The sequence below is a fragment of the Erpetoichthys calabaricus genome, chromosome 5, assembly GCF_900747795.2.
Source record: "Erpetoichthys calabaricus chromosome 5, fErpCal1.3, whole genome shotgun sequence".
Taxonomy (NCBI): Eukaryota; Metazoa; Chordata; class Cladistia; order Polypteriformes; family Polypteridae; genus Erpetoichthys; species Erpetoichthys calabaricus.
Genome location: NC_041398.2, coordinates 42,183,747 through 42,327,925, shown reverse-complemented (window position 1 = coordinate 42,327,925; position 144,179 = coordinate 42,183,747). Strand labels below are relative to the sequence as shown.

The 144,179-nt window shown below is 39.5% G+C and overlaps 1 protein-coding gene across 1 annotated transcript; it reads right to left on the bottom strand.

Moving 5' to 3' along the window:
* Positions 1 to 52,734: 52,734 nt before the first annotated feature.
* Positions 52,735 to 136,930, bottom strand: LOC114652728 (5-hydroxytryptamine receptor 7-like). The gene is made up of 2 exons (XM_028803048.2): positions 136,088 to 136,930; positions 52,735 to 53,934 (listed from the first exon to the last, which is right to left on the bottom strand). Exons 1-2 carry the CDS (start codon positions 136,582 to 136,584, stop codon positions 53,157 to 53,159), a joined length of 1,275 nt encoding a protein of 424 aa, XP_028658881.2. The 5' UTR covers positions 136,585 to 136,930; the 3' UTR covers positions 52,735 to 53,156.
* Between the last annotated feature and the right edge of the window lie 7,249 nt (positions 136,931 to 144,179).

The window sequence follows — 144,179 nt, the reverse complement described above, 5'->3', positions numbered from 1 at the left end:
CATACCAAAGCCCAGGGATGCTGCCATCTAGTGGGCGAGGACAGCACACAGCCTTGATCTGTCCTTTGTATTGGCCTCCGAGGGAGTTAAGGGAATGTGACCAATCCCGGTAGGGATGCCAGCCCATACGTGTTGTCTGTTACAGTATATAGTCACACATAAGCGTTTAAGGATCACCTTCTTGTCTCATCCTTGGTAAGCAATATCATCCCAGAGTGAGAGTGGGTGCTGTCACTATCGTGTCTTTTTGTTCTTACAGCATGCAGAAGATGCCCAATGAGGGGAAGTGAATCCGCCGATTCTGGTCAGGGACTGAATTTTCAAGGCAGTTCTGGAAGGTGGTGTCTCATTGGCAGAGCTGGAACTGTACTCCCAACCTGAGAACTACAAAAAGCGATTATCATGCTCTAGTTTGCTTAATGTGCACTATTGCATGTTATTTTTGTTGAAGTTTGTTCTGTTAGTTAAATGGGGTGACCTGGCTGGTGTCCCAGCATTTAATTTGGATCCTGTTTCATATCTTGCAAAACCACAATTTACAGTATATTTATATGCGTGTATGGGTGTTTGTGTGTATGTATGTGTCTCAGCTTTAACATCCAGGCAGAAGACTCACTACTTTAGATAGATAGATAGATAGATAGATAGATAGATAGATAGATAGATAGATAGATAGATAGATCCATCCATCCATTTTCCAACCCCCTGAATCCGAACACAGGGTCACGGGGGTCTGCTGGAGCCAATCCCAGCCAACACAGGGCACAAGGCAGGAACCAAACCTGGGCAGGGTGCCAACCCACCGCAGGACACACACAAACACACCCACACACCAAGCACACACTAGGGCCAATTTAGAATCGTCAATCCACCTAACATGCATGTCTTTGGATTGTGGGAGGAAACCGGAGTGCCCGGAGGAAACCCACGCAGACACGGGGAGAACATGCAAACTCCACGCAGGGAGGACCTGGGAAGTGAACCCAGGTCCCCAGATCTCCCAACTGCGAGGCAGCAGCGCTACCCACTGCGCCACCGTGCCGCCCTAGATAGATAGATAGATACTTTATTAATCCCCAAGGGGAAATTCACATACTCCAGCAGCAGCATACTGATAAAAAAACAATATTAAAGAGTGATAAAAATGCAGGTATAACAGACAGTAACTTTGTGTAATGTTAACGTTTACTCCCCTTGGTAGAACTGAACAGTCGCATAGTTGGGGGGTTTGGGTGGGGACGATCTCACCAGTCTGTCAGTGGAGCATACAATAAGTAGAGTTGCTTATTAGCTTTGTTTATTAGTTATTTGTGCAGAAATATTATTGAAATAATTATTAATTCTTACTGAGCCTCATCTATTCTGTTTCTTTTCTTGGTGCCACTGTTCTCTTCTCAAGCTGATTTTCTGCCCATGAAGAGACACCTGAGAAAATGGGAGCCTTTGAACCAATGCAAGGAAAAAAAATCTGTGGTCATATGAGATGGCCCAGCACAGACTGCACGATAGAAGGACCTGGGGCCTCATGTATAAATGGTGCATATGCCCATTTCCACACTATTGCGATGTATAAAAACTAAACTTGGCGTAAAGTGACACACATTTTCACGCTAGCTGAAACCATTGCATATGCAAGTTTTCGGTTTGGTTTTGCAAACTGGCGCCACCCAGCGTTAAAGAAGTGCTACTGTTCATGTGTGGTTTCCCTTTATTTTTTAGATTCATATCCCTGATGCAGCTTTATAAAATATACTGAAATTAACGGCATATTGTTCATTAGTTTAAGGCATCTGACAGTTATCAACCTGTAACAATATAATGGTGCACGGAATGGGCAAACCATTATAAATACCATAGCTACTTTAACGTTGTTTCTCTCAGTGCACCACTCATAGTATTTAACCCACTGTATCTGAGTGTGGAATCAAAGCTGTACAGCAGCTGATCGAAAAGCTCTATGGTAGATTGTGTCAAGAGCGGAGATAATTATCGAGATACAGTTTCTAGCACACGCTGCCTCAGCCATGTGCACAATCTATGTGAACTATTTCCTGCACGAACCTGGCGGTTCAGAAACAGTTTCATCCCAAGAGCTTTAAATGCACTCAATTAGTCCATTAAGTGCTCCTGGTAGAACTGTTTGTACTTTTAAGTACAATTACCTCAATGTAAACTTGCATTACAGTTGTAATATTGCACAGCTTGAGCCACTTATGCTTTCATATTATATATTTTTCATTGTTGTTTATCGGATGATTTTTATTATTATTATTATTATTTTTATTATTATTATTGTTGTTGTTATTTTACCATTTTACAGGAAAATAAGTTTATGGAGTATTTGCATATTGAATCTCATTGTACCATAAATAGCAATAAAGGAACTCAATTCAAAGAAGAACACATAGAATATGACAATCTACTTTAGTTACGATGGGATTTGAGAAACTAGTAAATGATTTTAAGATAAAGTTTATGACATTCTACTTTAATGACAAAATAAAGTACATGATTAAAGTGGAAATTTCGACCTTTTGTTTACACTGTGTCCCAGTTTTTTTTTCTTTTCTTGTTCAGACAGTGGGCTCTGACTCACGTTTTCACGGCAACTTTGATATCTGAGCACATTTTTTTTTATTTCTGGCACTGTGCGACTTTCTGAACTTGAACTTTCGAGTTTCTTTGCCATTCTGTCACTCGATCAACTTACTTTTATTGTTTATACCCCTGCTTAAACCAATAAATAGTATGTTTTTCCTTGCCTCCACTTGGTATTCGCTGAAATTCTTCTTTTTTTCCCTGTGCTTTTGCCATTGTCTTTACACAGAACACTGAACTTAAAAGGCTATTTATATTGATTTGCATATTCAAAGAGTCATAATTCTGGGAGGAGTCGGGGTGGAGTGGCAGGCACATGCACGAACGTTACTTTTCACACTGACTGGGATTTATGTAGCGGAAGAACATGGAAGTTGGCATAAGCACAAATTTATGCATCTGAATTTTTTTTATGCGCAATGAGTTTTTTGCGTATTCCATGTTTTAGTGTGAATTCTACACACAGCATGATACATGAGGCCCCAGGAAGGGTATGTTGGCCATGGACTCCAGCACTTTTGCCTGTGGATTTCTTAGAGGATTATTCTCTCTATTGACATTGCTGGCAAGAGTTTTTGTTTCCCTCTCATCCATTGTCAACTGGCCATAGTTCGACGGTGAATTCATGAGCAGAGAATGCCTGGACTCCATTTATATTATGCAGTTTCAAACTACTTTGTTGTCTGTTTAAACAATTCTGTGCCTTTACGTGTACTCATGACGTAATTAGTGATTTGTAAAGTTTGTATTTGTGCAACATCCTCTCTCTGACACACTAACACTGAGGACTTTCAGCCAACAATTTATTTATTAGAAGTGTGTTAAGAAACGCTGTGTGGCTTCTTCATAACTACAGCCCGAAGAATGTCTTTCTAATGCCCCACTGGGACTGCTCTCTTTATCTTTAGCCAAGTCAGAAGACTTCTTTTATTTTAGTAGTTCTGGTATGTATTTGTTATAAAATCTAATTATTTTAATTATTGCCTTTCCAAAAAGTGACTATTAAAGTGCTATTCCATCTACCTGTGAAATTTCACAGCTTACTATACAACCCATCCTTCCATCCATCCATTTTCCAACCCGCTGAATCCGAACACAGGGTCACGGGGGTCTGCTGGAGCCAATCCCAGCCAACACAGGGCACAAGGCATGGAACCAATCCCGGGCAGGGTGCCAACCCACCGCAGGACACACACAAACACACCCACACACCAAGCACACACTAGGGCCAATTTAGAATCACCAATCCACCTAACCTGCATGTCTTTGGACTGTGGGAGGAAACCGGAGCGCCCGGAGGAAACCCACGCAGACACGGGGAGAACATGCAAACTCCACGCAGGGTGGACCCGGGAAGCGAACCCGGGTCTCCTAACTGCGAGGCAGCAGCGCTACCACTGCACCACCGTGCCGGCCTACTGTACAACCTCTATACCAAATAAAGTGAATCAAATTTGTGTAGTTCCATTAACTGATACCTTCACCTGACCATTTACCAAACAAATAAGAATACATTTGAAAAGAAATAGCAAGTACAAGAACTTCCATTTCAATTTTATATTCAAGGGTAAAGTGTTCTGTATGTAAAGAGTAAGAAAGACTCAGGATTGGTACAGTTTTATATGGAAAATGAACTAATAATAAGAGAAAGATGAGGAGATAGCTTACATGATATACTAATAGATGAAAATACATTTTTTAGCAATGCCTAAGTCTAACTGTTGAGGGCAAAGAGTAGGTTAAGCATGATAAATTATCAGAACGTTTAATCCTCAAGAGACGAGGAGACTCAGAGCCCAAACACTAAGCACTTGACCACCACTGCTAAGCTTCCGTTTGTGCCACTGGAAGTCTCCAAGCCAAAGTTGTTGATTAGCAACAGGTCATGAATGGTAATCATAAAAAGAAAAGTTTATAGGAAAAGAAAAAAAAAGATCCTTTCCCACTTGTACTTCATATTCCATGTAACACAGCATTGTTGAATATTAAGGCTTTGAATTTGAAAAGGTTGTGGTTCAAATCCTACTACTGACACTACTGATCACGAGCAAGTCACTTCACTGGAAAAACAAGAGAGATGTAACCAATTGTATCATAAATATTGATTCTGGTCGCCTTGTAAAAGGGTGTCAGCCACATAAGTAAAAGATCATCCATTATGTAACAAGACAGACACAGAATAGTAAGATGTGACAGCAAAATTAAAAACTACTTTACATGACATAACTAAATTAAAAGGACAAGCATTGGTCAAGCAGTAAAATCCCAAAAATAGAGGAAGAAAGAAAACCCTAATTTTGATCAAGAACTTATTATGGCCAGCATCCCACAAAGTAATTAAGCAAGACAGCAACAATGGGGCCAGCTAAACAGGTTGTGTATGACAAATGGCTGCCACCATGAGAGCAAACCAACAGCTACCAATTATTAGAAACTGGGCAGCCACAGCCAAGACAAGTCAGCAGCCATCAAGGATAAAGACTGGCCAACTACAAAAAAATCCAGGACTTTCAGGTGGCCGATTACAGGGACTTGGCAAGGTCATGGCTGCTGAAGACTTTCTGCTTCATCTGCTTCAGCTGCTCAAGCAAATAGAAAAGGAAAAGTTGGAAAAGGCTGCTTATGCAGATGAACAAGTTAAATTGGCTTGAGGTACAAATTATTGAGCTGGAGAGCCAAAAAAACAACACAACACAGCCGCTGGACCATCTATCAGTTGGACGTCCTCCTCCACCATCTGACAATATATGCACTTCCAGTCAGATTAGAGAGATGCAGTTCAGATTGATGATGCCTTCTGAGAACTAACAAAGTGAAGGGGATAGCGAATATTTTCATCAGCATTTGTTAAAAGCCAAGAGGGTGTCTGTTTCTGAATAACATTACAGAATTAAATATATTTTCAACAGTTCTGATTCTGAAAGAGCTGATGTGGTGTTGTTATTTTATCGGTTTTACAAAGAAGCATCTAATTCACTTAACCTTAACTTTTACATTCTCATGAAGTACTAGGGTGTTGTACTGTGTTAGCGATTATGGATGTAGTGAGAAGTCAAGTAAAATGACACCTTTTATTGGCTAACTAAAAAGATTCCAATATGCAAGAAATAGACACAGAAATATATGAAATGTAGTATATTATTGATTAAATAGAAATGTCACTCTTTAAAAGATAGATAGATAGATAGATAGATAGATAGATAGATAGATAGATAGATAGATAGATAGATAGATAGATAGATAGATAGATAAAATTTTGTTATTTGGATAGAGAAAATTTGGTTTTTAACTATCAAAATGAACTTAATGGACTGAATAATCTTCTCTGGTTTGTCAAACTTCATTATTTTTTGTTTAAAATAAGCGACTTCTGTAAAAAAATGTTTTTCTTCTCATAAAGGAGAAAAACAAAGACAACACCATAAGAAGAACTTTTCCCAAAGTAAAAGCAAGTGTGGTAAAAAGAGTAAAGCATTTGTATCGTTCCTTGTCATCTTGTGTTTTATTCTTGTAAAGCACCTTATGAAGGACACAATATACCATAAACTAAAATGTGATGGCCTGCTTATTTTATTTAATTGACCAAATATAACCAGAAACTTAACCTGTTCTTGATATAATGAAGTTTATCAGAGGTTCATGGTTTCCCAGAAACAAATTTGGACACATGTATTGTCCAAATGAAGACATGACAGTTGTTTAGGACACATTTGCAAGTTACAGCTGATTAAAAAAGCAGGCTACTAGTGCATCATAGGCCATGTTTCAAACAATCCCTAAAGGCTTCTTTTCCTTGATCTAAGCTTCAAAAGACTTTTCCAGACACTATTCTTAACCACATTCAATAAACACAGACACGTTATGTAAGACACCTTTATTTAAAAGAATCCTCCAGACTCAAAGAAGCATATGTGAGTTCTATACTTGATTAAGAGAGATATTTTCATCAATTTAACATATAGTTTTGTTTCATTTTAAGATTCTGTTATTATATGACCATATCTTCACAATAATGCCTTGTGCTATTCCTTCACTGTATGCCATGCAGCAAATCAGTAAAAAAAAAACTCTTTATTTCAGTTTTCTTCATTAAACATCTTTGCAATGTACAGTATTTGTACTTCTGCCCTTCTATATATTGGCTCAGCTATTGTAACCCTTCCATTACACTACTCTTACAGGACTCAGCGCGATAATATTGTTCAAATTTGTGAAAATTAGACATGTGACAGTAGCGGTGGAAATCTATTTCAATGAATAAACCATTTATAGGAACCTGAAGGGAAGCGGGAGCAGTATCACAATAGTTATCCCTTCTGTTTCTCCAATCCGCCATTCCAAGTTGAAATTCTATAAAAGTCGCTCTCTGTGTGTAATCTGCAGAGTCTACTAGTGTCCGCATTGCTTCTTTTTCAGATACACCAGTTTTCCTTCTAACTCCCTAAAGATGTGCTTGTTAGGTTAGTTCATGTTTTCCCACTTCGATGTGGGGTTGTTGTGCTTGATCAGCCTTCTCCCAACCTTCTCTGAGGCTCCTTGGCATGCAGAAAGGCCCTCCAACTCTTTCGTCTGGCTGATGTTGAACTAGCTGCAGGTGGTGTTCCCTACATTACATGATAAAGTCCTGCAAAATCTTCCTGTACTCTGACTTATCCCCTGTATTAATGCAGCCAATGATGGAGGAGTCATCTGAGAATTTCTATACGTGGCAAGCGCTGGTAAAGTGCTATAATGTAATATGACATCTAAAAGAATTATGACAACATATCTAGGAAAAGCTATGTAATATTAACAGAATTACTTTTTAACATTAATTAAATAAGGAAAGTGAGCAATACCATTAGTTCATTTTGGAGTGTACGGGGTTTGAGCAAGCACTTGATGATGCATTGAGCTTAATCATACTGGTATTTGTGATGGATAAACTAAAGAAGTTAACAAATATCATAACTTATCTGGAATAATGAAAAAGAAAATATGCTACTGAGTTGCTTTTTTGTTTTAAATCTTTAGGGAAGACCAGAAGAAAAAAAATGGCAGTTAGTGGTAAAACTGGTGAGGTGACTTCAGCACCAAATTAAAGAAAAGTTTTGATGTGTCCAGTAGAACACATGTAGAGTCGTAGCAAATTAAAATTTAAGCAAGCAGCAGAGATATTGCAAGTCTTTTTGTTTTAGGGGTTAGCAAAAGAGCTGTCAAAGTCATTAGCAGGGTTGCTACACTGAACATTGTTCTTTTTCTTTCAACATAAATTGAAGTTCATTAACCATACAATAAAGCACTCTTCAATACCAGTAATGTGTAATTCGTTTGTTTTATTTTTATTGCTTGAGTGCCAGGTCACTTACAAAGGTCTTCCCTTTGCTTAACTGAAGTTCAGACTTGTCACAGTGTGCGTTACCATCCTTTTATATTAATGTCACGATGATCATCCTCACATGTGTCTTTCGCATTGCCCAGCAATGCTCTGTGCAAACATTCATACAATAGCAATAGTCCAAGATTTTAACTGAGGAAAAATCTGCTGATCTGTGTTAGACGCAGACACAAAATGGTGATGTATTGATATCTGCAGGAAACAAAAAAAAAACTCAAAATAACCAAAGAATTAAACAAAATTAAGGTAATAACAGTGTTAGGCCTTGCAGAAGGAAAGGCTACCAGAGTTAAAGAGGATGAGCAGGAGGGGAAATGTAAACGAGGCAACAAATCGAAACCTAAAGTAAGTCTTGTTTTTTAACTAAACAAAAAATCATAGTATGGAATTGAAGAGTATAACTTATGAATGGGGAGAGCTACAGAGAAATAAGTAACAGATGAATGATTTTTTTTTCTTAGAATATCTTAGATAATGACACATCTGACACATCGGTTTCTATAGTGTTGCTTTGGTGACATCAAACCTATAACTTGTGGGACCGCACTTTATAGCAACCATTCTCGCATCATAACAATGGTAACTCAAAATGGTGATGAAAACAATGAAAAATAATTTCTAATAGCTTTAAACAATTACTACAATGAAAAAAAAGAGATGCAGTGTCTCAAATAACCCACTTTATCAACTAATTATTAGTAAAAAGGCTTTGAGTGTCCAAACAATGTGAAACATACATAATCATAACAATCAGGAGAAAATGAAAATGTCAAGAATTAATTTTTAACATGGAAATGACTACTTAAAGCAGACCGCTCTAAAGGCTTGCTTTACTTAGTTGTCCTACCTGGTCAGATGTGAGAGCCTTCAAAAATAAGCAACTTCTAATGAGCACTGACTCAACACTGTGGTGGAAAAGAAGCAGCAAATCAAAGAAGAATGTAAAAATAACAGTCTGGCTTAACATAATAAACCAAAAATGCTGATCTTACCCGTGTCTAAAGAGCTGTTTTATAGGGGAAGTGGCTACAACCTCCACTGAACCTTACTTTTCCCACCATGTCACATGTCCAAATCTTGATATCACAAAATTGTGAACCAGGAAAACATCAGAGAACTTCTTAATCTGGCAGCAGCCTGCAGTGTAATGGAATCACAGATTCAGTGGGGTGAATGCAGGGTAAGAAGAAGACGATCAGTCTAAAAGGCAGGGAAGAATGGTAAATATGTCTCAGGAAATGCAATAAACAAAAAGAGAAATTGTTTTAGAGGGTTCCAAATTCACTCCAGAAAGCAAGCAGCTGAAGAAAAAGTTTCTTTGTTACCATGTTTTCTGCTATCATACATACTGAGCCATATTTAACCAGAAATTGTACCTAATGTTTGTTTAGTGATCTTTACAGGTAGCACTATGCTGCTCTACTGGGCACTGAATAGTGTCATACATCACTGCCAGGGTATTGACAAAAAATACATTTCAATGTACTGTTTGATATGATAATAAAATGGAATTGACTTGAAACAGTAGAGAGTATGTGTGAATTTCACTGAAGTTAAGAATTCTAAAGTGATTGACCAGACAAATTCACCAAATAAGGACCCAGCAAAAAATGCACAATGGCCTTGTTTATATAGGACAGTGTGAGATTACTTGTTGGGGCCAATCATATGACATTCTGGCTATGATCTGCACAGATGATTTCAGGAGATTGTTTGTTCTGAAGTTTGAAAAGTGCCTTTAAATTGGAAGAATTCTGGAAAAGGGGGAAATACTAGTAATCCTAAGTGAGGGGGGCTCACCACTGGTTACTTCACAACTGTAATATACACACACACTTCTCTATATAATAACATTATTTTGACAACTTTTTTCTGATTTGAATTAAATTTGAAAAGTTATATTTTGTTTACTGTCTTGATTTGCACTATTTACATACTATTTGTGCCAAAATGACATAAATAAAATGTGATTATTTATTTCATAATTTCAATGCAAAAGTATTGCAATATATATAAATGAATTAATAAATATGTGGCAAAATGAAATAAAATGGCAATTATGAAACAATCACGTACTGTATATAAATGAGTCAATAAAATATGAAAAAATGCATAAATAAAAGGAATCTAATTACAGGGGTCCTCAGGTTAGAACATCTCGACATACAATGTTTCGAGTTTACAATGCTCACTCCCATGAAAACTTTAAAAAATTGAGACATGAGTGTTTTGGCTCATGGCGTTAGCGTTGTACTTACAGTCTACGTGGGCAAACTAGTTTGGTTGTACGCGGCGGAAGAATACACAGTAACACGTCATACGAGTGAGGGAGTTGGCAAACTAGTTTCAGTTTTCCTGAATTATACTAAGTAAATACCCTGAAATTCTTTTGAAAGTTAACTCTGGAATTTCTTTGGTAAGAAGCTTTTGACAATCTGTGGAGCAGAGAAGCCCATTTGTTGGTGTAAGTACTCTGAAGATCCTTTCAGTGGACATCTGCCTGATTGCTTCACAGAAGTGCTCTGAAGATCTCTGGCATGTGTTTCCGTCAATACTTGATGTTATTATGAAGAAGCAAGGCTAGGATGTGTCTGATGGGCATTTGCATACAAATAGACATGGCATATGAATCATCCTGGCCTTGCTACTTCATAATCGTTTTAGAATATTTTAATAGACAGACATATTTATGACAATGTAAAGAAAGAATAGTAACATGCAAAGATTTATATATAATTTCTTTTTTGTGCAAACAGTGACTAGAACCTACTCTATTCAGAATTATTAAACCTAATTATTCCACTGTCTTTTTTATTTTAATTCTGCAACATTTAGTATCTCAGCATGTAATTGCATCTATTTCTGGTCTTGATCACACCTACATTTGGATTTTATTATTTTGCATTTTTTTTCTGAACCTGTTTAGTCTGTAATTTAAGAAATATATAGCTGTGCTGATATTTTTGCGAAGTTTGCGTATATGTCAGGTGTGTTTCAATTTTCCCATACAATTTAGAGGATCAATATGGAAGAAAATTAATTTGAGAAGCAGAGACTTTTTTAATAGCATTTGGAATGAGAGTAGAAAAGTACAGACATTTTAAACATGGAATAATAGGCAATTATAGATAACAAAAAGGCAAAATGTCACAATCAAAAATGAAACTGACCCAGAAACTAGCTTTATCCTGCAGGGGAGCAGCTGCTCTGTTTATTTTATTTTTTTTTATTTTTTTATTTTTTTATATTTTTTAATTTTATTGATTTTATTGAAATCATACAACATTCCATACAAATAGATCAATTTTACAAGAAAAGGATGGAAAACAAATCAACAGCCACCCCTGAGAAAGAGAGCATGGGCAGTAGAATAAAACTTAAACCTAGTAAAAATAAGTAAATGGATAAATTAATAAGTGAAAATAGATAAATGGAGAAGAAAAAGAAAAAAAGACAATAGGGAAAGAATCTGCTTCCTCAGTGCTTTACAAGCTTATTCTAAAATGTTATTGATTAGATCCCGCCAGGTTTTGAAAAATTTCTGCACAGATCCTCTAAGTGAGAATTTTATTTTTCCAATTTCAAATAATATAAAACATCAGTTACCCCCTGACTTCAAAGGGGAGAGTTAGGATTCTTCCATTTGAGCAAGATAAGTCTATGTGACAATAGTGTAGTAAAGGCAATTACAGTTTTTTTTGTCCTTCTCCACTTTAAGCCCATCTGGAAGTACACCAAGCACAGCTGTTAATGGATTAGGAGGAATTGTGACACCAAGGCTGCCTGAAAGGCATGTAAAAATTTTGGTTCAAAATGATGTTAATTTGGTGCAGGCCCAAAACATGTGACCCAGTGAGGCTGGAACTTGATTGCAGCGTTCGCAGGTTGTGATCTTGCCCTGGAAACAATTTGGACAATTTTAAGAGAGACCGATGTGCTCGATATATAATTTTTAGTTGAATACTTGTATGCTTTGCGCATATGGAGCTTGAGTGAATTCTTTGCATTGCTACCTTCCACTCCTTTTCTGATATGTTGAGGGAGAGATCCTTTTCCCATTGTCCTCTTGGATCTTTGAAAGGGAGGGACTGTAAAATGGTTTTATATATGGCAGAGATGCTGTCTAAGTCCTTGAAACTGATAAATATATTTTCCAGCACAGAGGGAGATGGGAGGTTAGGATAATTGGGCAGGTTTTTTATATACTTTTTTATATACTGTAGGCGATGCAGAAAATCTTTCTTAAAGTGCAGTTTGCCAGGCAATTTGTAAAGTCTGTTTGGCTCTGAAATACTGCATTTCTTTTGAGTTTTCATAGTGTTTCCTGGACACCTGCATGTGCAGACCATAAAAGAGGCGTTTCATGCCATTGCAGGTAGGCAACACACAGGCAAAAACACCCACAGTTCCATAAAGAATCTCACAATCAGCCTAACATTCTCATTACCCAGGATTTCCAACTGTGATTGGGCCACATGTTCCCATGTTCTCCTTGTGCTCACGTTTGATCTGGAATTATGACATATTAAATAATAATCAATCTGACAGATAGGAAACGAAACGCTGCGTTCAGTAAATACATTGCACATTACTTAGCGTTTAATTTGTCGGCCACTTTTTGCCAGCCATCTTTTCTGGTTTGGGCTGCTTTTGCAGTGTTACCCCTTGTGCATATTAAATCTTGAAATTCTTCATATCCTTCGGATATCTCGGATTCATCTCGGATGATTAGATCCAGCTAGACTAATCTACTACACGGCTGCGTTTGAAAAACCAACTTATCCCGGATGAGTTTCACCGGCATTAACTCATCCAAGATGAGGCATCTGACCTCGGATGATTTAAGCGGCGTACAGAAAATACCACCCTGATGTGGTGTTGTTATTGTATTTGTTTATTTATTTATTTTTGGGTTTTACAAAGAAGCATCTAATTCACTTGTTAACTTGTACATTCTCATGATAAATAGATAAAGACACTAAAAAAGTTACTAGATACCTTGCTAGATAGAGAAGAAGAAATAAACATAGAAATATATGAAATATATCACATGGATTAAACAGAAAAGACACTCTATAATAGATAGATAGATAGATAGATAGATAGATAGATAGATAGATAGATAGATAGATAGATAGATAGATAGATAGATAGATAGATAGATAGATAGATAGATAGATAGAACTTTATTTGTCCCCAGATGTGCAGACGTGGCCAAAAATATTGCTGCAGATACTTTAAGAGCCTAAAATTATGACACAAGTCTTAATTATAATAGAAATCCAACTGGTGCACCCTGCTGCATTAACTAACCTAACTTGGGATAGTCTTGTCAGAAACTGCCAACTCCTTTAAACAGGAAACATTGAAATTAGGTCAATGGAATCAGTAAAATGAAAAAGACATGGCTTCTGAACTTATGAGATTTCTTTTCTAAGCTTTGCAGCGTGGAGTAAGTGTTCAAGGAATGGACTGTAACTCATAAGCCCAGCCCCTGATGCCGTCTCTCTGTGTAACATTTCTGAGTCACTTCGTGTTTTTATAAAAATATATATACAGTATATACAAAACACTTTTACTATAGCTCAGTACTTGTGAGGTACATTGGGACTGACTGATTGATTGATTATGAAATAGCATTACATGAAATAAATGACTCTGTTTGTAATTTATATGTTTTGTATACACCAGAGTGAAAAATTACATAACATGACATTCTCCAGGCCACGTAATCCAATTCAGGATTGTGGCAGTTGGCATGAGTGTCTGTGTGTGTGTGTGACTGGCGCTCCTTCAAGGACTGTCCCCTGTCTTGCATCCAGTGCTGTCAGGATGGGTCCAGCTGGATGTCTCCAAAATGGTCTCCAGAATTTTATGTTTAGCTCTGTTTGATTTCTTGCACAGCATAACCTACAAAAGACTATCCATCCATCCATCCATTTTCCAACCCGCTGAATCCGAAAACAGGGTCACGGGGGTCTGCTGGAGCCAATCCCAGCCAACACAGGGCACAAGGCAGGGAACCAATCCTGGGCAGGGTGCCAATCCACCGCAGGACACACACAAACACACCCACACACCAAGCACACACTACGGCCAATTTAGAATCACCAATCCACCTAACCTGCATGTCTTTGGACTGTGGGAGGAAACCGGAGTGCCCGGAGGAAACCCACGCAGACACGGGGAGAACATGCAAACTCCACGCAGGGAGGACCCGGGAAGCGAACCCGGGTCTCCTAACTGCGAGGCAGCAGCGCTACCACTGCGCCACCGTGCTGCCCTACAAAAGACTAATAAGCCATAAAAATTTCAACAATTTGAGAATATAATCAATAGCTTCCAAGATGATATCCTGTAATTCTAGTTATGAAAAGAAGCTGGTTTATGACTGTAGATTTGCTACCCTTCAGCTGTGGCCTCTGTGAAAGTTGAAGGGAACATTCAAATACAAGTGTCCCTGGAGTGAACCTCAAAGTGCTTCATAAATGACAAAAGACAAATTACAGTTGAAAGAAACAAATCTATAATCATGATAGTGGTACAAGTTGGTGGCTTATCTGGAAATACACTCCCTGAATGTACATCTGTACACCTGCTTATCCATTCAATTATCTAATCAGCCAATCATGTGGCAGCATTAGAATGCTTAACTTCATGCAGATACAGGTCAGGAACCTCAGTTAAAGTTAACATCAAACAACAGAATGAGGAAAAAATACTATTTTGACCGTGGCGTGATTGTTGGTGGCAGATGGACTGGTTTGACTATTTCTGTAACTGCTGATCTTCTGGCATTTCCACACACAACAGCCTCTAGTGTTCACTCAGAATGGTGTGAAAAAATATAAAACATCCACTGAGCATCATTTCTGTGGATGGAACCACCTTGAGGTCAGAGTACAATGGCAAGACTGATTGAAGCTGACAGAAAGACTATGGTAACTCACATAACCACTCTGTACAGCTGTGGGGAGCAGAAAAGCATCTCAGAATGTACAGCATATTGAACATGAAGGCAGATGTTCCAGTCCTGTCCGCCAAAAACTGAAAGCTAAGGGCTGCAGTGGGCACAGGCTCACCAAAACTTGGTCTGATGAATCTCATTGTTCAAGGTCAAAGTTGCAGGTACCCAACCTACTTTCACTGCAGAAAGAAAATGGTCTCTTCCATCGCAAGACAGACTCACCAGTTTAACATCACCAGACATTTCAGGTATTAAATTGAAGGCAATTTTGAAAATAAATGACCAGTAATTACTGTTAATTAACATAATGCAAAAAGCTTTTAAGAAAGAAGGCCCCACATGGCTGTTTTCAATAAACCTGTCAATCGCTGTGTATCTTTCTTACACAGCTAAATTTTCTAGTATGAGCAGACAGAATCTCTTGCAGAAAAAGGTAAATTAGAAATACACTGGAAATGAGCATTTCAAGCTTTTAGATCAGCCCCCCTTTAATATAACCAAAAACAAATTACATAAAACAACGTGAAAAGGTTATAAGTTGAAATGAATTTTCCACTCACCCACTTCATTTATATTGTTTTTACTTTTGATATTTGACTTTCATGTTATAATTTGCATATCTATGTTTGGCAAGGAATGTTTGAGATCTTTGAACTTTCTCCAGCAGTAGGAAAAAATATTGCCTGTAGTGATGGGTGATTTTTGTTTTTTTTAAGTCTGTTTGTATGGAGGAGGTTGGTAGCATGTCTGTATGTTGAACCTTTTAAAAATAAAATAGGAATTTCCATTAGTTGGAGGAAAAGCAATCAGTCACATTATGGTGTCTGCACCAGGTGAGATCTTTGGATGATATTTGGGATTTTTTTTCCTTAATCAGCATTGACTGACAGAAATTCATCTACTTACTGACAGTATAAGCAGCCTTACTTAGTATTCAGCTTGCTTATCTTCACCAGTGATGAAGCTATAAGGGGGGTCTTGGAAGGGCCAGCAGCCTCCCCAGCATTTACAGTATCTGATTCATGCTTGATCTTCAAGAAATCGAGCCACGCAAAACCTCAAGGAGCCCCCCCCCCCCCCGGACCTTAGTTCAGTTCTTAATAAATTGTGCCACACAAAACTTCATGGGGAACTTTTTATTGCTTACCCACCCAGTTGTTTCCAGGCCCACCCACGATGTAATTTCTGGCTTCTTCCCATTCCAGTCAGTGTACAGCAAGCAGCTCAGCTATGCTCTTCCTGCTTAAGCTCTTTACATGGCTGGGTTTTCTTGGTTGAATTTTGGCTTTTAAATGTATTGTCATGATGAGCCACAATGTGGTCACCTCTCTGAAGAGACTTGTAAACACCACTAATGTTTCCAAAACATCTGTCAAGTATGTTGATCCATCTATTATTAATATTACTGTACTGACGGCAGTGTAGCAACATTGATTATCAGATTACACAAAATGAAATTGCCCTTCACAAATGTGGATGACTTTTGCATGGTCCAGCTGCAACTGTCAAATCTGCACTCTATGCCAAGAACTTGATTATGGTAAATTCATGCAGTGGATCATATGGACATTCAAAAGTAAGAGAGCAGAAGCATTTGATGACAGTGATATTTTTATATAATCTTTTACATATGTTTAGACAGACCTGCCACCCATCTGATTAAGAAAAACTGAGCTTCTGTTCAGCCTTTTGCAGAAAAATCCATCGATTTTAATATTTCTGTCTGAGTCGGTACTCTTAAGTTAAGTATCTGTCAAACTGTATAGAGACCCTTACCTATAAGATCATTAAAAGATCATAAAACATTTAATTTTGGATGTAATACAGTATATTTGGTGATATGTTCAGAATTTTGGTTTATGAGCACTTATTACAAGTTTGTATGAATATAATATTGGTTTCATACAGATGAGCAGCATTGGTCTTATTAGTTTGCATAGGACTAATTGATTTGTCAATGTCAATGTCAATTTATTTATATATCACATTTAAAGCAACATAGGAATGCTGTGGCCAAAGTGCTTTACAATAAAAGGAGAAAAACATACAATTAACATAAATAACATAAATAGAAATAAAATAAATGAACATAAATAAAATAAATAATAAATAGAAGTAAGATTACATAATCACAATGAGGAAACCATCAGTATTACTGAAGGTCACAGAATGCAAGTGAATAGAAATGAGTCTTTAATCTTGTTTTGAACAGTTCAATTGTAGACAACTCCTTTACGTGATGAGGTAAAGAGTTCCACAGGCGAGGAGCAGCAGCTGCAAAAGCCCTGTCCCCCTTAGTTTTACACTTGGTACGAGGGACAACAAGAGACAACTGACCAGAAGATCTAAGCACCATAGATGGCCGGTGTAAAACACGCAGATCAGATAAATAGGCAGGAGCAAGCCCATGTAAAGATTTAAAAACTAATAAGATTTTAAAATCAATTTGAAAACTGACAACCAGCCAGTGTAAATAAGCTAATATTGGAGAAACAGAATCAGACTTTCTTGCCCCAACCAGAAAGCGAGCGGCAACATTCTGGACCAACTGTAACCTGCGTATCAGGGATTTGTTAATCCCAGAATACAGCGAGTTGCAGTAATCAAGGTGAGAAAAGATAAAAGCATGAGTAGCTTTCTCAAGATCCCTAGAAGATAAAAAAAGGCTTGATCTTACCTAAAAGACGAAGCTGGAAAAAGCAACTCTTGACTACAGAATTAATCTGTTTCTCAAAAGAGAGGTTCCTGTCAAAAATAACACCAAGATTGCGGACTTGAGGTTTGCAAAAGACAGAGAAAGAGCTGAGAAGACCAAGACCAGTTTGGTCTTTAGCTGATGGACCCACTATAAGCACCTCCGTTTTATTTTGATTCAGATAAAGAAAATTATTAGCCATCCAGGATCTTAGTTCAAAAAGACAGTTGTGCAGTTGATTCATTGCAGAGTTGCAGACGGGAATATAAACCTATGTATCATCAGCATAGCAGTGAAAAGAAATGTTAAATTTCCTAAAAATAGCTCCAATAAGGTGAAGGTATATAGAGAATAAAAAAGGACCCAAAATGGATCCCTGAGGAACACCACATTTAAGAGGAGCAGTAGACGAAAAAGAGGAATTTAAAGTCACTGAAAAGTGTCTACCAATTAGGTATGACCTGAACCAGTTAAGAGCAGCCCCTTTAAGCCCAACAAGATGTTCAAGCCACAACAGCAATATCTCATGGTCTATAGTGTCAAACGCAGCGGACAGGTCAAGGAGGAGAAGGACTGCAGCGCCACGTGAGTCAGTAATAATAGAGATGTCATTGAATACTTTCAGGAGGGCCATCTCAACACCATGATAATGCCTAAAGCCAGATTGGTAGATCTCAAATAAATTATTGGAGTTAAGGTGATCAACCAATTGATTATAAATAATTCTTTCTAATATTTTATCCAGAAATGCCAATTGGGAAATCGGGCAAAAATTGGCTAAAACTCCAGGATCTAATTCTGTCTTTTTTAGACAGGGACGCACCGCAGCATGTTTAAAAAATGAGGGCACAACCCCCTCACTAATAGAATCATTGATAATGGCTAGTAAAGGTGGACCCAAAACATCAAAGTCTTCCACTAAGAGGTGGTACAATATCAAGAGGACTGAGAGTAGGTTTAAGGGTGTCAATAGTACTTTTTAACTGTGAAAGTGAGACAAGATCAAAAGATTCCAAGACAATGCCATGATTAACAGTAGGATGTTGTGATAAAAGGTGCTATATTGCGCCCGACCCGGCACAGATTCACATTGAGGCACGTGTAAAAACACAAAAAGACTTAATTTTCTTCACCTGTGGGGCACGTCTTCCCCGTGAACCCCACTTGCACAACACAGTCCAAATAAGCAGAGCACAGTCCTTTCCTCCTAGAGCCACCACTCCTCCTGTCTAGCTTCATCCTCCACCTCTCAATTCTGGCTTCTGAGTGGTGGTTGTTGGTCCCTTTTATAGCCCACCTGGAAGTGCTCCAGGTGCTTGATCACCTGTTTCTGATTACGCTTCCAGGTGGGGCGGCAGAGTCATCCACGGTGGCTCAGGGAACCATGCCGCACCCCATGGTGGCCACCCCAGATCCCAACAGGGCTGTGGAGAACTCCATCTCCCATGGAGCTCTGCGGGAAACTGAGGCACCATCATCAGCCAGGGAGGCTGCCACCAAGTGTCCCTGGGGAGGTACTGAGAAGCCAATGGTTGCTCACCTGGAACATATGTAGAAGGGGCGCCCCAAAGTTCATAGCCAGTTGGAACAATACCACAGCGGATCGTATCAATTTTACTGTCAAAGAATGAAAGAAACTGCTCACATGAAAGAACAGTACAATTGAATCCCGTGCACACATTACAGGTTTTGCCCAATATTTGAAGTTAATCCATCTTTGAAAATCCCCATCTTATTGCCATTAATTTAAATGGAAAGCAATTTTCCGCATTTTCCTGGTGCCAAAAGGGGCTTCCATTTTTGTTCAAATAATAGCGAAATACATAAAATTTGACTCTGTTAGTTTAATAATAATATTAGCCAACAAAGCAAACCCTAATAAGACATTGTCAGTCAGTCATTATCCAACTCGCTATATCCTAACTACAGGGTCACGGGGGTCTGCTGGAGCCAATCCAAGCCAGCACAGGGCGCAAGGCAGGAACAAACCCTGGGCAGGGCAACAGCCTACCGCAGGGCATACACACACACACCAAGCACACACCAAGTACACACTAGGGACAATTTAGGATCGCCAATGAACCTAACCTGCATCTCTTTGGACTGTGGGAGTAAACCGGAGCACCCAGAGGAAACCCACACAGACACGGGGAGAACATGCAAACTCCACGCAGGGTGGACCCGGGAAGCGAACCCAGGTCTCCTTACTGCGAGGCAGCAGCGCCACTGTGCCGCCCCTAATAAGACATTGTCTTTCATTAAATAGTCTTCCAGGCTGGATTACTGTAATGCACTCCTCATTGGGATTCCTGGCAAGAGTATCCAGAGACTCCAGTATATTCAGAACAGCGCTGCCAGGATCCTGATGAGGGTGCGAAAGTATGATCACATCACCCCAATCCTGAAAACCCTTCACTGGCTCCCTGTTTCATTCAGAATAGAGTACAAGGTCTCCCTTCTTACCCATCAGTGCATTTATGGACATGCCCCTCTTTATCTACAGGAACTCCTTACCCCCCATAACTCCTTACGTTCCCTCCGCTCTGTACTCACTAACACTCTTCAAGTCCCCAGAACTAAGCTCAGCAGCATGGGTGACAGGGCGTTTTCATCGGTGGCGCCGAGGCTGTGGAATGCCCTCCCTGATTACCTGAGAGCCCCACAGTCGACTGAGGCCTTTAAGCGAAACCTAAAAACTCATCTTTTTAGAAAGTCATTTTGTTAAAGTATTTTATAGACTCTTCTGTTCTTTTTTATTTTATTATTCTATTTTTACTCTGTAGCACTTTGGGATTGCTAAAATATAAAGTGCAATATAAATAAAATTTATTATTATTATTATTATTATTACTGGTCCATATAAATGCTGCCATTTTTGTAAACCACAGGTATGTTTGCAGCCCTTGGAACCGGGCATGCTACTATTAATGCAGACTGGAGAGACTGACATACAGTTGAAACACGGAAGTGAAACAAGTAGTATTGAAGTATTTGGCAGCTATCTTATATATAAACGTCTATGTGTGGAAGTGTGTGTGTCTGTCTGTCTGGCCCGAAAGTGAGAGGTGGAGTCAGGGTAAGGGCTCCACCTCCGAGGATACGCAAGCAAGGCCAGCAAGTCGGTAAAATGAAACATCTGTAGAGAGAGTCACTTGCTTATCCACTATTACAAAAGCGTGGTGAGCACATCAGCAAAACGAAACCTCCAAAGAAAGTCACTCGCTTAGCTGCTAATACAGAAGCGAGACGAGCACATCTGGCAAAATGGTATCCCTTTTATTTTTCCTCCTGCCGCTAATACACAAGCGAGGCGTGCCTCCGAAGAAACTTTCAATTACTGTACCTGACATCTCAACATTGCATTTTTTTTCTGACAATTTCAGTAGTTCCCAGGACCCCGTGCTGTAAAAAGCTAGTTGTATAATAATAGTGATAATTTTTTTTTGCTTTTTCATTTTTGAGCTTTCTAGACACCCCAAAGGTAGAATATCTCACAAAATAATTTTTGCCATTAAAACAGAAAATCCAGGGCCAAAAGGGTTAAGTTTCACATTCAAAGCAATTTCTTTTCTATCTTTAACAGGTTTTTCCAACTACTCCATTTCATGATTTTTTAAGAGCCACAATAATGCAAGAAAACCAATGAGGAATACAGACGAAACGTTGGGTGAACACATGTGTACCCTTCACTGCAGCCCACAGATTCATCTTCATCCTATCTAGCAAGGTCAGTACCTGAATGAAGCAACTGCCATGACGATGACTGAGGTTGTGATTGTGTGTCTCCAACATCTTGCCCCAAACATTCAGCAGTTATCCCTTCCGCAGGCTGCAGCAAAGAGCACTTGGAAAGACTATGTCAACAGTCGAGTGTTAGTGCTAGTCACACACATTTGAAAATCTATCCTTTGTAATGCAACATTCAGCTTCTTTTGCTGAAAAGGGGTACTAAAAGTGTTTCTTCACGTATGTGAATTTTCCTAAAGCAGTTGTTCATAATTTGAGGGAAGATGGGTTTACATTTATGTGTGTTTGGTTTGCTTTTCTATCTTTAATAGGTTACATTTCATGTTTGGTTTACAGCTACAATAATATGAGATGACATGTGAGAAGCATACACAACAAGCTGAGCGAGCCACATGTACCCTTCATTGCAGCCTGTGGTTTCCTCTCCACCCCGTTTATTGGGCCGCCACATGAACACAGCATCAGCCATGAGGATGACTGAGGCGATGAGTGTGCTTCACCAACATCTTGCCCTGCCCCAAACATTCAGCAGTGCTCTGTTTATGGTCTACAGTTGCACTGTACTTGGAAAGACTTTGAAGATGAGTGAGTATTAGCACTAGTTGTTCATGTTTGAAAATTGTTTCAGGTTCGGTCTTTGTAACTGAAAATTCAGATCCTTTTAGGTTCCTAAAATTAATAGGTGTATTAAAAGACTTTCTTTGTTTGCTCAAATTACTGTAAAGTGGTTGATCTTAATTTCAGGGAAGCCTGTACATTGGTTTGTTTATGTTACACTAGTTTGTGAATATATACTGTTTGTATGAACATGTGTGAAAGTAGAGCATGTCATCTAATGGTTTTATGAGTGCAACATAATGTTTTTTACCTACATACCCATCCATAAGAATCACTGAGGTTGTCTTTCTGTGTCACCAATATCTAGCCCTGCTCCAAACATCTCGCTGTTATCCATTTGCATGGGCTGTAGTAAGGTGTGCTTGGAAAGACTGCCAAGAAGATTGAGCATTCCAGCTGATCGCACACATTTGGAAAATGTTTTACTTACAGATCAGAAGGCAAAGAGGTCACATGACTTGTGGCAGCACATCTCGTCTGTCTAAGATTGCATTGTGTAATAGGATTTACTATAAGCACAAACTTTGTGAATAGAATTAGTTGGGAGCAAATTGCTCATCAGTTTATATTCTATAACCCATAATGACAAAGTGAAAACATATTTTTAGAATTATTAGAAATTAAAAACTGAAATCTGTCGTTCATAAAAGTAAGCTTTATAGAAGCCCCTTTGGCAGCAATTATAGCTGCAGATGTTTGTATTAAGTCTCTATAAGCCATAAGCTTCCTGGATTTGGGCAGTTTATTCCATTCCTTCAGGCACATCCTGACGAGCTCTGTTACACTGTAGAAGGATTTTTCTGTAAACTGCCACCTTCAGTTCTCTCCTCAGATGTTCAATGGGGTTTAAGTCTGAGCCTTGCCTGGTCCACACAGGAACAGTCACAGACTTGTCCTGAAGCCACTCCAGCATTTTCTTGGCTGTAGGTTTCGGGTCATTGCCATACTGAGAGGTAACCATGTCCCCAGTATGACGGTGTGTGCACTTTGGAGCAGGATTTCTTCAAGGACCTCTGCATTTGGCTGCATTCATCCTTTTATCAATTCTGATCAGTCTCTGTGTCAGCTAAGAAATGTCCCCATAGTATGATGATGCTACCACTATGCTTCACCATAGGTATGGTATGAGGCAGGTGATGAGCAGTGACTGACATTAATTAATTTTGCACCATATGACCAGAGAGTCTTTATCCTCATGCTCTCAGAGTACTTTAAATGCCATTTGGTAAACTCCATTCAATCCCTCTGTCATAAATGCCTGATTGATGCTTCTCACATGTTCTCCCATCTCAGCAGAGGACTTTTGAAGGTTTGTTACAGTGACCATTGGGTTCTTGGACACTTCTCCGACCAAGACCTTCTTACCCGGTTACTCAGTCTGGCTGGGTGGCCAATTGCAGAAAGAGTCCTGGTTCCACACTTCTTCCATTTTACAATTCTTGAGGCCATTGTGTACATGGGAACAACCAAAGCTGTAGAAAGGATCTTTGTCTCACCACAATTTAATCACTAAGGTCTACAGGGAGTTCCTTGGACTTCATAGCTTGTTTTTTCTTTTCTATTTTTCTGCCAATGCCTCCACCAACAACAACAACATTTATTTATATAGCACATTTTCATACAAATAATGCAGCTCAAAGTGCTTTACATGATGAAGAAAGAGAAAAAAGACAAAAAAAATAAAATTAGAATAAGGGAACACTAATTAACATAGAAAAAAAGTAAGGTCCGATGGCCAGGGAGGACAGAAAAAACAAAAAGAACTCCAGACGGCTGGAGAAAAAAATAAAATCTGCAGGGGTTCCAGGCCACGAGACCGCCCAGCCCCCTCTAGTCTTTCAACCTAACATAAATTACCTCAATTAGTCCTTAAAGTATTCAGGGTTCTCATGGGAGTCATGTGGACTTCTGGCCTTTAATCCATCAATGATCAAGACACTGTGCAACCTCCTGAGATGCTTGAACAAAGGTGGGTGCCCCATATGTCTGACTGCATCGAAAATCTTCTGTGATGAAGCCTGGAAACAATGAGGAATGATTTAACCATATTTATGTTAATTAGAACAAAAAGTAGGGGTTTGGTGGTCTTTTGGCTTTGTAACCCTTGCAGATTTTTTTTGTTATTTTGTTATTTTTGTTTTTTTTTGTCCTTCCAACCATTTGACCTTATCATTGTTCTACCCTTTAGAGACTTACAATAGGATATTATATATTTTTCTGTGTTTTTTGTTCTGTTTCTTCTGTGGTGGTGTTTTATGCCTGATCAAAGTCCTGTGCTCCACATGAGACCCACTGTGTTGAATCCTCTAAGATCAATCCTAAAAAAACGAAATGTTAGGTAGAATACCCATTGAGGGTTGGATGGTCTTTTGGCCTTTGGACCACAGCAGATTTTGTTTTTTTTCTTTTTTCTCCAGTTTAACTGGAATTTTTTTTATTCTTTCTGTCTTCCCACCCATCTGTCCTTATTATCAAACTTAACTTTAGAGACATGCTATATGCTATTGTATATAAACTCTCTACTCTTCTACTAATTATATATCTATGTTTTATAAGATCATATAAGTTCCGTTTTTGTTACTTCTTCTTTAATATTACTGGCTTACCTTATTTGTTTCTCATTTCTTGTAGCTGTCTCTTTGACATCTTCTAAAGCACTTTGAGCTTCTTTCTTTTATGAAAATATACTATAGAAATAAATGTTGCTACTGCTGACATACCATGTGAACTGTGGAACCTTCGATACACAGGTGTGTGCCTTTCTAAAAATTGTCCATTGTCACACACATGTGCATTGAGAGGCAGCTAAAGGGCTCGAAGGAAGTTAATTCCACACCAGACTAGGGGTTGACGGCATGCACTGATCCTTTCTCTTTTTCCACTGCAGACCGATTATGGGAAATTCTGCTTGGCCTCCATGACATCACCTTAAGTCAGGAGCCCCATGATGTCACATCCAGTCCAGAAGACGTCCCTTTTGGTCACAAGCCCGATGACATAATTTCCTGTTCCGGTCATAATTACCTCACTTCCTCTGCCTCAGTTTAAAAACCCACCATCTCAACCTCACCAGTTAGTTCTGTTTTGGACTCGAACCTATACACATCTGTACTACAAATTCATCCATTTGCAGCCAGGAAAGAATTATACGAGTGGCTTCCCCAACACTTTTTTGTGGCTCTTGTGTTCATCTTTGACACCAGTCAATTCAGCGTCTCACAGATGGACTCCAATCAAGTTCTAGAAACATCTCAGGGATTAGTAAATGCAAACGGGATGAACCTCACCACAGGCTGGAGTGCCTACAACAAAGGATTTGGATACTTATAGGAATGAGAGTTTTCAGTTTTTGATTTTTAATAACCTTTCTATAAACCCGTTTTTACTTTTTCAATATGGGTTATTGAATGTGGGTTGATGGGGAAAAATGGCAAATTTATCCATTTAAAGTTAAATTTACAACACAATAAATTGTGCAGAAAGTGAAGGGTTCTGAGGATTTTCTGAATCCTTTTCTGTGTATCTATTTAAGTGCACATTGTAATGTAGAGTTTTTGTGCTTTGCTGTTTTTTATGTGTGCTTAACAAAATTTGCAGAGCAGATTTATAGAGCAAACTGACCTTGCAAACAAAATAAAATGACTTGAATTGACAACATAACTCTGTATCACTCATAAGGAAGAAAGCCTGAAAATATGGCGAGTGTGCACTCTGTGTCCTTTTTTATCTTGCTTCCTGCTATTCAGTGTCATTTCTGACTTTTGAAATGCCAATGGCTGCCACACATAGCCTAGCAGAACTTTTAGTCCTAAATCACATCACACTGCCCGAGGAAATGTCAAGTTCCCTGTGTAATAGGATGTAATTGGAAAGACCCTTAAGAAAATGCAGACAGTCAAGATTGAAGGGAGATCAGCCCCAGGGAGCAGGGTGGCAAGAGCAGGAACTGGTTTACATAACACTTAATGACCAATCACTTGCTGCCATCTCGCATTAGCCTTTTACCAGTGAAACAGCAAGACAGCACTGCAGTGAAAAAGCAGGAAGCTTCCACTACAGAATAGGATGGGATTGGATTCTCTCTGCTCTGTCTTCCACCCTGAGATAAACAATGTTGCTTCTTTCAGTATATTGGCTCTGTTGACAGTTTCCCCTAGAGCAGTGACCAGCAGTTCGTCCCAATCCTTGTGCTCTGTCACTCTGTATAGTCAAACCAGTCATCTCTCCAGCTGTGGTTTCCATTTCATTCAAATCAAACAAACAAGTAAAAGGTTAGCTGCCAGCTTCAGAGAACATGTCAGTGCCATCAAGGCCAAGGGAACCCTGCAGTTCTCTTTCCTCCACCAGGTGCATCTACGCTGGTTTGTGTCATTTCATGTAAGAAAGCAGAAGGCCACCAGAAGCTAAACTGACTCCTCATAATGAATTATCACACACCACTTACACAACTGCCATCTAATTTATCTCAGATTTATAGCCTGTCAACTTTCACACTTATTTCTAACAAATCATACTGGAATGATTTTACCCTTTCACTCCAGTTATTTTTTTGTACAACAGACTGACCTAACACACCATAGCCAAGTCCAAAATCTTGTAAAAAAAAAAATCAAAATAAAAAACAAAGCTGTGCAGAAATGAAACAATTTGGAGTCATTAGCAAACGGTATGTTTGATATACATTATTTAACAGTTATACACATTCCTAATAACTTTAAAAGGCAAAATCCATTTTTAAACCCATAAAGCCAATGTCACATTTGTCATGGGGTATGTCAAATTTGCTGATCGCAGGATTATGTAAATTTGAACGACTGAAAGCCACCACTCTTATCACATGTACCCTCCGCTTGATGGCCTTCCAACAGAGTCATGCTTGCCCCTTTTTCTGACAGCCATAATAGCGTGCTGCATGGTGAAACCGGCGCTATAGCAGCAATAGTGGAATTTTATTTTTATCTTTCTTTGATTCGAACATGGTACGTTAAACAGCAGACATCAGACAGACAAGCTTCTCTTCTATTTGCGAGTTTCAAAACATCTGCATTCTTTATTCCTCATCGCTGCTGTTTTGTCTCTCCTTTTTGTTTTATTAACATGTACCCTTTGTCTAAGAATGCCTCAAATCTCAGAGACTTACCACTGTTTATAAGGTATTGTTTGCAACTAGTGCAGAATGCAGCTGCTAGAATCCTAACTAGGAAAAGAAAATCCGAGCACATTTCTCCAGTCACTACACTGGTTACCTGTGTCATTCAGAATTGTTCTTTAAAATTCTGCTTATGGTTTATAAAGCCTTAAATAATCTTATATATCGGAATGTGTGACACCCTATATTCCAAATCGTAACCTTAGATCCTCAAATGAGTGTCTGCTTTGAATTCCAAGAGCAAAACTTAAAAGAAGTGGTGAGGTGGCCTTCTGCTGTTATGCACCTAAAATCTGGAATAGCCTGCCAATGGGAATTCGCCAGGCTAATACTGTGGAGCACTTTAAAAAACTGCTGAAAACACATTATTTTAACATGGCCTTCTCATAACTTCACTTTAATTTAATCCTGATACTCTTTATATTCAATTCATTATAATAACTATTCATGGTGGCTCTAAAATCCGTACTAACCCCTACTCTCTCTTCTGTTTCATTTTCCGGTTTCTTTGTGGTGGTGGCCTGCGCCACCACCATTTACTCAAAGCATCATGATGTTCCAACATTGATGGATTAAAAGACAGAAGTCTGCATGACCATCATCATCAAGTCCTTCTGTGAGAATCGTAACTGTTTCATTTATGTGAGGTAGAATGCCCAGAGGGGACTGGGCGGTCTCATGGTCTGGAACCCCTGCAGATTTTAATTTTTTTTCTCCAGCTGTCTGAAGTTTTTATTTTTTTTTTCTGTCCTCCCTGCCCATCGGACCTTACTCTTATTCTATGTTAATGAATGTTGTCTTATTTTAATTCTTACTTTGTCTTTTATTTTTCTTTTCTTCATTATGTAAAGCACTTTGAACTACATTTTTTGTATGAAAATGTGCTATATAAATAAATGTTGTTGTTGTTATTGTACCATATAACTTCTCCCTACCTTCCCTTCTACATTTATAACCTCAGGCAGTTAGGTGTAGTAAAAGACAAGCATGATTTAAGTTACAATTTAAATAATGTATTATTGATAATATTCATAAATAATAACAATAACCACAGTACATTTGAATATTGGCAACCATACAACCTGATAAATGGTGATGTGTACAGGTGCTGGTCATAAAATTAGAATATCATGACAAAGTTGATTTATTTCAGTAATTCCATTCAAAAAGTGAAACTTGCATATTAGATTCATTCATTACACACAGACTGATGTATTTCAAATGTTTATTTCTTTTAATGTTGATGATTATAACTGACAACTAATGAAAGTCCCAAATTCAGTATCACGGAAAATTAGAATATTGTGAAAAGGTTCAATATTGAAGACACCTGGTGCCACACTCTAATCAGCTAATTAACTCAAAACACCTGCAAAAGCCTTTAAATGGTCTCTCAGTCTAGTTCTGTAGGCTACACAATCATGGGGAAGACTGCTGACTTGACAGTTGTCCAAAAGATGACCATTGACACCTTGCACAAGGAGGGCAAGACACAAAAGGTCATTGCTAAAGAGGCTGGCTGTTCACAGAGCTCTGTGTCCAAGCACATTAATAGAGAGGCGAAGGGAAGGACAAGATGTGGTAGAAAAAAGTGTACAAGCAATAGGGATAACCGCACCCTGGAGAGGATTGTGAAACAAAACCCATTCAAAAATGTGGGGGGAGATTCACAAAGAGTGGACTGCAGCTGGAGTCAGTGCTTCAAGAACCACCATGCACAGACGTATGCAAGACATGGGGTTCAGCTGTCGCATTCCTTGTGTCAAGCCACTCTTGAACAAGAGACAGCGTCAGAAGCGTCTTGCCTGGGCTAAAGACAAAAAGGACTGGACTGCTGCTGAGTGGTCCAAAGTTATGTTTTCTGATGAAAGTAAATTTTGCATTTCCTTTGGAAATCAAGATCCCAGAGTCTGGAGGAAGAGAGGAGAGGCACAGAATCCACGTTGCGTGAGGTCCAGTGTAAAGTTTCCACAGTCAGTGAAGGTTTGGGGTGCCATGTCATCTGCTGGTGTTGGTCCATTGTGTTTTCTGAGGTCCAAGGTCAATGCAGCCATCTACCAGGAAGTTCTAGAGCACTTCATGCTTCCTGCTGCTGACGAACTTTATGGAAATGCAGATTTCCTTTTCCAACAGAACCTGGCACCTGCACACAGTGCCAAAGCTACCAGTATCTGGTTTACGGACCATGGTATCCCTGTTCTTGATTGGCCAGCAAACTCGCCTGACCTTAACCCCATAGAAAATCTATGGGGGTATTGTGAAGAGGAAGATGCAATACGCCAGACCCAACAATTCAGAAGAGCTGAAGGCCACTATCAGAGCAACATGGGCTCTCATAACACCTGAGCAGTGCCACAGACTGATCGACTCCATGCCACGCCGCATTGCTGCAGTAATCCAGGCCAAAGGAGCCCCAACTAAATATTGAGTGCTGTACATGCTCATACTTTTCATGTTCATACCTTTCAGTTGGCCAACATTTCTAAAAATCCTTTTTTTTTCATTGGTCTTAATTGATATTCTAATTTTCCGAGATACTGAATTTGGGACTTTCATTAGTTGTCAGTTATAATCATCAACATTAAAAGAAATAAACATTTGAAATACATCAGGCTGTGTGTAATGAATGAATCGAATATACAAGTTTCATTTTTTGAATGGAATTACTGAAATAAATCAACTTTGTCATGATATTCTAATTTTATGACCAGCACCTGTAGTTTCAGGCGGCACACAGACTTGTTAGTTACTTAAAATGTATCTAGTCAAGGCATAATTTTTGGTCAGCTTTCTTCAGAACAAGCCGCATGCCTGTCTCAATATGGCTGCTGAGCTGTGCTCTTCATTGTGTTGTCCTTTTCAGTTCATGGTGTGTGAGATGCTCCTTTATCAGTTGTTAAGAGAGAGTGAGAGAGGGGTGAAACTAGCAAATTTAAAGATTCTCTGTCCATCTCTTACAGCCAATAGTCATGGTACATAAAGGCTTCTGATACAAGCCAATTCCAAACAGCCATACTTCAGACCAATGGGGCATGGAAAACCTTCACACCTGCCCCCAAAACCATTTGTTAAGGTGATGCTTGCCAGTTGTGCAGTCTGGCTTTCCTGTGGGTGTTGATTGAGAGAGTCCAGCAGAGAATCACTTGCCAAACTTGTTTGAGGCACTTCGTCCAACCCTATCGTAAACTTCACTATCCTGACTTAGTCCTAGGGGGTAAACAGAAATGCTTCTCACTAATGTAACACTAATATTACATTGCTTTGCATAAGTTACAAATAAAAGCATAAAAAATATTTATCAACTTGTATGCAAAATTTCACACCACAACACCTGCATTCTAGGCAGTGTACTTCGGGATGAGTGTTTAATGGTTGTCACAGAGCCCATCTCTACGATTGAGACGTACATGTTTGATTTTGTGAGGGTGAGTCATGAACTAATTGGAGGATAAGACAAAACCTTTTATTCTGCTGGAATCCAGGCACTTCCAGGAAGGTGGAGGTGAATCCAATTTTCTAACTTAAGCTTGACTCTCCCTCTTATAAATGAGAACTTTGAATGAAAATGGCTGAAAAAGTGGCATAATGTGACTTGGCCTTAAGTGGACAATATTCATTTTTTTGTATTTAAAGATTGCAATTTGTAATTAATCCAGAGCAGAGTCACAAGGCCAAAGCTTATTTCAGGATCATTGGGCATAAGTGAGAAACAAACAATGGACACAAGGTAAGCTCATTAACTAAGTTACAGCTATGGTTCGTGAATACTGAACAACAAGCATCTTCCAGCATTTTTGCTTTCTGTCTCTTTTTTTTGAATTGTACCAAACTCTTGTAAAGCTTTCTTGAAAGTTATGCTGCAGGTCAACATTTGGGTCTTCTTTGAACCACGTGTAAGTTTCCATTTTATGGACTGTGTATTCAGCTGCAATGTCCTGTAAAATTCACTATCCAGAACTTGGATATCTCCAATCAGCAAAGGCACTAGCTTGGCTACAGTGCTTCAAAGTGCCTCTTTAGTGATGCAACATAAATGTTAAAAGAAAACTAACTTGTTTCTCTCTGAAAGGAACAAAGTACTGCTTCTCTTCAGTATGAATGGTAGATGACACCAAGGATTTTTCACAAGCTGCAGTGAGCCATAACTCATTTAGTTTTGCTCTGTTGCAGATGATTCTGGTATTTGGCGTGTATTTAGTGAAGAAGACAACTCAGGAACCAAGAGACATTTGTTTCTCAAACTGTACTGTGTGTTTTATAGAATACCCAGAAAACCATTCTTGCTTTTGTATCAACTTCTCTCTATTCTATTGACTGTGTCCTCCGTACATCAGCAAGAATGAAAAGTGTAAGAGTTGAATTTGAACCCTGGTCCCATGAGCATGTGTCTGAATCTCATATCCTTCTGAGCATATGCTTAAACACTGATTCTGTTATTTTATTATTCACTATGATAAATGAAGTTTTTGTTATTCTTTATATAATACTTGAGAGAAAAGGTTATATTTTAAGGTATAATCATTGTTCTATTGTAAAAGTGCTAAGTTTCTTGTTGATGTACCCAGCTGGATTATAAATTAGACCATTGTTTGGCACACCATGAGAATAACAGGATGAATGGGCAGAAATCTCACGCTCATTTACATATCTCTTAAAAATAAAAATAATAATAATGCATTTAAAAAGTCACATACACCCTAAGCTAACAGGACTTTAAACCTAGTGGACGGTGTTAAATTGTAGTCACTCAAGGTATCAACGTTTGTCATGTCCAGTTAGCAACTGGGTGTAACTAATCATGTTAAATGTTTTCTGATTATGTAATGAATTCCTTTTTTGAGCAGTGATTGAATCAATGAATTGTATCAATATAGCTCAGAGGACACTCTTTTCTTTGAAACACTTGTTATATAAATATGTTGTTGCTGCTTGCAAGAGTTGGATAAAGAATAATGATTGACGCTTTCTCCTGCCTCTGTTTTATTGATTAAACCAGGGCATTGCCGTTTTGGGGGCAACAATAGTCAGGTATAATGAATGGTTTTTGTCCAGCATCCCAGCTTTGGTTTCCTGCTCAGTAAAGCAGTTGATGAACATCTCATAAATTTACACACAGCAAAACTCACGCTTTTATAGAGTGGCAAGTAAATCTACTGTCAACATCTTTATGTAAAAAACAGAAATAACTGAGAATACTCAGATGAGCACAGCAGCTGGGCTGTGAATGGAGGCTCTTTGTCCCACAGTGGGCATTGAATTTGTAAGGCTGCCCTGAGTGAACGGAGAAAGACTCGCACATTTGTAAAAAAAAAAAAAAAAAATCTGTTTTGCATTTTTTGCATAAATACATAAGACTAGAAAAGGCCATTAGCTAAAAAGCTACAAGGAAAGAAATTTTATTCCGCCTAAATTACTTTCAAGATGGTATTTCACATGTAAGTGAAGTCAATGCGACCAGGAATTTTTAAATCAAACAACTCTGAATATAAAATAGCTCAGATAATTTAACATTTATGATGAAGTATTTTTATGCAAATTTTCAAGTATTTTAACTGATTATAATTCTTCTCATTTTCCTACCTCACCCTTTTCTGTCAATGAGGGCAGTAAGGCAATAGGCAACTCTGGATGGGATGTTGGTCAAAAGCTTAATCACACTAAACCAGTCCACAGTCACCAACTACTTCAACATGCACACCTTGCAGATCTTCTTCTTCTTTTTAAAGCTTTTAACCCTCTCATGTGAGGTCACTATATTTGACCAGTTTCCTCCATTCTCATCTGTTGACACCCCTTTCAGCCAATTCTCAATTATACGGGAGGCTGCATAAATCTCTTTATTGTGTCAAGGCTTGATTATTTTCACAGTAGACATAACTTTACTTCAGTATGAAACTGAAATATGTCAGAGTGAAACTTTGCTGTAACTGCCATTTTGTAAAGAAACACCTTCCATTTTTCCTGGTCCAAAACATTTCAAGATGAAGTGTCATGTTGGATTGACATTTACATTATATGCAGAATATAAAGGTTGGTGACCAGTCCTCCCTCAAGGTGTGAGTGCAGCCTTTATGTCTGTGTGTCTGGTAACATGAAATGAGGAGAGAGTGCACAAAGCAGCACTGGCAAATAAAAAGGTCTCTTCTTTTATTACCATGGTGCATATCTTCACCTCTTTGTTCTGGACCTCATTCCAATTAAAAATCAAACAAATTGAAGATGTAACCTTTTAAACATTTCTACTATATCTCCAGCTGTTATTAATACATTGAACACACCACTCCTCCAGACTCCCCCCAGTTACTCATCAGTATCATTTTAAATTACTGGCTCTTTCTTCCCTGTCAGCATTCCTTATTACCTCCATTTGTGAATGAGATCTCAAGAAAACAAAATGGTCTACACTGTAAAAATGGCCTGAACGTACAAAATACCATAAAAGAAAGTACAAGTAAATGTGAAGATTTTTGAAAATTTTTGTATCAAAACCAGCAATACATTTTCAAAACAAGAGCTCCTTTCCTCACTCTGACACAGGTTTTCTACTAGATCAGAGCCCTTGTTCTTGCTTTTAATAAAAAATGCACCATTTTAATGTTTTAAGCATTATTTTTTGCCTTCATTTCTAGTCCATATATTAAATTCATTGAGCATTAATGCACCCTGAAAGCATTCAGTATATACAGTCCATTTTAAGATTAAAATAATGCAGTGCCTGACATTTAAAATTGCATCCAGCACAGTCTTTTCCTGAGAACTTGGCTGGAAAATGTTAATTACAATTCCCATTTACTTTAAAAGCATGGACCATTATCTGAGAAAAAAAAATCACAGAACTTCTCATTTCTTTAGAATTAGCTCTAACTGTAGATCACTGTATGTTTGTAATAAGAAGAATCAAATGCACCAGATGATTTATTGTTATCTTAAAGTAAAGATTTGACATCCGTCTGAAAGCAGCAGTAAGTGAGTTTAAAAATCCTGATGTCAAAATCAAATACTTCTGCCTCAATGGTGATCAATCAACAGTAAACACCTGCAGAATACAACAGAGAACCAATGAACTGCCCATAGCATACACAAAATATTACCAAATGATCAATATACATGCACACACTCCTAACAGCAAAGTATTAATCCCTCTTACTAAATGCTTCAGTTAAAATATTCGTAAGAACACACTGTCAGTTTCCAGTTGCTGACCATTTCCAAATTATTTTGCTATTTTCAAGGACACTAATAAAGAAACCATAACGCATTAATATAAAAAACAAAACATTTAAACACAAAAGTCATCTTACTTCTTTATTATTATCTTTATATTTACTAGGGGGCTTTGCCCTCTGCTCACTTTGCTAGCTAATCCCCTGGCCTGCACTATGCGCCAGCCACTTTGCATCTCTGCCACTCGCATAAGTGGATTTCACATATGATGCGACCTTTACTATCAGTTTTTTGAGACTTTTGATTTTCAGTACTTTCATAATCTCTACCCTGCTCTGCATGTGTATCGTGCCAACATTTTTGAACCTCTTTACGACGTTCTAGATTATCTTCTATTCTTTGTCTTTTATTTCCGATCCTGCTTGGAGCTGAGAATATAGGAACTGACAATAGCATTCACACGAATGAGAAGTGAGTGGACCATGGGCTCACCAGCCACTTCGTGTCTCTGCCACTCACGTATGTGGATTTCACTTTCACCAAACAACAAATTTTTAATTCTCGTGGTTACGCCTCTTTATTGGGAAGAAACACTACTTTTCCCTGATGGCAACACAAATTAAACGATCTACAAGTCTCTGACTTAAAGTTTAAAGCTGAACAATAATTACATACTTCTGACATATCACCTATGTCCATATATTCGATCTCTTTTTGCTGTTCTGTTATTTCACTGAGTAATAATTTCCATTTGTTAGCGCTAATGCGATCTTTACTATCAGTTTTTTGAGACTTTCAAATTTTAGTACTTTAATAATCTCTAACCTGCTCTGCATGTGTATCGCGCCAACGTTTTTGAACTACTTTGTCTTCTACTCTTTGTCTTTTATTTCTGACCACTCTTGGAGCTGAGAGCACAGGAACTGTGTCTGACAATAGCATTCACACGAATGAGAAGTGATTGGACCGTGGGCATGGTTGTAAATGTTTGAGAGGAGGGTGGGACTTGTCAAAATCTCTTGTCAAAAAGTCTCATCTCGCAGGATCTAAAATTATCTCTAGCAGAAGTTGAAATTATTTCCGAGAAAGTCTCATCCCAGGATTTCCTTTTTTAATAGAGAGATATAATCTGTTTCTTTTCTTAACCTATCAATTAATTAGATTACAGGTGTGCAACTGCATTTGGCAAGCCAAACCCCCAACCTGAACACAAACCTGAATGAAGTGCAGGATGTACCAACCAACACCACTACAATCACTCCTACCGGGAAAGTTCAGAGTTACTTATCAATTTAGAGGAAGCACTCACATGCACAATAAATTAAAATAATAAATGAAGAACTATATCCTTATATCACTATATCCATGAGATGCAGCAGGCTTCACCAGTGGGTAGCAGAGTTCTATATCAGTTAGGAAACTTGTGTCCACTCATCATTTATGAACAAAACTATGATTTTAGGCCTTTTTTTCAGGTTTGCATGTGGTCCAAAACTTTAAAAATGCACTAATATATAGTCGCACATAAGGGTTGTCTTTTGTGTTGTCGTGTCCTCTTATTGTTTGTTTGCCCAAAGTTGGAGGTAAGATCTGCACCCTTAATGGAAGAGTTACTTGTGGACTGGCCAATTGCAGGGTCAGAAAGCTGTTTAAAAGAAATGAGTAATTCTGAGCAAAGAAAGGAATTTTCAAACTCAGAGGACCTCAACAATTGTATGGAGGGAGAAACTTTGTCAGCTGGAGGAAATATGACCCATCAGGACAGGCGTCTGTTCTGCACTATCCACTGGTGGATTGTTTGCTGGTTGCAGTGAGACAACCTTGGAAGGGTTATCTTGGAGGAGTGGGATGCTTGCAGACTATCAAAGAATCGGTAGTAAGGAACTATTTTTTTTTTTGTTTGTTTTATTTGGAAGTTCTTCTCAGTCTTCCATACTGCATTCAAGTGTGGTTTGTCTGATTATGGATTGAACTTGCGTATCGTCTAGATTTGTTTTCTTTTTTTTGGGGCTGGTAACTGTTGTTTGTGTTTACTTTGTCATGCACGCCTTGTGTTTGTGGGTTGTGATCTTGTATTTTGTCTCTCAATATAATTAAATTTAAAAGTATATTATAAATGTTTGTTATTACTGGGGAACAGAAACTAGGGTAGCGGTTAGTAAAGCCCCTTTATTTATGCAGAACCCCCAAAAGGGTAATGCCACAATGATTTCACTACTATAGGATCACCCTCATCCTCATAGTGAGATTGAGGATATGGTTCCAGTAAAAGTCCGTTGATGATGTTCATTATTATAGTGTGTATTGCTTGTTTTTTTCTGGCTTTTCTCTCTGTCTTTGGGACATCTGTCACTTGGATTACCACTATACATGTTGGACTCGTATAGCCTTTCATTTTTTTGATTATCTTATAGTCATTATGTCTTTTCAAACTAGAGTGTTTATTGTTTCCCTCTCCCTTGAAGCACATTTCTGTGTATTTTTTTCAGTATTTTTGCACTTTTAATGCCAGTGCCCCATTTTGGGCAGACCTAGATGTCTGACTCTTGAGTTCGGGATCTGGATGCCTGGGGTGAAGCCTATTTCTGAGACTTTCGAGTAAAGTCTTGGTTGGGATTTTGTTTGTTTTCAGTCCTGTTCACCCTTTTCACTGTTTTGTGTTGCATTCATTTCAACATACATCTTATCTCTTTTTTGGGGGGGCTTTGAGCACCAGAATAACCAAAATGTACAATTTGAAGAAGAGCACAGTAATGAATTAGTTTAGTCTATTTTAAACGGCCTTATTCTGTCTTGTAAGCAAACCTTTATTTTGAGTAAAAACATTGTCCATTTTAACAATCGCTTTCCTTTTATTACTCCTTGAAACTACCTGTGGCAGCTTAATTGCCATGGCAACAACAGATTTCAAAAACATTTTTTTTGAAAGTTTTTGAATAAAAATCAGGAGTCCAACACTAGTGGGCTACAAAAATGGATGGATGGATGGATTTGATGCTTCAATTAGCCATGCCTCAGCACTGGCAAAAACACTGCAATAAAACAAAACATAAATCCAGATATACAATTTATGAAAAATAAAATAGACTAGCAAAGATGTAATGAACCAAATAACCCTTCCTAACAAGTTATTCCGCCACTCACATTTTCCACAGTCCTTCTGAGAAATACAAGCAGAATCAAGTTTGCAAGAAGATGTATTACGCTTCTTGACAAGAGAGATTGTTCATAAATAACGACTCGTGCAGCAATCATCTATGATTATCTCATGCAATGGTGATGTTGAAAGCATCTTCAGCCTTTGATTCAATTTGACTTTTATTGTATGGCTTACATGATGGGCACAAACTGAAAGCAATTTGTGAAATGAGTAATATTACAAAAGCCACAAAAACCCTTCTCCGTAGCAGTTAACCTGAGTCAGTCATTATTCTATGTGACAACTGTACTCTGCAATTAATGCAACAATATTATCAGCCATGGAAATTTTTTCTGACATTAATTGTCTCAATCAATTATTATTCCATACAAAGCTTTCATGGTGAGTATATTCTCATAGTGCTTAACAAAGCGGTCAGTCCTCTTTATCTCTGGCTGACTCCTCTTTGTATGGCTTTGCACTAATGAAGATATTCAGTTAAATGGGGCTATCCTGTATCATGTTACTTTACATGTTCTGCGTCAACTGCACTGTTATCAGAGCGACGCCACACATGTAAATAAGAATACATTGTAATTGTTTACCATTAGTAATGAAACATTCACATCATTGCTGTTGTCCGTCATTCATTTCTTATTGATCTGATGGTTTCAAACAACAATTAATGGACAGATATTTCTGGTAATCCGCTTCAAGCTACTTTGTTTCCTGTTTCTTTAAATATGTCTGTGTCCTCATTATGTAAATAGTAATTTGTAAAGTCTGAATCTTTCTCTACCTGTGAACTTGTCACTGTGCTCTGCAGTAGCACTCAGATTATTGTAGCATGCAGCTGGGGCCCTTGCCCGGACAGGATGCCTCCATGCTGGAAGGACTGGGGGAGCAAACGTGGCCAGAGCGTTACCTCCCCCTGGACGCTACATGGCAGTCCCCTGGGTTGCAGCTGTGCCTCGGACTCCTGCAAGGCTTCATGGGAGTTGGAGTTTGGTGCAGCCCTGTTGGGATCCACAGGCACCGCCAGGGGGTGCTTCAGCAGGAGCTGCTGAGCCCTTTTGGGCAGTTCTTCTGCCTCACCCAGGAGAGCTGCCAGAAATCTAAGTCATGAAGCACCTGGAGCACTCCTAGGTGCAGTACAAAAGGAGCCAGCAGCCACTACTCAAAGAGCCAGTCGGTAGGAGTGCCAATGTGCCTGCCTCCTTAATAGCATAAAAGGAGCCAGAGAAGGAAACAGGGGAGAATGACAAATAGAACAATGAGGGGAGAGAAACAGAGAGATCAGAGGTTTAAAGGAAGGTGAAAGTAAAAGAGAAGCAGTCCCAGAAGCAAGAATGACCCAGTGCACTAAATCTGCTACTGTCTAAGGAACTGAAGCCCGAGGAACAGTGGCTTATGGGAGTGAGGAGCAAGGCTCAGCACAGCACCTCACAGGACTAGATTTTAAGATTTGATGGTGCCCACTGGGAGATGTCTCTTAATGCTGAAGACCTAGAGGAGTGAGCTGAGGAGTCATCATTTTTTAGATGGAAGTACTATGGCTCTGGGTTGTTTTTAAAGGACAGATTATGCCTATAGGATTTAACCTAATTTTTATGGATCTGTTTATAGTTATATTTTTAATCTGCAACTATTTCCTGTTTTTCTTGGTCTATTTATTTATTTATAGTGTATAGAAGAATCTGCACCACACTATTTTGATCTTTTAGTGAACAGGGAACAACAACAAAGTTGTTATTAAAAGTAAATTGGATGAATGTGTTTTCAAAAGACTGGAACGAAATATTTTTCTATACCACCAAAGTTTTGTTTTGAAAACTAAAACGCAGAGGGCTTCTTTAAGTGTAGTTGAAATAAGAATTATCAAAAATTGTGAGAATGTCCACCAGAATTAAAACAATAAGAACCAAACTGAGGAGTAAAAGGTATGAGTAGAAAACCAGGATATCAAGTAATGACAGCTCAAGAGGTGCATCCTTCGAGATTTAAATCCGTAATCTTGGACAAAGGGTGGAAATGTTGTCGTGAGTTGCACAGTTGAGCCTTCATGTAGTGCCTCCTGGGAGACAAGTGTTAGCAATGGTGTGGAGCAACACATTAAAAAAATGCTGAGATTCAAAAATGGCAATGTGCTACACTGTACATCAGATAACAAAAATATTAACATCTTCCCATAATTAAAGACATAACTGGAATCACATATGGTGGATTCAAAAAGTATTCAGACCTCTTCACTTTTTATACATTTTGTTACATTATAGCCTAGTGCTAAATTTTTTTTAATTCATTTTTTCCCTCATCATGCTATACTTAATACTGCAGAATGACAAAGTGAAAGTAGGCTTTAAAATTTTATTGCAAATTTATTACAAATAAAAAATGGAAATATCACGTTGACTCAAGTATTCAGAACCTTTACTCTAGACTGAAGCACCTTTGGCCGTGATTACAGCCCAGGTTTTTCTTGTGTGTGACATGACAAGCTTAACACACCAAGATTTGGGGATTTTCTGCCATTCTCCTAAGCAGATCCTCTCAATCTTTGTCAGATTGGATGGAAACAGAAAGTGGACAGCTATTTTCAGGTCTCTCCAGAGATGTTCAGTTGGGTTCAAGTCCAGGTGCTGGATAGGGTAACTCAAGTACATTCACAGAGTATACCTTCAGCCCAGTCTGAGGTCCAGAGTAGTTGCAGGGTTTCATTTAACCCATCTCTGTAATTTCCTTCTTTCAGCTTTCCCTCAACCCTGACGAAACTACTAGTTCTTTCACAGCATCATGCTGTCAAGACCATACTTCATCATTGGAATGGTACTACAAAGGTGAAGAATGGTGCCTGTTTTCCGCCAGACATAATGCTAATCTTGTGTCTCACAATGTGAGAATTCTTTAGGTGCCTTTTTGCAAATTCTATGCAGACTTTCATGTGTCTTTTACAGAGGAGAAACTTTTATATGGCCTTTCTGTCACAAAGCTCAAGATCGGTGGAATGTTGCAGTGATGGTTTGACTTCTGAAAGTCTCTCCCACGTTCATGCAGGTTCTCTGGAGCTAAGCCAGGGTGACTATTGTGTTCTTGGTCTCCTCTCTTACCATTGCCCTTCTCCCATGACTGCTCAGTTTGGCTGGAAGGGCATCTCTAGGAAGAGTCATGCTTCTTTTAAACTTCTCCCATTTAAGAATTAAGAAGGCAACTGTGTTCTTGGGAACCTTCAGTGTTGCAGGATTTTTTGTATCCCTCAACAGATCTGTGCCTCAACACAATTGTGTCTCTAAGATCTTTAAACAGGCAATTTCTTCAATTACATGGCTTGGTGTTTGCTTTTTACACATTGTCAGTTGTAGGTCCTTCTATAGACAGGTGTGTCTTTCCTAATTTTGTCTAATTAACTGAATTGCACCAAGCAAGGTACGGAAACATCTCAATGATGATCAATTGAATGGGACGAATCTGTGCCATATTCTAAGTATTATAGCAAAGGGTCTGAATACTTGCATCACTGTCATACTTCAGTGTTTCATTTTTAATAAATTTGCCAAAACTGTTTTCAGTTTGTCATTCTGGGGTGTTGACTGTTTCTTGATGTGGTGAAAAAATTAATGTAAATAATTTTTAGCACAAGTGTACAACATAACAAAATGTGAAAAACGTGTCGGGTCTGAATTCTTTCTGAAGGAACAGTGCATAATCACATTACATGAAAAATAACCTTTACAAATATGCACAATAAAGGAAAACTTAAATAAAATAACCAAGTGTTTGAGGTTTACCCATTCATAACATGAACTAGAATATTGGTTTGTAGCTTTCCTTCATATGCATTAAAAATTCAGCTTAAAATGTTTGAGGAGAAATTTATTTTTCTTCTTCCTCTTCATCTTTTCCCACTTCTTTTGTGGGGTTGATGTGCTTAAACAACTTTCTCCAAACAGCTTGGTCCTGCACCTCCTCACCGGTGAGACCCTTTTCCTTCAAATCTTTTTACTCTATCCATCTACCTCCACTTTGGCCTCCCTTGCTTTCCCTTCCCCTTCCATTCCTATCACTCTTTTGCCGACATATTCATTGTCTCTCCTTATCACATGTCCATACCACTTCAACCTACTTTCCTGTACTTTCTTAGATATCTCTCCCATGTTTGATTGTCTCATTTTTTATTCTGTCCTTTTTTGTAACTTCACACATCCACCTCAACATTTTCATTTCTGCCACATCTAACTTCTCCTGCTACTCCCTTTACTGCCCATGTCTCAGCTCCATACATTATTACTGATCTTACCAACTGTCTTAAAACCCTTACCTTTAATCATTGCCTTAATTCACTGATACCACCTTTCAATTACTCCATCCACACAGCACTCTATGGGTTTTCTCTGCAGCTAGATTTCCATCTCGGGCTACCACTGATCCTAGATATGTAAATGTATTCACCCTTTTCAGTAGCTCTCCCTGCAGGCTAACTTCTGAATCCTAATCATCATTAAACCTCATATATTCTTTCTTCTTCCTATTTATCTTTGGCCCTCTAACTTCCAAAGCCCTTCTCCATTCTTCCATCCTCCTCTCCACTTCTTCTTTTCTGGTGCTATACAACATAATGTCATCAGCAAAAAGCGTGCACCTGGGGATTGGTCTTTTATCCCATGACTCAACACATCCATATTCAGATCAAGGAGGTCAGGACTTAAAGAAGATCCCTGGTGCAGACCTACTCTAACTGGGATCTAGTCTGTTACCCCAACACTTCTTTTCACCCAAGTCCTCTCTCCCTAATTCATATCCTGGACAATCCTCACGTATTTCTCAGGTACCCTTTTCTCTGTTATACACCTCCAGAGCTCTTAATGTGACACTCTATCATTAGCCTTCTCCAAATCAATGAACACCAAATGCAATCCTTTCTGTTTTTGATGCTTCTCTATGAGCTGTCTTATCAATTTGCACTAATTTAAATTCTTCATAGTAAATTTATAGTTAGCATGCAAGGACAATTTGATTATGTTATTTTGTACCTATGAAAAAACTTTGCCTAATTTTTATTTATGCAATTTGGTCACATCATAACAAAATGAAAGTTTATTTTATATTTAACCCATAGAATCAGGATACCCTACAAGATCATATTGATCCCCAAAAATTCTTATTTCTACATCTCACCACATCCTTTTTAGAAGAGATTACTACTGCAAGCACAAATAACTCCGTCAAAGAGGTCAGGAATAGCATTAATTCCAAGCAAAGTTCTTGGAGTCATTGTTACATCGTAGCTCAATTCATTCTGATCCTGACCAGAGCTCACCTTACCTTTCATTCCATCAGTTGGGTTAGGATTCTTGTTTGAGAAGTAGCACTGCCAGGGCCGGATTTTCCTATAGGCTAACTAGGCTTCAGCCTAGGGCCTCAAGATCAAGAGAGGCCTACATTCAAATTGTTAGCAAAATTTTATTATCTCTCATGTAATTTACAAACTTAAAAATGGAAGGTGAAAGGGCCTCATAAGTGGAATAGCCTAGGGCCTCTTTTCATATAAAACCGGCCCTGAGCACTGCCACCATGATGATTTGTCTGAATTTAATTTTTTGTAATATATGGTGGTACAGTGGTAGCGCTGCTGCCTTGCAGTAAGGAGACTATGGTTAACATTCCAGGTGCACTTTGCATGGAGTTTGCATGTTCTCCCTATATCTACTGTACATGGGTTTCCTCCCACAAACCAAAACAACACAGATTAGGCAGATTGGTGACTCTAAACTGGCTGTAGTTGGTGTACATAAGTGTATTCACCCTGTGACTGACTGGGGTCTGGTTCAAAATTGTTCCTGCCTTACTCGATGTACTTACTAGGATTGGCTCCAGCCACCCGTGACCCTACTCATGACGAAGTATGCTTATTACACCTCTAGATGAACAACGTATTAAAACTATAAAAACAGACTATAGATTGAATAAAAATACGCACAGAGCGGCTCCAATAAAAATAACTTAATTTCTATCTCAAATACCCATAACGCTCCTACAATTCAATTCTGCTCTTCTGAAACATTAAATATGGCTTTATTAAATGTTAGAGCATTAACCAACAAGACATTTTCCATCAACGATCTTATTAGTGATAAGAAAATCGATTTTATTTCACTAAGTGAAATGTGTCTTAGCTCTGATGGTGTGGCTGTTTTAATCGAATCTGTGCCTCTGAATTACAGCCTTGCTCATGCAGATCGGCAAGGTAAGATATTATTCATTTGATTTGCTTTGCTGTTGATGTTTCTTTAATGTACATAATATAAAAATATAATCATTGCCTAGTGGTTTACTCCTTAACTATCAAATATGAGTATACGAGAAAGTCTATGGGAGACCACTCCCGACTTTCTTAATTAGTGACCAGATTTTGTTTCTGATTAACTTCTTTTGACTTCATTTTAATTGAATTGCTATTTAAGACTCAAACTCCTTAATTGTTTTTTTTTCCTTAACTGGCAGTCAAACAATAATAAGATAGAAAATGAGCCAAACACATGACCAGCTAACCTGCATCCATCATACAACATCTGAAAATGAAGAAGGGTAAAGGTCTCAGTAGTGTTGATCTCTTCAGGTCCACAAAACATTTTGACGGTGCTCTTAGAAAAAAGAAAATCAACAGTTTTGGAAATATCTGCTGTGGTAGAATGAGAGAAGCAACAACTCATGCAAATAAATAATGAGTTAACTAATAACAAGAATTGGATACTAATAAAGAAACCTGTTGGAGTGAAAGTGGCTGGAGTTTTAGGGCCCAACTTAGCTAGTCATCTATTAGCTTCCTTACTTCACATCATATTTCTGTATGGGTGCCATTTAAGGAAAGAATGAAGAAATTCAGAGGACTGAGTCTTAAAAAACAAGTCAGTTAAAATGATGGGAAAAGAAACTAACTAGCAGCAAAAAAATTGGTCACTAATTAAGAAAGGGGTTAGAATGAAAACCTGCAGCCACAGCACCGGAGCTGGAGACCACTGATGTAAGTCAATCAGTATTTATTGCTGTTTCCTTTACATACATATTTAAAAATTATTAGACTGACAAAATGTTCTCATGTGAAATTACATGAAATTAAAATTATTTTAAATGTACTGTAACAAAATTGACTCCAAACAGTCACAAAGGTTTGGGGCAGCCACCCGTATAATATGATCCTGGCTGCAAAAGGTTTAGAACAGGGGTAGGCAACGTCGGTCCTGGAGAGCCACAGTATGTGCAGGTTTTTGTTCCAACCCAGTTCCTTAACGAGAACTCAATTATTGCTGATGAAGCACATATTGCTTTAGTGACATTTTGATGCGTCATTTTAGTGGTCTCGCTTGTTAAGGTTCTCCAACCTTAATTGCTTATTTCAATCTTAAACTGCTGCATTCAATGTTTTAATTGCTCCTTATTAGCAATAAAATGTAAAAGACAAAGCAGCCAGCAGTTCTCCAGCTAGCTTTTTTCCAATTACATCTGTGTGTGTTCATCATGCACTGTTTGATTTAATAAAACACTTAATAGAAAAATGTGACAGACTGAAAATGATCTGTTTTAGGCTTCAAATCATTTGGATGATATCCTTGGAAAGGAAAAAAATCTACGATATAAGAGCCTTACATTGCACAGACTAACAAGCCATTAAATTAAATAAGGTCTGAGATTGGCAATGATTAGTTTCTAATTAAGCAATTGGGTTAGAATGAAAACCTGTAGCCACTGTGGCTCACCAGGACCGACATTGCCGACCCCTGGTTTAGAAAAAGGTTGAGTTGTTTACAAGAGTCCAAAATAGAACTGATCAAGTGGAGGTAAGATGGTGGTTTTAAAGGTTGGGAAAGGAAATGAGGTCATCCAAACCGGAACCAGAAGTGATGTCTTTGGGGACTGGAAGTGATGTCATCTGTGGCACCGGAACCCAATGGGATTTCAAAAGAATGGTCTGCAAGAGACTGAGAGAGACAGTCAGCACACTCTGCTACCCCCTGGTCTGGCATATAATTACCTTTACTTAAGCACTTTAGCTGCCTCCTAATTGCATGTGTGTGACAAGGTTTCCTGTTCCAACAGTTTCCGACTCAGGTACATGATGGGGTGTTCAGTACCATCGATGTTTTGGCTCAGCACTGTACCCAGTCCTGTGTCCGAAGCGTCGGTATGGAGAATGAAAGGAAGAGAAAAATTAGGAGCTTTCAACACTGGTGCTGATGTAAGGGCCTGTTTTAAGTCACTAAATGCAGCCTCCCTCGTATCATCCCATACCACATTATTAGGAGCCCTCTTCCTTGTTAAATTAGTCAAGGGTGCCACTCTCTCCAAAAACCGGGTCACAAACCGGCGGTAATACCCGGCTAGTCCGAAAAAGGCTTGGACCCGCCTCTTGGTTCACAGACGGGGCCAGTGTACTATAGCTTCTATCTTTGAACACTGTGGTTTAACAGAACCCTGACCCACCAGGTAGCCCAAATATTTAGCTTCCTTCAATCCAAAGAAACATTTCTTCGGATTAATCCGAAGCCCAGCTTTTCCTAGTGTCCGAAGCACTGCAGTGACCTGCTGTACATGTTCCTTCCATGTGCTGGAGTACATGACAACGTCATCCAGGTAGGCAGCACTATACGCATTATGGGGGCGGAGCATTCTATCCAACATACGCTGAAAAGTTGCAGGTGCCCCGAATGGAAGGATGCGATACTGCCAGTGTCCACCAGGGGTACTGAACGCAGTCTTGGCCTTTGCGGAGTCTGTTAAAGGAATCTGCCAATACCCCTTCATCATGTCAAATGTGGTCAAGAATTGTGCTTGTCCGAGCCTCTCGAGGAAGTCGTCAACTTGAGGCATTGGATAAGCATCGAATTGGGAAACTTGATTAAGCTGAAGGAAGTCATTGCAAAACCTTTAACTTCTGTCAGGCTTATTAACCAATACAATGGGACTGGACCAGGGACTATAACTTTCCTCTATCGCACCTAGGTCCAGCATGCGTTTGATTTCAAGTTCCACTTCAACTTTCTTTGCTTTGGGTACTCAATAGGGACGTTCTTGAACAACAACCCCAGGTTTGGTCACAATATCATGCATAATCAGAGAAGTCCGTCCAGGTTTCTCACTCACAACCTCGGAGACAGAGAGGATAGCTGTTTCCAGCTCCTATCTCTGTCTGGAATTTAGTTCTGGTCCGAAATTAGGATAGTAGATTGAGTAAAGAATAAGCGGGGCTGAGCGCAGAAGGGATCTGGATCCCATTCCTTCCACGGCTTCAGCAAATTCACATTATAAATCCACTCCCTTGGTCGACGATTGGGCTGTTTCACCAAATAATCAACGAGTCCTTTTCTCTCCTTAATTCCGTAAGTTCCTTGCCAGTGTGAAAGTAATTTGGAACGAGAGGTTGGAACCAAGACCATGACCCGATCTCCCGGTTGGAATTCTCGGAGGGTGGTGCTACGGTCATAATAGCGGGCCTGCGTTGCTTGCACTTACTCCATGTGACTTTTTAAGATCGGTCAAATTTTTCCAAATCTATCGCGTAATTGTGCGATATATTATAATATATTGGTAGAGGGAAGAGCCTCTCCTTCCCATCCTTCTTTTAACATATCCAATATTCCCCTGGGTTATCGTCCATATAATAATTCAAATGGTGAGAATCCAGTAGAGGCTTGTGAGACTTCCCGATATGCAAAGAGGATGAGGGGGAGGAGCTGATCCCAGTTTCTCCCATCCCCACTGACCACCTTGCGAAGCATTTGTTTGAGAGTCTGATTAAACCTCTCTATGAAACCATCGATTTTAGGACCACAGTCCATAAGTGCTTTATTTTAAGTAATTTGGCAGTTTCCATGAATGTCTCCGAGGTGAAAGGCATCCCTTGATCCATAAGGACTTCTTTAGGGATGGCGACACGCGTGAAGAACCCCACTAATTCCCTTCCGATTACCTTACATGTGGCTGGAGCGCAACGGAACAGCCTCAGGATATCGAGTAGCATAATCCACAAGGACTAATATGTACTTATGTCCCCAGGCTGAGGGCTCCAGGGATCTTACGATATCGGCCCCAATACGTTCAAAAGGGACTTCAATCAAGGGAAGGGGAACGAGAGGAGTGCGGTCCCTCCTAGGAATTTGCCATAATTTACACTTTTTTTGACAAGAGACACAAAAACGGTGAACCTCCTTATTAATTCCCAGCCAGTAAAATTGGAGCTGAATTCACTGTAGTGTTTTTTTGGTGCCCAAATGGCCTCCCAGAAGATGAGCATGTGCCAATTCACAGACATGCCGCCTGTAGGTTCATGGGATTAGCAACAGTTTTCTCACCCCTCCCCCCATGTTCTGCAATTCGATATAATAGATCATTTTCAATCACAAAGTGAGGACCCTGTGGCATGGGTTGATGAGTGCGTTGGCCATTGACAAGGACAACTGCATTTTTCACAAATTTTAGGGAGTCAGCATTCCACTGCTCCCATTTGAAAGAAGCCGGCGTTTCTCTAAACTGAAAATGTATTTCGGAGAGAGGGTCCGGTCTGACCTTAAGGGGCGGAGCATCATCCCAGTTCGTCGATGCGTGAGTTGATGATGTATCAGCCTGCAATGGCCCAGGAATCTCCCCGCCCCTTTCTTGGGTTTCCATATCTCCCTCTGCTGGCTGATTACACTGCTTGGAGACAGCTTGAGTCGGGTCATCCCCATCTATAACTAGGCCTAAGCTTCGTTCAGGAGTAGTCAAAAGCATACCGCATTTATTTTCAGACCAGTCCCGCCGCAGAATCACCGGGAAAGGTGGCGAAGGGAGGACCGTGACAGGGATTTTTCTCAGCAATCTTCCCTGACAGATGAAACACAGGGCGGTTTTGTATTTTCGGACTTCTCCTTGTATACATTTAATACTGGTCTTTCCCTTTATCCACTGTCACGGTAATACATATCGGCAATCAACAATGGAGATGTTGCTGCCTGAATCAAAGAGTGTCTCCACTTTAAATCCATTAATGACTACAATACTCGTATTGGTTAGCGTCAGGGGGTTGGTAAGTGTACATAAACTGTCCCTCCCCCTCCACCTGCATTCCACCTCATCCCCAGGCTTCGGAGCACATGAAAGGGACTGGTTTAGTGGGACATAATCCCCACGGAATCCACTAGGGAACCGTTCTGCTCTCCCAGATACTGAGGCTGACTTTATTCTTTCGAGGAGCCCAATGAGCTCGCTCATGCTACGGAAGTCTCCCCAGACCGGCTGGGCTAAGTTAGTGGGGAGGTTCTTTAATAGTAAAAAGCAGGCCACCTGCTGAACTATTTGAAATGTGCTAAGCTCAAATGGCCTTAGCCATTGTGCCACCTGCTCTCACAGAGCCTCCACCTGTTCTCGGAGTGTCTTTTGGGGGTTATACTCCCAAGTCATTAATTTTCTCACCTGCTGGTCTGGGGAAAGCCCATTTTTCTCTGATGTCTTATACTCAATGAGCAGCTCAGCTCTCTCCTCCAAGAGAACATAATGAGCCCCCTTCTTTTCATCCCCAGGAACCAGCCCACATCTGTTAGTCTCCTCCATATTCCACCTGTGGTTATACTTTAGCCCGGGTTTATATATAAGGAGTGAAGCCTGTTCTGAGTTACACCCAACCGCCAGATTAGCTCCCCACCCAGAAACTCAGACCCGGTACTTTCCCACCTGGGTATGTTTCATTTCCTGTCCCGTTTTCTACAGGGTATACATCATCCTGCCGACTACGCCACTGTAACAAAATTGACTCCAGACAGTCACAAAGGTTTGGGGCAGCCATCCGTATAATATGATCCTGGCTGCAAAAGGTTTAGAAACAGTCCAAAACAGAACTGATCAAGTGGAGGTAAAATGGTGGTTTTAAAGGTTGGGAGAGGAAATGAGGCCATCCAAGCCGGAATCGGAAGTGATGTCTTCGGGACCAGAAGTGACGTCATCAGTGGTGCTGGAACCAGAAGTGACATCATCTGTGGTGCCATAACCCGATGGGATTTCCCAAGAATGATCTGCAAGACACTGAGAGAGACCCCCTGGTCTGGCATATTATTACCGGTACTTAAGCTCTTTAGCTGCCTTCTAATCGCACGTGTGACACTACTTAAATATGACATGCTGGAAACATTCTAATTTTATTTTTTTTGTGTTAATAAATGTGTGTAAAAATAACTATTCACAACTAAAACAACTTGTTTATAAGTTTACTTTTGAAAATGTGCAATGAATTTAAAACTGACACAAATAAAATTTGAATATTTTAATAGGGCGGCACGGTGGTGCAGTGGTAACACTGCTGCCTCACAGTAAGGAGACCTGGGTTTGCTTCTCTGGTCCTCCCTGTGTGGAGTTTGTATGTTCTCCTGTGTCTGCATGGGTTTCCTCCGGGTGCTCTGGTTTCCTCCCACAGTCCAAAGACATGCAGGTTGGGTGCATTGGCGATCCTAAATTGTCCCTAGTGTGTGCTTGGTGTGTGTGTGTGCCCTGCAGTGGGCTGGCGTCCTGCCCGGGGTTTGTTTCCTGCCTTGCGCCCTGTGCTGGCTGGGATTGGCTCCTGCAGACCCCTGTAGTTAGGATATAGCGGGTTGGAAAATGACTGACTGATGAAAAAGGATTAATTTCTAAGAAAAAAAAGAATTAACCCACTGATAAAATCAAAGTGAACAAAGCTATTTCAGAAGTCAAAGTAAAGGCCTAAAGTGAGAGAAGGGTTGAGTCTTACAGAACAAATGCAATATTTTAACAGATCCAAAATATGAAAAAGGCAAAAGAGGAGGAATTTTTGCAACAATCAGAAACAATCTAATGCAAATCCTGTACTGTATTTAAACCCAAATGGTTTTTGAACTCGAAGTGTAATTAAAGAGCATGAGGATGTTAGCTTTACAACGAAGAAACTAATGCGAAGTGCTGAGGAAGGCGGGCATCTTTTTTTACTTATTATTTGGTGACTTACCACATTTGAGATACATTTCATGTTTTTTTCCAGTTGGAGCACAGACAGGTGAAGTGACTTGCTCATGGCAACACAGTGTCAGTTACTGGATTTGAACCCACAACTTCAGAGTTTGAAGTCCATAGCCTTAACCATTACACCACATTGCCTACTCTTAATTGGGCCACTCAACATTGGCACTAGAGACTCTTGGTTCATAATGAGAAGCTCTTAGCTTGCCCCTGCAAATGCAGAGCATAATTGGAAAGCAAGGAACTAATGAAAAATTCTAAACACAAATAAAGCTGTACACAAGACTGCAGGAAGCAAATGGGGAGAAAATACAAAGAAAACATTAATCAGGTTGCAGTGCTGCAATCCTAATATATGTGCTTTCTAAAAATTCCCTTTTGACAAAGTTGATAACTTTTTTTGTTTTGCCATTATAGCACTCACTAGGAACTTGTTAAAGTCGGGCAGCCGCTCCCGCTACCAGTGCACAGTCAGCTAGGTGAGGCAAGTCCTTGCAGACTCATTGTAGGGCTACTTGGTTTTAGCCCTTGTTCCTGGGCAATTTTTTTTACAGCTTGTCATGTTTTTAAACCATTCTTTAGTTACACTTCTTTAAAAAATTGAATTGTTTGGTGGACCACATAATTGAAAGATTAGTAGGAGAGGAAGTCACCCGTTGAATGGCTACACTCAGGTCCCAATCTGGGATCCTGAGTTGGTTCTGTCATGTGGTGGGTGCGGCAATGCGCTTTATCAGAGCGTGCTCCTAACCTGTCTCTCTCTCCGTGCATTAATCTGTTATTCTGTTGCTGCCTTCACTACTTTGAATTTGAAGTTAAGTAGTTCAAATGAAATCCTTTCCTTCCAAGTCATCTTAACAAGCAGCCTTTTTGATATCAGTGCACAGGAGGTAACCTGTTAGCACTAATTTAAAATACTGTATGTTCAGGCGCTCGGTGTATTTGCCACTGATGCTTGGACAATTATTAGGTTGTCATTCCTTATTCATATCTCAATGCCTCATGATGAATTTGATTTGAAATATTTTTATTTCTTTTTAAATCTGCAATCCCCTCTTCTTTTTTTTTTTTTGTATTGGAGGGGAGTCTTGTAAGTCTTGGAGCCTTACAAACATTCTCAACTTGCTGCTATTTTGGAACTATTAGAGCATGTGAAGATGGCAAATTTATCAAAATAAAAAATTTCCCAATATCTCTTGAGAAGAACTTTCAATGTCATTCTTATTCACAATGAAAACATATTTGTATTAAATTTCGAAGATGCATTAAATCTCTTTCATAAGGTAAACATTAAGTAATTAATTTTATTACCTTTATATAACTCAGACGATTTGACCACAAGAACAAGAGAAAAAGGAACCAGTGCTGATAATAGAGTTTGTCATGCCAATACTGACAGACTGACACTACTGGGGATGGCACACCCTGTGTGAATACTGTGAAGGGGAAAGAGGGAGGTGCACCAACATAAAGAAAAGTAAGTGGTGGCCCTGGCAGACACATGTCATATCTTTATGGGAGCTACTGGGGCAAATGAGCCAGCAACTGTCAAATTCTCTTCAATGTCACCTTATACAGAGAGTGATAACACAAAAGACTGGCAGCTATTCAGAGCATCTCCACCCTGACCGGAAGCATCATCCTGACTCTCCTGGTTGTTATGGGATTGCTTGTGTGACCCAGCACATTAAGGGTAACTAAATGGTTAGGGATACAGGTACTCCAAGAACTGTTAGAGGAAGTTCTGGCAAGCTGTCCATGGCGCAAAATTAGCACTGCATCTGACCCCAGAACTGATCCAGGAATGAAGCTGAAAACGAGAATATGGTGTAGAGAGGTGAGCTAGAGAAAGAGACACCTGGGTCTAGACAAAGGTAAAGAGACAAAGGGCAGATGAGAAAACAGTGGTATTATTCTTTACATTTATATAGCACTTTTCAAAGCACTCTCCACACAGGGGGGACCTAGGAAGCGAACCCACAATCTCCTTACTGCAAAGCAGCAGCACTACCACTGTGCCACCTGTGAGGTATTTTGAGGTAAGTTAAGCCATATTGGTCAGAATCTCGAACCCTCAGAGGTTTGACCCATTTATTTTGTACATTGTATTCTGCCTTTGTTTATCTTTGACTTGTGTTAAGTTTTCATATATTTAAATCCCTTAACATTGTATATTCGTATATATATTTCACATATTAATTGTTTAAATGAATTAAGCTTTTTTAAGGGGTTTTTAATAAAAAATATTTAAGGTTCAGTTAAATGGAAGCAGATTCAAAATAGATTCCTGTATATACACTTTATTACTACAGAGTAAGCACAGGCCACAGAAAAAGCAGATCATTTTGGCTCACAACACATTTTTTAACTTAAATTACAAGAAAGAGGAAAGCTATTGGTGATGCATGGAAGGCATGATGACTTTGGTCAACTAGTTTAAATTTGGTCCTAATCCCTCTCCCAATAATGACAGCAGAATTGGATGAGATTAGTAGGTCTGTGAAATTGGCAAGATGATGGTCATTGAGCCAGTCTCCATTATTTGAGGCTTTACAGCAGGAGCAAGGCTGGTGAAATAAAGTGTGGTCCTCATTTAGCCACAAACAGACTAGTAGGTGATCGAGCACCTTAAACTGCAAGATCACAGTATTAAGCAGTACTTATCTTCACCGGCAGGCTGGTAAAATGGACGTCTTTGTCAATTTTGTTTTATAGTATGCCTTCCTGTCGTTCTTTTGCTTTCAGTGCTTCATGCATACTGGCAGCTGACAGTCTCCTATTGATGTTCCGGTATCTACATCTGAGAAGATTCCAAAAGGTAGTCCTGAGATCTCGATTGAAGAAGGCATAAATGAGTGGGTTGATGAGAGAATTGGCATAGCCCAACCACAACAGGGTCCGTTCCAACCTCAAAGGCATACAACTATATGCGATGCCACAGATAAAGGGTCGAGCAGTGGAAAGAAGAAAGAAAGGAAGCCAACAAAAAGTGAAAGCACCCACGATGATTCCTAGGGTGCGGGCAGCTTTTTGTTCCCGTTTGAAAATAGAAATATTCCTCCTGTCATGCCGAAGAAGCTTGGACAAGGTGGCACACTCCTCAAGCACTCGGTCCCTGCGAGACAGCCTTCTGTGATGCCTCGCTCTCACTTCTCGATCCATACTGTATACTTCATGGTCAAACTGCCTGGGGAGGCACATGAACTTGTGCTTCTCTGCGCTAATCTTGGCAGCCTTGTAGATCCGATAATACATGATGAGCATTACAGTCATGGGAATGTAGAAGGCCACAGCAGTAGAGTAGACAGTGTAGCCAAAGTCCTGACTAATGAGGCACACGTGCTGTTCTGTGACATTGGTGGCCCAGCCAAAAAGGGGCGGTAGAGTGATAGAAGCTGACAGAAGCCAAACAATAAATACCATCTTTGCCATCAATTTGCCATTCTGTCGTGCTGGATATGTCAAGGGTCGGGTGATTCCCAGGTACCTGCCAAATGAAGGAAAGGTCATTAAATAAGATTGTTGTCATGCAATAAAAAGTAAAAGCAAACCGGAGACATGATGTGGTCATCTAGGGTCTCCTTAGAGTCATACAGCATTTGAATGATATCTAGGGAGGGGTAAACCATGTTGTCTACATATGTTTTGACTTCTACAATAATCTTACCTGTTCACCCCTTTTTGAAACACATGGAGAGCCACACTCTGTGTCAGTAACTGCTAGGGATGCACTGTGATAACAAATTGCAACAGCCTTTTGCCCAGATTTTAACTACAATCAGACCAGAAAGAAGTTAATAACATATAAAAGTGTCTAAATATCTCGTCATCAACAGGTTGTTGGAGGAGACATTTTTAAGGCCGGGAGCTCTTCCTAAAGCCAACCTTCTTTAGTCAACCTTTTATGACATGCAAGAGGGAAATGTTACATTTTCTCACATCAGGTCAGAGGTGTTTCAGATGATACAAGTACTGATTTTCCCAGGTCTGTGGAGAGTAGAGGAGGGTAATTTGGTAACCTAACTAAATTCAAAAAATGTCTTCTAAAATGCCGACAATAGCGATGGTGATGAAATAACATCTGAATAGACTTGGACATTTTAATCTATATTAACTTGTTTCATTTAATGAATTTAGGATTCTGTGTGACCTTAATCTAGATCAGGAGTGGGCAAAGTCAGTCCTGGAGGGCCGCAGTGGGTGCAGGTTTTTTGTTCCAACCCAGTTGCTTAATTAGAAAACAATCCTTGCCAATAATTTAATTTTATGGCTTGTTAGTGCTTTAAATCTGCCATGTCAGGTCATTCTCATATCCTAAATTTTTTGTCCTTTCTAAAGAAAATCACTTAAATGATTTGAAGTATAAAACAAATGACTAATTCTCAGTTCTTCACTTTTTTTCTCTTCACTTTCCTAGCAAGTATTTAATAAAACCAAATAGTGCATGATAAATACACATAGGTGTAAATGGAAACAAACTAAATGGAGAAATGCTGGTTTCTTTTGTTATTTGTATCTTATTGCTAATAAGGAGCAATTAAAAAACAAAATACAGCTGTTTAAGACTAAAATAAGCAATAAGGATTCAAAATCTTAGCAATTCAGACAATTAAAATGAAGCAGAAATTTTACTTGAGCAATATGTGCTTCTTATTAAGCAACTGGGTTGGAGTAAAAACCTGAAGCCACTGCAGCCCTCCAGGAATGACTTTGCCCACCCCTTATCTAGATGCTCTTATGGACACACTGAGAAGTTAGTTGTCCAAGATAGAAAGTGACTGTTATTGTGTGGAGATAAGTTGCATTGGCCCCACAATGCTCAGGTGTTCCAATTGAGGTAATTTCCTGCACTGCATCCTGTTGTACATCAATCTTTAATGCAATTTTGTGAGGACTGAAATAGATGGATGCAGGGTGATTAGTCCGTATAAAGTTCTAACATTTCTGCATAAATTCTGGAATTTGTTATTGACATGAAATTTTGTTTAAAAATAGCATTCTACTCATGGTGGGAGCTTTCCTTTAAAAAGAAAGAGGCAAAGGAAAACATTAATGCTAATTCTAGTAATGTTTTTGAAAAATGTCTGTCCCCATGTCTCCCAGCATGGTAATTGTACCACAGTATCACACAATTTGTTCTAGCATTAAATTATACGCATATAATAAATAAAATGTAACTTATATCTAAAAGATAGATAGATGTGTCCACAATGAACAAATATTGCTGGAAAAGTCTGATAGTATCTTAAACATAAGTACAGCGGTGCATATTTAACTGTACTTTCTTGACCAGTAGTCTGTTGTTCATGTTGACCTTTGTCCAAATCAGTGGAGTATCTTCTAACCTCCATAAAGGCATTGTGGACCTTTAGTGTCTCATTCACGCAGAAGTCCAGAACTTTCAACAAAGTATCTCTAGATGATGCTGCTGCTACTGGTAAATACAGTATAGTAAAGGGGTTGAAGTTGATGTTTAAAGCTACAGTTGCTGTTTTTTTAGATAGCATGATTTATTGATTTTGCTTTTTAAATTGTTATTTATCAATTGCAAATGGTAAAACCAGGAAAACTTAAAGAGATTAACACAGGATTTCATGCATTATGTGGTGGACGGTATCAGAAACATACACTCTAATGTGAGCCATCTCACAGCCTCAGGTCAGGAGCAGTGGTGACATAGATTCAGTGTAAGCTGATAAAGGTCTGACTGCTCTCGCCCTCTGTAATGACAGGATGAATGGACTTCAGGTGATGGTGTATAGTAGATGTATTATTACAATAAGCAATCTACCTTTTGCAAATTATTCATTGCTCTTTTGTTGCAGACTGTAAGTGGAAATTGCAACCCAGACAATGAGGTGCCTTGTGTGGTCTCTTAGTATCTCTAGTATCTCTTAAAATTATTTGTCAGCTTCAAGTTCACTTTGTGGATCATCCATAGAGGGCTCAAGAAACATGAACTCTAGTCCAAACTCCACTTAATGAATGAAAAAACACCAATTTATTCAGTCAAGTCAAGGAAATGCTCTGTCTGGTCATGGAATGAATTAAGCTTCTGGCTATGAGGGAGTCTCAACAGTTTAATTTGGATGCTCTTTCAAATCTTTTTGTGAAGTGAAATTCAATAAAATGTGAGTTGTTTCTCTCATCACTAATTAGAACAACCCTATTCACCCAATCTCTCCAAAATATAAAGTCAAATTCTTAACGTTTCTGAAGTCCTACTGTCTACCACACTACTTGATAACATGTTCCATGCATCTAGTAGAGTGTGAAGAAAAACCTTTTAGAGAATGTATTCCACACAAGTTTCCACATGTATGCATCTCATTAAAAAGGAACAGTCTGGATTATTGTACAGTGCTTCAGATATACACAAGAGTCTGACAAAAACAAAACAGCCAACAGTATGGCCATATCTGGCTCTCAGGACTGGCCTGGACCATCACCACTCACATAAACAGCAAACACGAGGAAGTGAAAATCAGAAAGACTAGACTAAAGGCCTTCACACCGGCAGTATGCACAGAGCTTGAGTCAAGAATGCAGTTACGCTCCCTCATGTATTTCCTTTACTCCTCCCAGCATATACCTGCCATCACATTAATGTCACAACCACAACAGACACTGACAGGAGGACCTAGAAGCAAATTTCAGGAAAAACAGAGGGGGTATGGAAAGAGCCAAAGCCCACTTTTTCAAACTTGGAAATGTTACTTTCTGATCAGTTTCAATTTCTATGTGCTGACACAACATAGCCTTTTGGTAAGGAAAAATACTTACTAAGTGCATTTTTTCTTTAAATTATTCATTGTTTTTTAATTAGTTGATTTTGCTAGCTCTGTTTAAAATTAACAGCGTGTAGCTCCTGCTCATTACACATTAGGAATGATGAAGAAAGTTCCCCAGAGGCTGGTCTGAACTGAAATGGAGTCATGCTTTAATTCAGATGTTTTTGTTCTGATTCTCAAATGGGAAAAGTGGTGACAGATAATATTAGAAAGAATTGTTAGGTTCCTTTTAACCTTGCTCATTTTATTAATGTTTGTACTCCATAGTATGCACTGCGAATGCAAGACCGAAGTGTTTCTTGAATTCCCATGATATATAAAGCTATTGCATGTTATAGAGCTGGTAGCCACAGGGGGCTCTAAATGTTGAAATGATTTGACTGCCAAAGGTAGGAATTCCCTGCTGATCTCTGCATCTACAGTAACTTCAGGCATCATTTTATTTACATAGCAAAGTTCATTCTGGTAAAAAAATGTTAGTATATCTGATCATGTTGTATGTTTATGTCCATCATGGTAACTCATTTTGACTCGTCATGTTGGTGGGGCATTTGCTTCACCTCACTCCCATTAGAAACCTGGCTGACTGGAGATCAGAACACTGCCATCATTAACAGCACGCCGGTTACTGACATGTCTTTACTGCTTCTGTACTTGCCTTGTTTGGGCAGAATATCCTGTTGGCTTGAAACAATATTGTCTTTTCTTTTGGTTTTTATTAGTAACAAGGCCATGGTTTCACTGGATAAACATAGTTCCAAGGGTACCTATGAATACATACTGCACGTGGCGAATAGGTGCATTTACAAAATTGAATTGTGTAAATATCAAGAGAAATATTATAGAATAGTGAGAAATTGTCTGGAAATGAAGATACGATTCTGTAGAATGAAGTGGAGAGGAGTAAGACATGTGGGAATACAACTAAAGGGATAGGACAATTAATTAAAGAGCTTCAATTGGCCTATTTCCAGTACAAAAATAATGTGATTACTGTAACTTGACAAAAACAAAATGTGTCCAAAGAATTAAATTTGGGCAAGATTAAGGCTATAGCTTTAGGAATGTAATATTATCTTAGGAGGCATATGAGATCTATGAATAAAAGGTTGGTGAAAGGGAAAGACAAAAGGAGTCAATTTTTGGTTTGGCTAGTGATCAACTTGACAAAGGAGAGTCTTGGTAAAATTTCATTAAAAAAATATGTTGGAAGTGAAAATGAAATTGATTAGAGGGGAAATTAGAAGAAGTTCTTTTTAAATCTATATCAGAACAAGAATTTCATCTGGTATAGTGGCTAATCTAGCATACCATTTCCTACTAGGTTCAGCATTGTGGGTTGTTCTTTCCAATATCAGCAGTTACAGCTGGCCTTGAAAAGCATCATGAGGTGCTGGGAAAAAAATGTCATGTAAGCTGGCCACAAAGCCAATTTTCAGTATAATTTTTGGTGAACAAGATCACTGGCAAACCCAGCAAATTCACAGTGAAAAAGACAGGTGAATTTCGATGGACAACAATAATCTTCTTTTTTTATATGGCAATTTTTAACATACTTCTCTTTGTCAAAAATTTAGAAAGGACACAAGCCAAAAAAGAATATGGGGTTATTTTGGTAAGTTATTACAGCTGTTGTATTTCTATTTAAATAACAAAACTCATTGACAAAAACACAATCCCCTGACCGTGCTGCCTTCTCTCTCTCTTCAGCCGTCTGGCTCATTCTCTCTCTCTTTGCCCCAATGCCGCACTCTTTCTCTGTCCCCCTTCATTTCTCTCGATTGTTTCCCTTTCTTCCTCTTTCATTTTTTCCTCTCTTTCTGTGCCAGCCCATATTTCACATGTAGGTGCATCTCTCCCAATTATCTCATCAACTCCCCGCAGTTGCGTGAGTGAGCCCACAGAGACTGACACAGCCAAATGGATTATTTATTAGAAACTGGTCATTCGTTTGGAGCCGCCGACCCACTATATCACAGCAGGGTCAAGGCAACAGGAAGTTGGGAGTGAGATGGGGTTACAGATGAGCTGAGTGAAGTAAACTCTTGATAAGAATTGTAATAAAAGTATGGTACCCCCATTGCTAATTGCTCAATTCACTGAATTGAGACGGTTATGCTCTTTTTGTAATAAAGGAGTACCATTCTACCTGCACATCCTGAGGTCTCTGAGTGCCTTCTTTGAGCAGTGTGTTTCTGCCACAACAATGCCAAAGTCAATATATAAATCCCAAAACACTAATCAACAGAAGAGTCAAATAAACCTTGCTAAATTTTCTAAGTAACCATTGTAAATACTGATAATTGCACTAGAAAGTTTTAATGTATCCAGAATCTTGGAGAACAAGGAGTGTGTAACACTGACTGTTACACTGTTGTGATGTTGACATCACACACAGCAACTTCCAGTTGCCCCAGGCTATCAATCTGCCAATAATGTACCCAAAACACTGCCAAAGTGACAGTACCAACAGAAGCCCAAAATAGCATTTTGGCAAGATGAGAAATAACTTCCTCAGAACATTTTAAAATCTCAAAAACAAATTATTCACTATGAAAATCTTATGGTATATGCTTTGTAGGGGCTAGCTGGTTTAGGTAGGCACTCACACCTGTCATAGCATAATGCCATAGCAAAGGTTAACAGGGTGATTTTGAGGTAGGTGAGAGAAACACTCTGGTGCTACATTATTAATGTGTTTACAAGAACTCACTATTGAAAGTATAATTAAGACACCTGTCTTTGATATTTGGCTTCTGTGAGCAAAAAAAAAATCACACTACAGATAAATGCTGAAACTACAGCACAAGCAGGTACCCAAGCCAGAATAGTACACACAATCAGTGGACTGGTAATCAGTTGCAATCCATCATACATTCATTATTTCTACAATTGCAGACAACTGGACATACTAACTTATGATATCCTACTTATCCAAGTGCTTACTGCTGCAAAACAAGCTGGCACCTGAATGTTTCACAGCATCAGCCACCAAGAAAATGGTCACCATACTCACCAGCTGTGATCCTACATATGGTGAACTAGCTGCACAAGCAAATCAATTTTCCACCAGGTAAAATTAATAAAAAATATGAGTAACTGAACTAATTAAATGACTACATAGGATTTGGTGAGCAAATCAAGTCCTTGTATGCTATACTATAAGACTCCTTATACTAGCTTCTTTTCTAGCTTTAGGGCCACCTTGTGCTATTTTCTTCCAAGTTTATGTTCAAAGCTGGTATATATAAATTAAAATAAAAATAATCAATTCATAAATGTGTTCTGGAAGTGGAAGAAAGATGAAAAGTATTAGAGGAACCTCACAAAACCTCAAAAGCTCACAATCTAATGTGAGGAAAAAGGCCTAAGGGCAAAACCATGCTGCACTCACAAGAGCTTGAGTCACCCCTTGATTTGCCTACCTAACTAGCTCAGCACAGTATGGAAATGAAAACAGAAAATGCAACAAAGAATAAAATACACAAAACAGAAAAAACACCTCAAAAATATAGGAAAAATAATGTGCAAATATACAGGAACAAATGGAAAAAGGTTTTAGAAATGATTAAGATATGCAAAATCCAAATATCGTCTTGCAAGGCTGCTTATATAGTTATACAAGAATGGCTGCCAAGTCCACCTGACAACTCTTCAGTGATGGTATATGTCCACCATATCATCTGAAATATAACACCATGTTGTATGATGTCATGATCAAACGACCAACAAATATGAAAACCACTGCTATAATCTTGGCATAGATAGATAGATAGATAGATAGATAGATAGATAGATAGATAGATAGATAGATAGATAGATAGATAGATAGAAACTGTACTATCCCAAAGGATTTGCAAGGTTACAGCAGCACATAACAAAGCACAAATATGAAAATAATAAGAATTATAATAATCTTAGGTATACTAACCAGATATAAGTAAACATAACATGAATTATCTGTAAGTAGATTAACAAAGTATAGGTATTTCCTAAGTGTAACGTGTTATGAATTGTGCACTATGAATATTTCTTTTCTCTCAAAATATTTTTAGAGCAATATTTTACGTAGGTGGTTTTGGCTGCTTTTTCTGTAGCACCATTCTGTGTGGTCTCCTCACAGTTATGTTTTCTGAACATAATGATTAATTATATGGTGCTGTGACATTATTCTATTTTACAATCGGGCACTGCCACATTATTATTACCATTGCCATCATGATGGAAGTTGCATAGCATGATGCCACACCTTGTGTCATCAGCGCAACCCTTTAAATCTGGCACAAAGAGTCTTCCAGTATCTGTGATTTAGATAATAGCTTTAACAAGTGAATGCATGCTTATTTACTTTTTGATCAGTTTATTTAGTCTTTGGTCATCACCAGCACTAATGTCATTTCTGCACCACACTACAGCATAGAAGAATACACTGGCCACTACAGACTGGTAGAAAACTTTGTAAGAATGGCCTGCATACCCCAAACAACCTCACCCTTCACAGAAAATGGAGGAAACACTGACTCGTCCTGCATACAGCCTTTGCATTGGTGCTCCACTCATGCCTGTCATTCATATGCACCCCAAGGGTCTTGTATGTCCTCACCACCATCCACATCTTCACCATCAATGAGAATCAGGGGCAGAGTGGGCTTAACCTGCCTGAAGTCTATGATAATCTCCCTTGTCTTACTGATGTTAAGGTGCAGGTAGTTCAATCTGTATCTTTGAACAAAGTCCCCAGAAGTGACCTCTATTAATTTTCCTGCCCACTTCTGATTATCTCAGCTATGGTAGTGTCATTGGAAAATTTCTACAGATGACCTGATTCAGTATTCTATCTAATGCCTGAGGTGTACAGGGTAAACAGGAAGGGAGCAAGTAAAGTTCGCTGTGGTACCCCTGTGCTATTCATGGCCATGTCAGATACACAGTTCTTAAACTGCACAAACTGTGGTAAAAAGTTAAGCAGTCCATTCTCCAGGAACATATGTTGTACCTGCATTTTTTTATCTGACTCCATAGAATACCTTTCTACAAAGTATGGAATACAGTATATCTCTCACCGTTTTTCATTTTATTTCTGCTCTATTTTACTGTCTATCCAAATGGCTCTCCAAAAATATTTCAGTACTTGAGTGAGGTTTTACTTTTTAAATGTTTACAATACAGTATGTGTAGATGCCACATGGGCTGGACGGGCATCCTGGCCAGAAGAGGGGATGGTTCCCTCAGCAGGCATATAGACATTCCGGCCAGGGAGGAAGGAGGGATCAGACCCGGAAGGAAGAACCAAAAGGGATGGACGAACAGCCCACTGGAAAAGAAAGAAGCTAGATGGCAGCAGCCCCGGAGGTCAGTGCACAGTAAGAAACCAGTAGAGCATGGCGGGAAATGTTGTCCGGCAGAACAGCCCTGCTGGGGTCACTGGATGCCACGAGAGGTTACTGTAAGGGGATAAGCTCCCTATTGTAATGGACTTCCATGTGACTCGGAAGTGTTTTCATCGGGCAGTCTCCCTGGCACCAGAAGTACTCCCGGGTCTGTAATAAAAGGGACCGCACTTCTTTATTCAGGTGAGTTGGAGCTGGGAGGTAGTGGAACAATGTTTGAAGAGAATGTAATGAATTATTATTATTATTAGAGTAGTGCGGTAGGAAGGAAGAAAGTATTGTGTAGTGGAAGACCTGTGTTTATTTTTGTGTTTCATTTGGAGGTATTTATAATAAAAATCTTCCATTATTTGAACCTGGGACTCTACAAGTGCATTCATATTGGGGTTTGGGGCTCGCTTACACCCTGTGTTTATCACATATGGAAAAAATAAAACTTTCAGCTTAAAATCTTCTTGCTTCTGTGCAATTTTGATGTGTTTGTTTTTGTTCTACCAACTTTAGCATGGACTTCTAAATGTTAATGCTTGCACATCACATTACACTGGATGATCGCAAAAACACAGGCTGTCTAATAATTTTCAGTTTTATCAAAATTATCTTTGGAGATCAGCTAGTAGCTAAATGAGCAATTAAAATCTGAAACACAACATGAAGGATGCCCCACTGGCATTGCACTATATAAAAGCATGTGTTTATAAAGATTTGTTTACTTTTTGCCATATGTTTCCTTTGCATATTGAAGGAGTTATCTGGAAGGGGAATATAAGTAGTCTGCCATACATCATCCCCCCTGAATTGTACTCACCTCCATTTCAAAGGGGCACACCTCCATATTTGTTTTATTAATTTTATAAGACTACTTTACAAAAAGTATGGTGTACAATAATTGAGCATACAATTGGCAATACCATATTTCTAATTATATTCAGCTTCAACATCATTATGTGCTTGTCATTCAAAAACATAAAGTGTTAATAGTATGTTTGCTTAAGGAAAATATTAATAAATTGTTGCTAAATTCTATAGAATCTTTAGGCGTTTCTTTGGATGGAAGAATTAGACTATTTTTTCTAATTTTACATGTTTTCCTTGCTGTTTTATAACAGTTTGATTAAGATTTTTCCATTTAAGCAAGATGATGAGGTGATAAGGTATCTTCTTGGAAGTTTTCACATTTTATTGTTATACAATCAAATTGATTTTTTTTACATTGATCATCAAATTAAGACTCATTAATATCAAGTAAAAACAAATCTCTGCAAAATAGTTTAAAGTAATTATAAATATAAAGTAACAAAATAACAAATAGAAAAAGTATTTACCAACTTAATATGACACCCCTAAATCACCACTGGTTCAGTCAATTGGTTCAGCACAGAGCATGCTTGGTAGCATGCATTGATTACAGTGCTTTGCCGCACCCACCACATGACGAACTACCCGGATTGGGACCCTTCTTGCAAAGGGTGACACCTCAGCACCACACTAGCTCAGTGTGAGATTTTTTACAGTAATTTAGGAAGTCACAAAAATAGCTAAATGGAGGTACCTTTTTGGGGTTTCAGTTGATTGCAGTATAAATGAGACTGACTGTACATGAAGGAGAGATGAGTTAGCATGGCGGCCTAATTTGAAAACACACTATACATCTTCTTGAAAAGGTGCTGGAAAAGCACAAGTAAGGAGATGGAGTAAAGAAAATATCCAAATTACTAAATATTCCATAGAGTCCCGTGAAATCATACATTAAGGAATGGAAAGCCCCCATCCTGAGACTAGAGGACCTTGAAAAAATGTTGTGAAATAATGTTTATTCAGAAATAAAAATATCTGACTATCTTTTGGCTGAGAGTGATTATTTAAGGGCAATAAAGTGAGTGTATTTAGAAGATTGGTCTACAACTAGTAGGAAGGTGGCACACTGTTGTAAAGGGCAAAGGCTGGTGATAAAATCTATTAAAATGGCTTCACCGGGTCTAAGGCAGGAGGGAATAGATTGAACACATCTCACAGGTGACCCTGAGGCAGATTTAGATCTGCAACGGACTTTACAAGTCTGCATATAGTCTGTTAAATTCTTGCGCAGGCCTTCCCAACAAAGCACTATCAATATAAGTTCAATATTTTGAGCGATACATGGGTGTCCAAAAAATCTTAGAAGCATGTGCCCACTCTAAAACTTCCCCTCTAAAGACTTTGACAATATAATATTTATTTTGAATCGAATGTTGGGAAAGAGTTTGCGCTTGTAAAGAGTCTTTTATTTTTGTGATCAAATCATTGAGGCCATTAACATACAGTACATTGTGCCAAGATTTTCCCTGCAGAAATGATATTTTCTGGACTTTCATTTGAATCAAACAGCCATGATAAAGCATCTGCTTTGCCATCCTCATCACCTTATCAATGTAATTATGTATTTATGTAATTATGTACTTACAAAATCAAACTGGCAAAAGAATAGTGACCATCCTGCTTGTCTTGCATTCAGTCTTTTGACAGATTTGATGTAGACTAGAATTTTATGATTCGCATTAATATCTTAAAAGGAAAATGACACCCTCAAGCCAAAGATTCCATTCTCCTAGTACCAATTTAATAATTCTCTTTCAGCTACATCATAATTCTGCTCTGCTTTGGCAAGTTTTTTGGAAATGAATGCACATGGATGAGCTTTCTTAGTATGTGGAAATTCTTGTGGCAGTATGGATCCCACTCCGATATATAAGAAGCATCAATTTCAACTATGAACAGTAGTGAGGTGAACAATTCTAATAAACAGCCAATGACCTTACAGCCTTGGACATCCACACAAATTTGTGATGTGCTTTCTTGGTTCGACCTGTAATAGGTGAGACGACGGACCTAATATCTTTTATAAACCGTCTATGACAGTTAGCAGATTCCACAAGTCTCTGCACTTGTTTAAGACTTTTTGGTGGTTTGCAATTAGAATTACTAAAACCTTTGATTAATCCATTGATAAGCCTTTACAGGTTGCTTTATATCCAAGAAACAAGATTTTATCTTTATGGAATTTGCCGTTCTCTACTTAGACAAATAGTTATCTGTAAGATGTTGGAGTACATCCTTTATATGACTGATACAGTATAAGTTTCCAGATTCTTAGAAAAGATAAGTATACCATCAATATACACAAGGATGAAGATATCTAAAACATGATGAAAAGTATTGTTAATGAAGGACTGAAATACAGCTGGTGCATTTGCTAAATCACAGGGCAGCACCCTATACTCATAATGTCCTGTGGGCATAATTAAAGCAGTTTTCCACTCACCTCCTTTTTTATTCAAATTAAATTATATGTACTTTGAAGATCTAACTTTGTAAAAAAAACAGTTGAACCCATGACATGAGTCAATGTTAATGAAATAAAAAGAAAAGAATAAGTATTTTTAACAATGATTTTATTTAAACTATCTTAAAAAGCTGTCATAGGTCTATTAGATGGTTATGAACCCAGATTTTAGGTTTTCTTGAATATATTCGCCCATAACATTATTTTCAGGATGAGATAAAGCATAGATTTTTCCTTTGGGTAGAGATACACCTGTTAAAAGCTCAACCGTAAAGTCATATTCCCTATGAGCCGAATGTACAGTAGACTTTCCTTAGTAAAGATGTCTTCATAGTAAGAAGGCAGCAGCCAAATAGAACAGCATTTCAAAGATACTGTTTGATCTACCCACAATGAGAGTGGTGCCATAATTATACATCCTATTTCCTTCTCAGCCACCTTTTTGTTTGTTTGTCTGTTTCCGTTTTAATTGCAATTATATGTGTGTATGTATGTGTATATATATTGTCACGCACGTGCGCTTAGGGAGCTACAGAAGGACCCAAACTGTTACGTAAAACTGCATGCCAGAAGAGAATGGCGGGGTACTAACCTCTCTCTCTTTGTTCCAGCACAAAGAAGGAAACACCGCTCCCCAGTTCCACTTCCGCCTTCCTCTGTCGACCCCTGATGACGTCATCATCCCAGCATCCATCTTGGTTCCTTCTGGGCAGCCTTCACTACTCATTTCCGGTCCCTCTCCATAAAGGCTCCCCCATTCCGCCATGCTAACGTCTGATGTATATTTCTTTGAATAATACTCTGACAAAACTGATTCTATTTACAGTATACGGGGCCGGAAAACCCCAACCCTTTATGCTTTGTTGTGTTTTCTTTTACAGTGGCGTAGTCGGCAGGATACTATAGTCCGGAAAATGTCTGAAGGACAGGACCTAAACACTGTCTTAACCGAAATGGCAACGCAGCTCCAGACTCTGCAACACGAGCAAGCCGCAACAAAGTGCAAGTTGGAGGAGACCAAAGCTCGACTCGCATCAGCTGAAGCAGTAAGACCGGAGCCCGCCCGACCTCCGCCTCCCCGGATTGTGCCATTGTAGGAGATGGATGATATTGAGTCTTACCTGGGCATCTTCGAGAGGACTGCCTCTCGGAACCAGTGGCAGCGGGCGGAGTGGGCGTCCATTCTCGTGCCATACCTGAAGGGCGCCGCGCAGCGGGCCTATTACGACCTCCCCAAGGAGGTCCTTAGTCGCTATGGCATTACATCGGACCAGCAGGCGAGTGAGTGGCGCAATTGGCAGTTCGACCCTGATCGCCCTGCCCGAGCCCAGGCTTTCAATTTTTGGTGCAAAATGGACCGCTAGCTACGGCCAGAAGGATTCCAGGCCCGCCGTGTGGTCGAACAAGTGGCATGTGAGGGTCTAGTGAATGCCATGCTGAGTTATCTCGCCCAGCAGGTCCAGCGACATCCCTTTAAGGACATGAAGGACCTCTTAGAGGTCCTGGAGCGTCAGCTCGCGGTGCATCGAACCGGGGGGTCAGAAAAGCTGGCTCGCGGTGCGCGACAGGAATGCGCTATCATCCCCGAGCCCACCCGCCGCATTGCGGAAACTCCGGTGAATCCCCGAGATAAGCCGGTCCCACCGTTCTGTTCCAAATGTGGTGAGGCCGGCCACCTCTTACCATCCTGCCCATTGAATGTGGAACCGATGGACTGCAGCTGGACCGCTCCGGAGTGGTACTGTGCTCTGTCCAATCCCTTGGCAATCCCGAATACGGGAGTGGTGTTAATAAATGGATATGCTGTACTTGCCTTGTTTGATACCGGGAGCAATATAACTATTGTTGCTCGCCATTATGTACTACCACAACAATGGCTAAAACAACATGTGAACATTAGGTGTGTACATGGGGAGACCAGATCATATAGGTCCGCTAATTGTTATATTTCCTGGAAGGGGGACTTAAATCAAGTGTCAGTGGCAGTGTTACCCGAACCCCCCTTCCCGGTAATTTTGGGATACGACTGGTCAAAAAATAAAAGCAGTAGTATAAAAACCACTCCTGTTGCCAAGTTGGATCTTGTTATGGGTGGGCGGGGCACCCTCCCTGCGGCTTCCACGCCATGCAGAGCGGCAAACACTGATGACGTAGGCAGCCAAGGGGAAGATTCTCAAGCGACGGACCCTTACCCGGAAGCACCAGGCGAGGGCTTGAGCCAAGTAAACAATAATTCCCCTAGACAAGTCGATCCCCTAGACAACATGAACCACCAATTTAGGTCCACGCCTGCCTCATTTAAAAGGGAATAGTGGAACGATGATTCCCTGAAGTTTGCCCGGAATGCTATTGTTTCCGTGGAAGGCCAATTGTCAGAAAATCCCCTGTCACCGGAGCCTTACTTTGTATTAGACAGCGATCTGCTGTAGTGAGTTGCGAGTCATGAAGGCGAGGTGCGGAAGTTGTACCGCGGACCTTCCTGCGGGAGGTTTGTGAACTAGCTCATGCCCATTTCCTAGGCGCCCATCTCGGGGCCGAAAAAACTTTAGAAAGGATAAAACTCCGTTTCTATTGGCCGGGATTAAATGAGGAGGTCCGACGTATCTGTCAGTCCTGTCCGGAGTGTCAGATTCATCAGATTCCTAGGACCGTGCTCCCCTCGTTCCCATTCCCCTAATAGATATCCCCTTCGAAAGAATCGGAGTCGATCTTGTCGGACCCCTGGAGCCTTTGAACCTTGGCTATAAATACATATTAGTCATGGTCGACTACACGACTTGGTACCCAGAGGCGGTTCCATTACGCTCCGTCAATACAAAGAACATCGCACGGGAATTGGTCGCCCTTTTTTCTAGAGTGGGAATACCTAAAGAAGTCCTCACGGACCAAGGTACTCCCTTTACCTCGGATACGTTCAGGGAGGTGGCTAAGTTACTCCGTATCAAGCATCTTAAAACGTCTGTGTACCACCCGCAAACAGACGGGTTGGTAGAGTGTTTTAACCAGACGCTTAAACAGATGCTGCGCAAAGTAGTCAGCGCGGAGGGTAGGAACTGGGATCAGCTTTTGCCTCTTGTGCTTTTTGCCTATCGAGAGGTGCCCTAAGCCTCCACGGTCTTCTCCCCTTTTGAGTTGCTCTATGGATGCCAGCCCAGGGGACTTTTGGACATGTTAAAAGAAGGCTGGGAAGCCGAGGCTATTCCCTCCACGAATGTATTAGAGTACATCGCGTAACTGCGTGACAGACTGAATAAGATTAGACCCCTTTTAAAAGACCATAGTGCTCAAGTAGCGCAAGCTCGGTCTTACAATCGGAACTCGGCTCTCAGGGAATTCCACCCTGGGGACCGAATGATGGTGCTCGTGCCCTCTTCTCATTCTAAGTTACTGGCCCATTGGCGGGGCCCATACGAAGTTAAGGAGAGAAAAGGGCTTGTTGACTATTTGGTGAAACAACCAAATCGTCGACCGAGCGAGAGGGTGTACCATGTGAACTTGTTAAAGCCATGGAGAGATCGGGAAGACACCCCAACCTCCAGTACAGCCCTCTCCCTTTTTTCAGACAAATCGACCCTTAATCTCAGTCCTGATTTGTCCCCCTCTCAATGCCAGGAGCTGGAACAAGCGATCCTGGCGTCCCAGAAGTGGTCAGCGAGTTACCCGGCCGCACTTCGCTAATTGAGCACAATATCATCACTGACCCGGGTGTGGTGGTCCGGGAGAGGCCCTATCGCCTCCCGGAGGCAAAACGTGCAATAATGTCTGGAAATCCAGCGGATGTTGGACATGGACATTATTGAAGAGAGTCACATTCCGTGGTCCAGTCCTATCGTCCTCGTTTCCAAGCCAGATGGTTCCTGGAGATTCTGTAACGACTTTAGACGTCTCAACCAGGTCTCCAAATTTGACGCCTACCCTATGCCTAGAGTGGATGATCTCATCGAACGCTTTGGTATGGCTCAGTATCTGACTACTCTTGACATGACCAAAGGGTACTGGCAAATTCCCTTAACGGCATCCGCAAAAGAAAAAACTGCCTTTAGCACCCCTAGTGGACATTGGCAATATAAGGTCCTCCCATTTGGGCTGCACGGGGTGCCGGCGACCTTTCAGCATCTGGTAGACAGAGTGCTAAGGCCCCACCAGTCCTATTGTGCCGCCTACCTGGATGACGTGGTCATCTATTCCGGCACCTGGGAGGAGCATATATTGCAGGTGTATGCCGTTCTCGCAATGCTAGCAAAGGCCAGCCTCAGCATCAACCCCCGTAAATGCTTCTTTGGCTTAAAGGAGGCCAAATATTTAGGCTACCTAGTGAGGCGGAGACAGGTGAAGCCACAATGTTCCAAAATAAAAGACATCCTGGAATGGCCCAGTCCAAGTACCAAGAGACAGGTGCAAGCCTTCTTGGGGTTAACGGGGTACTACTCGTTTCTCTGAGAGAGCAGCACCCTTGACTAATCTCACAAATAAACGGGCTCCTTTATATGTGGTATGGGATGAAATTACGGAACAAGCATTCAGTGACCTGAAGAAGGCCCTGACAACAGCACCAATACTAAGAACCCCTGACTTTTCTTTGCCCTTTCTTCTCCAGACCGATGCTTCAGACACAGGCTTAGGTGCCGTGTTGAGCCAAAGTGTCGATGGTGTCGAGCACCCCGTTATCTACCTGAGCCGGAAACTGTTGGACTGGGAGACCAGGTATGCGGCTGTGGAGAGGGAAGCCTTGGCCATCAAGTGGGCGGTGACTTATCTCAGGTACTATCTGTTGGGTCGTGAATTTACTCTGGTGACGGACCATGCCGCCCTTCAATGGATGGCCCTTCACAGGGAGTCGAACCCTCGAGTTACCAGATGGTTTTTAGACCTGCAGCCATATAAGTTTACCATTACTTATCGTCGGGGCAACCTGCAAGCCAACGGCGATGCCCTCTCCCGGGTTCACGACCTCTCAGTCAGGTGCGCCCAACCCGATGGGTCTGGACTGAGGGAGGGAGTCATGTCACACACGTGCGCTTAGGGATATATTGTCACACATGTGCACTGAATCTCTCTCTTTTCTCTCTGCTGACCAAACATGTGAAATCCTTTCTGTCCCAGCCCTGAGGACATCATTTCCTGTGATCCAGCTATAAAAACCCCTCATCCTCCATTCTTAAACAGGGGGATATGGCCCCTTTTATAATGACCCGGACGGGCTCCAGGTGCTCTTCTGACGTCACTTCCTGGTGTGGCAGAAGTGTCAGGTGTCCTTGGAATTTCTTCCGGCAGCACTTCCTGGTGTGGCGGAAGTGCTGCCATCCAGGGTTCCAACCATGTCCGGGCGCCCCCTGGCGGTGACCCCGTCTTCACAGAGGGTTGAGCTTCACAGCTCCATGACCCCCATGCATTCCAGGGAGGCCACCCACCTGTGCTCCAAGGAGAATATTGTCCCATTTCTGGTCCTGTCTCTTCTGGCGTCCCGGCAGGGACATGTCCCTAGGAATCTGTGACTATATACAATATACATATATATATATATATATATATATATAGTCACACTAGTAACATCAAAGGTCGTGACTTCCCATTGTCCACAGCAACTAGAAGCAAAGCACCTCATAATGAAAAGAGAATGTTGTTGTACCAAGACTCACAATATTTGTAATGAACTGAAAATGACCCCAGATAAGAAAACCAATTACAAAATGAATTCCATTTATTCAGAAACCCCTAAAATGAAGAAAAAATCATTAAAACACCCGGAATATTCCTAGACAAAGGTTAAAAATGTGTAATATTACTGAAACTAGCCACTTTTCTGTATAAGGGTGCATATCTGTAGGCCTTATTTTCAAGTTCAGTGGAAGGAGGATTTTTGTTGCTTATCTCTCCCTGGACTGTCTACCCTTGACTGGGAAAGCTCAAGATAGGACTATGTACACAAAAAGCAGCAACCAATTTGCAGCTAAAAATAAGTTGGATAGAAATAACCTCTAAAAACCACAATACTGATTAGGAAAGGAAACTAAGAATCTAGAAACTCTGGAGAAAAATGTGGAGAATAGGATTTCAATGAAGAATACTGTTGTACCAGAAGAATGAATGAGTGTAACCCCACCTTAACTTTAGGTAGGGACTCTTAACGTTGTATGTGTTTCATACATTCATCACATGCTTTGAAAAGCAGAGTATTTGTGCCGAAAGATCTAAAGTCGCCTCCAAAGATTTTGTGGAAGACACAAAAGAGGTGTAATTGGGAAAAATCAAATTCTCACTTAGAGGATCTGTTCAAAACTTTTTTAAAACCTGGAAGAATCTAATCAATAATATTTTGGAATAAGCATTTTTCTCTTTACTATTCTCAAAGTTTTACTCTGGCTGTTGGCTTTCCTCTCTTTCTCATGGGTGGGAGTTGAATTGAATTTAGTTTTGTAACATTTGACTTGATTGATTGAATGGAATGTTACATGCTTTTAATAAATTCAATACAAGATTAAAAAAGAAATAAAAGAGCTGTATATCTCTTCAATAGAGTCGGGGTAGAACTAAAGTTAATGATGCATGTCTCTCTCCTCTTCGTCCGGTCCAGGATCTTTCATTTCCCTAGGTCTTGTCTCACTGTTTTACTGCACAAGAATACTGAAAGCTCATCGGAGATCTTAAACTACATTTTAATTAGGGTTACTGTCCAAGTTTTCTGAGTGATTTTTCAAAATCTGCCTCACTGGCAAATGGGAAGCTAACAATAATTAATTGCTGGCCTTTTTATGACATTGATTTATTCTTCTCTTCCTTTAGTCTGTTAGCACTTAAACAGGGAATGACATTAGAGCCCACTTATCTGTGATCACTCACTCCTCCGGGGCTTTCTATTAAAAGTATAATATGTACTGTCTGACTTAACAGTTGCACGATCAGTGTTGTAATTTAGTGGTAGGTTATAAAACCAGGGCTAAATTTTTATAGGATCATCCACCTGGCTGTGCACACAGCCTTGAGACTGCTAACTGCCTAAGTCTGTCAGGCTGATACTTCATCCCATCACAAAAAATTACTTTTTTGCCAAACATACTTTATGCACAGCACATAATGCATTCCTGAGAAAAAGACAAGGAGAGTAAAAGTATCTAACCCAGCCACAGGGGATGCACAAACCAGTGTGTTTCTTTGTGTCGGTCCCAAGCCCGGATAAATGGGAAGGGTTACGTCAGGAAAGGCATCCGGTGTAAAATTTTTCCAAATCAATATGAGGACAACAATACAAATTTCCATACCGGATCGGTCGAGCCCCGGGTTAACAACGACCGCCACCAGTACTATTACCCAACATGGTGCTGGCGGCAATTGGGCTACTGTTAGCCAATGAAGAAGAATAAGAAGGAGAAGAAGAGGGGGAGACGTGTCCGGAGGCAGGAGGAGAGAAGGAAGGCAAAGAGAGTGGAACTGAGGGTAGGAACTTTGAATGTTGGCAGTATGACTGGTAATGGGAGAGAGTTAGCAGATATGATGGAGCGAAAGTAGTGTGGCCACCGGCTGGGGTTCATGCCCGGCCGGGATGCCCAGGAGGACCGGAGGAGGGCTTCTGCCTCCTCCAGAACACGAGGGGCCGACCACCCTGGTTGCTTTGGGGGCTGGGAAGCTCAACCCTGTAGGGGCCCGTGGCCACCGCCAGGGATGCCTCAATGCCTTGGGAGCCTTGGACCTCAGCACTTCCGTCACACCTGGAGGTGCTGGGGGGGAGAGGAGCAGGGACACTCGGAGTCCTTCCGGTTGCGCAGCCGGCACTTCCGCCACACAGGGGAGTGTCGACGGAAGAGTGTCGGGAAGCACCTGGAGCCCATCCGGGGGTGTATAAAAGGGGCCACCTCCCTCCATTCAATGGCAAGAGTCGGGTGGAAGTTGACGAAGCTCGGTGGAGAGGAGTGGAGGCGGACCAGAGACTGTGAAGGCATTGTGTTGTGTGGCCAGGACTGAAGGGGTGATTGGTGCTGCGGCACTGGGTATTGTGCACTTTAATTACTGTAAATATTATAAATAAATGTGTGTGTGGTGAAACCATCATGTCTACCTGTCTGTGTCCGGGCTGTTCCCCACAGTAGGTTGATATATTGTGTGTGCAAGAGACTAAATGGAAGGGGAGTAAGGCCAGGTGTATTCAAATTGGTTCTATCATGGTGTGGATAGGAGGAGAAATGGAGTAGGGGTTATTCTGAAGGAACAGTATGTCAAGAGTGTTTTGGAGGTGAAATAAGCATCAGGCAGAGTAGCTGGAAATTGGAGGTGTGATGAATGTTGTTAGTGCATATGCCCCACAAGTTGGGTGTGCAATGGATGAGAAAGAAGATTTTTGGAGTGAGTTGGATGAAGTGATGAACAGTGTGACGATGCCGGTCCCCTACAGACTCCCTCTTCTCACATGGGAGTCTGCTGAGCCAACACCGTCGATAGTTATGACCGAGATGAGCTGACATATGAAGACAATTCACTGATGAGGATGGAGGAAAAAGTGCTCAAGTGCTTTTATTAAAAAACAGTCAAAACAAAAGTAAAACCAACAAAAGTGTCTATTGTGCAGTGTTCAAAAAATACATATATAAATCCATAAAAATCTAATGAAAATTGGGGATTAAAAAATAATTAATAAATAAATCTATTAAAATCCGAGGTTAAAATGCAGACTAACTCCTCCTGATCTCAGCCCACCTCCTTCTTTCTCCCCGGCTCACCCATTGCTCGCGTAGCCGGCTCAGACTCAGCAGCCACGAGCTCCTTTCAGCCGACCTCCATCTTGGCTGCCTCCAGGCATCAGGGCCACACCGTCCGAGGTCGGCTCGCCTTCCTTCTTCCTTTGCGCTCACGTGGTCGCACCTTGGAAGCCTAGGGATGGCACCAGCCTTGCTCGCCATACTCCACCCGAATGTTCAGTGTGGCGAACTAGTCCCTAGAGTGACACAGGTAACATTCTTTCACAGGGTTCTGGCTCATGCTGTCTCCTCCTTCCGGGTGGCCAGATCCTCCTGCTAAGATTGCCTTTCATGTCCTTTAACCTCCTTCACTTTCAATCCTTTTTCCTCTCATCTTTGATTTCCTCCCATCTTTGATTTCATCCATCTTTGATTTCTTCATCTTTCATTTTTTCTTTCCTTGTGCTGACCCGTATATATATACACTCACGTGTCCGTAGACGCAGCGCCTTAATCACACGCCGCAGGAAGCCAATGAAGCAATTGAGAACGATCGCACTCGCACGTGCAGGTGCGACTCGCTCCAACTATCTCATTAACTCTCCGCGGTCATGCAATCTTGCCCACGGAGAGCGACATGGCTCTATGGATATAAAACTGGCCCTTTTTTTTGAAGCCGCGGACCCGCTATACCACAAGTGTATCCAAGGGACAGAAAGTGGTAATTGGAGCGGATTTCAATGGACATGTTGGTGAAGTGAACAGAGGAGAAGTGGAGGGGATGGGTAGGTATGGTGTCAAGGAGAGGAATGAAGAAGGTCAGAGGATAGTGGATTTTGCCAAAAGGATGGACAGGGCTGTGGCGAATACGTATTTTAAGAAGAGGGAGGCACATAGGGTTACGTACAAGAGTGTAGGAAGATGCACACAGGTAGATTACATCCTATGCAGAAGAGTCAATCTGAAGGAGATTGAAGACTACAAAGTGGTGGCAGGGGAAAGTGTAGTTAAGCAGCATAGGATGGCAGTCTGTAGGATGACACTGAAGATCAAGAAAAGGGAGAGAATGAGGGCAGAGCCAAGGATCAAATGGTGGAAATTGAAAAAGGAAGACTGCAAGGTTGAGTTTAGGGAGAAGGTGAGACAGGCACTGGGTGGTAGTGAAGAATTACCAGACAGTTAGGAAACTACAGCAGATGTAGTAAGGGTGACAGCAAGAAGGGTGCTTGATGAGACGTCTTGACAGAGGAAGGAGGAAAAGGAAACCTGGTGGTGGAATGAGGAAATACAGGAGAGTATACAGAGGAAGAGGATGGCAAAGAAGAAGTGGGTAGTCAGAGAGATTCAGAAAGTAGACAAGAGTACAAGGAGATAAGGCACAAGGTGAAGAGAGAGGTGGCAAAGGCTAAAGAAAAGGCGTATGATGAGTTGTATGAGAGGTTGGACACTAAGGAGGGAGAAAAGGACCTGTACTGATTCGCTAGACAGAGGGACCGAGCTGGGAAAGATGTGCAGCATGTTAGCGTAATAAAGGATAAAGATAGAAACATACTCACAAGCGAGGAGAGTGTGTTGAGCAAATGGAAATAGTATTTTGAGAGGCTGATGAATGAAGAGAAAGAAAGAGAGAAGAGGTTGAATGATGTGGAGATAGTGAATCAGGAAGTGCAACGGATTAGCAAGGAGGAAGTAAGGACAGCTATGTAGAGGATGAAGAATGGAAAAGCCGTTTGTCCAGATTACATACCTGTGGAAGCATGGAGTTGTTTAGGAGAGATGGCAGTGGAGTTTTTAACCAGATTGTTTAATGAAATCTTGGAAAGTGAATGGATGCTTGAGGAGTGGAGAAGAAGTGTACTGGTGCCGATATTTAAGAATAAGGGGGATGTGCAAGACTGTAGTAACTACAGGGGGATAAAATTGATGAGCCACAGCATGAAGTTATAGGAAAGAGTAGTGGAAGCTAGGTTAAGAAGTGAGGTGATGATTAGTGAGCAGCAGCATGGTTTCATACCAAGAAAAAGCACCAGAGATACGATGTTTGCTCTGAGGGTGTTGATGGAGAAGTATAGAGAAGGCCAGAAGGAGTTGCATTGCACCTTTGTGGACCTGGAGAAAGCATATGCCAGGATGCCTTGAGAGGACTTGTGGTATTGTATGAGGAAGTCGGGAGTGGCAGAGAAGTACGTAAGAGTTGTACAGGACATGTACAAGGGAAGTGTGACCGTGGTGAGGTCTGCGGTAGGAGTGACGGATGCATTCAAGGTGGAGGTGGGATTACTTCAGGGATCGGCTCTGAGCCCTTTTTTATTTGCAGTGGTGATAGACAGGTTGACAGACGAGATTAGACAGGAGTCCCCGCGGACTATGATGTTTTCTGATGACACTGTGATCTGTAGCAATAGTAGGGAGCAGGTTGAGGAGACCCTGGAGAGGTGGAGATTGTCTAGAGAGGAGAGGAATGAAGGTCAGTAGGAACAAGACAGAATACATGTGTGTAAATGAGAGGGAGATCAGTGGAATGGTGAGGATGCAGGGAGTAGAGCTGGCAAAGGTGGATGAGTTTAAATACTTGGGATCAACAGTACAGAGTAATGGGGATTGTGGAAGAGAGGTGAAAAAGAGAGTGCAGGCAGGGTGGAGTGGGTGAAGAAGAGTGTCAGGAGTGATGTTTGACAGACGGATATCAGCAAGAGTGAAAGGGAAGGTTTACAGGATGGTAGTGAGACCAGCTATGGGTTGGAGACAGTGGCACTGACCAGAAAGCAGGAGGCAGAGCTGGAGGTAGCAGAGTTAAAGATGCTAAGATTTGCATTGGGTGTGACGAGGATGGATAGGATTAGAAATGAGTACATTAGAGGGTCAGCTCAAGTTGGACGGTTGGGAGACAAAGTCAGAGAGGCGAGATTGCGTTGGTTTGGACATGTGCAGAGGAGAGATGCTGGGTATATTGGGAGAAGGATGTTAAGGATAGAGCTGTCAGGCAAGAGAAAAAGAGGAAGGCCTAAGAGAAGGTTTATGGATGTGGTGAGAGAGGACATGTAGGTGATGGGTGTAACAGAACAAGATGCAGAGGACAGACAGATATGGAAGAGGATGATCCGTTGTGGCGACCCCTAACAGGAGCAGCCAAAAGAAGAAGAAGAAGAAGTAAAAGTATCTAACTTTATGTGATCTTTGGCCTTCACTAAAAGAGAAATTTGTTGATGTGTTGTTGAAGCCTAATGTACTATATACTAAAGAAATCTTCATTCAGTTATTAAAGCAGCATCATTCATTCATTCACTTATGAATTCTTTTTTGCACTGGAAAAAAAAAGCTGATCACAGCACAACAGAGTTCACTCGTTGTTGGAATGCACACTGGCTGCTCAAATCATTCCTTATACAGCTTTCAGTTAAATGGCCCAAGCCCTGCTTACTTATCTTAAATTATCATTAGAGATGTACTCTAAAACTTCACCTCTGAATACTTTGAGAATATAATATTTATTTTGAATCAAATGTTGGGAAACACTTTGGGCTTGTAAAGAGTCTTTTATTTTTGTACCCAAATTATTGAGGCTGCCAACATGCATTGTCCCTGCAGAAATGATATTTTCTGGACTTTCATTTGAATCAGACAGCCTTGATAAAGCAACTGCTTTGCCGTTCTTGTCACCTTATCAATGTGATTATCTAAGCGTACATTAAAATCTCAAGATGCTGGCCTGCTTATGATTCCAAGTAAGTAACAAAATAATAGTGGGAGGTTGAGTTTTTAGTTACAGGGTTCCAAAGCTAACGAATGATCTGTCTGCTACTATAAGAAGTGCTCTTTCAGTCTCAGCTTTTATACCCAGGCTTAAGACTTACAATTTTAGCTCAGCATACCCTGACAATAGCTGCTGATTAGATGTGCATGCTGCATCTCTGTTGTTAGTCATTATTATGAGAATATACATAATATGATATTTATAGACTTTTACTAACCTTCTCCTATTCTTTTTCTGTTCTTGGTATCCACATGTGGAACCTGGTGCCACTGCTCTACTGCCAAATTGTTTGACTGTCATGGAAAAAGTAATCTCATATTAAGAAGCATTGGAATCATTGGGTAGAGGGGTCATTTCATCAGATTGGCTGACCCAGCACTGACTCAGTTGTGGAATGGCCAATAGGGAGAAGGCAGCTAGTTGGCTCAGATCTCTAGGACTCTGACTGTGTCTGGTTGTCTGACACCATTTCTGCAATCAGGCTGTGGTTTTACAATTACTTGAAAGACAGATATTGTTATTTTCATTTATGTTGATTAGTTTCTAGATTTTTTTCTTTGTATGTTACCAAATCTGTATCTTCATGTGTGATAATTCTGTATTTAGCGACTGGTATAATCTGTTTTTGCATTTTGCCTAGGGAGTTACACTTGGTAAGGAGTGCTGTGCACGATTGTAGTTTGCGCTGTTGTATTGTATTTCTGAGGTGGCCATGATAGATTGGCCATCTAGCTCTGTGAAGAGGATTACTTGCGTTCTGTTGTGTGTGTTGTATTTACACTATTTTTTGACACCCATTGCACGCCAAACCTACTTTGAAGTGAGTCTCTCTCTAAATTGTCTTTCCCAAGGTTTCTTCCTTTTTCACTACAAAGTTTTTTTTGGGGGGAAGTTTTATTTTATCTTTTAAGGGAGTCAAGGCTTGGGGGGCTGTCAAAAACAGGACCTGTTAAATCTCATTGAAGTACAGTTTCTCGTGTGATTTTGTGCTATACAAGAAATACATGGTTGTTATTGCTGTTGTGTAATGGTGATAATTTCGACTATGCTTACAAGAACTGGCAAGGCAATGAAAAAACCTATTAACACAGTCACAAAAATTATAATAATAAAAAAAAAACTATGTGAAAAAACACATTCAGACACACCACAACCAGTATGTTAATTATTTATCATATTATTCTATTATTCAACATTACTATAATTATTATTATTATTAGAAGTGCATATCCCATATTTAAAAAAGGGTTTATTCCATTTATAATTTACTGTTACATTGTAATAAGACTGTTAACTATTTTGAATCCAAAGGAAAAAATCTTTGGCAAAACCTCAATCTAAAATATAATAAATTAAAGCATGAAAATTGAAAAATAATCCATGCCTTTGCAATGTAATTATCTTTGAAATCATAGTTAATTTTTTTTACTTATTGCTCACTATAAATAAGGTTACATTTCTTCTTACTTTCCTTGCAATTCCATAAATGGGCACACAAGCAACATTTTCAGCTGAGCTAAATATTTGTTTCTGAAAACTGGAGAGCCAGAATTATTTTCAGCGGTAGTTCATGAAGGTCACTACACTGAACATCAAACACTTCTTCAATATTAGTTTATAGATTTCAATGTGTAACAATAAGCAGACAGAATAATCTTGTTAAATAGTCATGCACATGTCTTGTTAAGAAAGGGCTTTCAGCCCCTTTAAGATCTTGTCCCAAAGTGCTGTGTGGGTCTACACTTGAGCTACAGTGGCAGGTGGATATTTAAAAAGTGGTAATTAGAATCCAGCAGGGGAAAGAGTTGTGTCGTATCTGTGGTACCCGGTTCATGTGGTGTGGTTGTCCAGAAGTCTTTATGAAGTTAGCAAATTTCTACCTCTGCATCCAGCACTGTTAAAAACACAGTTTTCCTTTCAAGGAACTTTCATGTCTTCCTTGTAAACTCCATCATCTTATTGCTGTATTCTGGACAGTAAATAATATTAGGAATATGGTCTCTCTATTGTGCTCATGTTGTATTATACAGTATATTTACATATGTGATGTAAGAGGGGTGATTGAAAGCAGAATTTGTATAACTGTGTAGGCATTGTCTGTTTTTGCATAATTATTTCAATGCAATTCTTTATAGGTACTGTAGTGTCATGGGTGTTTTGTGTTTGGTTGGATGGAATATGGAATGTTAAACCTGGGGTTTGATATTGGCTTTCTGGCCGTGACTGACTTAAAATAAATTGTCACCAGTGAGGTGGTGCTACCTGAATCTGGGCACCCCTGGGGTATTTACTGCCAGGAGTGGTTGTAAGTTCATACAGAATTAGAGTTCTATGATAACTAATATGAATAGTTTATAAAATTTGTTCCTTCCTTTTTTTCATTTATTTTTTAAACCTGCTTTCTTGAACACATGGTCACATCTGGCCACAACCTGTTAACAATAAGCACAAGACACTGACCAACTCTGAATGTCGCACCAGTGCACTGTATTGTATATTAACTCACAATGGTCCAATTTAGTGAGATCAATCAACCTAACATGCACATCTTTGGGATATGGAAAGTAATTGGAGCACTCAATGAAAAGCTATGTTGGAATGCGCCACACCAGGTTAAGAAGTACTGATATGTTTCATTCTATCACATACATTAGTACAAGGGACGTTCAAAACGTTTCCACACTTTTAAATTTTCGTTGGAAATGGTGAAGGCGGGAGGAGTAGTAATTGGGCATTAAAAAGTTGGTACGACACTGGGAAAATTACATCGCAAACGAAAGTGACTAAGTAGAAAAGTGATGGAATTTGTTTTTGAAATTCTTAATGAATAGAATTAAAAAAAAGTGTGGAAACTTTTTGAAAGTCCTTCGTGTGAGTGAGTATGAGTGAGCGAGACACTAATGGACTTGTGCTTTGTCCCTTGAACCCTGCTTCCTGTGCTGTCAGGATAGTCCCCAGACTCCAAAACTCTGAATTCAATTTGTGAATGGGAAGATGCATGAAATGATGCAACTCAAAGCACTGATAGACTCTGTTATATGACCATGTGACATGGTGCGATCAGAAGTTAAAAGACCAAGCTGGACAAGCAAAAGCAGAGCTGAATGAGACTGGCAGGAGTAAAACACAAAATGGTGTTGTGAGAGTTATGAACAACACAATGTAAGTATTACAAACACAAAATACAAGTGTATTCCAAGTCCACAATTGAAAACATAATGTTCCAAAACCATTATTAAAATAGACATCCTACAGAAAACCAAAGCAATCAATATTTCACAGTATCCCTAATAGTAGGAAACAATGTAAAAGATAAAACAATAACTGAATAATCAGAGGCATTATGTCCCCTTTAACAACTGGTGAGAAACTTTTAGACAAACTGGTGAGGAAGGCAGGCTCTATTGTAAGCATGGAGCTGGACAGTTTGACATCTGTGGCAGAGCGACGGGCACTGAGCAGGCTCCTGTCAATCATGGAGAATCCACTGCATCCACTGAACAGTGTCATCTCCAGACAGAGGAGCAGCTTCAGCGACAGACTGCTGTCAATGTCCTGCTCCACTGACAGATTGAGGAGATCGTTCCTGCCCCACACTATGTGACTCTTCATTTCCACCCGGGGGAGTAAACATTAACATTATACAAAGTTACTGTCTGTTATACCTGCATTTTTATCACTCTTTAATTTAATATATTTTTTTATCATTATGCTGCTGCTGGAGTATGTGAATTTCCCCTTGGAATTAATAAACTATCTATCTATCTATCTATCTATCTATCTATCTATCTATCTATCTATCTATCTATCTATCTATCTATCTATCTATCTATCTATCTATCTATCTATCTATCTATCTATCTATCTATCTATCTATCTATCTATCTATCTATCTATCTAACATGCACTTTGAATGGTAATGAGTCAGGGTATCAAATCCCATGACTCTGAGGCAGTAGCACACTAAACCCTCAGTGTTTAGTTCCATGTTAATATAGACATCCTTCGTTATATGATTTGATTCCATTCCTGAAAATGGGTTAAAAAATCAAAAGTCAGAAATCAAAAAAATATTTTCTATTATTTGCTGTCATGTAGGGGCTCCTGAGGATCGCTTTCCAGGCTTGGATAAGGTATACAAAAACCCACCAGGACAAGAGGGGGCGCCAACACTAACAACACCATCTCTTTTCCCCTCCGTAGCTCTGAGAAGATGTCCAAAAAGAGCACCTCAGTCTCATCCTCACTCAATTAAGCCATGCCTTCTTCCTGTTAGGAAGATATAAATCTGAAGGCTTCCGATAGATGGTGCCTCAGTTAGGGGAACTATATCCGTCATGACACAGCTCCCAGACTCAGATCTGCTCAATAGAGCAGAGAATATAGAGAACCCACTGAGGCTTAAGAGGCATATTTTGTTCATATTTCCCATTACTCCACCTGGTGCTCATTTCTGTTCTTTGTTTTGGACACATTCACAGCGGAATTCTAATTGCAGTTAAAAAATTTATAAGACAAAAAAATAAAATGAAATTTGTGCTACTTTTTGAATTGCTTTCACTTTTATCCAAGTTTTGGAGAAAAATCCTTAAATTTCTCATTATTGTAATTATTCAGACCCTTAATTTACAGCTTTGTAGAAGTCCCTTAGGCAGCGATGTTCTTGGGTAAGTCTGTACAAGCTTTGCACACCTGGATTTGGGCAGTTTATTCTGTTCTTTGTGGTGGATCCTGTCAAGGTGCTGTAGACTGGGTGTGGACTATCTATAAACTGCAAAGTTCAGGTCTTGGGTTTAAGTTTGGGCTTTGGCTGGGCCACTCAAGGACAGTCAGAGACTTATCCGTAAAGCCACTTCAGTGTTGTGTTGTCAGAAAATTTGGCAATCTCTATTATTGTTCGTTTAAACTGTGTTATGTATGTAAAGGCTTATATTTTTAATTATGTATAAGAACTCTGAGCACATCTTCAATGAAGACTGCAATATAGCAATTAATGGAATTTAATGGTATGCTGATATATAATGTTGTATGTGCAATTTGTTTAATCTGACTGTCTTTACAATTTAAACATAGATCAAATTACAAGTTTGAAGACATCATGCTAAAATACATAAAATTACAAAATAGAAAGTCAAAAACATTTTCCTTCCAACTGTGTGTGCTTGGTTCATATTCTTCAACTATTTGAAGTATTCACTTACGCCTAAGTGTGTGTTGTAAGTACTACTGATATGTGCAAATATCTACAGTACATCATCTAATAGCACCTAAGAAATGTTATGACAATCAAAATGATTATTTTTTGAAGAGTAAGACCCTTCCAGTCCCTAATCATTTTTTGTTTGTCTCAAAGTCTGTGAATATTTATATCAATCAATGTTACTAATAGTCTCTTAATGCTCAATGCAAATTTCTTCACAATAATTTATTTTTTTATAAATATGAACATAAATAATGTTAATAAGTAAACCTGGTGTTTTAAATTTTATTGATGTTGCTAATGAAGGGTGCCAACCATCACTGTGACCATAAAAATGACAATTCTTTCTTTTGTTATGGGCTCAGGTGACTATATTGGGATGAATCTGGGCATATTTTTGGCATTCACTTTATTCTGTATTGTTAAAAACCACCATTGCTTCTTGGAAATCTCTTCTTTAGCTTGTGCCTGACAGCTGCCACTCTTACAATAATACGATGCAAATTATATACAATTAGAGACAAAGAGAGAGAGAGATGACATCAGATTTTCAAGTGCAGTCTAAATTATAGTCACCATGTTCTTCATGCTGGAAGCATTTTTAAAATATCTTTCTTTTTCACAAGCATTTGAACCTGCTGTCAAAATCAAAGCACACATTTACTCCTTATATTCAGGATTACGTTCAACTATCCAATGACTATCAAAGTGAAGTGCATAATATGACCAGTTGCTTAAATTCACAGCATTACAAGCATATCTGAATCTAATGATTTTTAAGAAGACATGTTGTTAATGTGATTTCACTTGAGGCCTCCTGCTACAATAAGGAAAAAATAGCAATTCATTATTATATCTTATAATCGCTCAGTAGCCAATTGCTCCAAACCACTGACACTCAAAGTGTTTTGGACTGAAACACCGAAGCAACCAAGATCAATTCCTGTATATTAAGTACTAGTGAATAAAAATAATAGTGATTCTTATCCTGATTTGTCAAAATAAAAGATTTGGAGGATCACCTATGGCCAACAGCCACTTATTACCATTAATTTTGTGTTACAATTATCACATTCTTTTTTCTGCACATACTTATGTAAAAAATAACTGTAATGACCTGAGGTTAAAAGAAGATAAGTTGCTAGACAAACTGAAATAGTGAGTTAGTAGTCCTAAACTGGGGTTTATTGAAAAGCACCTTCTTAATTTGAGTGCCTGTACTTTTCCCACTGTTATACGTTTGGGGGGTGCCCTAAGACAGAAAACAAAAAAAGAGCACAAACACAACTCTGTCAGACCTGTACTGCTCCTCAGTCTCTTTCTGTGCTGCAAGCTAATTCTGCTACTACTGCTCTATAAACTGAACTGCTGTCTCCTTTATGTTGGTTTAAATCACAGGTCTCCACCTGGTGTCTGCTCTGGGTGCCATACGCTGTCCCTAACTGAATCTCTTGCCAATCCAGGTGCTTGACCCTTCCTACCTAGAAAGACAGTCTCCATTAATACTCAAACTTTGATGGGTTTCCATGTCAAAGTCCCAGGTTGTAGACAGTGATCGATAATAAAACTAAAGGAACTGCTGTTGCCAGGGTTTCACTCATGAGGTGGACATTAAGGTAGATCTAAAAAAAAGGTTTACGTTCCTAGATGTATTTTTAGTCAGTTTTTGTTTTAATATTATATTGTATTTATGATTTTGTTTGTGATATCATTATGGTGCCATTTTATAAATTCTACTTGGTGAAATTTTTAAAAATGTTGTCATGGACACTGCCATATTGATGGTGGCAATGGTTTTGGAATAGAAATATAATAACTCAAAAAATGATTAAATCTTCTAGTAAAAGAGTAAAAGGGTCTACAGATAGCCACAAAATGTTCTAGCTTTTTTTTTCTCTACTTCAATTTTGTGTCGTTTTCACAGGGGGGTGAATTATTAGGAAAGATTAAAAGTTTAAGCAAAAGAAGATTCAGAGAACACACGACTGACGTGTTTAAAGGAATTAGTACAGTGGGTCGAGACTGTTACTTTAAAATGAGTTCAGCAAAAACACTGTGGCACAGATAGAAACTTGTTAAGGGTAAAATTCACACAAACATTTGGAGGTTTTGTTACCCAGAGATCCACAGAAACATGGAATAAGCAACCAAGTGGTGTGGTAGACAGTAGGATTTTTTTGAACTTTCAAAACTCAGCTTGATGGTATTATAGAAGAATTAAGTGGATGGGAATGGCAACCTTTGTTGGACTGACTGGCCTATTCTCATCTAGAATGTTCTAATGTTCTAATTTTTTGGTTTTGAAAATTACTCTTCTTGCACTTCCTGGTGTTGATTCTCAACATTCTGTGATGGAAAGTGTCACAGGGTTTGGTTTAAGGTAGTAAAGGACAATAACAACAATAGTAACAGTTTATTTCTTATACAGCCCAAAAGTCACATAAGGAATACCTCAATAGGCTGTTTTTCACAGTCCCCACAGCCTTGATTCCCTAAGAATACAAGAAACTATTTATAACTTTAATTTTTGTATGTAAGTGATTATAAGGCACATACTTCAGACATATGAGGTTGTATGAAAACGTGCTCTGGTAAAAGAGTGACTGTGCTGCTTCCTGGCCATATGAGACTTGTGCAGTACTACATGGCCCATATGCACATCTGGACAGGAGAAGTTGAAAGCCCATTGCTATTCTACAAACAACAGGGAGAAAGACAATAAGAAAGCTATAAGAGAGTTAAAGGTCCCAGAAAAACTGTTTAGGAGTACCTACAGGAGAAGAAAAAAGGGTTTTGAAGCTCATCTGGTTGTAAGCATGCAAGCACATGTGCAAGTTTGAATCTGTTATATGTACTGAGTTCCTAGTGCAAAACTTTTCCTGATTGGAGGGATGGGCTTGGCGTCAGTGGGAATTGGTTACAAAAATCACATTGGCCAAATAAAAACTTTGCCAGTCTTTGCAGGGATTGAACTGGTGAGCTCATTGTTTGATTATTTCTGTTTATATATTTTTTTTTTGCAGAACCTATTGTTTCAATAATCAACATTTTTTTTTGTGGAAATAAGTTGTTTTAATATATTTTTATGTATTTAATGCAATATATAACTTTTAGTCATTGCTAATTAACTGTTTTTACTACTTTGAATGCATGACATGACACGTGGATTTTGTTTTGACACATGGTAATAAAGAACCTTTGTTTATTCCCATACTTTTTTTTTCTATGTCTGTTATTCTCACCCTGGGTTAAGCTTGGTTCATGAACTACAAGATGCCCAGGGATAAGGTTCAGGCATCACACATTCTTTGTTTCACCCCTCAATCAACACTGTTTAGTCCGTCCAGTGCATCTGTTATGCCTGCTAGGCCCATTAGTGAAATTTTGCAAGACATCTGCAAAAAGTCTGGGTGTTTCCCTCGACAATAGTCTTAAAATGGATAAGCAGATAAACTCTGTTGTAAAAGGCTACTTTCTCCCATTAAGAATTATTTCAAAAATCAAGCCTTTTCTTTGTTTTGCTGAATTGAAAAATTTTTTTCATGTCCTTGTTTCATCCCGTCTTAACTATCTCATTGTACAGTGGTATCAGTCAAACACTTCTCTCTTGCCAGCAGTTGGTCCAAAACTCTGCTGTGAGGCTCTTAACTGGGTCACGTAAGCATGAGCACATTACTCCTATTTTGGCTTCTCTTCATTGGCTTCCCGTCAGTCTAAGAATTGATTTTAAAATGTTATTGCATACTTTTAAGTGTTTAAATGGTCTGGCCCGAGCTTATGTGTCTGACCTCATTGTCTCTTATGCCCCTTCTTGATCCCTGAGATCATCTGACCAGTTGCTACTGGCCTTTACCATGATCAAGGTGAAAGAAATGGGGTGGTCATGCTTTTTTGGTGACTGCTTCCCAGCTCTGGAACGTCACTTATGATTTGTCTTTAATTGTTATTTGTCAGTTGTTTATTGTTTTTATTTACTTCTTTTTTATTAATTTGTTATTTATCTATATTATTTATTTATATATTTTCATGTACAGTACTTTGGAAACCACTTCTGTGGCCTTAAAATGTGATCTACAAATAACTTTTGACTTGATTTGACTTTTATTATTCAGTCTTATCACTATCCTTTTTCTAAATGCACCATCCAATCTGCTCATTACAGTGCATTTGGAATGTATGAAAAAACTGGAATACCTATGGGATAAACTTACATAGACATGAGGAGAACATGTAAACTCAATATAGGCAGCAACTCAGCCAGGATCTGAAACAAATATTCTGGAGCTATGAGGGCTTAGTACTCATAACATTACCAGATGGCTTCCCTAACTAAAATAAAGTGAAGAAATGTTATTCTTTTTGACTTCCAGTTTGTTCTGCACTTTGGCATTTTCATTACTGATACATTATTTTGTTCTTTAAAAAACATCAAATCATGGATTTTAATAACCTACAACAGAGTTCTTACTTAATTTATAAATAAACTAGGGGGCTTTTCCCCCTGCTCGCTTCACTCGTCCACCGCCTCCCAACCACCCTTGACCCCCCCCCCCCAGACTTCAAGTCTCTGCTGCTCACATTGTGAAGGGGAGGGTGGGGGGTTTGGGGGCTGAACGCACGCTAAGGAGAGGCAGTCTGATCAGCTGCTGTTTTTCTGCTGCTGTTGCTGCTGAGCTGCATGTTCAGCTTGTCACGCTGTACATCAACTGTCCTTTTGTCTCACTGCCTTGTCTCACAGGATGTCAGATTGTTTTCCTGTCTTCCGAGAAGATCACGTATCATCTCCTTCCAAGGTTTTTTTTTTTTTTTTATAATAGAGAGATAAAGCATTCAAAGGCTTTCAGCATGTTATGGGTTAGGCTTCAGTCTCACTACAGGCTACAAAAAAATAATCCTGTAATAAAAGCAGGTATCATTACCAGTTTTTCACCTGTTCTGCAGAACACTTGGCATACTTTGATGGAATTCAGTAATGTCTACAAATGTCTGAGCTTGAAACATGAAGAAATGACTATACTAACACTATAGAAGAGCAACGATCATACTACAACAACATTATCAGACTTGCCTGATCTACCTGAATATTCAGAGTTATGGGGTGCTGGAATCTGTCCTGTCAGCATTAGGAATAGGAATAAGGCAGTAGCCAGCCCTGAACAGGGGTCCCGTACATCTCAGGGTCCAACTCATACATAAACACTTAAAACCACTTAAGTTCTGCCAATTAACCCATCAATGTGGAAGGAAAGTCTACAGAGATATGGGAACAACATGCAAACTTCACACAGATAACATCCAAATGCAGGCCAGGATGCTGTATCCATGAAAACCTCAGAAGAGCAATATCCATCCATCCATTTTCCAACCCGCTGAATCCAAACACAGGGTCACGGGGGTCTTCTGGAGCCAATCCCAGCCAACACAGGGCACAAGGCAGGAACCAATCCTGGGCAGGGTGCCAACCCACCGCAGGACACACACAAACTCACCCACACACCAAGCACACACTAGGGCCAATTTTGAATCGCCAATCCACCTAACCTGCATGTCTTTGGACTGTGGGAAGAAACCGGAGCAGACACGGAGAGAACATGCAAACTCCACGCAGGGAGGACCCGGGAAGCGAACCTAGGTCTCTTAACTGCGAGGCAGCAGCGCTACCACTGCGCCACTGTGCCGCCAGAAGAGCAATAGTCTAATGAAATGTATTTATTCACATTTATTATTGAGTTTAGAAAAAAATCATTTGAAATAAATCATGATAGATAGAAATCTTGTATGTTACTTCTCTAGCCAATAGATGAATTTTATGTGTAATTATTACAAATTCACTTTCATGCCATGTTTATTTATAAATATGATATTGTTGCTTATTCTGCTGTTTCCAGTTGGCACTGTTTCTTGTCATTATATTTTTTCCCATTGCATTCTGTGACTTTGCTATTTGTTTGTGCTGATCTTACCCATAAAATACTTAATGAATGATTCATATTTTGCAGTTTCCTTTTAGTTTTGAAGTTCACGTCTTATTTATTCACATTTTAGCCAATTAAATTTAGAAATGCTCAGAAATGTAGAAGAGCTCCAGTTTCCATCTGTGACCTATATAGAAACCTTGCTCTTTTTTTTCCTGCACCTCTGGTTTGACAGGATTTGCTGAGCTTATATTTTACAGTTTCTGCATATACGTCAGACTTTTCCTTTGGGATTGTTCAACTCTCTTATTTGTGAAGAAAATAAAATAATATTAAAATTTCTGCATATGTGGGTGGGCTGTATAGTGATGTAGTCGGTAGTGTTTGATTTCTGAAAAAGGTGTCTCCAACATGGAAAATCAGATTTCCTTACACAATCCAGATATTTATTTTTGAGGTGATTGTCAACTTTAAACTGGCCTAGTGAAGTTACCTTGAGATAAACTGGTATTCCATTTAGAGTTAGTTCTTACTTTTGGCTTGACAATACTGGTTTAGGATAAAGATTGTCAGTCTCAAAAAATTGATGTGTGTGTGCTTATAGTCATTTAAAAAAGTTTAATCCAACACATGCTTGCAAGGATCCATATTACTAACCGAAGGTTGTAAACCGGATGGGCGCAGGGCACAGGGCTCACTGGATATATGGAATCCCCAACGGTCCATGCTGTGACAACGCGCGCGCCTACAACGCGCTTGCGAAAGGAGTCACGGCTCAAACCAACTGTGACGGGCGCAGGGCGCAGGCCTCACCAGATGTACGGATTCCCCAAAGGTCCATGCTGTGACAACGCACGCGCCTACAACGCGCTTGCGAAAGGAGTCACGGCTCAAACCAACTGTGGATGGGCGCAGGGATCACCAGATGTACGGAAACCCCAAAGGTCCATGCTGTGACAACGCGGCGCGCCTACAACACGCTTGCGAAAGGAGTCACGGCTCAAACCAACTGTGACGGGCACAGGGTGCAGGGCTCACCGGATGTACGGAATCCCCAAAGGTCTATGCTGTGACATCGCTCGAGCCTACAACGCGCTTGCGAAAGAAATCACGGCTCAAATCAAAGGTCCATGCTGTGACAACGTGCGCTCCTACAACGCGCTTGCGAAAGGAGTCACGGCTCAAAAACGAAAGGAGTCACAGCTCAAACCAACTGTGACAACGCGCGCGCCTACAATGCGCTTGCGAAAGGAGTTACGGCTCAAACCAAAGGTCCACATGCGCGCCTACAACGTGCTTGCGAAAGGAGTACCGGCTCAAAAGTGATTGCCATTCTTGGATTTGTCCATGCTGTGACAACGCGCGCGCCTACAACGCGCTTGCAAAAGGAGTACCGGCTCAAAAATGAAAGGAGTCATGGCTCAAGTATCAGAGGGAACAGAAAGTGATTGCCATTCTTGGATTTGCGATTCTTTCGAGAATCGCGGGCTTGTTAGTTATATTCTATTCCAGTAACATCAGATGCAAGGTAGAAACCAGGCTTGAACTAGGAGCAAGTCTGTCAGTCTATCGCAGGGTCTGCGCACTTACACACAGAGGCCAATTTGGAATAAGGAAAATAGCAGAGTAAAATCCATGCAAATACAGAGAAAACTGCACATTTATAACAATTGAGCATGGGATTCAAACCTAGTAGCTGTGAGGCAGCTGTGCTAACCACTATGCTATGTATAATAATATAATTATAAAGTCCACTATCTAGAGTAACCCACCTTGAACTACAAATATCAAGATAAGCCTCAAATGGGGGAGAGGAGCACATTCACACTAAGAATACTGAGTGTTCATTACTGTATACACTTGTAATGGTGTATTACATATTGTATGTTAATATTGTCCACTCGATTTCCTGCAGCCTTTTTTTCTGAAAGCACAAATAAAAATTCCACTCCATTTGTCACATATGTCTCAAAAGCATGCACCCAAAATGGAATCTTCAAAACTGTCCATCTTCTCAGCATGGCAGATAAGAAACCTGAGCAATGTGGAACCCTCTTAAGCTTAGTGGACAGTGCATGCTATTGCCTGAGTGCAGATCGGGACATGTCGATAGTAGGAAAGGCATAATCAAAAGTAAAAAAACAAAATTGCATATTCAAAGTCTTTGACCAGAAATATAGTTGAGAAACCAGACAGAAGATCATTTGCCAGGAGACAAAACATGCCCAAAAGGCACTTTGAATTCCAAAGGGACACCCAAAAGCGGGCAAAAAAGGTCAAAATACTAAACATAAGTAATCAAAAATGCACTAAAAAGAGAACCTAACAAGAGCACAGAAGAGCAATGGCTCAACAACACATCATGTTAGGACAATTCCACCACTGATTCAGCCTCTTTTTTATTTCTCCTGCTCCTCCCATAATATGAGTGCTGTATAATTAGAGTTGCATAGCAACAGACACTGATGGGAGGAGTCAGGGGCATTAGGCAGAAAAATGAACAGCCTAAACTTTAAAACAAACTGAAATTTCAAGAATGGTCAACTAAAAAGAGTGTGCTATAGATGCCAATTAGAGTATATCTTGTCCAGACCAATCAGAATCCATGAAGAGTAGAACAACGAAGTGCACCCCAGGTCTAAAGGACATGTCCTACCTTGGTAGGGAATGATAATTAAATGCATTTAGTCTCGAGCAGAAAAGGCTACATGGGAAACAAATTCAGGTCTTCAAAATTTTCAAAGGCATCAATAAAGTTGATCCATCAGAATTCTTTAGCAAATCACGTCTTCAAGAACAAAAGCTGGAAATTAAGGAGAACTGAATTTTAAGACAGGAAGTACATTTTCTCAAAATTATTACAATGACTGCATTTACAAGTGACTATTTTTTGGATTTTTGGCTCATATCTTATTTGACTATTCAAATAAATTTTGCAAACAATCCAAATCCAATGCAAGTGTGTAAGCAAGTTTTATACATGAGGCCCATGATCTGTGTAACATACACATGAAAACATCAGAATTGAGATGAAGTTGGAACAAAGTTAAAAAGTTGTGGTATTCAAAAGTACTTGAAGTGGAAACCTTGACAAATGTAAAAATGTATCTGTATAAAACTAACTATTAGCTAACCAAAATGAGTCCAGTGGAACAAATGGCTTCCTCTCACTTGCCAAATGTCTTATGTTATGCAATATAGAGCCCCAGACAATAACAACTAAACTTGCACCTCAATGGTAGAGTTGTGTCATTTGTGAAAGATGATGCCTACTGTGAGATTTGATGACAGTGTCAGACTGTTGGTTGTATTTCATTTTGGATTTGAAAACACTAGTGAGCCCACGGTGGGTGAACAGGGACAAATTCAGTTACTCATTGCTGGCATCATTCATGGCATGTTTTGTTCAACCTCATATTGTTTGACAGTCAGTTTTGTGATGCAGAGTTAAGATATAACCATTGTTTCATTTTTATCCATCCTGTTAAAAAATTGGCAAACTTCAGACATCAGCTTTTTGTCCGAGATTACGGATTTAAACCTTTAACAGTGTTACTCCTGTACTCATTCTGGTTAACAACTCATAGCTTTCCACTTCTCTGTTTGGTTCGTGGTCTTGATGCTTTGGTTCTGGTGATAATCCTAGCCATTTTGGTAGGATTCTTGTTTTGACTTCACTTTCAGTTTAGCCCACTGGATTATGTTTTGATAACAATACTCCAAAATTCTAGAACTGTTTTTGTTCCATTTTCTCAAAAATGTGCACTTCTGCTGGTCTGTTTTTAACATCTTCTTTGTAGTTGCTCACAATCAACTGCACCAGCAGGCAATAGAGGAGAGAGGTTAGGAGCATGTGCTGATACAGCACATTGCCACACCCACCATATATCAAACCACCTCAGAAGCCAAGATTATGAACTGGCATAACATATTCCTTTTTTCTCTACATGGTCATGAAAAAGCTAAGCCTATCACAATAGTGGTAAGCTAGAAAACAACGGCAGGTGACATGTAAACATCAGTGATTTGAAATGACAGAGAGATCTAGAGTCACCAATCAGCCCGAGCTGCACTTCTTTGTGTTAGAGGAGGAAACAAAACCCCAGACCTAAGTTGAGATACATAATTCAAGGTATGCTCGTATTTCATTGATTTTTTAGATTAAAATTCTGATGCTCTTAGTAGGGCAGTGAATTGTATACAGAAATACAATCCAGAATTCACACTTGTTCATACAATCAGCATTATTGCAGAACAGATGTTTACTGGTGAAATGCAGTGGTTGAGTAGCAGTAGAAGAAAGATATCACTAAAGACACCTCCATTTTGAGTCGCTTAAGTCTGTGCCAATAAAGGCTTGAGACAGTGATGATCTAATTTTGTGAGACAAGAATTAATAGCTGAGTCGACTGAATTAATTTCAGTAATGTGAAAATGTAGATTGATTTTCAGATATTTTGATTTACAGGGTTTCATGGAACTGGAACCTTCTCCAAAAGGACTGGATAGAAGGCAATGGACAAGATGTCTCTTCATTACAGGGAGCACTCACACTGACATACATCAGGACAATTTAGAGTTACCAATGAGGCTAATCTGCAAGATTTCTGAGGTGGGAGGAAATTAGTATTCCACACCAATTGGGAAGAACGATGAAATTCCAAACAGATGGGGAACACGCCTGGATTTGAACTGGAGTGTAATGGAGTGACAAAGCAACAATGCTAATCATAAAGGTGTCAAAACTACAACCTTAAAATAGCAATATGGATACAATGAAAATGGATAAATTCCACTGGTTTTAAAAATAGTATCCTAAAGCTAACCACTATGCCATGTTGTGATATCTATTGTGTATATTTTAATTACAATAAAATTGCTTAACAGATAATCTGAAAAATTTTCAAAAGTAAAAAATATATCCTACAAATTCACTAGTGGATTGAAGTTATTTTTAATATACACCGTTACTGGCCACAGAATGAAACACAGGAGACAGACATACCGTGACTATTTCATTTTCAAGCTTTCTATAGTTGGCAAGATGTGCTTGAAATTCCAGGCTATCTCTTAGTATATTAAAAGCTGTGAATAAATTGATGCTGCAGCACTGAAAAAAAATACCAGATAAGAATCCTGGATTCGCACATTTTAATACAAAGCATCTTTGAAATAAGTTGACATTGTCAACCTGGAACTGGCTTTTGTGCAAGCCGTTGTGGTGTGTGGGTAGGATCAGAGAGATGCATTTTGAAAAGCTAAGCAGTTTTAAAACATTTGATCCCTGTGGTCAGCTTCCCAGAAGAATTAACTTTAGGTTGAGAGGTTTCTAATTTCAAGTTGAGCACAGCTGAAAGGATATGCTATACCTTTTGAGTTTTATTTGATGACTTTCATTGCATAGGACGTTAAAGTGTTTTGCAAGAATTATATATTGTGGCCACTAGGGGGCATACCAGCACCCTAAACCCCAGACACAACTATACAAAGACAGTCCCGGGTTCAGCCAAAGGTTATTTTTATCGGCAGACATTTCTTCAGTAGTACACAATTCAATTCTTCCCAGTCCTTTCATTTTCTTTTCATTCCACTTTTCCCAGAGTAGTGTAGTCTGGCTCCTCTCCTAATTCCGAATCCTCTGGTCAAGTGGAGGACTTTCTTTTAAAGACTGACCTGAGAGTGCTTTGGTGCACAATCTGTTGTCACCTGGAAGCACTTCTTGGTCAGACAGGACCACAAAGGTCCTTGTGCCATTAATAATCAACAGCTCCCCTGGTAGCCCCCACAGAACTTGACACAGCAGCCAGCCTCATGGTACCTTAGCTGCTATGCTGCCATTCGGGCATCCATCCTGGGGCTCACCAGACGAGATGCTGCCACCCAGAGTACTGGGGGTTGCTCTTCCTATAGCAGGCAGTCACCTACTGTCCTGTGCTTCTACACTCCCAAACCCATCCAGTGTGCCCTTCCGTGGCTGTTGAAAGGGGAGCCCTGGTGTAGCTGCTGCTGCGGAGTCCTTCCATAACTATGTCCTGGAACAGCAGTTGGAATATTGCTGCTCCATCCCTAACCTTCCTTTATCAAGGCCTCCTGGCTGTTCAAGGGAACAGGGTCCATCCCAACTGGGATTCCGATCCGTCCCTCACAATTTACAGAATCTGCGACCGCTTTACAACGTCCACCTACCTAGTGCCAGGCTGGACCCCCCTCATTTTCCTTCAGAAGAAGGATGATTCAATGGGACTCTGGAAGTAGAACTTAAGCCAGGCATGCACTGTATGATTTTGGCATGAATTTAAACTTGATTTGTAGTCATTGACTGATTTTCTGAGCTGCCCCAGATTTTAGCTTCATCTACCATCGTTTCATGTGCAGTATGACAGAGGCTGGTATGTCCAATTACATCTTACGATTTTTGCCGTTGTACGTTTAGAGAAATTTTCAGTCAGCTATCTTGTATTGTGAACAGTCTCACAAGTGGCTATCAACTTTCCCAAAATTCTTTGTGCAGTGACTGCAGTGAATGTGCATTGTACATAGGATGTTGATGTTGTCCTCCTCATTTTTTTAAATTAAAATCTATAGATAACTATCAAAAAGCAACACAAATACAACTAAATGGCCAATGAGGAAAGTATCTTAGAAAATGTTTACAGGAAGAGCTTGAAATAAACACACACAACATTAAATACATAGATTACTGTATTTACCTCCAATTCTCTCTGTCTTGTCCACACCTTCCAAACCATCAATGTGTCCACTTTGCGGTTTCAAAGCACAGTAAAAAAACATAACTCTTTTCTTTGTTGACATTTTGAAAAGCCTGTGGTCATTATTTTTTTGAATGGCTAAAGATTGATTGCAAAATGTCAACGATTAAAACTATTCATTGGTGCCATGAACATGTACAGACTGAGCACCCACATCAATTGGATGGAATGTACTCATACAGTTTGAGCATATACACGACTGGCGACTCTAGGATTGCCTGACAAAGATTTCTAAAAATTGCTGTGTGTGCCTGGCATTAGGGATTTTGGCCCGTGCCGACTCCATTGCATCACACAGTTCCTATAGATATTTCATCCACATATTCATGCTTAGAAGCTATCGGTTCATCATCAAAATTGCTCTGTTAGATTGAGATGTGCATACCAATGTCTAGTTCATGGAAGTTCAAGAAAGCAGTCTAAGATTATGTGCATTTTGAGGTATGGTGCATTATCTTGCTGAAAATATCCATTTGAAAATGATAATCTGTGCTGTAAAGGGATGAAGTGCTTAGTTGGTATTAAGAGTATTACAGTAAATGTGAGTCAAGGAAACATTCCCCACGCTATCAGACCACCACCACCAGTTTGTAACTGTTTGTGAATGTCAGACTTAATAAGAGTATATATTTAGTAGCAATGTGAGTGATATGAAGTGAACTTTTCAATAAGAAAATTATACACCAGGATCAAGTATGTACTGTATATTCTCAAGTACTAGAATATGCAATAAATTTATACCGTATGCAAACATACAATGCGCATTTACCAACCAAAAAGAAAACTGCCACTTCCACCAATGATGGAGGCCCGAACTTTGCTTTTATCTGAACGACTAACTCCATAATATGACTGGCCATACATGTCAATTTAATTCAAAGGGGCTTATATTGCATTGATGCTATAGGGTGATTTATATTTTACATAGTCTCACCGAGCAACTTCAGAATAATAAAACAACCTCCTTGATTGCATGACGGCCTATAAACAGTTTTAGCTCAAAGGATCCTCCACTCTGCATCCCTTCTGAAACACATCAATGCCTTTCCAGGATTCTCTACATCACCAACACTGTCCAGAAACATGCCAGGTGCAAAGAAAACCAAGATGATGCACAATGTTTAGGTATATTCTGCGGCTGACTCAGCAATGTATGGCTTTAATTTATTGCAGAGCAATCAGAAAATTCCATAGGTGTGTGCTGTCCTTTTACAGCATTTTTTACAAGTGGTGTAATGCCCCAATATTCAGTCTGACCTCCGTCATCCATCAGATTTTCAAGCAATATAAACGCCATGGATCACCCTACAAATGTTATTGAAAGCAGATTGACTTTTAATGCATTGAATGTAACCACAAATATCTGCATAGAATAAATTAATACAAGTACCAGGCAGCACTTGGCAAGTTTTATCTTGAGCAATTCTGTTTTATTGCCAGATCCTCCATTGAAAAACACTTTTTCTTTTTAATATCTCACTAGCGAACTGAGGGGGTCTAAGGACTATTATATAACTATGATATGGGCAGTTGTATCTGCTTAATATATATTACTTTTTTGATATTTTACAATATGTATACCAATATTGTCATGACACATACAGTATGTCTAAAATGTACATCAATATACTATATATCTGTAAAAGAGGATACACAACCAATTTCAAGAGCTGGGGTACCACCTTGGTGACCCCATATAATTGCAAAATTTGGAAAACAAAAAAATACGCAAAAAGTTGCTGATTATGTTTTTTCAGAAGGGAACTCAGAATCAAATAAAGCAAAGTTGCTGATTCCAGGTTATGCAAGCGGGTCCCGGAGGGCGGAAAACAGAAGTGACATCACTAGTGGAGTGGCTGTCAGTGTTCTGTTCTGCAGTTGGAGGAAGTGAGAAGGCATTAGTCCACAGCGCCAACCCCTGGTTCTATGGGCAATTACCATCACCAGTGCTCTTATACTGCTTCCAATGCGCATGCGTGTGATGATATAAAAAAAAAACAAAAAACAATGGGCTTCCTTTCTAATCATTTTCTGTGTTTGTGGATTAAAATAAATACTGAGATAAACCCAGGGTGTCAGCGAGCCCCAAACCCCAACACAAACACATTTGTACAGTCCCAGGTTCAAATATTGGAAGGTTTTTATTATAAATACCTTCAACATGACACAAACATAAACACAGGTCTTCCACTCCACAATACTTTCTTCCTTCCTACCGCACTACCCTCCTCCACTCAAGTGTTGCTCCACTACCTCCCAGCTCCGACTCGCCTGAATAAGGAAGTGCGGTCCTTTTTATTACAGACTGGGAGTACTTCCGTTGCCAGAACGACTGCCTGATGTAAGCACTTCCAGGTCACATGGAAGTTCATTACAATAGGGAGTCTTGTCCCCCTCCAGCGCCCTCTCATGGCACCCAATGACCCCAGCAGTGCTGTTCTGCTGGACTACATCTCCTGGCATGCCCTGCTAAATTCCTACTGTGCACTGACCTCCGGGGCTGCTGCCATCTAGCGTGTTGGGGGGATAAAAAACCTCCAGCAACATCTTTCTTTCACAGTGGGCTGTCCGTCAATTCCTTTTGGTTTTTCCTTCTGGGTTGGATCCCTCCTTCCTCCTCAGCCGGGATGCCTATATGCCTGTTGGGAGCCTCCTGTCTGGGTAAGGAACCATCCCCTCTTCTGGCTGGGATGCTCGTCCAGCCCATGTGGCATCTACAGTACGTATTATGTGAACTCTCATTTCAATAAGATTTTAAAGAAATGGCACACCCCATAATTGATTCTGAGAGATCTTCACATGTCATGTGCTTTTGTGCACATTGCATTACTTTCAACATCACTATGGCACTTAGTGTTAGAGGTACTGTATATTGACTTAGAATTGATATTTTTAAAATTAACAATTTTAGCTTCATGGAACACACTTTTATAAAAAGTTATTTGATAGCAGCCAAAAACTGGTGTGGGACAACAAAAACATCCATCCATCCATCCATTTTCCAACCCGCTGAATCCGAACACAGGGTCACAGGGGTCTGCTGGAGCCAATCCCAGCCAACACAGGGCACAAGGCAGGGACCAATCCCGGGCAGGGTGCCAACCCACCGCAGACAACAAAAACAAGACATGAAAATTTGTTAACTCTTTTAAAACTAAATGAACAACAGAAATACTTTCTATTGTATGAAAAAAAAACTCAAATGGAGATCAAAACACATCAAAAGAAAGAAGAAGAAACATAGGGAAAATTCAAAATGATACAGAGTGTGACAGGGTGCAGGAATGACAGCTCAACTAAATTTAAAAAAAATCTGGGGTGCCAGCCAGGTCTTCCCATTTATTGTCCAAAATAGGAACCAAAAATAACACTCTTTGATGTGTGTGTTCCGCAAACAAGGAATGAAACTTAAATCAAAGTAATCTGGCTGGTTAGCCACAAGCAAGGTCACTTCCATAGCAGAACTCTTGCCAGAAATGACGCCTTCTTCTGGAAAGCAGACTTTTATGGAGGCTTAACCCAAAGGGATGGAGTCAGCTGCTTTCACTGAGATGTTTCTCGACACCGTGGAAAGAAAAGGAGATGACACATTTAAAACATATATAAATGAAGAAGAATCACTTATAAAATTACATTCTCCAGCATTATCCCTGGTCCTTAATTTTACTTTATTGTGTGCCTCCTGGCAGTAACATATGGAAACAGCTATTAAATCAATCAAAGATCTAAAGCTTAGCCATGCTCTTCAGGTGTTGTGATTCTGGGTCACGCATCACTCAACAAACTCCAAAACACTGAATTATGTCAAGTTGATATCAAGGCCCACATTCTCAAAGGGTTTGCAAATCTACAAATAGGCTTTGGTATGAAGCTCTACTCATTCACTTCACACGCACTCATATGCTTATCTACTAAGTCAATGCTTTAGTCCTGGGTACCAAATGAATGGCACATTTTCAAGATAGAACTGTGCCAAGACTTTACAATTCATGCCTCCAGATGCGTGCTTCAGTATGATGTCAAAGGATACCACAAATGGGTTTGCTACTGGAGGCTTCTTGATCTCTTTGCAACATAAAAACGAGAGCGCCCTGTTCAGGCACCACAGCAGTTTGCTAACAATAGGTACTGGTGTGCTAAGAAAAGGTGCCTGAATTCTATACGGAAATTCGATGAGGTGCTGGTACTGCATACCCGTAAGTAGCTGTCCACTTCAAGCACTGTTATGAGTAATGTGGATACATGTCCATCCATCCATTATCCAACCCGCTATATCCTAACTACAGGGTCACAGGGTTCTGCTGGAGCCAACCCCAGCCAACACAGGGCACAAGGCAGGAAACAAACCCTGGGCAGGGCGCCAGCCCACCACAGGAGGATGCATGTCTCATAGTAAAATATACAAATTATTTCTTGTTTAATTGTTTTGTAGTATATGACCTTTCACTATGAAAAGCACTATAAAAAGGTAGTTATTTATTATGAACATATAATGAAGTAAAATATACTTTGTAAGTACAAGGGGGTGCTACTGAGCCCCAAATCGCAGACACAATGTCACCTGACACACTTCTGGGTTCAAATAAAAGGTTTTTATATTTTTATCAACACTTTTCCGCACAAGCACCAACCAAAATACTTAAAAACAAATAGATTACCCCCATCCCCCACCCCCCACATCCCATGTAGAGTCACCTGCTACCACCCGACTCTGACTCCCCAAGGTGAGGCTGTGGGCTTGTTTTGAGCTAGACATGGGAACTGCTTCCGGTGTCATGCCCAGGACATCCGTAGTACTTCACTGGCCGTGCCGAAAACCAAGACAGTCCTCCCACAGTAGTGTCCTCTGGCGGCAGCCAAAGAACCCAGGGCTGTGTTTCTGGATTCCAATTCCCATGCAACCTTAGTTTTCCTAAAAGGGGTTCACTGCCATCTGTCATCTGGGGGAATAAACAGCTCCCAACATCCTTGTTTGATCAGTCCACTCAATATGGCATCCTGGTTGGGCAAGAAATCATCCTCTGTTCTAGCCAGAATGCCTGTCCTCCCTCCATGCACTTACAACCTTGAGATCCCACATCAAGTGTCAGCACCTAATTAAGAGTTGCACAGCTGCTTCTTATATCCTTGGAGCATCGGGTGCAAGGTAAGTACCAACCCTGGCCCAGGTGACTGTCCATTGCAAGTCTCATTCACACACACACACACACACACACACACACACACAAATCCAAACCCAGCAGATTATAAAGGGCCAAGTTAGAAAGTCACCTATCAAATAAAAGACACATCTTTAGTATGTGAAAGTGGAAAACTAGAATACTTGGAACAAAGCCCACAGAAACCAGGTTAGGGTAAGAACCCAGTATCCCGGAGCAGTTACCACTATTCCAGACACCTAGAGGGGTTGCCTAAATTGACAAAATCTCTGCACATTTTTTTTAACTTCTTGATCAAATATATGAAGTTATGGATTTAAAAATCTGATAAAAGCGATCAAAACCATTACTAGTTGTTTTGCCATCTTTGATAATTTATTAAAGCTGCTTTCTACATGAACCAGTTTGAGCTAAATTATTATAGAGTTTTGGGGCTTCCAACTCAGTGGGCTTAAACTACTGTCTGAATACGCACTATACTCCATTAAAGAAAAACTCATCCAGGTCGCCAAGCAAATCAGCATCCACTTCAGGTTACCTTTAAATTATATCCAGCTGAGTAGAAGAGCACTGCATGGTGACAGGCAATTATCTGTCGGGGTTTCTTTGTCAGAGCTGATTATGTAACTGTGGATATTAATAAAAATGGGTCAGCAATAAGCACCTTTTCATTATCATCTCAAAAGAGAAGGAGGAATAGTTTTGACAAAAACTTTATTAACCCCAGGTCATTGTTTTATTTTTAGCGTTATAAATAGATCTCAGGAAGTAAATTTACAATGCCACTGAAACTACTAAAATTCGATTTAAGTTGTTTCCTTTGCTTCATACTGTTGCTTGATTATCTGCATGGCAGGCAGACCACAGTTAGTGAGGCTACAGAGATGTTTGTCGGCAAAATAGGAGCCCTATCCTGGATCCCTGCAGGTTCACCCTACATAAGACTTTATATAAAAAGTTCTGGGACATTACACTTTCAGATGACTTGTGTATGAGGGGTTGAATTCAGAAGCCCGTTGAATGGCTTTGTTAACTAGTACAGGTTGAACTATCTTCAGCTCACCATTAGCAAAAGTAAGGTGATGGCGCTGGATTTTAGCAAGAGCAAGGTTTCCCTGTCTTCACACCTGATTTAAGGATTAAATTTTGAGGTTGTAGCGCACACCCCGACTTCTAGCAAGCGAGGAGGTTGCCACCAGATTTACGTAGCAAAGAAGCCGCTATGCTTTAAAAATTAAAGATGGACAGAATCAGACTAACACCCCTAATCCCTACAGTATTTCCACCCTGCCACCCAAATATTAACAACACCCCAGGAAAATGCCCATACAGACTAAACACACTTAACACACAAATATATAAATATTCCTTATTTACTAGAATAACTACTTACAAACACGGTAAAGCAGAATAATGACAAAAATACTAAACAAACACCATGAACAACCACACAATGATATTTACCTTCCTGGAAATATCCTTACTGTAGATGATGGAAATAGTTCTGAAAATGTACACTATGGTTAAAGGATGGAAAGAAGTGCAAAACGCTCCCTTTTAATAAACTGCTTCCCGGAACTGGAATGGTGAAATACTGTCCTTACCACCAGAGTCCAGAAGAAGAGTCTTTGGAGGCGCGCCTCTTCTCAAAGAGCATCAGTGGACTGGACTGGGAGGAAAACAGACCCACTGCCGCCCTTAAATCCGGTGGCTGAGCACCATCCTTCTCCACTACGAATGCCCAGTTAATGAAAGGAGCTGCTGATGATGAAGTTGCTTGGAAAATGGCACAATCAAAAAGTCTCAACACATCCTTCTCTTCTGGTTTTATCGGTACAGTGCATACAAACCACAAACTACAAATCCCACAAGCCCCTCCGCATCACTGCAAACCTATTTAAAGGCACTGACCCCAATTTACAAACAGGAATCAGCGCAACCAGTGTTGTTTTCGACGTTTAACAATCACTCAACAGGACATACAAATACATACACACAAATAAAATCCCCTATGTGGCCCCGCTTTAAGGTGGTTAAAGCAGATAAACATCTAGGGATGAACCTGGACAGAAATTTGGATTGGGCTGGAAACACTTTATGAATGACCAGAGTCAACTTATTTCTTGAAATGCCTCAGGTCGTCTGGGGTGGGCAGAACCTTTCTGTGTGTGTGTTTTGTTGGTCTTTTATTGCCAGTATGTTCTTTAATGTTGGGTCAGTAGCATGAAGATAGGACACACCAACGGACTTAGCAAGTTAATTGGGGAATTTGGATCCATTTTGGGTACTAGTCTGAACTCTGTGGAGGAAGAAACAGGCAGTAATGTGACGATGAACAATTTCTCTGCATGACAGCCTGGTAGCTGTGTGGAGCACCTTCACACAAGGTGAATTCTAACGCAGTGTCCCAGGGAGTACTAAGGGGTGCCTTTGTATCAGCTGCCATCAGACTTTAAAACATTGCAAATTATGGGTGGTTGGCAGTGGAGGATATGCTTTTTATGTGAACTCAGCTCAATTTCAAATGAATTTAGGCTTAGGAAAAAAAAAATAAACCAGTTAATGATATACCTGAAATAATAATCACCATTTTTGAATTATTCATCCAGCCTTCCATATTTATTTCTACAGTATATCCAAGTCAGGATGATATTGACATTGGAAAAAACTGGCAGCAGCTGTGAGAATCTGACATTATGGTAAAAAGTTACATAACGATTAATATCCTTAGTAATGAATGTGGCATCTCAAGTAATAAAAACTTAATAAGCAGAATGCATTTATCTTTTATCTGTGCACATGCAATCCATATCTCATAACACTTATGAGTTAAATCTATAATTAGCAGGTAAATAGAAAATCATTATTTCATTAAAGAATCTCAAACTTTCATAATTTTATGCAAACCAATTTAAATGGAAAACTTGTGATTTTTAATAAGCAAAAACACAACATTATCATGCTTCTATAGTGTCAAAGATGAAACAATAGTGTCGGAAAAGGTTTGGGGCAGCCACCCGTATAATTTTTCATGGCTGCGAAAGAGTTAAATTGGGAGTACATTGTGTACAGATACGAGTTCAAAACAAAACTGACTTAAGGAGGCAAAGATGGCTGTTTTAAGGAACAGCAGAGGAAGTGAGGTCATCGTCACCGGAACAGGAAGTGAGGTCATCCAGGTCAGAAACAGAAGTGAGATCATTGGACCCAGGTGGAATTTCCCATAATCGCTGTGCAGTGAAAAGATAGAAAGGATCAGTACACTCCACCACCCCCTGGACTGTCATGGAATTGTCCTCAATCAGGCCTTTTAGCTGTCTCCCAGGCACACGTGTGTGGCAATAGATAGTTCAGTTTTCAATATATAGTTCAGTTTATTTTTGTATAGTGCTGTCCACTAATGACAGGTGTAGAATGCTGTGACAAATTCACAGGTAGATACAAATATAAACTATATAAATTAGTAATTGCATAATGAGTACATAAAGGCACAGATTTGTTTAATTTGACAGGAAACAGAGTGGTTCAATGCTGTAGTCCAACAATATCCATCCATCCATTTTCCAAGCTGCTGAATCCGAACACAGGGTCACGGGGGTCTGCTGGAGCCAATTCCCAGCCAACACAGGGCACAAGGCAGGAACCAATCCTGGGCAGGGTGCCAACCCACTGCAGTAGTCCAACAATATCTGTTTGCTAATTGTTGAACTATGGCAAGTTGACAACTTTGGAGAGGAAAACCAAACTCCAGTCAGCAGCATCACTAGAATATATAAATCTCTTGGGGGCTTGGGCCATGAGTAATCATAACAGATCATAACAGAGAACGTCAAAGAAAAGTGGTGTTGAAGCCATAAATCTATTAACTGTGCAGCCTCATGTACTTTTAGACAGTTACATAGTTGTTTACGCGCTTATATTTGTATTATTAATTGTCATTCCTCTGAAATTTGTGCCTTTTATTTCACTCTACCATTTTCCTTGTTGTTATTGTATGTTTGAGTACCAGCGGGAATAGAAAGAAATGTTGTTCATTGTGCTATATAACGACAAGAAATTGAAACACTTGTTTCAGAAACGTATTGTATGCTTACATTTTACCAACAGACATATGTACATTTTCATATCCAAAATCATGTTGCGGCAGAACCAGTAAATAACTACTAACGGGCCACTGTAGTTATGAGAAGAATGTATAAACTCAATACATTTATTAACCAGATGCAGGATGTGAGCCAGTGATGCTGGATTGTGAAGGAGTACAGTTAACCACTGCACCACGTTGCAGCCTTATCAGTGACATCATCTTCATCATCTTCATCTACAACCATTACTATCCAATGTCAACTGTGCTTGAAAAAGGTGAGGGGCTGGAGTTGTCAGCAGCATCAAATGAAAGGTAGAAATAAAACATTAACTAAGTTTATGTCAAATTTATTAAAATTAGTACAGTGATGACTTTTAAATGTTGTGACTGACAGGCAGCACCAGTGAAAGTTTGGCTACTGCTGTTTAAACTTTAAGCTTCTTTACTAAGCACTGGTAGTTTTCCTGCAATATTCACACACAAATGTTATAGCATATAATAGCTGATCAGCCACACTACACAACAGTCTTACAATCATTCCAGTGTGTTAATATGTTCAATTAAAGTATTCTATTTTTACCTCTTTGCTACCCTGAAAGTCTTTATTTCTACAAATTGTACAAACAACACAACTGAGTGATGTAATGAGACCTCTAATTTCTATTGAACGTTAAATCAGATGAAAGCACAACTCTGTTCCCAAAACGTTAGGTACACTAGATCTCTTCCCTTCTGTTGTAGTGTGAAATTTTGTATACAAGCTAATAAATATTTTGTATGTCTTTATTTGTAAGTCAGACAAACCAGATGTAAAATTAGTGTTATATTTCATTGACATGTTTCACATCTAACCGCCCTGACCCCCTGAGCATTTAGGACTGAGTCAGGCAGAGTTGAGAGAAATGCCTCACACTGGTTTGGCAAGTGATTCTCTGCAGGACAGAAAGGCTGGAAAGCTTCAGCTTATCAAATGATCTTGGATGCAGATGTGAAAAAGTGTGGGATGGAGCATCAGACCATCTTTGGCAAGAGTGACTGCATTTGGACTGAGAGCCTAAAAGCCATAAATAAAGTAACTATAACAACTCCCACATGGAGGCCAGACTACCTAGCTGACAAGCATCAGCTCAACAAATGGATTCAGGGACAGGTGTGAAAGGTAGTGTGTTCCCCCATTGGTCAGGCTGTTTGGGATTGATTTTGAATCAGAGGCCATTCTGTACCACGATGCCCTATTAGTGTAAGGGTTAGGACAGAGAATGTACAGATTTGCTTGCTTTACCTCTCTTTCTCTCTTCCTTATGCTATTGCCATGAAAAGGACATCACACTGAAGAGTACAGCTCAGCAGCCATATTGAGACAAGAATACGGCCTGTCATGAAGAAAGCTAGAAATGAAGACTAAACTATAGACATTTAAAGTAACTACAAGTCTGTGTGCCACCTGAAACTACACATCAGCCTTTATCAAGTTGTATGGCTGCCAATTTTCACTTGTATTTTGCTTATTGTTATTACTTTATGACTATTATCAGTAACACATTATTTAAAGCTGTATCTTAACTCCTGCCTGTCTTTTTATTCTATCTAATTGCCCGAGGTTACACATGTAGAAGGGAAGGAAGGGAGAAATTCTAAAGTACAATACCTTATAAAAAGGGGTAAGTCTATGGGATTTGAGGCATTCTGATAAAGTCTACATAATAAAGAATACAAAAGGGGAAAGTAGAGTAACATTGAACCCTACCAAGACAAAACACCTTCTGGCAACCACTTTGTGCTATAAAACAATGCATTAGTGATCTAAGTCAAGTCCAAGCTTCAGTTAATAGCTATCCTTTTTTTTTGCCTCAGCAGCCTTGAAAAGTGTCACAGGTGTGTAACAAAGAGTTAATGGGTCCTAATGAAATCCACATTTGACATGCACAACAGGCTGTGTGCTGTCATTAAACTGTGAGTCATCAAATCATGGTCGAATGGCTTCAAGTATTACATGGGCTTGAATTTTCTAAAAAGTTCTAGAGATTAGAGCTCACTTACCAACCAAGAATTGGGCTCTAGCTGTGCTGACCTGCAGAGATGGGAACCACAGATTGTTAAAGTAAAAGGATTTATAATATTTAAAGCAATTATCTCATATTCCAGATAATGCAAAGAGACACCATTTTAACACCCTAATGGCAGGGTGTTGGGCCCGATGTATAAAGAACGTCGGCACAACAGCATGCCACACCTTTTCATGCTATGCTAGCATGGGTACAGTGATTTTCAGTCACGGAGAAAACAACAGGAGGGAGATTTCATTTGTCAGTAGTGGCAATTGTTCAAATACTTAGGAGCACATTTTCTTTTTACACTCTCTCTAAAAGATTATGATTGCAAGTCTTTTTCCATAATGGCCATAATAAAAGCATCTGTTAAAGCCCTGGATCCCAACTGTTGTTGTAAAAATCCAATAGAGAATCACATTGTTTCACAGGAAATTAAAAATAAAATTTAATTATGAGTGTTGCTTTTATTAATCCGAGCCATCAAGTTACGTTTAACTGGCATGGACATGAAAAATAAAATGCATTAACATATTACATCATTATCTTAAAAAAAAGGATCATGCAAGCAGAAAAAAAAGTTGAATTATTCCAATTTGAGAGAAGGAAAGCAAGGTATTAGGTGACTATAAATTAGGCCACAACCTCACTTTAACATTTTCACTTTTCTTGTGCCTCTACCCAAATAATCAATCAAACTTGAACCTCCAGAATTCTTTACAAATGAACTCACATTACAACACCCTGAATTAACTCTTTATCATCATCAATTCATCTTTCTCTATATAAAATCTCACGTCTGTCCACTTTCATGAGAGAACTACTTAACTGATTTAGATCAGGTTTCTTCTATAATTTGCTTGAACATTCCGGTTGATTTTGCAACTTCTCTCATTGCGCTAATTATCATAGTTCGCTTGCGGTACCGATTTATTTGCACCAATCCAAGAGACACACAGTGGGCCGAGGGGAGGGGGGCGGCTCCCTCCTCACACACGCACCAGCCTCGGGGAGTTCCTTATCTCCGACTTAGTTAGGTAATGAGAGAACTACTTAATGGATTTAGATCGGGTTCTTTTTCTATAATGTGCTTGAACATTCCGGTTGATTTTGGAGCTTTTCTCATTGCGCTAAGAGTGATAAATTTGCGCTAATACAAGACAGAGGCTGTGGACAGAGGGGAGGAGGAAGCGTGATGTCAGGAGTGGGGAGCCGGGGAGGGCCCTCTTCACTGTTCTGTTTCACTACTATGTGGGTGGAGCTGTGGGGGACAGCTAGTTTATTAATAAAGCCAATTGATTTATAACATGTTTAATTTTCGGGAAAATTTCTTTAATCTAATGATTATGTAATAATTAATTATGTTTTATAACTAATCAAAGTCCTTTACACAGACAGTGAGGAAACACTACAACCACTACCAATGTGCAGCATCTACATGGAAGATGTGATATTAGCTATTCCTGTGCCAGTACGTTCATCACGCATTAGCAATTAGATAGTGAAAGGGTGGTGAGAGATGGATAGCCAACTAGAGACTAGGTTGATTAGGGGGCCAGAAAGGACCATGACAGACTAATTAGCCAGGAAATTGGGAAGCACCCTATTCTTCTCGAAAGTTGCCCAGGGATCTTTTATGATCATAGCAAGTTAGGATTTTGGTTTTACGTCTCACCTTTGTTTTCAGCTCATTGTCTCTATCAGTGCACTGAAGCATTGGGACGCACAAACGGACTGCAGGGTAAGTGCCCACCTGCTGGTATCACCAGCACCTCTTCCAGCAGCAGCCCAAGCTTTATTGTTTGGTCCCCCATCCAGTTATTGGCCAGGCCCAAACATACTTAGCTTCACTTGGACTACCTGTTCTGAAGTGCAGGTAATATAGCTGTTGTTCTATGTAAGTACTTTATTGACTTGAAATGTTACATCACTTTCACTGAAACCAAACAATATTCAAAATCCAAAGAAACAAAAAATATCAAAACTAGGAACAGGACGTTTGACACTAAGGCATCAAAGCTCATGTCAATTTTATGAATGTCAATGTGTCAAACCTTGTATCGAAACTCCTGTTACCACATAACTGGTGATATCTGAAGCTTGGACTGGGAATGGTCTGTCTGCTTTGGTTTAGTGCTATCCCACTCTCTGAGTGCCTTGTCTGTTGTCTAGGTGTATGCTCAAACTGCGGTAAGTGATGTCTCAACTTCACTTGGTAGTTGATGGGTGCCTGTGAGGTGACACTCTTCTGGTCATGGGTGACTTCAATGCGACCACTTGTACTGGCAGGGCTGGCTATGAGGATTGTGTTGGCACCCATGGGTCTGGCAACTGTGGTGAATGTTTCTCCATGTGCCTTGACTTTGAATAATGTCAGGAGCTGCAGGTCGCTGGATCTTGGTTCCAGCACCCTGAGCTGCATCATTAGAGTTGGTACTCCAATACTGGTGGTGTGGTGAATTGAAATTGATCACATGCTCGTGGGCAGATGCTGGAGGCTCCCACAGAATGGCAGGTTCTCATCAAGCACAAAAGCGAATATTGGTGTTGGTATATTTTGCAGCCTTTGTTGATTTTTCTAAAGCGTTCAGCTCAGTTGATTGAGCTGCACTGTGGGATTTCCTGAGACTTTGTGGGATTACTTTCAAATTGCTGGATGTCATGACTGGCCTGTACACTGCTACTTTGAGTGCAGTGCAGACTGGGGGCATAACCTCTGTGTTCTTCCCAGTTGATTCTGGGGTTCATCAGGGGTGTGTTTTTGTTCCTACTCTGTTCAATGCTTGAATGGACTGGGTGCTGGGCAAGGTCGTGGGGTCCAGTGGCTATGGGGCATTTGTTGGTGAAGAAAGATTTACTGATCTTGACTTTGCCAACAATGCTGTGACCTTCGCAGAGTCAATGGAGGCTCTAATCGGGGCTCTTGAGAGACTGAGCGAGGAGTGTGAGTGTCTGGGCTGGCAAGTGTCCTGTATAAAAACCAAGATCCAGACCTTTAATGACCTCTTGGGCACAGCCATCAGCAGTCTGCCTGTCTGTGGAGAGAGTGTCGATCATGTCGAGAGGTTTTCTTACCTTGGTAGTGAAGTCAGTAGACTGATTGGGAGAGTATTGGGAGGTCATGAAGTCGCTGGAAATGTTGTTCTTGATATCTTTGCAAGAGGACGAAGCTCCAAGTCTTTAGATTCCTGGTGCTTCCTGTTTTGCTATATGGTTGTGAGACATGGACACTATTCATTGATCTGAGATGAAGACTGGACTCTTCACTGGAGAATCCTTGAGTACCGCTGGTTTGATTTTGTATCTAATGAGCAGTTCTTCACAGAATCCTGAATGAGGTACATTGCCTCCATTGTGATGGAGTGATAGTTACAGTACTATATCCATGTGGAGTGATTCCTCGAGGGTGATCTGGCTTGCAGGATCCTCATTGCTGAGGAACAGAATGGCTGGACAAGGCCAAGGGGATGTCCAGGTAACACCAGGCTGTGGCAGATTGATGGTCATTTCCAGGGGGTTGGACTGGACCGCTGTTTCATCATGTGGTGCGTGCAGCAATGCACTGTACTAGTGCATTCTCCCCAACCTGACCTGACTACAAGCTGAAAAAAGGGAATGTGAAACTACCAATTATGTTTTATCAGAGACAATCAAATATAAAGTCCAGACTTGGAAAAAATAGTGATCAAAAGTTAGGAACATTTCAACCTGTTATTCAACAATAATTTAAATACTCAGTTTTTCTTCTCTAGTAGAGCTGAAATGTGTCAGTTATTACTGTAGGCTACTGTTGGCACACTCCATAAACCCCCATTATATGTTGTTCCTTTTACTTTGCTGTGTTGCACATTCCCTAAATAACGTAATAACTCTCTTTGCCCCTTAGCACTAAAATTTCCCAAACACTGATGGAAACATATTAATATTTCACATTGCCTCACAGCAAAATCCCCTCACATGAAAAGTTCTCACATAATTATGAATCAATGGTGGCTTATAATATATTCATAATGGTTTCTATTATGACAAACAATTATGTTTCTAGGGCTAGAGAAAGACTATGTCAAGTTACAAGATACCTGTCAATTAACAAAAGATGTAAGTTAATGGTATTCCGAAATTAACGAGAAAATAAAAATGTTTTTGTCTTTTTTGTTTTAATTAGGTATGCCATTGAATGGAAAAGGCAGTGTAGTGGAGAAATCAAAGCAACAGATGGGTCAAATGAGGGAAGAAGTAAAATAAGGGGACAGTAAGAAGTTAAAATGCCAGAGACTTTATGATAGGCAGCCCTATAAGAAGACATTTGCAGAAATAAAAAAATTAGTAAATCATTCTTTGTAGGAGGAATATGTGAATCAAGTTTCAGAATGAGATCTGCTTCTTCTGTCTTTCTATGTTGCATGTCTTTGAACCCTTTGTAAAAGGACACAAATGAACAAGTCAGTCTGTGAGAAGAGAAATAAGTAACAATAAGCCTGGAACTATCATTTGCTCCTGAACTATATACTGTATTATGTCCTTCTTGTCAAAATCATTATGATTGTTCAATAAAAAAGTAGTGAAAGGGTGAAAGGTTAATTTTTATTAATTAGAGTAAAGGGGAAAATAAAAAATGGTTAAAGTAGATTTTACAGGGTTGATGCACATAAATTAGCAACAAGAATTTCAGAAGAATAGGTTTAAAGTCAAACCAAGTAGTAGTCAAAAATTCAACTCAAAACACCCTTGTAAAGAAATTAACAATGAAACAAACTTTCTCTTACTAATAAAACAGTACTTTATCTAAACAAAGCTCAAACAACAAAAGAGCATGCCACTTACCTTTAAAAAAAGATGACGTCACACGCACATAAACATTTCCCCCAGTGAAGCACAACATTACTACAATGAAACTTAAATCGATGACGTCATAATCACACAACAATAACAAATTGTTAGAAGAAAATTGTAAAAATTTGATATTTTAGATGAAATCATGACACCTCCCAGAATTTATTTAGAAGTTATCTCCTTCTAAACTGTGAGACAGAAGTGATGGAGGCCGTGGATACAGCAGTTACTGACACAACACCAAACCTTCTCATTTCACTTCATTCTGCACTGTTTGTGGATTGCATCTTGTTGTGATTGTAATGATTTACTGTAGCTAAAGATAACCAAACACTCAGAGGCAGAGACAGAAAAACAAGATGAGAAGATTATCAATTTAAAGAGAGCAGGCAGAGGGCTGGGACAGGCAATTTGCAGAATATTGGGAGAAAGTCAAAGAAATAATCGTCAGAAGCCAAAAACATATGAGCAGGAATCAAACAGAAGATTTGTCTTAAATGTGGCTAAGAAATAATTTTAAGAAGAAAATTCCAAAACTGCAATGTTGAAGTTTTCATTCAACCATCTAAAATATTCTTGACATGATAGTGTCTTATGAAATAATACATATCAACAATGGTGCAGTAATGGATATGCAAAATAACTGTGCCCATGAATACACATTATAAAATGGAAGCACCCATAAAAAGAAATCAACCACAAAATGGCAGTATGCTGATAATGTCACCACGATAAAGTTAAAAATAATTCAAAGTAAGAAAATAAATACAAACACATGCAAAAAATGCAATGTGCCACATTCAGATTTTCAACAATCAAGATCTCTTTGAAGAATGTTTTGTTTAATTTCATTTTAAATGTAGTAATTATTACGTTTTTTAGTTATTATTATTTGTTTCAGAATGTCATTGGAGATTTGCATGATTTGTTTTATATAATTTTGGAATTATTATCATTGTTATAAGTTTTATTGTATTTTTTCCAATAAGAGCTAATAAGGGTTGACAGTGAGTAGTGGTGGCACACACTGGCGTCCAAACTTTTTGTCTTCAGAGCATAGATCAGTGATAGATAAGCACTAGAGTAACACAAGAATAAAGAAATATAAATTTAGATTTCGATACACATTGTTTTGACCTTTGATAAAGTTTGTATTTTAAGGTATAAGATATTCTACATTTTTCTGAACTCTTTTGATCAGTTATTATTATTATAAATATTTAATTTTCACTGCTGATAAACTATTCTAATTCCAAATATGCACAATATTCACAATATTGTAGAATGTCTTGAAAAAGGACGGCATCCATTTTAAAACCGTAAGGTTTACTTTCTCAAGGAATGCTTACACTGGAGTTTTTGGTTTTATCTTCTGTTTTGTCAACTGGTGGATCTGACTGAACCTTTCGATTTCTGTTGTTATTGGAACTATGTCAAAAGTGTTGTTTCATGGCAGCTGACATCAAAAATCAGGGAAGGCATGAAAAGCCCTACTTAGAAGAAAAAAAACCCCACTTCTTTCATCGCTCACAAAACATTTTTCAAGCTTGTGAGAAAAAAAGTTGTCATCATTTACATTTCTGTGATAATCAGATCTGTATTACTTTTATTAAAAGCTCTGAAATGATGTGATTTTGTGCATAATATCACTGCTTTATCATGCCATAAGTTGACTTCAAAACACATTGACTGATGTCAATGACTCTTCTGTGTTATCAACTTTAGGAACAACTGAAACCTAATGAAATCAGATTATCATTAATCTATCAGTAATATCATAATTCTTATAAGACTGTCACTTTTAATTTACCTAATTTTGATCATTTTTGCCTTTGCTGTGTGTGGAAATATTGTAAGGTGTAATCTTTCAATACTACAGCTGTATGGATATGCACTCAGTTAAGCTTGTTATCTATATATAAAAGCTAAATACCACTGACTCACTCATCACAAAATCTCCCGAACCAGGAGTACTTGGGACTTGAAATTTGGAATGTAGGTTACCCTTGGCCACCCACAGGTGCTCGCTAAGAAACGTTTTTAAAAATTTCGTGCTCCAAGCGTGAAATTTCTTATAGTTTTTTAGATCCGTTTGTATGTCTGTCCGCTTTTCACGAGTGAACTACTAAATGGATTTAGATCGGGTTTTTTTCTATGATTTGCTTGAACATTCCATTGATTTTGCGACTTTCTCATCGCGCTAAGTATCATAGTTTGCTTGAGGTACCGATTTGTTAGCACAAATCCGAGAGAGACTCATCGGGCTGCAAGGAAGGGGGGCGGAGCCCTAATTACTCACATGCCTGCCTCAGGGCGTAACCTTAACTCCACTTAGTTAGTGAATGAGAGAACTACTTAACGGATTTAGATCTTTTTTTCCTATAATTTACTTGAGCATTCTGGTTGATTTTGTGACTTCTCTCATCACGCTAAGAATCATAGTTCGCTTGCAGGAGCTATATATTCGCGCAAATCCGAGACAGAGGCTGCGGGCCAAGGGAAGAGTCACGTCAGGAGTAGAGAGCTGGGTAGGGCCCTCCTCACTGTCCTGTTTCACTAATATGCGGGCGAAGCTGCGGGGGATGGCTAATATAAGAATAAATTGAAACAAAATTTGGCAACCCTTTACTCAAGAAGAAAGTGTTTGGTGGCAAAGAAGTGGAAATTAATCTGAGGATAAGTTGATTAGGAGGGTTTTCTCCTCACATCAAGGTATTACAAGAAGGTATCAGGCGATGAGACATGGTCAGAAAGCAAGCCAAATTCTTAAACCAAAAATTAGTCCTACATTTCTTCCAGTCCAAAACAGTATACAAAGTGCAAGGCTCTTCACCTGAAGATTCAAAACAATAGATACACACACTAACACACTTTGCATTTTTTGATAAACCCGAAAATGTCCAGTGCCACCCTTTACCTCAAAGTGCTTGTAAGGTCATGCACCATTCACTTCCAGTCAATTAATCCTAGTGATGCTGCAGCAACCACAAACATAATACATCCAAAATGGCAAACCATGTTAAAATCCAAAATGATGTCACTGGCAGATGTAAAAATATTTCAACAAACTTAAAATGATGTTCAATAAGTTAAATTGGGCTACTAAGCAAAGATCATGAACTTTTCTAAGATCCTTTGGACCATATCGTTTCCAGCATACTAAGGATATGATGATGAGAATCCAGAATAGATTGAGAGTTCTCTATCACCTACATCATAATTTTGTATAACAGAAGTCACATTTTAGAATATGTATGGGTGGAGCAACCTTGTGATTTTTGGGAAAAGCTTATTTTTATTTTATATTTCAAATAGATGATTATCACACTATAAGCATTTGATCATCCAAAGAGCCTTACCCTCTTTTTATATTTGCCATTTGTGGTGTTTTTTAAATCTACTTATAAACAACTGAGGGTAAGTTGCAAGATAAACAATCAATCTGAGTGGAGAAGTCCTTTGGACATAGAGGACACAAAAGAAACCGCTGGATCTATTTCTGTTCCAACTGAGAGTCCTGTCAATGATGTGAAGAGAATATCCTCTCACGCTCTTGAATGTTTTGTTTTGGGATTTACTTCTTGAACTGAAGACAGGACCCTTCACCAACGAATTAGGGGGAGAGGTGTATCTTCAGTTCAAAAAGTCAATCACGTGTTGTTTTAGTTTTCTGCTTATGATGTGTGTCGATTTTTTGTGGAAGTATCATTTTAAGAATATGTTAGCAGAAAAGCATTTGTTTTGCAAATTTTGAGCATATGGCTGGATAACTGAAATGTGGATTATGTGACACGACTAACATAATTTTTTTTTTGCTTTCTGCCATGGAAGTTTTCATATTATTTTCTGTTTTATATCATTGGTCACTATTGGCTTACAATATATTATATTTTAAACTTTTTCTCTCCATTGTTAGTTAAAACATTACATTTTATTTTTCACAACCATCACTACAATCTACATTGAGCAAGATATATATAAAAAATAAGTTTTGTGTAGAGTATTTATTTAAGAATTTCACTAGTCTTTTGAGTTTTAACTAAATATACAATGAAAATGCTGAATGATTTGTCTAAAAAAATCTGAGGATTTACCTGCTAAATTGGATTGCTTAAATTCTGCTAGTCCGTTTAGTCTGTACAAACCTCAGCATTGAATCACAGTAGGCACGCTCCAAAGGCAATGTTTTAGAATTAGACATTTAAATAAAGAAAATCAAACTCCTGAACATAGACTTCAAACCGTGAGATGGTGGGTTTAAATCCTGCAACTGACACTGTGTGATCCTGAGCAAGTCACTTAACCCACCTGTGCGCCAATTGAAAAACCAAAACAAATGTAACCAATTGTATCAAATAAGTTAATGTAATGCTTTTCACCAAACCAGGGATTTGACCATTTGAGAGCACCAAGAGCCTTTCAGTCCTTAGATCAACTTTTCTCTGTAACACTCTCTGAGAATAATACATGCTTTTGGAATTGGACTATATTGGTTGGCAACAGTAGCCTCAAATGCTTAATAAACCGACCATCTTACTTTCTTTGTCACACTAGGTACTGCCATCAATCTTCCTTTTCAATACAGTCATTTGACAAAATCATATTAACAGTGATATTAAATTAGGGGGGGAGTGTAAATTTCCACAATATTCCCATTTAAGTCTTCCAATGGAGGTCATATTATATGTTTGCTCTGGATGTAGTACATGTTTGCTTTAGATGTAGTTCCATAAAGTATACCGCACATGGAAAGTGGTCTAAATTAAGTTGCAGTATGAAGATAGTCTAAATTTCCTGTTAGGGACAAAGCATCTTCTGTGATATACTGGCACCAAGGGGTCTTATTTACAAAACTTGATGTGGATTTGATAATATGTGCCCACCAAAAAATAGGAAAATGGGTATACCAAAAAAATCCATAGCTCCCTTAATCGAGAGCAGGGTCATGGTGAGCTAGAGCCTAATCTGGCAAACATAGGAAAGAAGTAAAGAACAATCCTCTGGATTGGGCACCAGTCCATCACAGAGGAACACAGTCACACACACCACACCCCTGCTAAGGCCAATTTTACATTGCTAATCCACCTCACCTGTATGTCTTTGGACTTTGGGAAGAAACTGGAGTGCCCAAAGGAAACCCATGTAGACCTGATCTAATTTATTTACCTTTATAAATCACAATGATCTTGTAAAGATGTGTATGTGAACACACATCAAACTCCACCTGGTTGCCACTATAAAACATTCATATCTGACTATGCTAATCAACCTCATACAATCATAATGCTGCAGAACTTCATTGGCTGGTTCACCAGCCTCCCTCCTATGACATTGAGTCCCATGCTGCACTCCGTACCTGATCACACAAGATCATACGTGGCATTGTATCACCTCTCCTCTGTGTTCTGTGGGTCAGAGAGAGAGAGAGAAAGGCATAAGTCGCCATCGTCTGAGTGGGGTACCCACTATCACCTGGTGCATGTAATGAGATGATTGATGAATAATATAGGCCAGATGAAAAATGGAAGATTCATCTTATTGACAAGACAGCCACCATGTAGAACACCATCATGCCTGTCAAATCTACTTTGCCTCAAAATAAATGAATCAGGGGTTGACTGATGTTTGCCAGTCACATCTTGGATGACTTGTTTACGGTTAACAAACACAGCTTCATTCTCACTAGGTGCCCTTATTGCAATATGACTGCAGTAAATTACTCCAATTACATTAGGAAAGGAGACACTGTTGAAGGTTGCCTTTTTATGTTGACAAAAACATGTTAGGTTTTATGGATGTACACCCGTACCATATGAAAACTGAATGTAGTGACTCGTCGGTCGGTTAATGCATTCCAGTACGGTGGGTATGATGGAGCTTGGCTGCAATATTCCTGTCTTGTCAGACAGTTTCCTGAGAAGTGACAACAGACAGACAAAATAAATTGAAAAAAGTTTTCAGTGCAAATATGCAGCATTAGACCTCTAAAAAGGGAACTAAAACAGACTGTACATTGTAAGGTTTAACATGTTTGTTAAATTAATGCACATTATAATAAAGGCTCAATGATTTAAATTATTATTTGCATGAGTCACCGTCTAGCTAATTTGGCTGCATTTCCCTACTTGATCAAGAGTGTTGTCATTTCCCAGTCTCTTCCAAACATTGCATATAGATTTGACAGAGTTTCCACAAATATACACAAGCTTCTTTTATAAATCCCAATGTTTGCAATATATACATACAAAAAAAAGGCTTGAAATATATACACATACAAGGGACGTTCAAAAAGTTTCTGCACTTTTTTTTAACTGCAGAAGGCTGTGGCTTTACACTATGTCCACCACTGGCAAACCTTTGCCAGCTGAGCAGAGCATCAAAGCATTTACATAACTGTTACACATAAAAGTCTAACATGTCTTTAAATTTGATAGTTTTTATTCATTTCACTGACTTGAAAACTGATTGTTTACATAACAATCCCAACATTGCAATTTTTTTTTATAAATATAAACTATAAAGCAGAACACAGACCCATTTGGCAAAGCACTTGTTTGTGTAGGCACCAGCTGTTGAATTCAGAATGGCAGAGTCTCGGTCTACAACCAGCACAGATAATATTCTGTAGCCTAGGGAACACATACTGTACTTATCAACATGTAATAAGAATGTGAATATAAAGAAACCCTTTAAAACATAATGTTCAATCAAATATACATTATTTCAGTCACTTTTGTATAACTATCAAATGTTCTTCGACAATATGACAAACTAGTCTGTTTTTAGTCTGGCAATACAAGGTGAGTCTATTATTTTGTTCACATTTGTGTCATGAATTTTAAAGCTGCAACACAAAGCAACTTATGAAACTATGCATGATCAGAGCATACAAACAGTACTGCAGTATATCATTTACTTTGCTACTAAAGTATGACAAGATATCATTATAATATGCTTGATAACCTTAAAGCAAGTTGCATTGTATACTTGTCCACCCACAAAGTGCGCTATGCTGCTGTTATTCCATCTATTTAATACAGTCTACCCATAACATTCGACATGTGCAGTAGCAATACTGGAGAACACTTAATAAACACTCAGTGCTTATTTAAAAACTGGAGTCCCTTTGCAATTTGATTACTAGAGTAAAATTGTACAATACATTGTATACAATACAGAGTTTCAGCAATTTACCTCTTAAGCAGTGACGTGCGGTGAGGTTCATGGCTGGTGAGGCACTGACTCCTTCAGAGTCAGATTTACAAATATATGAACCCAAAAGAGTAGCTTATTCACTATTCAATTGGCCGCATGCACATTGACTACTGGTTATGTTTCATATCTCATCAGTATTCTTTACACCAGCACTTCTCAACCTTTAAGTATTTGCGACCCGAGTTTTCATAACAGTTTTAATCGTGCCCCCCTAACATTTTTTTGAAACCCTAATAAAATTTATTCCTATATTTTTTGCTGCCGATACACTGCTACAAGTTTAAAATTTTCCTACAAATAGCGAAATTGCGCCACATATGGCAACATTCTCGCCCCCTTTTTTGTTACTTTCACCCCAGTTTCAAAACCACTGCTTTACACAAACATAGGTAAGGCACATATTTGGGTAAGAAAGAACGTTACATGTATAGCAGCGAGAAAGAGTGGAGAGAGAGATTTGCTCTGCACCCTCCACGTGTTCTAGATTTGCCGTTGCAATTCCACAATTCATACTCATTCAATCCAAATGAAAGTATAGAGTGGTGTACAAAAAAAAAAAAAAAACGGATTTAAATTTTGACCTTAATTGAAATAATTAATTGTTTTTAAAAGCTTTTAATTCTGATGCTTTAATCAATTTTAATACAGACTATACAACAAAAGAATAACAAGAAAAACAAAAAATATATTTTATTTAAGGTCAAAATTAAGTTTTTAAATATTGGATTCTTTTTTTCTTAGTCTGATCCCATTTTTTTATAAAATTGAAAACCTTTTATGATCTTCCCCTTATTTGTAAATGAAGATCATGTGCCTATCCTACTTCATGAAAATCCCCGTCACTTTCTTGTAAAAGTCCTCCTTATTTTCCTTTAGTTTTAAAAGTCTCTCCGCCTCAGTGGAGATTATCGCCAAGAAAAACAGCAGCAACAAGCACCTGTTGGGCTTACACGTGTCCCCTTCGGTGCGGCACGGTACTGTCTGCCTCACCTTCTGCCTTTTCACTGTGGTTTTATGTCCGATCAGCAAGACTAAATATTAAACACATTCATTAAAGATATTAGTCAGATCGTGGAAAGTCAGGGTGTATAATAAACGTTTCTGCAAACTTTATATTGGCAATATACAGAGAGACAGAAACACACCCGCCAATTGCATGCATCAACCCAGTGTGTGACAGACAGTGCAGTCCGAGGTGAGGCGAGGCTCATCACTGCCGCACCCTGCGTTTCTCTGCTGTATTTGAACAGGAAATGCACAAAATCAGAAATTTGGATTATAAAAATGCTCAAAATTATTGGAATCATACAATATAACAAATTTATAGCACAGACCAGTGGACAAATTTATTTTGTTATCATTATTTGTTTTTTTTACTTTTCATGCCTCCCCTGACCGCAAGTCCCTGATCTTAAGATGGTGTTAGGAATGCATTTGATATCCATTTTGTCTAGTTTCTTAATTTTATTAATTTTTTGTTTTAATTTTTGAAACATTTTAGCATTGACTGTATTTTGCAAAGGGCAGAACATTTTTTGGCTGTGGATGCTAGGGGCCATGTAATGCCTTAAAAGTTCACATTGACATCTTATAACATTGATGATGGTCCATACCATTGCTTTGGGTCATTTGCGCAAGGAGAGATGCTTGTGGATTACAAAAATTTTAGCTACTCTACCCATGTACTGCGGAAGGCATCTACACTTGGGAAGGCATTTTAGCTTGGGATGCAAATGTCAGTTTTGTTATCTCACAGATTGGTGCAACACAGCATACGTATCAGAAATGTTATTAGAATGATTAAAAAGTGCTTTGTTTTGTTTTTTTGCTTTGCTCTCTCCACTACCATAACCATTTTCTGAGGTGTTTACAAGTGAGCAAGTGGATAACATCCCAGAGGTAACAGGGACTACTAAGGAGGTACTGAGGGATTTGGAAATTGTAGAGGGAGAAGTGCTGCTCAGATTAAATAAGATGAAATCAAACAAATCACCAGGACCAGATAATATTTACCCTCGAGTTCTTAAGGAGGCTAGCGAGTACATATATAAACCCTTAGTTTTAGGAAGTCACTGCGCACTGGAGAGAATCCGAAGGACTGGAAAATGGCAAATATCATATAAAAAGGGTGACAGGGCAGATCCAAGCAACTATAGGCCAGTAAGCTTAACATGCATCACAGGAAAATTAATGGAAGAAATTATTAAGGATAAGATTGAGCAACACCTGGCAAGGACAGGAGTTATTCTGAACAGTCAGCATGGGTTCAGAAGAGGGAGGTCGTGTTTTACTAACATGCTGGAAATCTATGAGAAGGCAACAAAAGGATACAATCAAAGTGGAGCTTATGATATTATTTATCTGGACTTTCAGAAAGCATTTGATAAGGTGCCACATGAGAGGTTGGGCATCAAATTAAAAGAAGTGGGAGTTCAGGGTGATGTTTTTAGATGGGTGCAGAATTGGCTCAGACACAGGAAGCAGAGGTTGAGGTTAACAGAATGTTAGGTTATATAGCACGATGTGTGGAGTACAAGTCCAAGGAGGTTATGCTCAACCTTTATAATGCACTGGTGAGGCCACATCTTGAGTACTGTGTGCAGTTTTGGTCTCCAGGCTACAAAAAGGACAAAGCAGCACTAGAAAAGGTCCAGAGAAGAGCGACTAGGCTGATTCCAGGGCTACAAGGGTTGAATTATAAGGAAAGATTAAAAGAGCTGAGCCTATACAGTTTAAGCAAAAGAAGATTAAGAGGTGACATGATTGAAGTGTTTAAAATTATGAAGGGAATTAGTAGAGTGGATCGAGACTGTTATTTTAAAATGAGTTCATCAAGAACACGGGGACACAGTTGGAAACTTGTTAAGGGTAAATTTCGCTATTAGGAAGTTTTTCTTTACACAAAGAACGATAGACACTTGGAATAAGCTACCAAGTAGTGTGGTAGACAGTAGGACTTTAGGGACTTTCAATACTCGACTTGATATTTTTTTGGAAGAAATAAGTGGATAGGACTGGCGAGCTTTGTTGGACTGAATGGCCTGTTCTCTTCTAGAGTGTTCTAATGTTCTAATGTTCTAACCTATCGTCTATGGGAGAGGAACAAAAGCTTTAGATTCTTCAAAAATTTTGATCTCCATTTTTCCCTGATACTGAAAACATTGATATTTCAGTGATGGGTGTGTGTCTGTCTAGGTGTGTGTGAGTGTCTGTGTGTCACAGTTTCTTAAGTACAGTCTCGAGCTAAAACAAGTGGATGGAAAAATACCAAACTTGAATCTTCAGCCTGTTATGTGCTGATTAGTTTTTAAGCCAAATCGTGTAAGAGAAAGAGGCACTCTAGAGGAACCTTCAATTACCACAATTCTGAAATTAATTATGAATTATTCGTGTCAATTGCTAATGCAATCACCTATTTTATGATCGGAAAGATCAGCATCAGAGCGGTACATAATTACTGAAATGTTATATAATAATTCGGGTAACTTGGCTCCTAGGGCGCAAAGCTTACTGACGGTCACATCCGATTTTTTTTCAATTGCAACAAGTTACAATTGGCACGAAACTCCAAAATTAGATATGCCTTATCAAATGGATTTAATAAATATCGACCAACAAGAAACTAGAAGTTACGATAATTACTTTTACTCACTCAAACACTCAGTTGTTCTCTTTATGCAATGTTCTGAACAACAAAATTCGATTCCACATGCATTAAAGAAAAAAATCATAATCCGTTGTTCCTACGTGGCTTGGCTATAATACACATTTTTTTGCATTTTCTTCCGCGTGCAAATGGCATGCCGCAAAAAGCACATAATGCTGAGTATTGATTGGTATTGAGAGATTGCAATGTATGATGTGCATGCAACAGAAGGACAATGGTACAGTTGGCACGGGATTTAAAAAATGTATAAGGTTCTGCTTGATATAGTTTCATTATTTTATTTCAGATATATTATCTCATGTGCACATTGCAATTACATTCTTGTTCCTCCTCCCAAATCATTATTACTTTTAAATGAGAGTGTGGGGGTCTTTTATCTGTGTGTGTGTTTGTGTGTTCACCCTGTGATGGTTTGCTGTTCTGTTCAGGAATTGTTCTTGTATTTTGCTCTATGCTTGTTGGGATAGGCTCATGTTTCTCTGCAACCCTCCTCAGGGTAAAGAGGACTTAGAAAATGGATGGATGCGATGTGACTGCATAATATGACACACTAAAAAATATGAGAAACAAGCACAAAATGGTGTTGTGGTGATGTTACCAGCCATAATGATTAATTATACCACATCACTTTCTAAGCTCACTAAATTCTGAGCAGTGTCATTGCAAAGCTGGAGCGTAACCCAGCAAGCATAGCATGCAAGACAGGAACTGTTCCTGGAAAGGGTGTCAGTCCATTGTAGGGTGAACAGACACATTCCATTGAACAATTTTAACACTGAAATTTCACCTAACCTGCATGACTTTTGACAACTGAATGCACCTGGTGAAAACCTTAACAGTCATGGGGAGAACATGAAAACTCCACGCAGGGAGGACTTGAGACATGAACCCTGGTCTCCTTACTGGGAGGCAGTAGCGCTACCACTACACCACTATACCACCCACAAAAAATTATAATAACATTTAAAACAATGAACTAAAATCAATTAAGGCTCATGAGCTAAAGTAAATGATAATGAATTGTATCATAGAACAAACATGTTGTCCCCTTGCCTTAGATACAGCACTGTGACCAACGTGAGACATATGCTGACCACAAGAGGGCAGTAGTTGTGTATATACCAGTTTGATAATCTCTCTATTTTCTTAACTTAAAGGAGCAAATCGGAACTGTATAACCTTTCAACAAATTTTAAACATGGCTGCAAAATTACGGCATGGAACTATAAGCCATGAATTTGCAGAGCCATTCCTGTTCATTATCACCGTGAGCAAGTCAGTTAACCTCTCAGTGCTCCAACAATATTATGGCTGATGAACTCCTTAGAAGGATCAGGACTGGGACATTAGTGAGCCTCTGAAAACCTTAAGAGCTGATTAGAATCATGTGACTAAATGTAGAATCTTAACATTTAACTGTTATATTAGTTCATTCACTTCTTTTGAAATTAACAACACCTGATAATATAATATAATATAATATAATATAATATAATATAATATAATATAATATAATATATAAACTATAGGGTGGCACGGTGGCGCAGTGGGTAGCGCTGCTGCCTCGCAGTTGGGAGATCTGAGGACCTGGGTTCGATTCCCGGGTCCTCCCTGCGTGGAGTTTGCATGTTCTCCCCGTGTCTGCGTGGGTTTCCTCCGGGTGCTCCGGTTTCCTCCCACAGTCCAAAGACATGCAGGTTAGGTGGATTGGCGATCCTAAATTGGCCCTAGTGTGTGCTTGGTGTGTGGGTGTGTTTGTGTGTGTCCTGCGGTGGGTTGGCACCCTGCCCAGGATTGGTTCCCTGCCTTGTGCCCTGTGTTGGCTGGGATTGGCTCCAGCAGACCCCCGTGACCCTGTGTTTGGATTCAGCGGGTTGGAAAATGGATGGATGGATAGATAATATAATATAATATAATATAATATAATATAATATAATATAATATAATATAATATAATATAATATAATATAATATTTTCTAATACTATAATTTATTCTAACCGGTTTGGAGATTGCCCACTTTCCCCATGTTAGTGTTTTCCTCCATGTTTTCTGATTTTTCTGCCACATCCCAAAGATGTCTGATTTTAAATATGTCCCATGCGTTTTGTGAGTATAGTTGTGTGCATGACTGGGAACTCAATAGAGCTGCACACCATCCAGAGTTGGTTCCTGCTTTGAACCCAGTATTGTCAGATCATACAAAAGTTCTTGACAATCACAAGTAGAAGTAAAGTTGCCCTTATATTATAACATAACATCCTCAAACATGCTTAATCCAAGTCAGTGTTGCTGAACCAAACATGGCAGCACTGGGCAAAAGGAAGGAAGGAAATAGTCCTGGATAAAGTCCCAGTTCATCACCGGACCCACTCAGGCAAACACTCACACAGGAGCCAATTTCAAACAACTAATTAACCCAACTTGTACATCTTTGAGGATGTTGAATGTTAAGTGGACTACCAAAGGAAAACCCAAGGAGACATGGGGAGAACATGCAGTCTCAACATAGAAAACATCCAGGTACAGTATTCAAATACATAATATTGCATCTGTGAAGCAGCAGCACAAACCACTACATTATCATTACACCCTATATTATCCATCTGTTCATTTTCAATCCCATTTATATTACATTATACTGGCTGTGCTACCATTTGAAGATGGTCTGAAATATAAATAAACAATACAGACCTCCGTTTGCAGTGTATCATCTATGGGAATGTACTGTATTTTGTAATGCATGTAAATGCATTACATTTTTAATTGTAACAGATGGTGAATCACAAACATTAGTACTGCTTTTATGAATCCATACCAAATGAGATATAACAGAGACATATCAGACTGATGGACACGCAGACAACACACAAAAACACAGACACTTGTTGTTTTATAGTATAATATAATATAATAAAAAATAATATAACTCCCAAAAACACTTAATGCAGTGTGCTCTATTACATTTCTTTATCCATCCATCCATTAATTTCTGACGTACTTATCCTATGTAAGTTTTCAGGGAGCTGAAGTTTATCATACTGGATTCAAAACAGAAATCAGCCTTGGATAAATACAGTCAAAGCACACTGCAGGACCTTTTCATGCATGCATCTACACTTAAAATCGAACATTAACCAAATAACCAAACACCTAATGTTCTGATGTTTACACATTAATTCCATGCAGACACAGGCAACCATCAGACACAGGACTCATACTTATACTATTAGATCCATGAAATAGAAACACTGTGACAGCAATATTATATTATATTATATTATATTATATTATATTATATTATATTATATTATATTATATTATATTATATAAATAGCGAGGGTGTTAGAAATAAACTTGACCCCTTAGTTTTAAAAGTCAAGGTGAAGGTAAAGAATTTAGGTGTAATCATAGATTCTGACCTAAACTTTAAATTGCACATTAACCAGATTATTAGGACTGCATTTTTTCATTTAAGACCTCTTATGACGTCACAAGACACTGAAAAATGAATTCACACTTTGGTTTTTAGTTAGCTAGATTACTATAACACACTCATAACAGGACAAACTAAGAAAGACATTGATCAGTTGCAATTAGTGCAGAATGCAGCAACCTGAATCTTAACAGAAAAAGACAATCCGAGCACATCCCACAAGTCTTAGTGTTGTTTGTTGTTTGTTTTTTTCTCTTGCTTATCTGGAATTTTTTTTTCTCTCCTCCCTGCCATCTGACATTTTCAAAGGGCTCATCCTTTGGTACTTACATCATGATATTGTATATAAGAACAATACTCTTCTACTGAATATTTATCTATGTTTTATAAAATCATATGAATTTACTCTTTTTTTTTTTACATATTCAGCAATATTCTTACCTAATCTTATTTGCTTTTTTTCTTTTCTTGTACTTTCTCTTTGACACATCCATATTCTTTGAATGAAAATGTTGCATATAAATAAATGTTGCAGTTTTATTATATTATATTATATTATCCATCCATCCATCTTCCAACCCGCTGAATCCGAACACAGGGGTCTGCTGGAGCCAATCCCAGCCAACACAGGGCACAAGGCAGGAACCAATCCCGGGCAAGGTGCCAACCCACCGCAGGACACACACAAACACCAAGCACACACTAGGGCCAATTTAGAATTGCCAATCCACCTAGCCTGCATGTCTTTGGACTGTGGGAGGAAACTGGAGCACCCAGAGGAAAACCACACAGACACGGGGAGAACATACAAACTCCACGCAGGGAGGACGCGGGAAGTGAACCCAGGTCCCCCAACTGCGAGGCAGCAGCGCTACCCACTGCGCCACCGTGCCGCCATTATATTATATTAGATTATATTATATTATATTATATTATATTATATTATATTATATTATATTATATTATATTATATTGGCTCCAGCAGACTCCCGTGACCCTGTGTTCGGATTCAGCGGGTTGGATAATGGATGGATGGATATATTATATTATAATCCAACATTGGACCAGCATTTGCACTTTCCTATTATATTTTAATAATTAATAAGTCTTTTCAAATCTTCATAAAGGTAACACTGGTTTGCATAATAACTACTTCAAATTGCTTCATCAAATAAGTAAAGTAGAGTGATAAAAATAATAATAACAACAAAGGTATAAAAAGTTAAAGCACTGAGCCATCAAGAAAGCATGGCAAAGAAAACTGATGCTTTTGAACTGTACTACAGATGATGACTGCAGCCAGAATACCCTGAATGGCAAGATGGACAGGTCAGTCACTTTTAGATTAGCTTAAATATGGCTGCACACTGAAATTGTATAGGGTCACGATAAAGCTAAAGTATTTCAGTCATATAATGAGAAAAAAAACTAAGGAAAGAAGACACCATTTTAGAAAATTTAAAGAAAGATATGAAAAGCAGATGAATCAACACAATTACAGAAGATTATTATTACAACTTATTTGGCAAATGCTTTATTCAAAGTGACTTACAAGCTCTATGTACATAATACTTGTTTACAAAATTATTTTCAATTGGAGCCCATTCAGTTTAAGATACAATGAGGATCACAAAGTGTGTCAGACCTGGCTCCACACTGTCTGCTCCTAAACAAAGCTCCAGAAACTGAAGAACTTCATCACTGATGGGAAATATAGTATGTATACTATTACATAATATATATTTTATGTTATGTTGTATATATAACATTTTATTATAATGCTCTATGTAAATAAATATTTATAAATAAATATTTTGATATATATAAAAAATTAAAAATTACTGTCTACCAAGAATGGTGTTTAATAAACTCCATATACAGTAATTCAAATATAAGAATTACATCTTAAAATAAAAATATATGAGGTGATTAGTTCACTTATTTTTAACTATGATGTAGTGTATTATCTGAGGTACACAACTTTAAACAACATGGTTGCTGTCTTCAATCACCCTTTAATTTCAATGCATGATTCTGAACAAATTGTTTATTTAACTTGCTTGTATTCCACCTTATAAAAAGAACCAATAAATTGTCATGTTCTTGTCAGTCTTCTTGGATGAAGGTGTCCTCGAAACAGGAAACAAACAGCTAAATTAAGCTGGGTCAGTAATGGACATGCTGATGGACTTATGAGCATGCCGTCAGAACTAAGCAGACTTGATATTTGATCAAAGTCCTCTGCAGAGTTAACAAGTACATTCCACTTTGTGTTGTTTCAGATCATTTTGGAAGCTGTAGCTGCAATTGGATCTTGGTTGCTGAAGCAATTTAGTGTGGTATTATAATGAAAAGCTATAACCATTACAGTCTAGGAGAAGAGGTAATTTATTGTATTACTGAATTAAATGTGTTTTTATTGCAGGAGGTACGAAGTATTGGGCTAATACTTTGAAGGAAAGTAAGAAAAAAAAGAATGGGTATTAAAGACCGTGGAACTTATTTCAGTCAAATAACAGCATGGTGTCCATTGCAGAAGTGATAAGATTCACATAAGACTACCTTCTTTATAAAATGTCCTAGCTATTATAAAATGGTGACTGAAGTGAAAATCAAGGTTTACTTTTTTCCATTCTTCATATAATTACATTTGATATTAGGAGGATGTTTGTGGTCAAACCGTACATTTTTCAAGAGATGGGCTCTTAGCTTGTATGTGGATCTACTGAGGTAGAACTCTTCCTGCAGTACTAGAGAAACTCAATAGAGAGTGAAGTGGGGCCTTATATTCAGATCCTCATACAAGGTTTTATTATATGTACAGAACACTCTTAAATTCTTATTTGAATGTGCTAATCAAGAAGCAACACGTTGATATTGCCTGGCTGCATGATTACTGAATAGAACTATGAGGGACATTCATAAAGCTTCTGCACTTTTATATTTTTGTTGGAAATGGTTAAGGCAGAAGGAGTAGTAATTGGGCATTAAAAAGTTGGTACAACACTGGGAAAATTGCATTGCAAACAAAGGTGACTACTTCTTAATAAACAGAGTTAAAAACAGTGTGGAAACTTTTTGAACGTTCCCTTGTACCTTACATCAAAATGTCTTCTTTCTGTCAAGGACAGCAAGGTGGTAAGAAGCATTGCAAGTTTTTTTTTTTTTCCTGTCTCTAATGAGCAAATCTACAGATTTAAAAAGTCTAATAAAAAAATCAATATCATTGCTGGAGAGAAATGAATGAAATGGAGACCATGGTATTGCTTTCCTGTGTGTCCCCTTTATGTTGCTATACATCTGATCGGCTTTCTGTTCATTAAGTACAATTCAACAAAAACAATTTACCAAAATAATTTTAAAAACTACTACAAAATAACAAAGATATTACTATTAGAATTAAAGGCAGCATGGTGTAACAATGGGTAGTTCTAGATTTCATCCATGTTTTGAATTAAGCAGCTTTGTGAGTGTTATGTTATGTTATGGGAATATTGTAACATTAGACCACTTCATGAATCTTCACTTTATCGTGGTGGAGGGGTAGTGATCCTAGAAGCTATGTTGTCTGGGGCAGTCACCCTTGTTAGGGTCACCCAAGGCAAATTGTTCTTAGGTTAGAAACCTAATTCAATCAATCATTATGAAAAGTTTTACCAAGGACACAAGAACCTGGCCTAGGAAAGAGAAGCTAGAGCCGCATCCTGGAGCCAGGCCTGGGGGGGACGGTGGTTGGTCCTTTATCCATAAGGTCCTGCTAGACACAACCCAAATGAACAGCATGGGACTGTTGCCGAGTGAACACACCACCTGCAGGAGTCAAAAGGGTCTGGTACATTGTGGTTTGGGGTGTAGTTGCAGGCAAGTGCCTTGGCTGACTGATTCCAAGATACCAAAACTGACTCTAGGGACATGGAATACAACCTCTCTGGTGATAGAGGAGCCCAGACTAGTGTGCAAGTGCACATTGGAGTTTACCTCAGTGGACAAGAATGTAGTGTTCCTGCAATTTCAAGTCAGGGGAAGCACTCTGATGGTTGCCTGTGCTTATACAAAACCGTACAACCGTATAGCACTCTTCACTGAGTACAGGCACAGAGTGCAGTGAACAATTCTCAGTCAAAATACAAGTATGGATTAAACTAATTAGAAAACTGGTACACATATAAACACAGATTTGTTGAAACACAAAGAACAATGCAGGAATTGATTTTGCATAAATAGAAACCAACAATATTTTTCTAATGTTCATTAATTAATTGATGGACAATGGATGAGATTAAAATTGTAAAATAGAAAGTCAAACACAAAGTCAGGGTCCATATGTGCTAACAATTAAGTCACAATATTTCATCTTCTTGGAGACCTTGGGGTAGGGCTGGAAGGTATTCCCTCTGGGAGCTCTGACTTTCAAATGGGCCCTTTAATGCTCACGTTGACAATGACAAAGAAACACAGAAGGATGTGATTGGGAGAAATGGCCTACCTGATCTGAATCTGAGTGGCCTTTTGCCATTGGACTTTTGTGCTTGTCACTGTTTGTTCATAATGAACATCATGTCTAAGTATGTGGATGTTCCTAAATGCACACAGCACCAGAACACCCTAGGCTGTAGGTCGATGAGAGATTTTTTAGTTGTTTCATCACATATACGACAGTATGCCTTGAAAACTTGGGTGAAGAGAGAGGCTGTGCTATAAACTTTTCACTACCTGATTGTGAGTTGGATCAGATATAAGGCTAAGATGCTGGACAAACTAGGTACACCCAAACGTATAGTGAAGGTGTGCTGGGAATATTTTGCATAATATTTTTATGTCATTCCAAGGGAGGATGGGGACATTGAATCCAAAAGAGCCATGTTCTGTGCTTCTATTGCTGAGGTTGCTAGACAGAGCTGTGAGTGTAAAGTTGTTGGTGCCTGTTGTGGTGACAATCCCCAAACCTGGTGATGGACACAAGTGGTAAAGGCAGCCATCAGGCAAAAGAGGGAGGCCTTCCAAGCTTGGTTAGCTTGTGGAACAGAGAAGGCAACTGACAGGCATTGATAGGTAGACAACAGTGATGTTAGTTGCAGAAGCAAAACCTCAGTTTTGAGAAGAGTTTGTTCGGGTCATGGAAAATTATTTTCAGTAGGCCTTGAAGCAATTTTGGGAAACTGTTAGATGACTCAGGAGGGAAATCAATGATATCTCCATGTTGTTTACAACAGTGATTTAGTGCTGCTGATCTCACCTAGGGCTATATTTGGACAGTGGAAGGAACACTTTGAAGATCTCCTAAATCTAACTGTATCAGAGAACTTGGAGAAGGACTTACCCATCACTGGAACTGGGGTTGCTGAAATAGTTAAAAAAAACTCTTTGGTGGCAGGGCCCCAGGGGTGAATGATATTCACCCTCAGTTCCCGAAGGCTCTTGTTGTTGTTGGGCTATCTTGACTGATATGCTTCTTCAGCATTGTATAGATGTCAGTTTTAGGGTCTCTAGATTGGCAAACATGGGAGCTGGACAAAATGGTGTGTTCCAACCTGTGTGGGTTCTCACTTCTCAGCCTCCCTTGGAAGGCCTATGCCAGCATCTGGAAAGCAAGGTCTGGGTATTGGTCAAACCTCAGATCCAGGAGGAACTATGCAGATTTAATTCTGGTAACTGACCACTGGACCAGCTTTTAGACCTCTCAAAGATTTTAGAGGGTCCATGGGGGTATACCCAAGCAGTCTAGGTGTGTTTTGTGGATTTGGAAAAGATACAGTATATGACTATGTCCCTTGGAGTGTCCTGTGGGGGAGGGGAAGCCTTGAGGGTATTGGGTACTGGGCCTGCCATAGAATTTCACCCAGGAAGCACTACTGGTTCAAGCTGAACATCCATAAAACAAGGAAATTCTCTCCCAGCAACACCCTTTGGCAACTGCCAGTGAGCCCAACAGGACTACTCCCTAAAACTACGAGTCTCATGCAACCCTATGAAAGTGCAAACTGTAGCCATGCCAAAGGAGCTGTTTGGTCCCTGTACAACCAGAGCGAAGGCTTGTTTTGCATTGCTGAGAGTAAGTCAGACTCATTCTCAGAGGGTGCAGTACTCCACCAGGGCTGCCCTCTGTCACCGAGCCTGATCATAATTATAATGGACGGAATTTCTAGGCACAACCCAGAAGAGGAGATTGTCCAATTTGAAGTCCTCAAGATTGCATATCTGCTTTTTTTGCAAATTATGCGGTTCTATTGGCTTCATCATGCTGTGACCTCAAAGGCTCACTGGGGCAGTTTGCAGCTGAGTGTGAAGAGCCAGGAGTGAGGATCATCACCTGCAAGTCTGAGGTCATGACATTCAGTTGGGAAAGGTTGCCCTAATCAAGGTTGGGGATAAGGTGCTGCCTCAAGCTGATGAGTTTAAGAATCTCAGGGCTTTGTTAATAAGTAAGAGAAAAAGGCAGTGGAAGATGGACAGGTGGATTGATGTGACATGTAGGGGCCATCCCAGAATCCAAACCTCAGACACAACCACAAAAGGCATCACGCCAGGGTTTAAAAGACTTTTTCATTTTCATCAAATACCTATTGCACTTTTATTTCTCCTTCAATAAACACAATACTATTTCTTTCTTTTCCTTCCTCTACTCTTACCAGCGAGCTTTGCCCACCACCTCACAACTCCAACTCTTAGAGTGGAAGTGGGAGTACCCAGGAAGCACTTCTGGGTCAAGCTGAACATCCATAAAACAAGAGAGTTCTCTCCCAGCAGCACCCTTTGGCAGCCCCCAGCGACCCCAACAGGACTATCCTCTATAATTAAAAGTCTCAAACAACCCTGTGGGTGAGCAAACTGGAACCATGCCAAAGGAGCACTCAGACCTATCATACAGGGGGATTAACTGTTATTGTCAGGAAGCTTCCCCCAGTGTATCCATTATTTCTTCTCCCAACTGAGAAAGGGAATAGTGACCATACGAACCTGGTCTGAGTATCAATCCATGCAGTCCTTCTTTAATGGGGACGTCCAGGTAAGAAACCACTCTCCATCCCAATTGGGATGCTAATCTATCCATTATGTCTGCCACAATACTTTATGCATAACCTCCTTGGACTTGTATTCTACACCTATTGTTAACATTCTGTTAACCTTCTCAATGGCTTCTGAACAATGTCTGGAGGTTTATAGTGACAAGTCCACTATGACTCAGAGTTCCTTTTCCTGCTCCCATTGTGTATTCAGTTCCTGTATGTAATTCTTAACATTTAGTAACATTTTATTACATTTGTCATTTGCTCAAGACTTATTTCTGTCCTAATCCCTCTGTAATGGTTCAACAGATTCTAGATTATCTGCCAATCCACCTATCTTGGTGTCATCTGTAGACTTAACCATTTGTTATTTATATTGATATTCTGGTCATTTATGTCTATTAAAAGTAACTGCTGCCCCAGCACTGACCCCTGAAAGACATCACTCTTAACATCACCTTGCACCATAACCCTCTGCTTCTTGTGTCTGAGCCAGTTCTGCAACCACCTTCACACTACACCCTGAACTACCACTTCTTTTAGTGTGATGCCCAAATTCTCCTGTGGGACCTTATGAAAGTTCTTCTGAAAATCAAGATGAATATGCACCACATTAATTATAAACTTTTGTTGCTTGCTCTAGTAAAACATGACTTCTCCATCTGAACTCATGTTGAGTGGTCACAAACACTCCTGTTCTTATTATCTGATGCTCAGTCCTAGCCTTAAAAAATCCTTCCATTGATGTACTCATTCTAATCCAAACAACATAATATGTTATGTTAACTGGATTAAATCAGATTAAACACAAAGTAGGATGTTTTATAAGAGCCTAACATGTAACAAAAACATATCTGAACATAACCTAAGAACAGTAAGATTTCAGACAAATGCATGTATCAAGTTACAAAGATTCATTCATTCATTTTACCTCTAGTAAAATGACATATTTTACAAAAAAATGCATTTGTCTTCATTCATTTCAAAAATGCAACTCCTCAAAGTATTAGTTGTTTTTTGAGTACTTAAATAATGCACCCATTCACATTTTGTTAGATATCGCCTCATATTTTTGAGTACTGTACTAGAAGTGATACTGCACCTTTTCTTGATGCTTTGAAGACCGTCTTTAATTTCCACAAGCAGCAGCAATCTACATGAGGAAGGAGATCCACCGCTTCAGAAGAATATAGAGTTTCTCTTCAATGGTAAATAAATTATTTTAGAGCTGGACAAAACTAATATTATATAATTATATTTACAAGTGCACTAGTTGACATCCACTGGATAAAATTAGAAGAAGAAGAAAGGACCCCTATACCTGTGACACATTGTGTCAGCATGCAAGATCCTACAGGCAGCTTTACATTAACAAGACAACTCAGACAAAAGAAATAATTCATTTTGTAGATTCCAAATGAGCACGGGTCCAATCAAATTAAAAAATAAATAAATACATTGCCTGCGGTGGGTTGGCACCCTGCCTGGGATTGGTTCCTGCCTTGTGCCCTGTGTTGGCTGGGATTGGCTCCAGCAGACCCCCGTGACCTTGTGTTCGGATTCAGCAGGGTTGGATAATGAATAGATGGATGGATGGATAAATACATTGCTGTCTGTCTGTCCATCTGGACAGATGGATGCCTATGCTTCTTCATGCTGGCCATTCATGCACATCTAATATTTAAGAATTGGATGCACCTCAGCACCATCATTCTCACCACCCTTTTCTTTCTTGTTGGCTTTCATCTGATATAAGCTTTTAATAGAATGTCTTTTGAAACAGAGAATATCAAAACAAAGCACTTTACAAAGCAAGCAAGGAAATCATTCAAGTTAAAAAGGCAGATGACAAGGTGATTCAAATCGAAGACAAATCAATTATCAATACTCTGAAAACAGCCAGGAATCAAATCAGAGAAAGAATTAATAAAGTAAATGTAAATGACTTGAATGGTTCTGGTAACTGATGGAGAAGTCAGCAGTCATACAGCAGGCCAGGTACAGTGAATTATTAAAAAGATATATGAATAACAAATTTGCAATACTAAGCACAAAAGGTACGTTTTTGTGCTTGTTATAAAAGAGTGGAGTAGTGGAGCCTCATATGCGGACTGAAAAAGAGTTCATAATTATAACTATTTTTTATGAAGTTGAATATGGCTTTACTCTGAAATTAAACCTATTCATTACTTCAAAATCCACCTTTTGGGTAAATACTGGAACTCTTTTGTGGCCTGGAGGGAGCTCACACTTTGCATTTACAATCCAGGTAAGCCTCACTTTACTTGGGAACCGCTTCTTTAAGAAGAAAGTAGGAGAAAAATAAACCATAAATATTTCAATGTGTAAATATTAAAAATACAACATTCAAAACTTACCTGTCCACACTTATGACACACAAGGTCATAATGGAAGCAGTGCAGCACATAACATCCATGGCGATGAAGACATTGCAAAAGAACTTCCCAAAAAGCCATTCCCCGCCCACCAGGTCAGTGATAATGACAAAGGGCATGACTGCCAGGGCAACGGAGAGGTCAGCGGCTGCCAGGGATACCACCAGGTAGTTGGATGGCTGGCGGAGTTTTTTGACAATGCACACAGAGATGATAACCAGTGAGTTCCCACCAATGGTGGTCAAAGTGATGACAGACAAGACAATGCCAATGATTACTTTTTCCACTTCACCATATAACAGAATGTCTTCACTGCAATCTGTGGAGTTGCTGCCATTTGTGGGTGGTGTCTCTGTTGATAGTAGGGATCCTGTGAAAGGAATGGGCCCCTCTGTCACTCCAGTAGAAGGGGGCAGGTCATGCCAATGGTGCACTTCCTCCGTGTCCCCAAGGGAAAAGTGGTCACCATGGATTAACATACTTCTGGTGGTTAAGAGGCCATTTACCTCCGTGTGAAAACTGACCACTCTGATTAATGCGTACGGAGCATGACAAAAAAATTTGAAATCAGATCTTTTATACCACAAAAGATGCCATTACATTTCTTTCAGTTGACACAGATGTTGCCAAGGCCGCCGAAGGTATGCTGATGTACCAAGAAAGGCACCTTCTACCCATTCTCTGTCCATTAAGATTGACTTTCAAGGAAGCAGGCGCTAATTGAGTCTACCTGTAAAAGAAGCTGCTGCGCTGGGTGCGCAGTTACACCTCTGCCCCATCTCGATTCATGTGTTAGGACGTGTTATTAACATAATAGAACTGTTTTTTAAACACATTATTTTAGGAATAAGCGCATTCATTTAAACGAAGTCGAACGTCTGATCATTGCCGCTGTCTTCTTTGTCGCGTGTCGGGTGGTCGATCAATCTCAGGGGTCTCCTTGAAGGTAAAGTGGGTACAGGGCCACTTATGTTACTCCGGTGCGAGTCCAACGGGCTCTTCGCGCATGGAACTGTATGTGGAACTGGATTATTGTAGCTCAATAGCTCGCTCTCATCGTCCGCAGTCGTCACAAAAAGGCGCTATACATCCAATCATTTCTTGTTAGCGTTTGAGTAGGGTTAAAACTGCCTCCTTTTGCGCTGATGTGGTGCCTGAATGATAAGGCACTATTACCTGGTCGGCACGCGAAGCTTTTAAATCCCCGTCCTTCTGACCGGAACCATTCGCCCTCACATGCCCACGGATCACTTTTCGGGGCAGTAACACTGAGGAGATGCTGCTTTAAAGAATCCCGTTATTTTTCTACAAAGCCGGCCACCTCATTGCGAGACCCGCCTACCTCCGCTATGAAGCCGCTCGCAACTTTCTCTCCGCGTGAGATTGAGGGGGAAGGAAGGCACAGATGCTGGATTTGAAGAAAAAAACATTCAATAAAACTGATCGAATGAAGTGGACAGTCACATTCAAATAGTATCAATGTTTAATTCAACTATGCGAACGATAATGAAAGATCCATCAAAAGCAATCAAATGCAGCTGCTGTCACTGCAAGTAGAGTCAGGTTTCATTTTCTTCGCTTCGCCGTTTGATTTGCAGTAATCACATTTCTTTATCTCGTCCGTATTCTTTTCCGTGTCAGAACCAGCGCATTCCTTTATTTATCAAAGCTCATGTGTACGTCGGAGAAAGAGGACTCCATATCATTTGCAAGTCAAAGAGAAAATGGAAAGTAACGGACATACCGAGCGACACTTCGCGGCTGCCTGACACATTTCAATGTGAATGGTTTATTTTCCTTCAGCTGAGAACGCACCGTGCTGTCGATCACGCATTTCTTTTGTTATAAACCATTCAATTATTATTATTATTATTATTATTATTATTATTAAGAACAAGAAGAAGGCTGTGATGAATGTTAAATGCCAGTTCTCCACATCTGCTTTCTCTTAGTTCATTGTACACCAAACACTTATACGTACTGGGGCGATTGAGTTTTAATGTATTTATTTCGTTCGCTGAATGCTGTGATGAATGTTAAATGGACGTATTCTGCTCCTGCTTGCTCTCCACGGAAAGCTCGAGACGGGACGCCAGTTTATTGTAAACCACTCACGTACCCGCACTCATTTACATTGGACCAATCGGGTATTTATTTAATTTATTGATGTACTCGTCTGTCTAAAACGTTGACTACGACTCTGTGAATATTTAAAAACATCCCTCCTGAAAGCGTATACATTCTTAAAAATAAAGATGTCAAAGTGTTTTTTCAGAGTGATGTCATATACTGTATATGGGGGACCGTTTTTGGTTCCCAAAAGTACCATCCACTGGATCCTTAACAGGCTTCATGAATAGATGATTAAAGATTTGTGAAATCCCAAGGTTTTTGATTTTCAAAGAACTCCCACTGCAAACTGTAGTGAAAGACAGACTTGTTTAAAGAAGAAGCAGTATTAAAAAAAAAACAAAAAAACTAGAGTACCCCCCTATAGCCAATGTCACCCAGTCGCGTGTTCACTGCAGCACCTCTGAGAAATAGTGGACAACCCAGTCCTTAAGAAACCTTTACTGCTGAAGTAGATTAGAATGTCAATACAACCACTATTGGTATATTAAGTACATCTTCTACTCAAATTCAGAACAGAAAGGTTAAAAATATCCTGGTAAAGTCAGCAGTATTTTGGGGCAAGGCAGAAGTCCAGCCCTTCCTGGTGTTACATAGCTCCCACCTGAAGGGGTTTAAGTGTCCTCACCAACCCTCTTATCAATAAGTTAGTCTTGCTGCCAGAACTCAAGCTGTTAATAGTGTTGCAGCCTTTAGGTTCTATGGGCAGGTGAGGCCTCAGGTTCAGGTAATGCAGAGATGGATACTGGCGCCTCAGTGTGTTCTAGCCATGTCTGAAGACAAAAAGGGGTCAGTTGGTCTTGCTGGACTGTTCTGTTTGGCAGCTTTACCCGACAGACCACCTCAGTTAATATTTCAAGGACCTCACAAGGACCTTCCAATGGCTGGCCAGTTTTGAGCAAAGACCTCTTTTGCATTGGGGGTTTATAAGATTCATACCAAGTTCAAGGAAGCAAATGGTCAGCCTCGGTGGTGGTGATCACAGACCCTCATTTGACGAGCCCTTGATTCAGCCTGTTGTCATCTGTCAAACTCATTGACTTTTCCCAAGCTTCCCCAGAGCTGGAATAAATATTCCAGGACTAGACCATCCAGAATCTCCACTTTTGGTGGTCAACTGATGCATGTAGTTCTCAACCCAAGAGCCGAGATGCAAATACAGAGTGACAAGTAACAATACCAGTCCACTTGTGGACAGAAGTGAAAATTGCCATTGTGCAGTGAGGGTCCAGTCAAAGCATTCAGCTAGTCAATCATGTTGGGGATGCAGTGGAATGGTGAGTTTATAGACCTCCTTTAAAAAACAGGCTTCAAAGTTATATCCTTAGCCATTGTCTATTTAGTAAAACATTGTGGACATTCTTGACCATTGGGTAATAGCCAAGCATGTCCACACTGACTCTCTCTATAGGGGCATCCACCTCATACTGTTGCAGTGGGGCATAACAGCGGCCTGTTGACCCCTTTGTGAGCAGTGCAGGTAGTACAGGTTCACACGTACAGCTCCAAATCATGGTGGCAACCAGGCCAGTATATTTTGCACAGAGGCACTGCAATGTCTTTGCTACACTGAAATGTGCTGCCCCCACCAGGCCATAAACAGTTTCAAGTACTGTCCTTGCAGTGCTGGATGTACAACAAGCTGCCAATATGTTAACCCGCTAGTAGGTTCCATCTATTTGCAAAAAAGGAGATCATTGCCTATTATAAGGCTGGTAAACTGGGACTGATAAGGCTGTTTATTGTGAGACAGTGAGCTGCCAGACTCCACTGGGTGGACTGGATCAGTGACCTGCTCTTGCTCAATCATGGTGGGTCTCAAGGGAAGCATTGTTGGCATCTTAATTCGATGCAGGAAACAATGGCAGTTGATCTTTTTGTCAGATTTGGGAGCAATGGTTGCAGCTGCTGACTTCACAGGGGCATCGTGAGAGGATGTTCACATTTGCATGAAGCTCTTGGTGCTGGAGTCTAAAATTGATCCCCTGGAGCTTTTCCAGCTCTCTGGCAGTCTGGCCATTCATTTTCTTGAAACTTAACAGCCATGTCAGTGAGTCATGGTCAGTGAGGAGTAGGAATCTGGTACCATACAAATAAGACCAGAATTTCTTTAGCGTACACACCATTGCCAATAGCAATCTTCTAGTGGCACAGTAATTGCTCTCAGCTAAAAATAATGCCTGGCCTATAGCAGGCAATGACTCTCTTACCTCCAGGATTTTCCTGGGACAGAACTCCACCAATTCTGACACTTCTGGCATCCATGTCTACAATGATTGTTGCTTTGGGTATGGGTAGGTCAGGATCATGACACTCACCAGGGTCTTCTTCAATACTTAAAATATAGTGACACCAGGCTTTGAGGATAAAGTGATGTAGGGGTGTCAAAATAATGTCACAGCCTCTCATGAAATTGTGATAGTAGGACATTGACCCATGAAGCTCTTGACCTGGGTTGTGCTACAGGGACCAGGCCCAAGCAAGTTGATACTCCATCTGGCCTTATGATGTGACCAAGAAACTGAACTTTCCTTTTTAGCACGAATGTTTAGGGTGAAGTCATACTCCAGCTCTTTGAATAGCCAAGAACACCTCATGAAGGTTTTGAATGCCTTCCTCAAATGTTGAAGCATTAACTAGGAGATGTTCTAAATAGACAATACACTTGATGCAGGGAATACAAGCAATGACTTTCTCCATCAGGTGTTCAAAAGTTGAGGGAGTGTTGCACAATGCAAAAAGTATCAACCAGAACTGCTACAGACCCTCTACCTGTGAGAATTCCATCTAAAGTCTGGCCTAAGATGACATCTCCACCTGACATTAAATACTCATAATGTCTAAGGAGCTGAACTAGCAGGACCAAGGGTGTCATTACTGCAAGAAATAGGGTAGAAGTTATTTTTTGCAACATTGTTAAGTTGCTGGTATTCAACACTGAAATACCAGCTATTATCTTTCTTTTTGGTCATAATAACTGGCGCAGTCCACGACCTGACAAAGGACTTAAGTGGTAGGTGATACAAGTGGACTTTAATGGGAGCTGCCTCGTTTGTGTCAATTTTTCGCTGGTCTAGGTTAATGTGGCTGCAGTCTTTGTCTTCAGTAGCAAAGACACCAAAGGTATTGCCACGGGTATGGTTTTTTTCCATTCTTACTGAACTGGCAGAGCTGCACTATGGCAGGTTGGAGGCTTAACAGTTTTCTGGTCTCTGTTGACAGGACAGACTGTGGCAACAAATGTAAGGCAAGCTGTGCCACAGTTAGCAGCAGTTGGGTTCTACACTGGTATGATGACATTGACTGGTTATGGCCTGGATCAGGTAGTGCTGGCTGACATGCAGACTGGTATGCACTAATTTGCTGCCTTCCATGGGTCATTTGTGTGGAACAATCTTTTAATGTAAGCTCCCTTTTGTGGGCATCCAGGTGAATTTCTGTAGCATTCAGTAAGTCCAGTCCCAGTATGCAGGCATCCTGAATGTCATCAAGCCAAAACTCATGCTCTACTTGGCTACTTTGCTAGAACACAGTGTGAACCTGTGACCCCTTCATGTTCACCCAGACAGCAATAACTGTGTGCAGCCAGATGTTACTTGGAACCCATCCCAGTGGGTGGGGGTGCTCTGTTCTGTGGTCAGAACAGAGATGGTAGACCAAGTATTCACTAATGCTTTGGAGGCACTTCACATCCTCGATTTAGCAGGGAAAGTAAAATCTCAAAGTGTCTAAAAAGCATCAAACATGTCAAAAGGTGAGGGGGTCATCTGGCTGGGATGGTGGGCAACCCAGTCCTTATCAAGCATATACAAATGAAGTAGTCCAGAATGTCAATACAACCACTATCACTGTATCAAGTACATCTGCCGTTCATATTCAGAAAAGAAGTCTTAAAAACGTCCTGTGTAAAGACATAGGTCATGATGGGAGTCCAGCCACACGGCCCTACGATGCAATCACACAGGCTCTAGTTTAGGTGTTTATGATCTGTCATATCCTGCTAGAGTGCCTACTAGACATGAAAGATTTCTGTATTGTCCACCTATCAGGAACCTTTTCAAAGCCCAAAAAACAATCTGACACACAAAGCAAAGGTTCAATAAGAAACCAGATAATCCAGTATAGTGCCATTACTGAACCAGTATTTTTAAGAGTGTAGGTCCTAAAAAGGTAATATACATCGTTAACTTTTTTACCAGTGGTTCTCAATCTGTGGGGCAAGCCCCCCTAGGGGTGTGCGAAAATGTGAAAAAAAAAGAACAAGAATCGAAAATAAGACAAATACATTTATTGAAACCAAAACAAATTAACTTAAACTACATTCTCATACTAGAAAAATATATATAGAGTTAGATAAATGTTGATAAAAGTTAAGTAGGTATAATAAAATATGCACCTATGATATATCATTAATTAAAAAAGAACAAATTGGTATTAGTGGGCTCCTTTCAAAAAAACGTTAAGGGGGCGCAATTAAAACTGTTATGAAAACTTGGGTCGCAAATACTTAAAGGTTGAGAAACGCTGTTTTATACATTGATTGTTTCTATTTTTTTTGACAAAATATCAGCCAATACATTCATTATTTCTGTGCTCATATGTGATTTTTGGGGTATGCTGCTGTACTTCAGCAAATATAAATGAACTTTACTCATATTAGCTTGTTTTAATCCTGTATGTATTACTAACTACGAGGGATGTTCAAAAAGTTTCCACACTTTTATATTTTTGTTGGAAACGGTGAAGGCGTGAAGAGTAGTAATTTGGCATTAAAAAGTTGATATGACGCTGGGAAAATTACATCGCAAACGAAGGTGACTATGTACATAGAAAAGTGATGTAATTTGTTTTTGAAATTCTTAATAAATAGTTAAAAAAATGAGGAAACTTTTTAAACGTCCCTCGTCTATCATAATTTATGTAGAAAAAACTTAAACGGATTTCACTGCTTTAAATACCATCAGTAATCACATAAATAATTTCTAGAGTTTATTGACACTACCCAATGGCCTTATGTTGACTTTACTCAAACTTTTCATGTTTTTAACTTTGAAATATGTTTTTTAGGAAATTTTACCATTAGAAAGTGACATTAATTAGATTCAAGTGAAAATGAGAGTGTTTGTAGGCGCTACCCTAAAAATCACCAATGTTAAATTAATACACAAAGTTTATCCATGGAAACACTTTTCCCATGTGAACACTTTTGCTGGGCATTTTAACACTGTAGGAGATCATTTAACACTAGAAATTTTGCTGTGTACATATCTCTATAAATTTAAAACGACAAAGCATCTGCATCTGTTGCAGTGCACAAGAGGGCTGGACTGTCCGATAAACAAAGGCAACAGGGAAGCACAAAGAAAAAGGGCTGCAAAAGGCTAAGATGTCCAATGAACAAAGATAACAACACATGCAAACAAAAGACATACATAAGGGCTGGCATATCTGGAATACAGAGATTCTTAAATACATGATGTGATCAGAACAGACAAAATGGTGAATTCGAACTGACCTTATGTTGACATTATTTAACATGTTCATGTTTTTTATTGACATTTTACCATTACACAGTGATGTCTAATTTAGTTTAAATGAAAATGAGGGTGTGTTTGTAGGCTCTGTACTGCAACATTGCCAGTGTTAAATTAACACTTAAAGATATACATGGAAACACTTTTTCCATGTGTACAATTTTGAGGAGCATTTTAACACCATAAGAGATTTAATTTAATTTTGGTGCTTACATCCTGTATCTGTATATAAAACAACAAAGCATCTGGCATCCATGCCAGAGCATAATATCATCTGGCATCCATGAGAGGGCTGGAGTGTCTGATGAACAAAGGCAACAAGACGCACAAAGAAAGAAGGCTATAAGGGCTAGAATGTCCAATGAACAAAGGTAATACCACACGAAGAGGAACATAAGGGTTGGCATATC

What these genes read in the sequence shown, in the direction of transcription:
- LOC114652728 (XM_028803048.2), bottom strand. Translation starts at nt 136,584, where the DNA reads ATGTTAATCCATGGTGACCACTTTTCCCTTGGGGACACGGAGGAAGTG. An exon ending in TGTGTCATAAGTGTGGACAG is followed by an intron (nt 53,935 to 136,087) that starts GTAAGTTTTGAA and finishes TTCATTTGGCAG; the next exon opens with GTACCTGGGAATCACCCGAC.